Below are 144,179 nucleotides of genomic sequence, written 5' to 3' on the forward strand. Positions count from 1 at the left end.
ACTCCCAGAAGGAACTTACAGAACTAGAATTAGCACTTCAGGACGCGAACACTGCACATATGCAAGACCCCTCCCCAGCTACGACACACACGCTGCAGCTACGACAACAGCAATACCAGGCCCACCTCAAAACGACAGTGCGGGGCTACATCACAAACACAGCACACAGAATTTATGATGTGGGCGACAAAGCAGGGAAAATGCTGGCGTGGCTGGATAAGAGAAGGGGAGGCACGAGAGGTATTCAGAGATTATATACTGCAGACGGCCGAGAACTAACGCACCCGGAAGACATAGTGCACACTTTAGCAAATCATTTTCAGAACATATACACCCCGGACCACATCGTCACAGCGCAAGAGGCGACACTCTCACTGACAGACGTTGCCATTCCCAGCATATCGCCTGAAAATATGCATGACTTAGAGGCAGATCCATCAGAGGATGAAATTCAACTAGCGATACAATCGCTGCAATCGGGCAAAGCATTGGGTCCTAACGGACTGCCGGTGGAATGGTATAAATCAATGGCATTGGAACTCAGTAGACCCCTACTGACCATGTATATGGAGAGTAGGGAGAAGGCAGAACTGCCGCTGGATCAACGCACGGCCACAATAGTAGCTATACCGAAGCCGGGTAAACCCCCAACCGAATGCACCTCGTATCGCCCGATATCATTACTAAATGTGGAAGCCAAGGTGCTGGCTAAACTTCTGGCCAACCATCTGATGCCACACCTGGGCACCCTGATCCACCCCGACCAATCAGGCTTTATGCCCCATCGTAGTACGGCGCTGAATCTCCGAAGGGTTCATGGAGTACTGGCTCGTTCACACCTCCTCCCAGAACAGGCCGTAATTCTCTCCCTTGACGCAAAAATGGCTTTCGACCTGGTTGAATGGGAATACCTCTTCGAGGTGCTTGCGCGTATGGGCTTTGGACCGAAATATATAGCCTGGATACGACTTCTCTACACAAAACCAGTAGCACAGGTAGTGGCTAATGGCCACATCTCGCCGGTTTTCCCATTGGGCAGAGGGACCAGACAGGGATGCCCATTGTCACCCTTACTTTTTGCGTTGGTGCTTGAACCCCTAGCGATCTTGATCAGGACAACGCCCTTATTCAAAGGCATTCAATGGGAAGAAGGTTGAGAAGACAAAATTTCCCTATATGCTGATGACATGCTCATATACATGGTGGACCCTGACAAAGGAATCCCAGCCCTGTTGGAAATATGCAACACACATGGGAAATCATCGGGCTATACCCTGAACTGGTCAAAATCGGTGATATATACATTAAAAGGTCCGGCACCGAGATTGCGAGAAGACTGCCCCCTGGCGGGACCGACGACCTCCTTCAAATACCTAGGCATTGTCATCGCACCTTCTGAAGCAAATCTCTTCGCTAACAACCTCAAACCACCACTGGATCGCTTACGCGCAGACGTTAAGCACTGGGCGACCTTGCCCCTCACCCTCCTGGGAAGGGCGGCCTTATATAAGATGATGGCACTTCCCAGATTTCTATACATATTAGAAAACACCCCGTATCCTGTCCCACCGCGGTACTTCAAACAAATTGCAGCGTTAGTCTCCAACCTACTTTGGAACAATGGCCCAGCACGAATAGCATATGACAAGTTGGTGAAAAGTTGGTATGGGGGTGGGATTGCGCTTCCCAATATTCAGCTTTATTACTGGGCAGCCCAACTCAAAATAATTAACCAATGGCTCTACACCCCAAGAAACGACCCAGCATACAGAGCAGACTGGTCACATCTGGGAACGGACTGCATGCTCTCGGCACTGTACAATAAATCACAACTCAAACATCTGCACGGTCCGACACGACACACGATGGCCCTCTGGCATATAGTACAGGCAAGGCTGGGCTGGAAAGGAAGAATCACCAAAATGACACCATTGTGAGACACGAAATCACTGGGGAACCTTAGAGGGTGTGCAGGATTTACACAGTGGGACTCTATAGGTATCTCACGGTGGGGGACCTCTGGGACAAAGACACGGTAATACCGCTCCCACAACTCCAGCAGCAGTATGGCCTCGGACCCACGGAAACATTTAGGTACATACAGATTAGACACGCACTGCTCCAAGCAATCCCACCGGGCTCTGATCTGCCGGAATCCTCGCCACTTGAGGACAGACTATTGACAGACTTCATGCAACAGAGCGCGACTTCCCTCACATACAAAAAACTGATCAACAACTTGGAGGACCCCACGCTGAAACTTAAAGACAGGTGGGAGGGGGACATAGGTGTGACGGACGAATCGGAATGGAACGAAGCTTTAGCCTCCCAGAAAGAAGTAGGCATTTCGGCAAAGTTCAGACTGGTGCAATTAAAAATCTTGCACCGCATCTATTACACCAGGACACTACTCCACAAAATCCATAGAGCGCCCCATCCCTTCTGCTTGAGAGGCTGCGGGGAGGAGGGAACACTATTTCACACACTATGAGACTGCCCACACATACAGGAATTCTGGAGGCAAATCATGCGCACAATCTCCCAAGCCCTCAAGATTTCCATTTTACCAGAACCACGTAAGTGCCTCTTGAACATCTGGGACCCAAATGACCTAGATAGATATGGGATCATTTGGACTACGCTAGCCATGACAGTAGCTAAGTGTGATATCGCACAGAAATGGGGGGCTCCGGATTTGCCCACTGCGAACAGATGGGCTAGAAACATGGATGCACTGATGATCACGGAGAGAACGGTCTATGTCCTTCGAGCCTCCCCCCGCAAATGGAATAAGGTATGGGCAGCATGGAATGCTTATAGGGGTGAGATATGTGAGCCCTTACCAGAGGGAGACGATCTGGACTCGGAGGGGGATGAGGAGTAGCGAATGGGGTTGAGGATGTCCGCTTACTCGTTCTATGTGCAGCAACGTATTGAGTTAACTTACCTATGAGACGACAATGGGGCGGGGAGACCTGATGTTGGGAGAGGAAGTGTGAAACATACATAAAAGTGATGACCTGAGTTTGGGGGGAGGGAGGGGGGACTGACTCTCGAAGTTTTGCGAGAGACATCCATGTTAGGCAACAATTAACGGGTGAACATCGTTAATTTCTGTTAACTTAGATGAAAACCTACAATAGAGCATATATGGAATTTGTAAGAAGGGGGCGAGCCATAAATGCAGGCTGGAAAATGCAATATAAGATGCCAGGACTACACCGTACATATATGCAAATGACAGCTTGAATGTATTGTAATGACTGTACACAATGCCTTCATAATAATAAAGTTTAAAAAAAAAAGAAAATGCCGATCGCGAATTCCCCACACTAATAGTGTGTGATTCGTATTTCTGCGTCAAATCATACAACAGTGACATGCAGACATGGAGTAAAAACGGTTACAAAGATGACACAGGTGCCACAATAAAGCATAAAACTCTTTGGGAACAAGTAGTTCTTGTAAAGAAAGAACTAACAAAGACTCACGTGATACACGCGCTGAGTCATCGACTTGATGGCGTTGACGTTGCAGGGAATTCATTGGCTAACAAAGCCACAGCGGAAGCGGTTTAACCGGCTTCCGTAGCCACTGAAAAGCGTTCCGAAAAACACATAGATGGGAAAATCATGCTGGCGGTAAAAGCCTCATTAAAAGGTGATTATGCAGCATTACCTCTCAACTACCCACTCAGTAATACATACATAATTGATGCAAACTCCGTTCCTTTTGTGGGGGATAGAGTAATTCCAAACACAAACCGGAGAATCTTCTTGATTGAAGACGCACACATGGGATTGGGTCTGAGGCACCAAGAGATCCTGAAATCTCTGATGGAATTACAATCAAATTTCTGGTGGCTTGGAATGAGCGTAGATATCTACAATTTTGCAAAATTTGTGAGAACTGCAACAGAGATCGCAGTTGTGAACCGGACCAGCCAATAGCCCAGATACCACTATTAGATAGCATCAGGCTATCTATAGCGCAGAAATCCAGCCGGAGAAATGCGTCCCCATAAATATTAAGACTGAATTCACTTAAAAATATAGACCCCAGCACTCGGCTGACGCCTGAACTGTTATAAAAGATTTGCGAGTCTTTATCAGCACATACGCAATTGCATGCTACATTCTGATCAGGGTCCTGCGTTTAGCTTTTGAGTGTACAAAGAGGCCATGAACAGCATAGGCATTGCATTGCGGTACTCTTCTCCCTTCCATTCTGAGGGAAATGAGGTAGTGGAAAGAAAAAAACGGGACATAAAGCAATCTATAACGGCGAGAGTATTAGGTTCGGGTGATGGGTGGGTCAAACATTTAACAAGTGTCCAACGTAGTCTTAATAATCTGCCAAGAAATTCTCTAAAAGGTCTCACTCCATACGAACTATTGTTCGGAACTAGAATGCACATTCAGGATCTTGATTGTCACACTTCAGTGGTAGAAGAAAAATCCTTTGATATCAAAGATCGTTTGGCTGTTTTACAGGATTTAAATGAAACAAGAAAAAACCTGAGTAACATAAAGTTGAAACAACAGCCGAAAGCCACTGAAGAAAAACCATCTGTCCCAGCAAGACCTGTCAGGATTCCAAAGATTGGGGATCTGGTCAGAGAGAAGATCGCGGTAAAGAAGGAATTTGGGCCTTCTTACAGAAAAGCAGTACTTGTCTTAGCTATCAGCAGAACAAGATCAGTTGCACTACCGCCCCTTGCTGGTAAAAAGGAGAACAGAGTTGTATCCATCAACCTGATAAAACCACAATCATGTGGCCAATAATAAGTAGTAGGCCAAGTGGACTCCCAAGAAATAGCAGAATACCGAAATTTGCTACAATCCAAGAGGCTCATACTGAGAGACTAATCACATTTGATAAACCTGCAGTGAATAACAAAGGACTATGCAATAATGCCATGGAACTAGTGCCTCTTGAAACCCAAATTGCAAGAGTTTGTCAAGAAACACCAGTCTACAATGATGTAGCCTCTGACTATGCTAATGAAACAAAGAAAAATGCAAAAGCAAATGAAAATCCGGAAAAAATTCCAACAATTGACAGAACTGCATCTGGCTACTTCATCAATTTCGACGACTTCTCTGAAGATCTAAGCGAGCATGAAGAAACGCCTCCAACAAAAACTTTCAAAGACAAAGTAATTGAACTTTTTCACCAACTAAAAGAAACATCTGATTTCACCATGGATTGAATTTTGGATTGTGTTAGGTGTACTTACTCTCCTGTATGGCTCATCAATGTTCTATGTTTGGGAAAATTCATTGATTTAAAATATAGTACAATGGACACAGCAAGTCAGAACATCAACTTGGTCCTAAAACCTCACACATCCTCCCACATCGAGAAAAGAGAACTGACATCAGTAAACATCTTAGCCAATCCAATACCCGGTGGGATAGCATGGGACAGAACTGATTATGATATTTTTGGCCCGGTTGAGCTCGTGAAATATCCACACCAGTTTAAGGTTTCATTAAGTTACTTTGTGACACCAAGTACCTTCTCTGATGATTGGGACTTTGAAAACATTAATAATATGATGTCAGATTTAGTAATGTCAGCCAAATTTACGGAACATGATTAGTTACAGGGTTCATCGAATTATGAAGAGTTATACTGTTATAATCATTATGGTGATCACTATTTGCATAAAACTGCTCAGCCTAGAAATGTTTTATCGTATAACCAATGGGAACACTGTCCAACTCCACCAAAAGGCAGTTCGAAAACATTTTATGAGAAATTCCAGTACTTCTCAGGATTTAATAACAGTGATCCAGAAACGTTTAATTTTAAAATGTTATTTAGGACAGGAATTAAAACAATGTTGACAAATACTAAATTGATTTATTTTGAAAAATGTTACGACAAAATGTCTACATTTGGTTTCGAATTTTGGAAAAACACCATTGAAATAAAAACGATCTGGGGTTCCAAAGATTGGCAAGTACAAGGCCTAGAAGCATTATTTAGGGCATGCATTATCCTAGAACAAATGATATTCTTGAATGACACAATTCATCAAAACTACTTGTCTTGACCTAGCTAAGATAAAAGACTTAAATACACCGTCTATTCCGAAACCCATAACTGATAGTGACAGCACTACAGATGTGGAGATAGACGTATCCCATATTTTACACCAAAACAGAACACAGCCTGATTGGAAAAAGTGGTTGATCTGGCCAACAGACACAAATAACTGTCAAGATAGATTCCTGAACAAAACACAGGGGTTCAAAATGACCAGACCAGACCCAAGATACTCCCAGAGACAACATCCAGGGATAGTTACAACATACAGTGTAGGGAAACTATGCCTTGAGTGGCTAGAGAAATCCACACTGGCTGAAATTAAGCAACAATTGACTTTACTTAAAGACGACTGACTTGCGTGATTTCATATTGGGACCACGCAAACAGCGTCAAAAATGTTTCATAGCGGCCGGTATATACGCTGCGTATAACGAAGCTTGGAAAGTAATGCAAATTAAAACAGCAGAAAAAATATGAGAAATTGATAGTATAAATTTGGAAAAATCACTTTCTGTAGTGGACAATGGGTTAACGACTCTGTCCTCCAGAATATATTCGCTGGACAGCATTGTATCATCTGCTTTTGATATAATAGAGCAGGACTTACTAATGTTACAACATGGTCAGTCTCAATTACGTTCTACTGTACAGCTTGGTTGGACGTTGCAAAATCTGCGTTCAGGCTATGTACCATGGCGTTTAATCAACACAACGTCATTATTCGGTATCTTTAACCTTACTGATAAACAAATCAGTTTGGCACAAAAAGGAGCAGACTATACGATTCTGAGCATTGAAAAACTTGAGAGATTACCATTGACAATGTCAGAGAGACCTGTCATTGAATGGATAATACATGAAACGATTACAATTCCGATAACAACTTTGCAGTTTAAATGCTGCCAAGAGTATATACCTGCAGGCCAGTATGAAAGGTTGGGTAAAGAATACATCAAATCAACCTGGGATTTACCTTATACACACAGATGTTATAGTGACGAGAACTAGGAGGTATTCCTTAGTGGTAAAAATTGTAAAAAATCACTAAGCGGTACACTTCTGTGTCAAGGTATTAATTTGCATGGAGCCTGCGAAGGGTCTTCGAATAACCTTTCATGTCACCTGCATGGCACGCCTGCAAAACAGATAGAGCCATTTTTTAGACCACTTTCTAATGGCAGTTACGTTTTAATAAGTGACCACAGCTGTTGTGGCATGCTGCCAGGAAAAGCCTATCTAACAACGGTAACTTCCAGAGCCGTTTGCTGTATGCAAGTATTGTATCCACACAGCAATCCAGATATGGGGGCTGCGTTATGGCCTTCGTTGAATATCTCTTCAATTCGAATTGATACTTTAAGCAGAATGAAGTCTATTCTTTTACAGACAACTGTGCCTTTAACGTCATCCAAAGAAATGTATGATCTGCAAGTGGCAAGGACATCGGCAGAGATACATTCCCTTTTATCGACAAATTGCCCCGTGCATTTCATAGAAATACTAAGCCAAATCTTAAACATGTCTGATACCAGTGGCATTGCACATGTATTTAAAACAGTTTTTTCGGGACTGTTAGCACCCTTTGAAACAGTTCTGGGCATCTTCCCGAATTTTGTCCATTCTATCTTTGGCGGCCTACCCTTAATCTTGGGACTCGTGGCAGGAATTTTATTTTTGCTCCTTCTGCACCGATATGACAAGCCAATCTACAGACAAGACTCCAGCAACGATGGAAGAAACGATCCTAGCAATACGATACCGAGACCGTATCACTAAGGTCCTCGGATTGGCCCGGCTAAGAGATCTGAATACAACCTGGTTTCTTTCATTCAGACCAATCTGGCAGAATTGCATCTTACCTGTGCTTCAATGTCTGCTATGCGGAGAAGAATGCGTGTTGGATGTCTGTCTTACACTACCATCAGCAGTACCAAAGGATATCGATACTTTGCTAGGTCCTGTAACGACTCATGCTTCGTGTTGTCCCAGCGGCTACCCATTCTGATGACGGCATTCGTTGAGACTTCACCACTTCACGTCACTTCCGTGACGGTTCCGTGACGACTTGAACCCGTGTTTTCAAGTTTGTCGGAAATACATAATATTGGTATCAGTGAACCGCAAATGATCCATTTAGTATATCCTAGTGTTTTCGCTACGCTACGAGCAAGAGCACTCCTTCCATTGACATATTTCTGATATACCCACGGCATCCATCTTAGATCATGGCCGCCATTTTGTGTTTCCTTGCCCTCACATATGCAATAGCCTCTGATCATTTCATTCACCCCACTTTGATTAAGGACACGTAGCCTTAGCCGGAGATTCACCTCTTACATGACACGTGCACCTTAAACCAGATCACGCTGTAGCTGCATGACTCGACAAAGGCTGCCTCCTCTGCCCGAGGCCAGTCTTGCCAAACTGGTCTTCGTGTCCATTGTACCTGATCATGATTAGGCGGCCGAAGCCGGTAGCCTTGCCCATTTACGACCCACAAACATCCCTTATCCCACTTTTCTATCTTCCACACCTGGCTCTGTTTCTTTCTTTCTGAATCTTTATTAGGGGGAGGTAACGAACTTTACGATGAGGCGGTCCGGGTCCTGAAAGCAATATTGACAGGGGATTGTGATGAACTAGTGGGAACCCCTCTTCGTAGATGTTTGGTATCAGATTTTATCGACGGTTCCTGTGTAACGTCAAATATTTATTGTTTAGAGACACAAAGGTTTGGGAATGTACCGACATGTGAAATATTTGCCTAGAGCACAATTTTTAGTATATAAGGAGCAACCCACTTTGTACAAATCGAACAGGCTCCTAGTTTCTGCCCGTGCGTAGATTCTGTGACTTCTGTGTCCCTGCAGTAATAAACCTTTGGTCTTTGACGCCACCATCGAGAAGCCCGTGTTTCTGTTCATTTGTGCACCAAGGCAGGTGGAACTCCGGGGTCTTTGGGTGTTGTACCCTGACACCTCTGGACGGAACCAAAAAGTCCAGAACTCCAATTGGCGCCCAACGTGGGGCGACGTCATTCGGTACCGGTCCAAAAGCCTGAAGAGTTCGAGAGGCTTCGTGTGAAGATTCCTGAGGGAGGCGCCCCACTTCATCGATCCCGGCATATCGCAAAAGTGGCCCAAAGTTCTCTTCCACGAGGGTTTCCCGTTCAGGACGGCTGCAGTGGGCCGTTGCCTTGACCGTCGCCCTGTCTTGGACCCGAAGTGGTGCAGTCCTTAGTACGGCGAAACGTGACGGGTTTCTCCTTGGTGACGTCTTCAGTGCCTCAGTTAAGTATTTAGTGATAGCTAGCTGGTTACTTTGTGAGGATTGTTAAAAATCCTTGATCGGTTCTTGGTTTGGTTTGGTTTTGTTAGATTATCATTGGTTATTTTAGTTACGATAATCTATTTGGTTTAGTTTTGGGTATCGATACATCAGTTCGTTTTGGTAGGCCTAAGTTCTTGGTTCGAGTGCACATATTTGTTCCGTGTTTTGTTTGTTTTGTGTTCCGGACTGAAAATGGTAAGTCGGAAAATGTTGTCTTGTTTTAGTTGCAACAGTGACTCGCGATTGGAGGACTCTTGTCTGGTTCCTCCGATTGGGACTCCCCTATATGATTTATATTGTAAGTATGGCGTGGGTCCTATAACTTATAATGAGATATGGGTCCGCTATTGTAAGAAGGATGGTGTCCTTAGTTGGCCACTGCATGGTAGTTTTGAGCAAGAGATTCTCGACAATTTAGAAGCGAAATTGTTCAAGAAGAAAGCCCGGCCGGCAATGTTTGATTCCTTCCGTTATTGGCGGAAAGAATCCAAACAGAGAGAAATGAAAAGGTTGAAGAAAGAACAGAAAGAACAAGAAGAGTTAACTCTAGAGCAAGCGACTAAACAGTTGCAAGCTAACGAGTGTGAAAAGGTCATAGATGTAGCCATTAGAGAGCATAACCTAGCGATTGACAAGTGCTATCCTGCCTTGCCATCGAAAATGGCTAAGATATTGGAGGACTCCGAAAACGATCCTCTGCTGTCTTATCTGTTACGGTCACCTCCACCGTATGCACAAGGTGCTACGGCTCCGCTCGTCCCGAATGTTCAATTGCCGGTTGCTGGACAACCTGGTGCTCCTGCTCCTGTCCCTCAGAACCAAGTTCCTGTACTTCCTGTGGTGAATGTAAATGTTCCTACAGCTCCTCCTCTTCCTACACTGCCAACTCTCATACCTACCTCTGTACCTACTGCTCCAGAAGCTATTTTCCTCGATACTCCTACTGCTTCCTCATCTATTCCTACCTCCACTGCATTCTCTATGTCTGCGAGTGTACTAACTCCACTTTCTGTTCGTCGAAGAATCACTGATTCAGTTACTAATATGCTGTCTCCTATATATAAAACTCTGATTAAGACTCCTACTCCTGACTCTGTACAGAGACGGAGTCAGCTTCCTAGTACTGAGGAACGGGGAGTTTTAGACTCCACGGCTCTCAGATGGATTTCGAAGGGTAGAAGATATAGTACGAGAGATGTGTTAGACACATTTATGCAGTGGGGAGAACCAACGCAACGATACGTCTTTGATGAGATGTGCTCGTTGTTACGTGAAGAGATAGAAGAAGACGATGTCGAGTCAGATTTGGAAGATTTAATTAGGGTTCAAAAGGAGTTTGCTGCTGGAATGATAGTGGGTGAGAAAATAAAGCAAGCGATGGAACTCATTTTAAGTTTTAGGAATGATCCATCTCTTCGTTCTCCGAGAGATTTAGAGAAAGGTAAAATGAAGCTAAGTCGCCAATATCCTATGAGGGAAGTTCCTCCAATCTGGCGCGAAGCAGTGCCACGTGATGATAATGCTGGTATTGCAGGTGCTCCAGCGCAGTTCCAACGAGTGTGGATACACATTCCATGGAAACGAGCAGAAGTGTTAGCAGTGAAGCAGGCCTTGCCAGATCCGCGTAAGAATCCAGCCGGATATTACAAGGAATTAACACAGACAGTTGAGGCTTGTATAATGAACTTAGCCGACATTGATATGTTATTTGGTAACGTAGTTCCGCAACCAGTGTGGGCTAAAATTCGTAGAGAGGATCATCAGGCTGCTTTAGGTGGTGATTGGGCAGCTATCACTGCAGCAGATGGTCAACAAATAGGTGGTGCGAAACCCGAACCTTTGATCGCTAATCTGCCAGGTAGAATAATTGATCTAATGAAGACTCTGATGCCAGCATTGCGTGTTAATTGGGACAAGTTGTCAGTATGTAGGCAAAAGAAAGACGAAAGTGTCTCGGACTTCTTCACGAGGTTCGAAGAGACTTTTGTGGATCATAGTGGCCAGGACATGAGTACAGAAGGAGGGCAAAGATTGTTTGTCGATAAATTTGTGCATAATTTGTTACCTGAATTATGCAATAAATTAAAAGACTCAGAAAGTGCGTGGGCTGTATCTACGACAGCGCAAATACTTGCGACTGCACAGTACTACGAAAATAGAGATAAAGAGGAAAAGGAAAAATCAGAAAAGAAAACGAAAGATTTAAAAACTAAAGTTCTTTTGCAGCAGGCGTATCCGCCTCGCACGAACCAGACTAATACGCAGCAGAACTCATACCAAAGGACAGATTATAGTACATCAAGACCTCAATATCAATGGAATCAATGCGCGTACTGCAAGAAAGAGGGTCACTATAAAAATGAATGTCCGATCCTAGCGCAAAATAATGCAACAGCAGCTCAGAGAAGTCGTGGTGGTTTTGTGCAGAATTCTAGAGGACGAGGACGAGGTGCTATGCCTCCACAAACTAATGATCGTCCATCCAATCACTTTGATCAACGAAATGGACAATCTGTTCAGCAAAATAGATCTCAGCAATATCTTGTTGAAGATTATTGTGAAGTAGAAGAGGGTTTTCAACAAAATGGGTACTAGGACAGCCATGGACAGAGAGAGGGAGTAGTATCAGTTCCAGTGGATCAGAGTGGGCCTTATGTCGCAGTAGCAACATCAGGTGTAGTCGAACCGTTTCTGTTGGATACTGGTGCCGCAAAAAGTTCTATCATGCATGCGAAACTCCCTGGCGCACCTTTGTCTGGCTCAACAAATGTTTCCGTAGGTTTTTCAGGCGCCCCTGTGTACAATCCGATATCTGGTCCTTTGTCTATTTCTGTTGGACCGTGCCAATTGAAAGCACCCCTGATTTTGACGACAGGTTGTAATGAAAATCTGCTTGGTTTAGATTTGTTAAAACGACTATATGCGACATTGTACTGCTCTCCAGAAGGAGTACAGCTTACACTGGGTAAAAACATCATCTCTCCGATGTACTTGTCAATGGACGCACTCCCGCCGGAGCTCCGTTCACTCCCTGATTCTCTTTGGGCGACTGGTCCTAATGATGTAGGTCTCCTAGAAATTCCACCGTATGTAGTAACTTTGAAAGCAAATGTGAAATTTCCAAGAATTCCCCAGTATAAAATATCGAGTGAAGGTGAGCGTGCACTTTTATTGATTGTGCAAGACTTGATTAAGAAGGGTGTAGTTGAAGAAACTAGAGGAAATGTCTGTAACAGTCCTGTATTACCGATTCTGAAGCGAACTGACCCTACAAAACCTCCAGTTTATAGGTTTGTCATAGACCTTAGAGAAGTTAATAAGATTGTAATTCCGCAGTTTCCTGTAGTGCCAGACATTACTGCCTTGTTAACATTGATACCTGCTACAGCTACATGGTTCTCAGTTATAGACCTAAAGAATGCTTTCTTTAGCATTCCGATAGCCGAAGAGAGTAGGGATATTTTCGGCTTCTGTCTAGGAGGTCGCAGTTTCAGATTTAAACGCGCTCCACAAGGCTATTGTGAAAGTCCATCCATTTATAGTCAAGCTTTAAAAAGTCAGCTAGATTCTTTTGTCCTTCCTCCAGGTTCTGCCCTAGTACAATACGTAGACGATCTTTTAGTGGCTGCCGATGACAAGGAAACTTGCAAAGCAGCTACGATTTCGTTATTGCATCATTTGTCCAATTTGAATCATAAGGTGTCTCCTTCCAAGATGCAATACTGCTGCCAAGAAGTAACCTACCTAGGTCACCTCTTATCAAAGGAGGGAAGGAAGTTGACCCCAGAAAGAATAAAAGCAATTACGCAGATGAGTGTTCCACGCACACAGAGAGAAGTACGTGCCTTCCTAGGTATTACCTCTTACTGTAGGCAGTGGATCCCAAATTTTTCTCTTTTAGCAAAACCGTTGGTAGCTTTGACTGGGAAAAATGTTCCAAGTCCGGTGCCATGGTCTGATGAATGCCAAGAGAGTTTTACTGAATTACGAAAAGCATTGTGTTCAGCTCCTGTATTAGGTACACCTGATTACAGCAAGCCATTCACGCTCTACGTTCACGAAAGGGAAGGTTGCGCGTTGAGTGTTCTGACACAGAAATTTGGTGATAAACAACGCCCTTGTGCGTATTTTTCATCAACATTAGATCCGGTAGCCAGAGCGTTACCTAGTTGTTTGAGGGCTACAGCGGCAGCTGCAGCTTCCATTCGACAATCTGCTGGTTTGGTGATGAACAATATGCTAGTGGTCATGGTTCCTCATGCAGTGGATACACTCATGAACCGAACGAAGACTCAACACCTTACTAGTGCGAGATTATCTGGTTACGAGCTGACATTATTAGCGAGTCATATTCAGATCAAAAGATGCAATGTATTGAATCCAGCAACATTGTTGCCGACTGATCAAGAGTCGAGTGATTCCGAGCCACATGACTGTTATTTCAAAACGGAGGAAGAGACAAAAGGACGTATCGATTTAAAAGATACTCCCCTGTCCGACCCAGATGGTACGCTGTACGTGGACGGGTCATGTTTTAAATTGGAGAATGGTGATGTGACTGCTGCCTACGCGGTAACGACTTTGAAGACGATTGTGGAGACTGCAAGAGTGAGTCAGAATTCTGCCCAAGCTGCAGAATTAATAGCTCTAACGAGAGCGTGTGTTTTAGCTAAGGGAAAGAGAGTGAATGTGTTTACAGATAGTCAGTATGCATTTGGCGTGGCCCATAGTTTTGGCCGGTTGTGGAGAGAAAGAGGTTTCATTACGTCCCATGGGACTAAGATCCAACATGGTCAGCTAGTTAACGACTTGTTGGAATCTCTAACCTTGCCGACTGAAGTTGCGATTGTGAAGTGCAGTGCTCATAAAGCAATCACGGATGATGTTGGTCGTGGGAATTCCTTTGCTGATGAAACTGCTAAACAGACAGCTAGAGACACGATGAGTAGAATGTACGTTGCTACGTCTGCAAGATGGATTGCTGAGTCTGGAATGTGTGAGGACACTATGGAAAGTGTGAAAGAGATTCAGAAAGAAGCAACTGAGGAAGAGAAACGTGTATGGAGAGAAAGTACGGGCAAGTTGGACTCGAATGGATGTTGGATTGATTTGACAGAACAGCAGCGTTGGATGTTGCCTGATGCATATGTGCTTGCAGTAGTGACGATGGCGCATGGAGTGGCGCATATAAGTTCTAAAGGGATATGTAAGATGTTAGCTCCGGTTTGGAAGAATGAGGGAATCAGTAAGTGTGCAGAGAGAGTGGTGAAAAATTGTATGGTGTGCTTGATGCATAATCCTGGCAAGGGAACTCCAACTCCAGCTGGTCATTTCGCTCCTCCTTCCTGCCCCTTTGAAGTGATTCAGTTAGACTTCATTCACATGGAACGCTGCAACAATTTAAAATACGTCCTGGTGGTAGTTTGTGCTTTTTCCAGGTGGATAGAAGCATACCCATTAAAGGACAACACTGCTCTATCAACTGCCAAAATTCTTCTCAAGGAATTTTTTCCTAGGTTTGGAATGCCACGGATTGTATGGTCAGATAACGGAAGTGAGTTTATAGGGAAAGTTATGCAGAGTGTGTGTGCTGGTCTAGGAGTGAAACAAAAATTCCATAGTGCAAATCATCCCCAATCTGCTGGTTTAGTCGAGGGTTACAATGGCACTCTGAAGCTTAAGATAGCCAAAATACAAGCATCCACAGGTTTAGCCTGGCCAGACGCACTTCCTTTGGCCTTGTTATCAACGAGAGCAACAGTGCATTCTAGAATAGGGCTTTCTCCCTATGAGATTGTGTTTGGCCGCCCGGCAAATATCTGGGGTGTGCCAAGGCCTAAACAATTGTGCTCCATTGAATATCCTATGTTGATAGACTACCTTTACGACTTGACTGCTAAATTGAGTCTTATTCATCAACAGGTCTTCGATGCTTTGCCAAAACCTCCGGAGAGTCCAGGGCATCAGCTGAAACCCGGTGACCACGTGGTGGTCAGAAATTTTGCGAGGACAAAGAATCTTCAGCCTCGCTACATCGGCCCCTTCCAGGTCCTACTGGCAACGGGGACAGCTGTACGTGTCGCTGGCCGTAAACATTGGATTCACGCCTCTCATGTAAAGCGTGTTCCTTTGCCGCTGCCTTATGACGACTGGGTGAAGAAGGGAATTGGTGCCTCCGAAGCTGAAACAACTCCGAAATTTGTCCCTTTCAGCGATGCCGATTTGATTACTGACACTTTGAAACTTGACTCTCCTCCTGAAAAGACTCCTTTGAACACTGAACATTTGTCTCCAGCATCACAAGAAACTTTGCTATCTGCGAACTTAAACTCTGCAACAGCTGCTAGTAATACACTATTTTCCGATCAGACAGTACCAGCGAAGCAGAAATACAACCTTAGAAGCCATAAAAAGGACAAATAAAGCAGGCAACTGCATACTGTGATTTTTGATATATATATATATATATTGAACCTTTGCCTTCAGCCAGGAAGTTTGCTATTGTTTATTGTTTTTAAAATTGCCTTGCCGTCTGGGTAGCCGTAGGGTCGTGGCTGTGTGCCTAGTTTGAATTTGCAGGGGTCTGACACAAGGTCGATCTTTCTGTTGGTTCTGGGAACTCCCAGGGCTGATAGAGGCATTTTCATCTACGTACACATCATCAGTGGTCGCGAGCGGATTGTAGAAGATGGAGCTTCCTGCGCTGCAACGAAAGAATGTGATTTACGTTCGCAGAAACAAACTTAATAGAATTCTTCACAGCAAATGTTTCTTGATGCAATGTGCCGTTACATTTTTGATTGTTTTAGCAACATTGGTGGGTGGAATCGTCTTTAGCATAAATTTGATTTTTGTGCCAGTTTCTACAGTACCTCCCCTTGATCCTGCTATTTCTACTGTTTCCTCTATACACTCTTTTCACTCGTTTCCGGAACATGAGCAAGCCAGACGCTCAGAATTCATCAACAACACTTTTGTACAGCTCTTGCACCAACACCAACTGGTAGTTAACACTACAGACTGCTGGGTATGTGGCTTGATACCTCACACTATGGATAAAGGTATTCCATATCTGGTTTTGCCTTACAGCTATAATGGATCATTTCAGGCCTTCCAAACCATCTTTGCTTATGCCCTAGAAACTTATCCTCCACGTCCACCACGTTCCACTAAATATAACTCTGCTAACAAAGCTTTAGTCCAGGGAATTATTGACATGGTCAAGGACGTCAATAATACTCCATCATACCCTAGAGACGAATTGCGAGTATATTTAAGTTGGAATACTTCAGAGTATCGCCTTAGTTTAGGAGAAAGCAAGCGTAAAAGCTCAACTCCAATCTGGGTCGTACCTCACCGAGGTCAGGTCTGTTTGCAAGGTAATGGGAGAAATCCGAGAGCTCAGCTAGGGAGGAGTGAGTGCGTAGAGACTTATGTGTTTCCAGCTAACTCTTCCCCTGCCTTTCTTACTGCTAGGGGTACCTATTTCATTTGTCGAGACAGAGCTTATACATGGTTGCCTGCCGACTTCTCAGGATCATGTTATATTGCTCGATTATTGCCTCCGACATACACTGCTTCACCTGATTACCACAGAATAAGAGTAGCGAGAGGTGTCTTCAGCAAGGAAGATACCGCTGGTCAGGAAGCTGGAGACTTCTTCAAAGGCTTCCTTCCGTTCTGGGGACCTATGGCCAATAGTAGAAACATACGTCAGCTAACACGGGTAGTTGAATCTACTATTACTGAAACTGCTGGTGCCCTTAGCAATCTGACAGCTGAGCTTCAGGCGGATAGGCTCATGGCGTTGCAGAACCGTATGGTTCTAGACGTTATACTTGCAGATCGAGGTGGGGTATGCAGAATGATCCAATCGAGCTGCTGTGTCTTTATTCCTAATAATGCTCCAACAGTCTACGAGGCGATCTCTAAGTTGCACAAGATTTCGGACTCCATTCATGTAGACAAGGGAAACTGGTCCTTCATGGAGTGGTTTTGGACTCTGATCTCAGCGTGGGGATGGAAAGTTCTAATGGTCATTGGTGTCATCCTAGTATTCCTATTCTCATGTTGTCTGATTATCCAGTGTGGTCCTGCTCTGTGTAGTCTTTGTGCTACGACTTGTCTCAGAAAACCACCTGCGTTTGGAGAAAAGACACGAGAAAGGATGATGATACAACAACATGTCACTGACCTGATGAGCATAGAACTAGATTCTGACATAGACTGAGTAATTGCCTATGTAAGGGCAAAAGGAGGGTCTGAGGTTCCGTGACGGTTCCGTGACGACTTGAACCCGTGTTTTCAAGTTTGTCGGAAATACATAATATTGGTATCAGTGAACCGCAAATGATCCATTTAGTATATCCTAGTGTTTTCGCTACGCTACGAGCAAGAGCACTCCTTCCATTGACATATTTCTGATATACCCACGGCATCCATCTTAGATCATGGCCGCCATTTTGTGTTTCCTTGCCCTCACATATGCAATAGCCTCTGATCATTTCATTCACCCCACTTTGATTAAGGACACGTAGCCTTAGCCGGAGATTCACCTCTTACATGACACGTGCACCTTAAACCAGATCACGCTGTAGCTGCATGACTCGACAAAGGCTGCCTCCTCTGCCCGAGGCCAGTCTTGCCAAACTGGTCTTCGTGTCCATTGTACCTGATCATGATTAGGCGGCCGAAGCCGGTAGCCTTGCCCATTTACGACCCACAAACATCCCTTATCCCACTTTTCTATCTTCCACACCTGGCTCTGTTTCTTTCTTTCTGAATCTTTATTAGGGGGAGGTAACGAACTTTACGATGAGGCGGTCCGGGTCCTGAAAGCAATATTGACAGGGGATTGTGATGAACTAGTGGGAACCCCTCTTCGTAGATGTTTGGTATCAGATTTTATCGACGGTTCCTGTGTAACGTCAAATATTTATTGTTTAGAGACACAAAGGTTTGGGAATGTACCGACATGTGAAATATTTGCCTAGAGCACAATTTTTAGTATATAAGGAGCAACCCACTTTGTACAAATCGAACAGGCTCCTAGTTTCTGCCCGTGCGTAGATTCTGTGACTTCTGTGTCCCTGCAGTAATAAACCTTTGGTCTTTGACGCCACCATCGAGAAGCCCGTGTTTCTGTTCATTTGTGCACCAAGGCAGGTGGAACTCCGGGGTCTTTGGGTGTTGTACCCTGACACCTCTGGACGGAACCAAAAAGTCCAGAACTCCAGTAGGTGGTGGTGAGGTACGAGAGGAAAGCAGCACCAAACAGGTACAACCTTCTGTGAGCATTGCTGATCCAAACATCGATGATAGCAATCATGCAGAGAACTGCACAATTACAGTATTTTCGAACTTGGTCGAACTTTCACCTGATGTTGTAGACCAATTTTTTGCGAGTCTGTCTGAAATGATGTTCTCTCCAGTCAACGAGAATAACTCTTAAAAAAACAATGAGCACACAGCATTCCCTGAATTCTGAATTCGGCCTTCAGTTTTTGATAAAGCTACAGAAAATATTTGGAACTATTTTTCCCCTGAAAGCGAAAATATTTTTGTCCATTTTCCAAAATATTTACCTTTTTTTCGGCACATGGTACTCTGCTTAAAGTAGAACTATTCTTAGAGAACAGAGCTTCTATTTTTAGGATACTAGAGACAATATTTTACCTCAGCCTCTAGCACATATACAGCATTTTGTATTCACCCATACCCCTTTCTGGTTGATTACATTTCCTTAAAACATTTCACATTCTTGGGCTCACACCATTATAAGATGGCCACCGCTCTCGGTGTCCTCTTTCTATGTCTCCACCTTCGTGCGATTGCACTTCCGTATATACGGCATGGTTAATCACAGTCAGGTAGCGAAGGGCGTATGAAGTAGACGCGCGAGTCTACATCACTTTACCAGTAAGTTTAAACAACGTTGCATGTGAGCATTTTTATCGTTTGGGTCACCTTTCTGCGGCACCAGTGGTTCTCTTAATAATAATGGCGCTTAAAACGCTTATTTGTTAATCTCAGCATGTTAGTCACTGGAACCTTTCACCCTATTTAGGTGGTTGTAATTTTTATTTCTCGATCTGCTTTACACTCACCCTTTTTTACAATTGTGCACGACACGAAAATACATGAGGCTCTATCTTTTCTATTTCTACATCTAAGGGATTCAAGTACTGATTTTGGTTCACCTATCGATTTCACCATATGATTTCAGTCAATGTTACTAGACATTTTTTCGGAGGATCATACACATAGTATTTTTATCTTGCTTATAGAACACCCCTGATGAAGGACAGACCGTCCAAAATGCATTGGGTGACGATGTACCTGTATGTGTTGTACCAACTATGAAACGTGGATGTTATGGATTACAACCATTTGAAAAAATAATCAACACTCATGTGAAAATAACATGAAATAAATGAAGAAAGAATCCAACGCAGTTTTGGTTTAAAATTTATTGAAAGTCAATTTTGAAATAAAACGGGAATCGTTTTCATAGAGGTTGTGCTCAGGGAGCTGGCACTTACGCTAAGTGTCACGGACTGAACATTTATCTGAATGATGACACTGCTTGAAAAGCGTACAGTACCAACACTCATTTTCGTGTATTTACCATATACCATTTCAAATGCGAAATATGTATTTTGGGGTGGGTTGGAAAACACACATGCATCGTTAAATGTTTACTATTGCTTAGTTTTTTAGTAATGATAGACATTAATCCGTGGAGTGGGTGTTGTGTTTCTATCTAGGCAGAGATTTGCCCCCACATGCATCAAACTCCCGTTTTGCGTTTCCAAATTTGCGATTTTTACCGAATCGCAAATATGGATTCGCAAAACGGGATGCATCATAGAAAGTGCTAAATATTTCCGATTCTGTAAAAATCGCAATTTTTACCGAATCGCAAATATTATGCGAATTCAAAATTGCGAATTCCCTATTCCCATTGATTCCTATGGGCCAAAAGGCCCGTAGGAATCAATGGAAATTGCGAATTCGCAATTTTGAATTCGCAAATGTTGATGCATTCCATGGGTGCAGGGGGGGGGTCCAAAGGAGCCCCCTCTGCACCCCTGAAATATATTTTTAAATGGATGTTTCACACACACATGTCCTAAGGACATGTGTGTCTGTAACATGACATTGTTTAAAATGTAAATTAGAACATTTTAAACATTTTTCGCAATTTACCACGAGGTTCAACCTCGTGGTAATTTGCACTTCCAAACTTTGTATTCGCAATTTGATTTCAGAATGATGCATTGCATTTAAGGAATCGCAAATTTGCGATTCCTTAAATGCAATCGCATTCTGGATAGTCGCAAAATTAGCGATTTTCATCACAAAAAAATGATGCATCTGAAAAAGCATTTTTGGAATCGCAAACGGCCGATTTTAAGGAATCGCACCGTTTGCGACTTCAAAAATGCTTGATGCATGTGGGGGTCAATCTTTATGAGAACAGACGCATTTTGGAAGTATTCCTTCTTCGGTGTCTGTTCTTATAATGATTAAATCTCTGCTAAAACAAAGCCCAGTGAGTGCCGCTTTTCTTTTTTTTGATACAGGAGGAGACTGGAGCTTCTATATTCACATGGAGCCCTACCGTGATTCAGCACCCGTCCCCGGAGTGACTCGTGCTTGATGCAACACGAAGCGAGATATATATATATATATATATATATATATATATATATATATATATATGTTAAGTTCCTGGCGCAATCTTCATTTCTTGGAACACCAGAGTCGAAGCCCAAATACAGTTTTTAAGTGCTTAGGTTTATGTGGCGGAAAAACAACCCCTACGCGTTTCGAGGTAAGCCTACCTCTTGCTCACGGGTGGAGTGCAGGTAAACGCGCCAAACTTTTAAAGTGAAAGACAGTGTTTGCACAAACCACGTGATAGTAGACAATGAAGACATACTAGTAGTGCTACAATGTTACAACTACACCGCATTTAAATTAGACACATATTGATAATTGATGAATATTGTATCAAACAATACTGTGTAACAAGAAATTATATAAACAAAATTATATACAATGAATTTCTTGAAAATTGCAGTGTAACTCATATAAGACCAATCAGTTATAGGTCCAAAATGAGACGCCATCACATTGCGTTACAGAGGTGAAATGCGTTGCACCCGCATATATTATAAGATGATGGTTGTTATCAATATCGCACACAACATAGAAAAAGTCACACAATATTGGATCCATATTGCGCGTGTTTGAATTAATAGAAGATAACGCCCAAGTGGGCATACACCATCTGATGTGCTGTAGAAAGCGTGTTTGACAGTATCACCATATCCACACATAGCAGGCGCTCCAATTGAGGAAAACCACAAGGAAACTTTTCAACAGGGTTTAATGGCATTCTTGCAAGCATGTGGCAGTTCAAAAGCACCTCTTCAAACACATGTACGCCAGACGCGTTTCGGGACCTTTTCCCTTCATCTGCGGCATGTAGGAGTCACAGCTGCTAGCACTCAGGGTTACTGCGCACCTTTAGTAGAGCCTGCCTCACTGGCGTGGCGAAGCGCAATGCCTCATGGATGTCGTAGTCCGCCCCTTGTGTGCCAGCTGATGAAATAGTCCAAAATTATTTCCCCAGTGGGTAGAAAACGATGTTAAATGATTCCACATGCCACGCTTACACTGCCATCCTGGTAAGCGGGCATCGTCCTGCAACGAATGTCAGCTCACTTTCCTTTCCTGTTAGATTCCAAGCACCAAACGGCATCAGGACAAGAACCGCTGAATAAGCGGCGGGCTTTACCTCGCGACCGTAGCTGGCCGCTAAAATCCACACATAGCAGGCGCTCCAATTGAGGAAATCCACAAGGAAACTTTTCAACAGGGTTTAATGGCAATCTTGCAAGCATGTGGCAGTTCAAAAGCACCTCTTTAAACACATGTACGCCGGACGCGTTTCGGGACCTTTTCCCTTCATCTGCGGCGTGTAGGAGTCACAGCTGCTAGCACTCAGGGTTACTGCGCACCTTTAGTAGAGCCTGCCTCACTGGCGTGGCGAAGCGCAATGCCTCATGGATGTCGTAGTCCGCCCCTTGTGTGCCAGCTGATGAAATAGTCCAAAATTATTTCCCCAGTGGGTAGAAAACGATGTTAAATGATTCCACATGCCACGCTTACACTGCCATCCTGGTAAGCGGGCGTTGTCCTGCAACGAATGTCAGCTCACTTTCCTTTCCTGTTAGATTCCAAGCACCAAACGGCATCGGGACAGGAACCGCTGAATAAGCGGCGGGCTTTACCTCGCGACCGTAGCTGGCCGCTAAAATCCACACATAGCAGGCGCTCCAATTGAGGAAAACCACAAGGAAACTTTTCAACAGGGTTTAATGGCAATCTTGCAAGCATGTGGCAGTTCAAAAGCACCTCTTCAAACACATGTACGCCGGACGCGTTTCGGGACCTTTTCCCTTCATCTGCGGCGTGTAGGAGTCACAGCTGCTAGCACTCAGGGTTACTGCGCACCTTTAGTAGAGCCTGCCTCACTGGCGTGGCGAAGCGCAATGCCTCATTGATGTCGTAGTCCGCCCCTTGTGTGCCAGCTGATGAAATAGTCCAAAATTATTTCCCCAGTGGGTAGAAAACGATGTTAAATGATTCTACATGCCACGCTTACACTGCCATCCTGGTAAGCGGGCGTCGTCCTGCAACGAATGTCAGCTCACTTTCCTTTCCTGTTAGATTCCAAGCACCAAACGGCATCAGGACAGGAACCACTGAATAAGTGGCGGGCTTTACCTCGCGACAGTAGCTGGCTGCTAAAATCCACACATAGCAGGCGCTCCAATTGAGGAAAACCACAAGGAAACTTTTCAACAGGGTTTAATGGCAATCTTGCAAGCATGTGGCAGTTCAAACGCACCTCTTCAAACACATGTACGCCGGACGCGTTTCGGGACCTTTTCCCTTCATCTGCGGCGTGTAGGAGTCACAGCTGCTAGCACTCAGGGTTACTGCGCACCTTTAGTAGAGCCTGCCTCACTGGCGTGGCGAAGCGCAATGCCTCATGGATGTCGTAGTCCGCCCCTTGTGAGTAGGCATGGGCGGAAAATCCGTTCCGCTCGCGGATTTTGCGGATTTTCGGGAAATCCGCAATCCGCGAGATTTGCGAATTTCCTGCAAAATCCGCAAATCCGCGAGCAGCGGATTTTGCTCGCACTGCTCGCACTGTTCGCGTGAGTTCGCGCCCCGCGAATAAGTGCGAAATTGCAGAAATACGATTTAAGCAAAACTGAAAGTAACTACTTACCAGGTTCAAAAGTTCAGGCACATCATTAGTAGCCATTTCCTGTAGTGCTTCCTGAGGGGCCCCTCCAGAGTTCAGTTGCCAGTTGAAACTATTATGTGACCCTGCTCTGAACCTCAGAATAGTTACACATATGCCACAAAGGTCATGAATTACAGCTAAGGGAGACAAGCAGGAGCCAGGCTGGAAGTTAAAATCCATTAATCAGCCCCTAATTCATTATTGTCAGTTGGGGCAGGGCAGGTGTTGTAACTAATTTTGCAACAATGAAAGCACTTAGCAAGTGCAAAAGATCACTAATCAGGGCGCACTAAGGAAGCAGGTGCCAGCTAAAAAAATATTCTGTGACACATTAATCAGCCCCAAATTAATTCAGGTCACTTGAGGCAGGGAAGGTGTGCTTTGCTTTGCCGAAAATAATGTACACTGGACAACCAGAGGGTGTGGTGATGAAACAGAGGGTGGCATGGGTGGGCCAGAGGGTGGCATGAGTAGTCAGAGAGTGGCAGTGGTGACAGAGAGTGGCAGTGATGAAGAAGAGTGTCCCAAACAGGTTGGACACGTAGAAACAACAAGTTCGCAAAACTTGCGACCCGACAGGTAAGTTCGCAAATTGCGAAATTGTAAAAACCCTCGCGAACTGGCAGAAACACGGGCGAACACAAAAAAAAAAAAAAATCCGCAAATTCGCGGGAATTCGCGGATTTTGCGGATTGCGAGTTCGCAAATCCGCAAATTCGCGGATTGCCAATCCGCAAAATCCGCTCATGCTTACTTGTGAGCCAGCTGATGAAATAGTCCAAAATTATTTCCCCAGTGGGTAGAAAACGATGTTAAATGATTCCACATGCCACGCTTACACTGCCATCCTGGTAAGCGGGCGTCGTCCTGCAACGAATGTCAGCTCACTTTCCTTTCCTATTAGATTCCAAGCACCAAACGGCATCAGGACAGGAACCGCTGAATAAGCGGCGGGCTTTACCTCGCGACTGTAGCTGGCCGCTAAAATCCACACATAGCAGGCGCTACAATTGAGGAAAACCTCAAGGAAACTTTTCAACAGGGTTTAATGGCAATCTTGCAAGCATGTGGCAGTTCAAAAGCACCTCTTCAAACACATGTACGCCGGACGCGTTTCGGGACCTTTTCCCTTCATCTGCGGCGTGTAGGAGTCACAGCTGCTAGCACTCAGGGTTACTGCGCACCTTTAGTAGAGCCTGCCTCACTGGCGTGGCGAAGCGCAATGCCTCATGGATGTCGTAGTCCGCCCCTTGTGTATTTCATCAGCTGGCACACAAGGGGCGGACTACGACATCCATGAGGCATTGCGCTTCGCCACGCCAGTGAGGCAGGCTCTACTAAAGGTGCGCAGTAACCCTGAGTGCTAGCAGCTGTGACTCCTACACGCCGCAGATGAAGGGAAAAGGTCCTGAAACGCGTCCGGCGTACATGTGTTTGAAGAGGTGCTTTTGAACTGCCACATGCTTGCAAGATTGCCATTAAACCCTGATGAAAAGTTTCCTTGTGGTTTTCCTCAATTGGAGCGCCTGCTATGTGTGGATTTTAGCGGCCAGCTACGGTCGCGAGGTAAAGCCCGCCGCTTATTCAGCGGTTCCTGTCCTGATGCCGTTTGGTGCTTGGAATCTAACAGGAAAGGAAAGTGAGCTGACATTCGTTGCAGGACGACGCACGCTTACCAGGATGGCAGTGTAAGCGTGGCATGTGGAATCATTTAACATCGTTTTCTACCCACTGGGGAAATAATTTTGGACTATTTCATCAGCTGGCACACAAGGGGCGGACTACGACATCCATGAGGCATTGCACTTCGCCACGCCAGTGAGGCAGGCTCTACTAAAGGTGCGCAGTAACCCTGAGTGCTAGCAGCTGTGACTCCTACACGCCGCAGATGAAGGGAAAAGGTCCCGAAACGCGTCCGGCGTACATGTGTTTGAAGAGGTGCTTTTGAACTGCCACATGCTTGCAAGATTGCCATTAAACCCTGTTAAAAAGTTTCCTTGTGGTTTTCCTCAATTGGAGCGCCTGCTATGTGTGGATTTTAGCGGCCAGCTACGGTCGCGAGGTAAAGCCCGCCGCTTATTCAGCGGTTCCTGTCCTGATGCCGTTTGGTGCTTGGAATCTAACAGGAAAGGAAAGTGAGCTGACATTCGTTGCAGGACGACGCCCGCTTACCAGGATGGCAGTGTAAGCGTGGCATGTGGAATCATTTAACATCGTTTTCTACCCACTGGGGAAATAATTTTGGACTATTTCATCAGCTGGCACACAAGGGGCGGACTACGACATCCATGAGGCATTGTGCTTCGCCACGCCAGTGAGGCAGGCTCTACTAAAGGTGCGCAGTAACCCTGAGTGCTAGCAGCTGTGACTCCTACACGCTGCAGATGAAGGGAAAAGGTCCTGAAACGCGTCCGGCGTACATGTGTTTGAAGAGGTGCTTTTCAACTGCCACATGCTTGCAAGATTGCCATTAAACCCTGTTGAAAAGTTTCCTTGTGGTTTTCCTCAATTGGAGAACCTGCTATGTGTGGATTTTAGCAGCCAGCTACGGTCGCGAGGTAAAGCCCGCCGCTTATTCAGCGGTTCCTGTCCTGATGCCGTTTGGTGCTTGGAATCTAACAGGAAAGGAAAGTGAGCTGACATTCGTTGCAGGACGACGCCCGCTTACCAGGATGGCAGTGTAAGCATGGCATGTGGAATCATTTAACATCGTTTTCTACCCACTGGGGAAATAATTTTGGACTATTTCATCAGCTGGCACACAAGGGGCGGACTACGACATCCATGAGGTATTGCGCTTCGCCACGCCAGTGAGGCAGGCTCTACTAAAGGTGCGCAGTAACCCTGAGTGCTAGCAGCTGTGACTCCTACACGCCGCAGATGAAGGGAAAAGGTCCCGAAACTTGTCCGGCGTACATGTGTTTGAAGAGGTGCTTTTGAACTGCCACATGCTTGCAAGATTGCCATTAAACCCTGTTGAAAAGTTTCCTTGTGGTTTTCCTCAATTGGAGCGCCTGCTATGTGTGGATTTTAGCGGACAGCTACGGTCGCGAGGTAAAGCCCGCCGCTTATTCAGCGGTTCCTGTCCTGATGCCGTTTGGTGCTTGGAATCTAACAGGAAAGGAAAGTGAGCTGACATTCGTTGCAGGACGACGCCCGCTTACCAGGATGGCAGTGTAAGTGTGGCATGTGGAATCATTTAACATCGTTTTCTACCCACTGGGGAAATAATTTTGGACTATTTCATCAGCTGGCACACAAGGGGCGGACTACGACATCCATGAGGCATTACGCTTCACCACGCCAGTGAGGCAGGCTCTACTAAAGGTGCGCAGTAACCCTGAGTGCTAGCAGCTGTGACTCCTACACGCCGCAGATGAAGGGAAAAGGTCCCGAAACGCGTCCGGCGTACATGTGTTTGAAGAGGTGCTTTTGAACTGCCTCATGCTTGCAAGATTGCCATTAAACCCTGTTGAAAAGTTTCCTTGTGGTTTTCCTCAATTGGAGCGCCTGCTATGTGTGGATTTTACCGGCCAGCTACGGTCGTGAGGTAAAGCCCGCCGCTTATTCAGCGGTTCCTGTCCTGATGCCGTTTGGTGCTTGGAATCTAACAGGAAAGGAAAGTGAGCTGACATTTGTTGCAGGACGACGCCCGCTTACCAGGATGGCAGTGTAAGCGTGGCATGTGGAATCATTTAACATCGTTTTCTACCCACTGGGGAAATAATTTTGGACTATTTCATCAGCTGGCACACAAGGGGCGGACTACGACATCCATGAGGCATTTCGCTTCGCCACGCCAGTGAGGCAGGCTCTACTAAAGGTGCGCAGTAACCCTGAGTGCTAGCAGCTGTGACTCCTACACGCCGCAGATGAAGGGAAAAGGTCCCGAAACGCGTCCGGCGTACATGTGTTTGAAGACGTGCTTTTGAACTGCCACATGCTTGCTAGATTGCCATTAAACCCTGTTGAAAAGTTTCCTTGTGGTTTTCCTCAATTGGAGCGCCTGCTATGTGTGGATTTTAGCGGCCAGCTACGGTCGCGAGGTAAAGCCCGCCGCTTATTCAGCGGTTCCTGTCCTGATGCCGTTTGGTGCTTGGAATCTAACAGGAAAGGAAAGTGAGCTGACATTCGTTGCAGGACGACGCCCGCTTACCAGGATGGCAGTGTAAGCGTGGCATGTGGAATCATTTAACATCGTTTTCTACCCACTGGGGAAATAATTTTGGACTATTTCATCAGCTGGCACACAAGGGGCGGACTACGACATCCATGAGGCATTGCGCTTCGCCACGCCAGTTAGGCAGGCTCTACTAAAGGTGCGCAGTAACCCTGAGTGCTAGCAGCTGTGACTCCTACACGCCGCAGATGAAGGGAAAAGGTCCCGAAACGCGTCCGGCGTACATGTGTTTGAAGAGGTGCTTTTGAACTGCCACATGCTTGCAAGATTGCCATTAAACCCTGTTGAAAAGTTTCCTTGTGGTTTTCCTCAATTGGAGAACCTGCTATGTGTGGATTTTAGCGGCCAGCTACGGTCGCGAGGTAAAGCCCGCCGCTTATTCAGCGGTTCCTGTCCTGATGCCGTTTGGTGCTTGGAATCTAACAGGAAAGGAAAGTGAGCTGACATTCGTTGCAGGACGACGCCCGCTTACCAGGATGGCAGTGTAAGCGTGGAATGTGGAATCATTTAACATCGTTTTCTACCCACTGTGGAAATAATTTTGGACTATTTCATCAGCTGGCACACAAGGGGCGGACTACGACATCCATGAGGCATTGCGCTTCACCACGCCAGTGAGGCAGGCTCTACTAAAGGTGCGCAGTAACCCTGAGTGCTAGCAGCTGTGACTCCTACACGCCGCAGATGAAGGGAAAAGGTCCCGAAACGCGTCCGGCGTACATGTGTTTGAAGAGGTGCTTTTGGACTGCCAAATGCTTGCAAGATTGCCATTAAACCCTGTTGAAAAGTTTCCTTGTGGTTTTCCTCATTTGGAGCGCCTGCTATGTGTGGATATATATATATATATATATATATATATATATATATATATATATATATATATATATATATATATATATATAGAAGGTGTTTATTTATCTTCCCAGTGGTCTTCCCAATTTTGGGTGACTGGAAACGTGTGATGTTTAGCGGCCGCTCCCGGTCGCGGAAATGACCCACCCTACACAGTACGGGTCCCAGCCAGCACCTAACCGGCGCAACGGCAAGGAGGGAAGGAGGGTGAGTGCAGTGTCCAGGATTGCGCTCACCTTCAACATCGTTTGCAGCAACAAAGCACGGTGGCATACGGCCATCTTTCCACCTCTACCCACAGGGGATTAGAAACTGACAATTTGTTTTAATGGACCACGCTTCCCACATGGGATGAACTACCAAAGCACTACAACGCCCAGGAGGCCGCGGTGGCGGCCACGCCCCTTCAGGGGCAGGTGTTTAGCTTTCAATAAAGACAACAGCGAGCCCATTACTGGTATACAACACGCCACAGAAGAAGGGATGTGGTGATTCCCGAAACGCGTCTGGCGAACCTAATAGCTGAGGAGGTTTCCTGGTTTGTTTTTGCCATCAGCATGCTGTGAATAAAGAAGGTGTTTATTTATCTTCCCAGTGGTCTTTCCAATTTTGGGTGACTGGAAACGTGTGATGTTTAGCGGCCGCTCCCGGTCGCGGAAATGACCCACCCTGCACAGTACGGGTCCCAGCCAGCACCTAACCGGCACAACGGCAAGGAGGGAAGGAGGGTGAGTGCAGTGTCCAGGATTGCGCTCACCTTCAACATCGTTTGCAGCAACAAAGCACGGTGGCATACGGCCATCTTTCCACCTCTACCCACAGGGGATTAGAAACTGACAATTTGTTTTAATGGACCACGCTTCCCACATGGGATGAACTACCAAAGCACTACAACGCCCAGGAGGCCGCGGTGGCGGCCACGCCCCTTCAGGGGCAGGTGTTTAGCTTTCAATAAAGACAACAGCGAGCCCATTACTGGTATACAACACGCCACAGAAGAAGGGATGTGGTGATTCCCGAAACGCGTCTGGCGAACCTAATAGCTGAGGAGGTTTCCTGGTTTGTTTTTGCCATCAGCATGCTGTGAATAAAGAAGGTGTTTATTTATCTTCCCAGTGGTCTTTCCAATTTTGGGTGACTGGAAACGTGTGATATATATATATATATATATATATCACTGAAAAAACTATAAGTTTTAGGGGTGTTATAGTCAGCTGGACATTTCACTCATACAAAACATTGAAATTGCTCCTATATAGTTAGTTGTTTTAACTATATTTCGCGCACCCGCAATCCACTGCTGATGATGTCACCTATTACATCATTCATGACATGGTCAGTAACATCACTGATGACATCTCAAATGACATCACTGATCACATCACTTATGACATCATCAGTGAATGTGGTTTGCTTCGTTATTTAAATATGCATTACATATATATCAATTTGCATTGAAGAATGAGTGGATATATAAAAATAAATATTTGGATGGAGGATTTAGTAGCAGAATTTCAAAAGTTTTTTTAAATGCTAATTCCTAACTATATAAGGCCTGAAACCTATGTTTTTTTCAGTGAATTTGCAAGGTTTTTTAAATGCTAATTCCTAACTATATAAGGCCTGAAACCTATGGTTTTTTCACTTAATTTTCAAAGGTTTTTAAATGCTAATTCTTAACTATATAAGGCCTGAAACCTATGGTTTTCTTAGTGAATTTCAATGGTTTTTTAAATGCTAATTCCTAACTATATCAGGCCTGAAACCTATGGTTTTTTCATTGAATTTCGAAAGTTTTTTAAATGACAATTTTTAAATGTATTAATTGTTATTTTTTTATACTGATTTACTATATTTTTGCAGGCAGGTGTTCAGAGGGCATGCCCCCTTTTTACAACACTCTGCAGCGCAGCTTCATGGCGCTTACTGGAGATACCTGTTGGACTAGCTCCCTCTAGGGGACCTCTGGATTGAACAGGAATTAATTCCCGAACTTAAACTGTGCAGACACGCCCTGTAGAGTGTTCTAAATTGGGAGAGTGAGACAGTTGAAATTTTTTTAGAATTTACTACTACTTTTATTGAGATTTTGAATGTCCCGGTTATTGAAAGCACCAGTAATGAAGAAGTTTCTGTTGGAGGAGATGACATGAGGGATTTTTTTGATCAGTCTGTGGACGGCGAATTTCTCGAATGTTTGGAGACCATAGAATTCCAGGAATCATCTTTGCAGACTTTTGATGAGGAGATTCCTGATGATGTGATTGATGAGGAAATTCCTGATGATGACATGTTACTAGTTCTTTTAAATTATGAAAATTCAGAAGAATAAATTTATATTTAGAAATAAAAAATTGTTTGAGACATTATTCATTTTTATTTGTAATTCATGAGGTAGTAGCGAAGTGATTGTGGTATAAAGTGAGACTTATAGTATAGAGTACAACATTTTTGTGTTACATAGTAAGTTTACTCATAGTTACTTCCCTTCTCCCACTATATTTTCTCCAATGTGTATTTGACCTCTCTTCTTCGTCTCTTGCCTTCTTTCTCTCACTGTCTGTCTCTGATGCACCCTATCGCCGCCATTTTGTGTAGTTTCAGAAGAGAGAGAAATGTAATAGTTGAGAACGTGAAAAGGGGGCAGGGTAGAGTGCCCCCTGACCCCCTAGGCCTTCTCAGGGGGTCCCTGAAGGATCTGTTTCTGCTTTCCTGAGAGACTATGGTATGGGTTCCATATACCACAATACCTTGCGTTACAACATGCAAGATATCTACAGAGGAGACGGTGTACATTTCTCAGATGAGGGGAATAGAGTCTTTCTCTTGAATTTTAGACTCTGCATCGGTACCTACTTGTAGGTACTTAAATCACCCATATAACACAACAGCTCTTTTTAGAGCTACCCTACCTCTAAGCACTCCAAATTCTTATTTTACACTATTTTCTTTCTCTGTTTTTCCCTGTGGTACGCTCAGGGTACGCGTACCTGGAAACGTACATGGGAACGCACCCAGCGCTTACCCCTTGAAAACTTTAAAAAAAATAATTTTTTTGCCCTTCAGGGTCCTTCTAGGCCCCCCTCAGAAAACCTAGGGGGTCAGGGGTTGTCTACCCTGCCCCCTTTTAATCATTTCCCCCTTTTTTTTCACCTCTTGTGTCTTGATTCTACCGAGACGCAAGATGGCGGACTCTCCGGACTGTTTGGAATGTTGACAGACACCCAAGAGCCAATCAGCCTTCCGCTTGCGCACTTCCGTGGCACGCCGGGTGCGCTTACCGGTACGCGTACCCTGAGCGCTCGAAGCGAGCATATAGATATATACATTTTTTTGAAGTAAATTTTCGTAAAAACCACTGGAGCAATTTTCACCAAATATAGAAAAGGCACTTCTGCGTACCAGTCCCTACAATTTTACAAAGTTTGGTGTAATTCGATTCAGCGGTTCGGGCTGTAGCCGTGTCTGAACGTCCTATGGAAATTAACATGGGGAAAACACGTTTTGGGACCCCCTTTTTTCTCGGCCCCTGCATAACGAATCCCCCCGAAACTTCCAGGGAAGGAGCGGAGCGGAGCTGGCCTAAATTTTGGAAATTCGAAAATAAAAGAACGGTCACACTCCTTGTTCAAAAAGGAAGGTAATGTTTTAATATGAGTAGGTAGGTGCTGTTTGGTATACCCCACTGAGTATTGGGGTCCTGTAAACTCACTGTAGCATTATCCTGATTGAGGGTAACGTCCCCAAACGCACACAGTAAAGAAGATTGTAAGACTGTTGTAATTTGATTTGCACGAATAAAGTTTATTCAAAATTCTTTTTTGGTTATGTTTTCATTTTTCCAATCTTTTCTTTGTGATGTTGCAGTCACATCCAACCAATTATATACATTTTCTAATTATATGCCCAATGCATTTCGGGCACTAGGCCCTTCTTCAGGGGCTCGAAATTCTGTACAAACAAAGGAAGTATACATCAATATTCATGAACAATCACATATTCGTCACTCATAGTGATTTGCAATCTTTATGCATCATAATTAATGCCTTACACCACTGGTAAAACCTTATAACCCTCACGGTGCCTAGTAAAAAGATATATGGATGCATTTCAAATGAATGTTAAACAATAAATGTGTAAGTGAAACCGGTTAGCTCTGGGTGTGTTATGGAAACGCTGTGCATGTCATTGACAAGGTTCAAACTGAAGGAGATCTGCGTGTGTGCTTTAAATGAACGGGGTCCAAAAGTAAGGAAAACATAAATGAACCAAATACCTTAGAAGTCGAGCGTTAATGCGTCTCGTAGGCACGTATTTAATGTTCGATCCCTACTACATATCTGTAATACCAAAGTATGCCAATGAGAAAACAAATGTAATAATGAAGCTGTCGCCGCTATCTGGCTAAGCGCAAAATGTAAAAAACAGCACCTTAAAGCGTCATAGCGTCCATAAGGTGATTACGTATGGATAAGAACCCGAATGGATTCTGCGAAAGTAAACATGAGAATATCCCTATAAGTTACCAAGTAAACCAACAGTTAAAGGAAACCAAGAATATGCAATACGGAAGCTCCGTATCTTACCGAAATTAAGCGTCAGGCGCCGCCATTGCTTCAAAGTGTGCGTGACCCGGAAGTACACGCTGGTGGTGAGAGACGGATGTAAATACATCTGTTACGATAGATATCGACGGCTGACTCCCAGAATGGGTGCCGACATTGGAAGAAAGACTAGAACAAGGGCGTGTGAAAAAACGCGAGGGGGTCAAGAAAATGATAAATAAATGATTCATTACTCGACGCGAGGTGATAATGTGTGTAGAAGGTTAAAAATATGTGATTATCAGCAAAATGTGCAGTCTATATACACTGGTTATGGAAATGCTTTACGCCTCATCCAAAAAACAACTCTGTACAAGTCAGAAAATGAAGACTGGTTTACAGTACACATGGTCGTTATATTGAAGAACATGTCATAGAAAACAATATAAATCACACCGATCATTGAGTCCTTTCGGCTGAATGGTATTCAGAAAGCTCATCCAAAATATCTCCCTTCTCAATAAAGGTTGGCTGTTGTTTCTCCCCGGTAACATTACTGGTTGCTCCAAAATCAGGAATCTCACTTGACTGGCTGTGTGATTATGCGTGTTAAAATGGGCTGCCAAGGGGGATTTAACACTTTTGGTTCGTATGTTACTCTTGTGTTCTATTAGTCTTGTCTTGATTTTTCTTTCGGTTTTGACTACATATGCCAGGTAGGCATGAGCGAATTTTGCGGATCTCGCGTTCGCGAATTTTGCGGATTTGCGGATTCGCAATCCGCAAAATCCGCGAATTCCCGCGAATTTGCGGATTTTTTTTTTTTGTGTTCGCCCGTGTTTCTGCCAGTTCGCGAGGGTTTTGTACACTTTCGCAAATTGCGAACTTACCTGTCGGGTCGCAAGTTTCGCGAACTTGTTGTTTCTACGTGTCCAGCCTGTTTGGGACACTCTTCTTCATCACTGCCACTCTCTGTCACCACTGCCACTCTCTGACTACTCATGCCACCCTCTGGCCCACCCATGCCACCCTCTGTTTCATCACCACACCCTCTGGTTGTCCAGTGTACATTATTTTCGGCAAAGCAAAGCACACCTTCCCTGCCTCAAGTGACCTGAATTAATTTGGGGCTGATTAATGTGTCACAGAATATTTTTTTAGCTGGCACCTGCTTCCTTAGTGCGCCCTGATTAGTGATCTTTTGCACTTGCTAAGTGCTTTCATTGTTGCAAAATTAGTTAAAACACCTGCCCTGCCCCAACTGACAATAATGAATTAGGGGCTGATTAATGGATTTTAACTTCCAGCCTGGCTCCTGCTTGTCTCCCTTAGCTGTAATTCAGGACCTTTGTGGCATATGTGTAACTATTCTGAGGTTCAGAGCAGGGTCACATAATAGTTTCAACTGGCAACTGAACTCTGGAGGGGCCCCTCAGGAAGCACTACAGGAAATGGCTGCTAATGATGAGCCTGAACTTTTGAACCTGGTAAGTAGTTACTTTCAGTTTTGCTAGGATCGTATTTCTGCAATTTTGCACTTATTCGCGGGGCGCGAACTCAAGCGAACTCACGCGAACAGTGCGAGCAGTGCGAGCAAAATCCGCTGCTCGCGGATTTGCGGATTTTGCGGGAGATTCGCAAATCTCGCGGATTGCGGATTTCCCGAAAATCCGCAAAATCCGCGAGCGGAACGGATTTTCCGCCCACCCCTAATGCCAGGCCACATGGGCACTTAATCATATATATGACATTTCGACTATCGCACGTGGCGTTAACTTTCAATTTTATAGGTGTTCCTTGGCTGGGGTGTCGAAACTCCTTTCCTTTGATGATTGCGTTACAATTGCCACAGTTGTGGCAAGGTAACGTTCCTTTATATGTTTGTGTTTGAAAGTTTTGCTGTTGGTTTAACAGTTCTTTGATATTTTTTGAGCGTTGGGTGGCAAATCTTGGTGGCGAGGAAAATATACCATTGAAGTCTTCTTCTAACGACAGTAATGACCAATGTTTCAATAGAATTCTTTTGATATTATAACTCTAAGTGGAGTATTTGGAGATGAACACCATTCTTTCGTGATTGGTAGTTTTGTCTTTGGTTTTTAATAGAGTAGCTCTATCAACTTTTTTTGTCTTTTCCATTGCATCTTGAAGGATGCCTTGGGGATATCCTCGCTCTCTGAATTTGTCTATGGTGGTAATCATGCCTTTTTGGAAAGTATCTTCGGTCGATGAAATTCATTTGATACGGAGTAATTGGGAATACGGTAGGTGCTTTTTTAGAGAATGTTGATGGAAGCTTTGAAAGTGAAGTAGGTTGTTTCTATCGGTTGTTTTGGTGTATACACTTGTGTGCAGTTTTCCTTGATCTTTGGTAATCATTACATCCAAAAATGGTATTTGATTGGTATGTATCTGATGGGTAAATTGAATCCTGTCATTGATTATAGTCAGTCGTGATATGGCTTGGAGTAGTGACTGTTCAGATCCCCTCCATAGAATGAAAATATCATCTATTTATCTTTTGTACAAGATGAGATTGTCCGTCCAGTTTTTATTGTGTAATATATTGTCAAGTTCAAACCTGTGCATGAACAGATTTGAGTACGCCGGTGCCGCACAATTACCCATCGCGGTACCTGAGGATTGGATAAAGTATTCATTATTCCAACTGAAATAGCTGTGATAAAGAGTGAAATTTAGTAATTCCATGAGAAATACCATTACATTTTGATCCATTTCTGTGAGCATCAAAAATGACGCCACTGCTTCAGTTCCTAAATCATGTGGTATGGAAGTATATAATGATTGGACATCAATAGTACAAAGTAACATTTCTGTAGTGTATTCGGTTTTATGTTCTTCCAAAATGTTTTAAAAGTTTGTGGTATCTTTGATGTATGTGGACATTGTTTGTACTATGGGTTGTAGGTGTTTATCCAAATATCTTCCCACCGGTTCATGGATTGAATTAACTGTAGAGACAATCGGTCTACATGGAGGGTGTGTCGGATGTTTATGCACCTTAGGAATCATGTATATGTAGGGTTGTGCAGGATTCTGTTTTATTAAGTATTCTTTCTCTTTAGATCCAATGGTTCCGAGATTGATGGCTTTGTCAATAATCGTTGTGAGAATCTTCAAAAATTCCATCGTTGGGTCCTGATGAATTTTCAAATATATGTTTGTATCCATAATGTGCTCTTGTATTTTGGAGTTGTAGTACTCCGTAGCCATAATGACAAGGGCACCACCCTTATCGGCCTGTTTAATGGTAATAGAGGCGTTATTAGATACATTTCTCAAAATGTTGTATTCCTTTTTTGATAGATTTGTGGATTTTGATCTGGGTTTTTTGTATGTAGTTTCAATATCTTTCAAAATGACTTTCTCATAGGCATCCAATACTTTGTGACTTGTTGGAGGAATGAATTTGCTCTTATTTCTTAAACCCATCAAGGTGTCTCTGATTGGTTCCTGAGATGGTGGCATAATGTTGGTAAAAAAATGTCTTAGTCGTAACACTTTCATGAATTTATATACGCTTACTTGAGTGTCTAGAAGTTTAGATTGAAACGTAGATACGAACGAGGTGCTCTTTGTAGCACCTGTTTTTCTTGTTTTGAAATTTGGTATTTGGACAAGTTAATTACTAGGGTCTTTGACTCCTCGTATTCTTTGCTATTATATCTTGTGTTCTCCTTTCTTTTTCCCCTCCGGGTTCTTCTGGTCTTGGTTGGCCCGTCTCTAAAAAAGCCTCTGATGGTGTGCTTGTTTGCCTACTGTCACTTTGTGACTGTGTATTTGTTTGTTTACTACCAGATGTACTTGGTTTGTCCATGGGTTTATTCACATTAGCTTTGGACGGTAGATATCTTTTGTGTTGTGAATCATCAGAAGATGATGTTTCATCGGTTGATCTGGTGAAAGAAGATTTTTGTTGTCTGCATTTAGCGTATATGTCAGCCCAACTGTACACTTCCCCTAGTTTGTAGTCTAATGAATCTCGTTTGAATTTTCTAATTTTTCGTTCGTTTATATCCTTATTGTAATTGTCTAATTGTGTATTGATGTCCTTAAGTGTTTCATCCATTTCTTCTTTAGTAAGCATTTGACTGTGTTCAGTTTTGAGTTGTATTGTTTCTTGTGTTAGTTCCTGAATGAGCTTGGCTAATTCCTCTATGATTAATAATATCAAATCCAAAGAACATTTGTTCAATATGTCTTGCCATTTTTCGGTGAATTTCGAATTGTTTTTACATAGAGTTGATTTGAGAGCAATGCGAAGTCCCCTTGGGATCCTTTGAACCTTGTGGTATTTTATGAGCGTACTTGCGTGTAATCTTTGGTTTACCGTTTTCTTTGACATGTACAACAGTTGTTTAATGATGCTTTGTTTAGACCCTTTGTTTGTTGTCAGAGTTTCTGTTTCCTGAATTAATGAATAAATGCGTTGTGTATCCTCCTCTGAGAATCTAAAAGTTTCTGCCCTTTGGTCAGTTATGTTTGCTGCGTCCTCTAAATCCATGGTAAGAGTGGGTGCGTAGTTCCTTTACTCAGAAAGGGTTATGAAATTCGAAAATGAAAGAACGGTCGCACTCCTTGTTCAAAAAGGAAGGTAATGTTTTAATATGAGTAGGTAGGTGCTGTTTGGTATACCCCACTGAGTATTGGGGTCCTGTAAACTCACTGTAGCATTATCCTGATTGAGGGTAACGTCCCCAAACGCACACAGTAAAGAAGATTGTAAGACTGTTGTAATTTGATTTGCACGAATAAAGTTTATTCAAAGTTCTATTTTGGTTATGTTTTCATTTTTCCAATCTTTTCTTTGTGATGTTGCAGTCACAATTATATACATTTTCTAATTATATGCCCAATGCATTTCGGGCACTAGGCCCTTCTTCAGGGGCTCGAAATTCTGTACAAACAAAGGAAGTATACATCAATATTCATGAACAATCACATATTCGTCAATCATAGTGATTTGCAATCTTTATGCATCATAATTAATGCCTTACACCACTGGTAAAACCTTATAACCCTCACGGTGCCTAGTAAAAAGATATATGGATGCATTTCAAATGAATGTCAAACAATAAATGTGTAAGTGAAACCGGTTAGCTCTGGGTGTGTTACGGAAACGCTGTGCATGTCATTGACAAGGTTCAAACTGAAGGAGATCTGCGTGTGTGCTTTAAATGAACGGGGTCCAAAAAGTAAGGAAAACATAAATGAACAGCGTTAATGCGTCTCGTAGGCACGTATTTAATGTTCGATCCCCAGTACATATCTGTAATACCAAAGTATGCCAATGAGAAAACAAATATAATAATGAAGCTGTCGCCGCTATCTGGCTAAGCGCAAAATGTAAAAAACAGTACCTTAAAGCGTCATAGCGTCCATAAGGTGATTACGTAGGGATAAGAACCTGAATGGATTCTGCGAAAGTAAACATGAGAATATCCCTATAAGTTACCAAGTAAACCAACAGTTAAAGGAATCCAAGAATATGCAATACGGAAAACAACACGCAAATTTCTCAACCAGCGCCAAAGGTATTCCCAATAGAATGTTGCGGATTTCCTATGGAAACTAGGTTCTAACTATATATACCTACTGGCGACCGCCAGTAGGTAATATATATATATATATTTTTTTTATACTGGTGGTTATAGTTAGAACCTAGTTTCCATAGGAAAAACATTTTTTGATTTGCTAATAACTTTGGTGTGTTTTGATGAATCTTCATGAAATTCTCCCCAAAAAATGTCTATCCAGGTCAGCTCCTATACTGAAAGTTTGATGGTGATTCGTCAAGCGGGGGAAAAAGGGGGGGTCCCAAAAAGTGTTTTCTCCATGTTAATTTCCATAGGAAAGTTTAGCCAAAGCTACAGCCCAAACTGCTGAACGGAATTACACTTAATTTTGAAAAAAGGTAGCGCTTGATTAAGAAAGCAACCTTTTTTTTAAATGGTGTAAATCCATTCAGTAGTTGCTGCGAATTTTTTTTAAAAAAACAATTTCCCATAGGAAACTACAGCCCGAACTGCTGAACGGAATTACACCACATTTGGCAAAAAGGTATTGTTTGGCTCAGAAAGCGACCTTTTTAAAAATGGTGTAAATCCGTTCAGTAGTTGTTGCGGTGCTTAATTTGAGCTGGTGCTTTCAGGTGCTCAGCACCGGCACTTCTTTCACAGGGCCGGGGCTACAATTTCTGACCCTGCAGGTGGTAGTCTCAATATTAATTGTTCAAATTCAAAATAGAAAGAATAGCATACATTGCATGGTGACTGGCTGGTAAATGTTCATAGACAGGCCAGCATATGCCTGTCTAGGCAGGCATGATTGTGTATCGCAACGTTAGTGATGATGTCATCACGCCAATCACAAATCCAAGAAGTCATTGACAAACTATGGCTTGCATTCTATTCCCCAAGTCTGCTGCACCCTGCCACTGCCTGAGCCTAAGCCTCCCATTGGATAATTGTAGCTGGGGGCTGGCTCATGACGGAGATGAGGCAAGGAATCTGCGAGAGCGCATTTGAAACTTGGGAGTGAGGGCTCTTGAGGAAGAATAAACAAAAGTAAGTGTGGACTTTCCACTTGCTGCGTAGCCAGAGTAGCATATCCTGCAGCCCTGCATTGCTGCTATCCTCAACGTGCACGATGCGGCTGTGGACAACACAACTTTTGCGGGCCATGGCGTCACCTGTAGAATCTGTGCGCTGCACTGCAGCATGGTAATTGCTGAGGGTGCGTAAGTCCAGTAGGCACCACAGCCATACTTACTGGCATTGGTGGCATTACGGCTGGGGACAATGCCTGTGCTGTAGCAGGCAGGGTCACAGCAAGTTGAGCAGTGGATGCTGATACCGTCACCATCCCTGGACCTACTAATTACAGGGAGCACTAGCAGGGACATCACATGTTGTGCTCGAGCAGCCATCTGTTCCACAATAAACCCAGTCATACCACACTGATTAATATATGCATAAAAAGATTTTCATTTGGTGTACATTTTGTTTTTACACTCGGTGTAGGTAAGAAAGTAAAACATGCCATCTTTCACTTCTTTAGGAATGACAAAAGGAAAACGCAGAGTTACAAAATTGCAGGGACATGTACAAGGGTCACAGGCATCAGCAGTGTTATAGATGAGAGAGAGAGCAGGAGTAAAGAGAAGAAGGAAACAACAGGAGAGGAGAGAGATAAGACATAGCTAAGTAGAAGAAAGGGAGAGCAAATCAGATACAAGGAGAAAGCAGCCATCATATGAAGAGAGCATTAAGAAGAGGGAATATAGAATGAAAGGATGTAGAGGACAGGACAGAGGAAACAAAGCAGACAAATGATAAAATGGAGACACAGCTAATCACTGCCAAAAGAGTGATAGTAAATAGCCAAGATCGAGGGGAGAGAGAGCAGAGCATGGATAAAAGTGAAGGGAAAAAAAGGGCAGGGTTAGAATGAATAGAGGGCAAATCAGAAATACAGGGAATAAGGTAACACACCAGGAGTGACAAAGATGATAGAAAATAATTAGAGAGGTAAGAGGATAGACTCTTAGAGCAAAGACTTAAGGGACAGACAACAGATCAAGTTAGAAGATAGAGACTGAGGTAGTGAGAGTGTTGAAAGTGGGGCGCACCGGAGGAAGTGAGCTGTGGCCTCCTTGGCAAAATTTTAAGGACCTGCACTTCTTTTTAGACAAGTTAAGCACTGAGTTGTTGAGAAATATCGATATCTAGAGGCGCAGTGGATCCGCGGACCCTCCCGACCATGAGCTTTATTCTAATTGGCTGTCAACACTTAAAACCAGGAATTGTTGGCTGCCATCTTGTGACTCAGTAGAACCAAGTCACAAGAAAACAGTGAAAACAAACACGAAAAACAAGAAAAGGGGGAAGGATAGAAACACCCGGACCCCCCAGGGACAAATAAAGTATTTTGTTTTTAAAAAAATCGACAGGGCTTTGCGCTGGGGTAGCGAATACGGCCAAGAAAATTAAAAAAAATGAAGCACAGGCTCAGGCGCTTTTTTGTATTGAAGCCCCCGGGTGGCCAAGGTCCTGGGCACTGAAAACAATGTGTGGGGGGTCCAATCTCCCCCACACTGCCTCAGGGACCACCACCTTGATTTATGAGTTGCGGAGGGCACACAGCCCCCCCCCGCAGATCCGTGTACCGCCACCCTGGGGCTCATTTTTAAATGTGTGGGGGAGCCTCCACCCATGGGACTTTTATTAATTAAACACTCTGTGCGTGAGTTCTCTCTCACGCAGCTCCTCACTGCAACATATAGAGATCAGAATTGCGGCATGCAGGGTGAGGAGCTGAGAGCCTGCGTACTGAGGGAGGGTTGCCCCGAGTGAATATGGAATCTGTTCAGGCTGACCTGGAGTTTCCTGGTGCCATGGTCTTTACATATAGATTGGCACGGGCCATCACCCCACACACAGATTGGCGTGGGTCGCGCTGAACACATAACTCGGAACAAGTAACATGAGCTCATTGGCACTGGAGCTGACACGCTGCATCTGCCCCAACTGCGACTCTCACTAGAGCAGCGGCGAGGATATGGCAGCCTAGTAGCAACCCCTTATGCTTGTCGCGGCACCGGAGTGGTGCAATAAAGAGCACGGCCCGCTCCCACATTTCTGCACTGACATGTGCCGTCTATGGAAATTGAAATAAACAATAGCTGTGAAGAACACTATCAGAGTTCAACGAGTGAGCAAACTGGGTGTATTGCCCCAGACATTTTGGATACCCTCCACTGAAATTGGCCTCGGGAGGGATCCCATGCAGCCCCCTTCCCGTTTTAAAAAACTGTGAAAGAAGGTGGGCCACACATCGCTGCCGAGGCCATGCCCCCTAACTGCAGCACTTAGCAAATGCACCCCCTGCCTCATTGTAGGTGGGTTAATTCATTTCTCTTGAATACTGAGGGTCCCTAGGAGCCAACTAGCCCACCAGGTACCTCCAGTATGTGCCAGGGAGCTGCATTGCAGCAAGGTGTTCAGAGGCCATGTCCCTTTTTACACCTCTCTGCACTGCAGCTCTGTGGTGCTTACTGGAGGTACCTGGTGTGCTAGTTGTCCCCCCGGGACCCTCAGTACTCAAGGGGAAAGTTTCCCCCAATATACAACATGTCAGGGGGCGCATTTGCACAGTGGTGCACGGAGGGGGCTGGGCCTGACATACCAAATGTGCAACTAACTATAACGCCCCTGAAACCTATGTTTTTTTCAGTGAATTTCTAAGGTTTTTTAAATGCTAATTTTTAACTGTAACGTGCCTGAAACCTATGGATTTTTCAGTGAATTATATATATATATATATATATATATATATATATATATATATATATATATATATATATAGAGAGAGAGAGAGAGAGAGACATAGTTATAAACATATATATAGTTATAAACATATACTAAATTATAAACAACTCTAAGATAGAAGATACAGCAGTAAGATTGATCACGACTTATAGTTGTATTGAGAAAAAAGTTAGGAATATTCTGAAGTCCAGCTGGCCTATATTTAAAACTGATGTGATTGTATTTGCTGTGTTTTTAACTAGAAGTACTTACACTCTCCCCTGGGCACTAGCGCGGTGCAGGTGAAAACGCTGCCGCGGCTAAGTTGACTGTGTCGCCGCCATCCTCGGGACACTGAGGCCACGCCCACAAACACTTAGGCCACGCCCCCTCTCCCTATTTAATATGTGCATTTTCCGGAAGCGCAGCGGGCGCGCCTAAGGCGAGCCCATCTGCGCCCGTCCGCGACCACACCGTGACCGGGGCCGGGCATGCTGGCGGTGAGACTGCACATAAAGATAGAATCGTCTGGTCGCGTGAAATCTTATGGTCTCTAAATACCTTGGCCGACACCTGTACTCACAGCACTGACCTTGGGTCCTCCACTCTCCCCTATGTCTGTAAGACCTGCGGGTTACGATTAGGTACTCCGGTCGGCAGGAGGTCTGAAGGGTCCATTAAACCCAAGCCTCCGTTCAGTAAAGACCTTAGAGCGGGACTATTGAATTGTAGATCCCTCGCAAAACTTGCAGACGACATCTGGCTTCTTTTGGAAGGGCACCAGTGGGATGTGTTTTTTCTAACAGAAACTTGGCTCAATGATAATAACATGACCGCCATTGCACTGGCTATCCCCCCTGGGTATAAAATATGTTTCTCCAACCGGCTAGGTGATAAAAAAGGAGGGGGAGAGGCTGTCATATTCAAAGAACAGCTCACACTCACCTCCTCTGCCCCCACGTCCAATGAGGGTCTAGAGGGACTACACCTTTGTTTTCAGGTGGGAGCTCAGCTATCTTTAGCGGGATTAGTTATTTACCGCCCTCCGGGGGGGAAGAGCCCATCCTGACCACTCTGATGGATATCATCATCCAGAGTTCCCTCCTTCACCCTCAGTTTCTTGTTGTCGGGGATTTTAATATTCACATGGACAGGGTAGATTGTTCCTCAGCAGATTTACTGAGGTCTACACTGAATTCAGCCAACCTTAGACTCATTAACGAGGGCCCCACACATAGAGCGGGCCACACGCTCGACCTAATATTTTCCAACATCATTAATGTGATGGCAGACACACCGTTACCCCTGATATGGTCAGACCATTCTCTGATACCATTTCAACTTAAAGTAAGGCTGACAAACCTGTGTCAAGCAAGCGCTCTTTCATGAAGAGACAATGGAGCAAGCTGGTCCCCGCCATTATGGGACCAGCTCTTGCTGAGAACCCTCCGACCCTTACTTCCAATGCTGACACTGACGCCCAGCTACTTAATGACTGGATCGGGAACATGATAACATCTATTGCCCCGGCAACAGCCGCAATATCTAAACGAGACTCCCCATCTGCTCCTTGGTTTTCTCAGGAGCTCAGATTGCAAAAATCGGACTGCAAAAGGATGGAGCGACTTTGGAGGCTAAATTATGAACCTGTAGAGAAGGCTCGCTATAAGGAAGCATCGAAAAAATTGCATAAAGCCATTAGAAAAGCAAAAAAACAGTTCTATGCCAACTCGATTCATCAAGCTGAACATTCAAGTAAAGAAACCTTTAAAATAGTTCAGTCTTTCTTCAAACCTGTGTGCGTCGAGAGGGCAGTTCCCCCGTCGATCTCGTTCTGCAACAGCATCTCTGACTTTTTTGACTCTAAAATTAACAAGCATTTGCAATGCATAAGGTCTCGCATTAGGAAAGTTTGAGCTATTGGTATTGTAAATGACACATTTTTTATTTATGTGTTGGTTTTGAAAATAGCAAAAATAATAGCTTTGTCATTTACAATGCCAATAGTTATAACTTGTGACACCTATAGCATTTGTAATGCAATATGTGTTGTATTCAAGTGACTTAGCTGTATTGATATTACAAATAACAATGGCTTTTAATTTTTTTATAATTAATACTTAATTAAAAGTTATTGTAATTTATAATGGCAATAGCTTAAACTTTTGTAAATAACTTTTGTGAAGAATATGTTCAGTGTATTTTATTGTGACGAAAATCCAAGAACAGAAGTGAAATACTAACCTCTTTTTGTGACATTTGTAATAAAGCTTGAAACATTGAGAGAACATATTTGACCCAGTTGTTGTTGAATGGTTGCACAGATTTATGCTGTGGTGGCGCGGAGTGATGTTGTGATGGCGACTAGTGATGCTGTGGCATTCAATGATCCTGTGGTAGCGCATAGTGATGTTGTTGTGCCCCTTAGTGATGCTGTGGTGGTGCTGAGTGATGCTGTGGTGATGCGATAGATAGAGTGAGTGGGATAGATAGATAGAGTGAGGGCGATAGATAGAGTGAGGGCGATAGATAGAGTGAAGGTGATAGAGAGATCGATAGATAGGTAGGTAGACAGATAGATAGGTAGATAGATAGATAGATAGATAGATAGATAGATAGATATATAGATAGATAGATAGATAGATAGATAGATAGATAGATAGATAGATAGATAGATAGATAGATAGATAGATAGATAGATAGATAGATAGATAGATAGATAGATAGATAGATAGATAGATAGATAGATAGAGCGAGGGAGATAGATATATAGTGAGGGCAATAGATAGATAGAGTGAGGGCGATAGATAGATAGAGTGAGGGCGATAGATAGAGTGAAGGTGATAGATAGATCGATAGATCGATAGAAAGGTAGATAGATAGATAGAGTGAGGGCGATAGATAGTGAGGGCAATAGATAGATAGAGTGAGGGCAATAGCAAGATAGAGTGAGGGCAATAGCAAGATAGAGTGAGGGCGATAGATAGATAGAGTGAGGGCGATAGATATATAGAGTGAGGGCGATAGATAGATAGAGTGAGGGCGATAGATAGAGTGAGGGCGATAGATAGAGTGAGGGCGATAGATAGAGTGAGGGCGACAGATAGAGTGAGGGCGATAGATAGATAGAGTGAGGGCGATAGATAGATAGAGTGAGGGCGATAGATAGACAGATAGAGTGAGGGCGATAGATAGACAGATAGAGTGAGGGCGATAGATAGACAGATAGAGTGAGGGCGATAGATATATAGACAGATAGAGTGAGGGCGATAGATCGATAGACAGATAAAGTGAGGGTGATAGATCGATAGACAGATAGAGTGAGATAGATAGATAGATAGATAGATAGATAGATAGATAGATAGATAGATAGATAGATAGATAGATAGATAGATAGATAGATAGATAGATAGATAGAGTGAGGGAGATGGATAGATAGATAGATAGATAGATAGATAGATAGATAGATAGATAGATAGATAGATAGATAGATAGATAGATAGATAGATAGATAGATAGATAGATAGATAGATAGAGTGAGGGCAATAGCAAGATAGAGTGAGGGCGATAGATAGATAGAGTGAGGGCGATAGATAGAGTGAGGGCGATAGATAGAGTGAGGGCGATAGATAGAGGGCGATAGATAGATAGAGTGAGGGCGATAGATAGATAGATAGATAGATAGATAGATAGATAGATAGATAGATAGATAGATAGATAGATAGATAGATAGATAGATAGATAGATAGATAGATAGATAGAGTGAGGGAGATAGATAGATAGATAGATAGATAGATAGATAGATAGATAGATAGATAGATAGATAGATAGATAGATAGATAGATAGATAGATAGATAGATAGATAGATAGATAGATAGATAGATAGAGTGAGGGTGATAGCAAGATAGAGTGAAGGCAATAGCAAGATAGAGTGAGGACGATAGATAGATAGAGTGAGGGCGATAGATAGATAGAGTGAGGGCGATAGAAAGATAGAGTGAGGGCGATAGATAGACAGATAGAGTGAGGGCGAAAGCTAGATAGACAGATAGAGTGAGGGCGATAGATAGATAGACTGATAGAGTGAGGGCGATAGATAGATAGACAGATAGAGTGAGGGCGATAGATGGATAGACAGATAGAGTGAGGGTGATAGATCAATAGACAGATAGAGTGAAAGTGAGGGAGATAGATCGATAGACAGAGTGAGGGTGATAGATCGATAGACAGATAGAGTGAGGGAGATAGATCGATAGACAGATAGAATGAGGGAGATAGATAGATAGAGTGAGGGCGATAGATAGATAGATAGATAGATAGAGTGAGGGCGGTAGATAGATAGATAGATAGATAGATGGATAGATAGATAGTTGTGTGTGTGGTTGTGGTTGTGTGTGCGTGGTTGTGTGTGTGTGGTTGTGTGTGTTATGCTTTGTTTTGCTATGCTATGTTTTGTTATGCTAAGCTATCTTTTGTTGTGTTTGGTATGCTATGCTATGTTTTGCTAGGCTATGATATGTTTTGTTTTGCTATGTTTTGTTGTGTTTTGTTAAGCTATGCTATGTTTTGTTGTGTTTTGCTATGTTTTGTTATGCTATGTGTTGTTGTGTTTTGTTATGCTATGTTTTTTTTGCTATCCTATGCTTTGTTTTGTTATACTATGCAATGCTTTGTTGTGTTTTGCTAAGCTATGCTATGTTTTGTTGTGTTTTGCTGTTTTGTTATGCTATGTGTTGTTGTGTTTTGTTTTGCTATGCTATGTTTTGTTATGCTATGTTTTGTTATGCTATGCTATGTTTTGCTATCCTATGCTTTGTTTTGTTAAGCTATGCTATGTTTTGTTGTGTTTGTTATGCTATGCTATGCTTTGTTATGCTATGCTATGTTTTGTTGTGTTTTGCTATGCTATGCTTTGTTTTGCTATGCTATGTTTTGTTATGCTATGCTATGCTTTGCTATGCTAAGCTATATGTTGCGTTTTATTATGCTATGCTTTGTTTTGCTATGCTATGTTTTGTTATGCTATGCTATGCTATGTTTTGTTGTGTTTGATATGCTATTGTATGTTTTGTTTTGCTGGGCTATGTTTTGTTGTGTTTTGTTAAGCTATGCTATGTTTTGTTATGTTTTGTTATGTTTTGTTATGCTATGCGTTGTTGTGTTTTGTTATGCTATGTTTTGTCATGTTATGCAATGTTTTGTTATGCTATGCTAAGTTTTGTTTTTCTATTCTATGCTTTGTTTTGTTATGCTATGCTCTGTTTAGTTTTGCTATCCTATGCTTTGTTTTGTTATGCTATGCTATGTTTTGTTGTGTTTTGTTATGCTATGCTATGTTTTGTTGTGTTTTGATATGCTATGCTTTGTTATGCTATTATTTGTTATGCTATGCTGTATTTTGTTGTGTTTTATTATGCTATGCTTTGTTTTGCTATGCTATGCTTTGTTATGCTATGCTTTGTTATGCTATGTTTTGTTATTCTATGCCAATCATTGTTTTGTTAGGATATGCTATGTTGTGTTTTGTTATGCTATGCTATGTTGTATTTTGTTATGCTATGCTATGTTTGGTTGTGTTTTGTTATGCTATGCTATGTTTTGTTGTGTGTTGCTGTTTTGTTATGCTATGCTTTGTTTTAAGTTAGGTTATGGTATGCTTGTTATGTTATGCTATGTTTTGTTCTGCTATGTGTTGTTGTGTTTTGTTATGCTATGTTTTGTTATGTTATGCTATGTTTTGTTATGTTATGCTATATTTTGTTATGCTATGCTATGTTTTGTTTTGCTATCCTATGCTTTGTTTTGTTATGCTATATTTAGTTTTGCTATCCTATGCTTTGTTTTGTTATGCTATGCTATGCTCTGTTTTGTTATGCTATGCTATGTTTAGTTTTGCTATCCTATGCTTTGTTTTGTTATGCTATGCTATGTTTTGTTGTGTTTTGCTATGATTTGTTATGCTATGCTATGTTTTGTTGTGTTTTATTATGCTATGCTTTGTTTTGCTATGCTGTTTTGTTATGCTATGTTTTGTTATGCTATGCTATGCTTTGTTATACTATGTTTTGTTATGCTAAGCTTTGTTTTGTTATGCTATGCTATGTTGTGTTTTGTTATGCTATGCCATGTTTCGTTGTGTTTTCTTATGCTATACTATGTTTTGCTATGCTTTGCAATGCTGTGTTTTGTTATGTATGCTATGTTTTGTTGTGTTTAGTTATGCTATGCTATATTTTGTTGTGTTTTGCTATGTTTTGTTATGCTATGCTTTGTTTTAAGTTATGTTATGCTATGCTTTGTTATGTTATGCTATGTTTTGTTCTGCTATGTGTTGTTGTGTTTTGTTCTGCTATGTTTTGTTATGTTATGCTATGTTTTGTTATGCTATGCTATGTTTAGTTTTGCTATCCTATGCTTTGTTTTGTTATGCTATGCTATGTTTTGTTGTGTTTTGCTATGATTTGTTATGCTATGCTATGTTTTGTTGTGTTTTATTATGCTATGCTTTGTTTTGCTATGCTGTTTTGTTATGCTATGTTTTGTTATGCTATGCTATGCTTTGTTATACTATGTTTTGTTATGCTAAGCTTTGTTTTGTTATGCTATGCTATGTTGTGTTTTGTTATGCTATGCTATGTTTTGTTGTGTTTTCTTATGCTATGTTTTGCTATGCTTTGCAATGCTGTGTTTTGTTATGTATGCTATGTTTTGTTGTGTTTAGTTATGCTATGCTATATTCTGTTGTGTTTTGCTATGTTTTGTTATGCTATGTTTTGTTATGCTATGCTTTGTTTTATGTTATGTTATGCTATGTTTTGTTATGTTATGCTGTTTTGTTCTGCTGTTTTGTTGTGTTATGTTATGCTATGCTTTGTTTTACTATGCTATGTTTTGTTTTGTTATGCTATGTTTTGTTATGCTATGCTTTGTTTTATGTTATGTTATGCTATGTTTTGTTGTGTTATGTTATGCTATGTTTTGTTTTACTATGATATGTTTTGTTTTGCTATGCTTTGTTATGTTATGCTTTGTTTTGTTATGCTATGTTTTGTTATGTTATGCTATGTTTTGTTATGCTATGCTATGCTTTGTTGTGTTTTGCTATGCTATGTTGTTATGCTATGTTTTGCTTTGCTATCCTATGCTTTCTTTTGTTATGCTGTGCTTTTGCTATCCTATGCTTTTGTTTGTTATGCTATGCTATGCTGTGTTTCGTTATGCTATGCTATGTTTTCTTATGCTATGCTGGTGAGGGTATGTGTGTGTGTGTGATTGTGTGTGAGTGTGAGTGTGTGTGAGTGTGTGTGAGGGTGAGTGAGAGTGAGGGTGAGTGAGGGTGAGGGTGAGTGAGGGTGAGGGGCTGTTGGGGTGAGGGGGTTTGAGGGGGTGTGAAGGTGAGGGTGTGAGAGTGAGTTAGGGTGTGTGAGAATGAGGGGGTGTGAGGAAGGGGGTGAGGCTGTGTGAGAGTGAAGGGGTGTGAGGGTGAGGGGGTGTGAGGGTGAGTGAGGGTGAGAGGGTGTGTGAGGGTGAGTGAGGGTGTATGAGGCTTTGTGAGGGTGTGTGAGGGTTTGTGAGGGGTGTGAGGGTGAGGGGGTGTGAGGGTGAGGGGGTGTGAGGGTGAGGGGGTGTGAGGGTGAGGGTGTGAGGGGATGTGAGGGTGAGGGTGAGGGGGTGTGAGGGCGAGGGGGTGTGAGGGTGAAGAGGTGTGAGGGTGATGGGGTGTGAGGGTGAGACGGGGTGTTGGTGTGTGAGAGTGAGGGGGTGTGAGGGTGAGGAGGTGTGAGGGTGAGAGGGTGTGTGAGGGTGAGTGAGGGTGTGTGAGGGTGAGGGGGTGTGAGGGTGAGGAGGTGTGAGGGTGAGAGGGTGTGTGAGGGTGAGAGGGTGAGGGTGTGTGTCAGTGAGGGGGTGTGAGGGTGAGGAGGTGTGTGAGGGGTCAGGGGGTGTGAGGGCGAGTGGGGGGGTGAGGGCGTGAGGGTGTGTCTCCAATGAATGTCGCTGCTTTGCCTTCTTTGAAAATTTTCAATGCTGCAAATAGAGCATGCCGCCCTAATTATCACAGTATGAGGCCCCAAAGTGATAATTCTCACAGCATGCCGAGAGGCCCCCATGCCGCTGGAGCACTCAACTGCGCATTAATTATAGTTGAGTGCTCCAGAAGCCTGGGGCGCCTGTTGACCTGCTGTGATAAGTGGGGTCTCATGCTGTGATAATTGTTCCTTGGGCGCCTGACGTGCTCCACATTCATTGACGCGCACAAGCCGATCTACTGTAGAGCACGAGCTGATGCACTGTGAAGCGCGTTCACAGACCTGAATCGGCTCGTTCCCATAGTAGAATCGGCTCGTGCACAGGTCTGTAGCTAGCTCTGCCTCCCTTAGAGGCACAGACAGCAGCTATAAGACTCGTGGCGGCAGTGCTTCGCACTGCAACACCACGAGACCTAAAAAGTCTATGAGTCTTTTGGGCTAGAGAAGATCACGGTAAAAAACGATCTAGCGGGAAAAATATCGGACCGTGCTATCATGACACAATTCGATCTAATAGACCTAAATATGGTGAAGCTAGAACTAAGTTGATGCAAGTCGGGCTCGCCGGACGACCCTTGCCCTCCTAAACTTTGGAGTCGCATAGCTGACTTTGTGGCCCCCACACTATTCAGCATATATGGAATTTGTCCATTTTATCGGGGGTGTTCCAGAATATTTGGAAACATGCCACTCTCCTCCCCTTAAAGAAAAAACCCAATGGGGACCCCAAGGACCTCAATAATCTCCGTCCGATCTCTCTCCTGGCAGCACCAGGCAAAATGCTTGAGAAAGTTATCCAACGTCAATTAAATCAATTTATCGAACATAACAAAATATTACACGAGACGCAATCAGGCTTTAGACCTGGATTTAGCACTTAAACAGCGCTAATTGAGGTGGCAGAGTCAGTGAGGTGGTCGATGGATTCAGGAGACTCAGCGATGCTGGTGCTCCTGGATCTGTCGGCCGCCTTTGATAAGGTCGACCACGCTATACTGCTGTCACGACTGGCGGAGATAGGTATCCAGGACCAGGCATTGGAGTGGTTACAGTCGTATCTGACCCAAAGAACTCAGAAGGTGGCATTAGGGGACGTCTCCTCTACACCTAAAGCCCTGAGCTGTGGCGTCCCACAGGGCTCGGCCCTGAGTCCACTTTTATTTAATGTTTACCTAGCTCCACTCTTCACGCTGATTGCCAATTGGGGGGTCAAGGCAATCTCATACGCCGATGACACCCAATTGGTGTTCCCATATTCAGAAGTGTCAGAGGCATCCTTTCTGAGTTTTAAGGGGTGCCTACAAGGCGTGGCCTGCTGGATGAACACTAATAAACTAAAACTTAATGCTAGTAAGACTGAGGTGATCTTCTTCGGCAAAGGTCCCCCTCCACCATCTGATTTGTGGTGGCCGGCAGAGATGGGACAAGCCCCCTCGCCTAGCCATTCAGCAAGAAATCTAGGGGTACGGTGGGATGACAAGCTGTCCTTTGTATCACACATCCAGCAGGTTGCTGGCTGCTGTATGAGCAAGTTGAGGAATCTTCGTAAGATCCTTCGACTTTTACCAGCTAGCTGCCGAAAAACTGTAATCCACCCCACAGTTACATCTAGGCTGGATTACGCTAACGGTTTGTATATGGGCTTATCAAAGTACCTTATACAGCAACTGCAACTGGTCCAAAATGCGGCTGCGAGACTTTTAATGAGGATTCCTTTCAAGCACTCAGTCTCTCCGCATCTCCTTTCCCTTCATTGGTTACCAGTTGCAAGCAGAATAACATTTTAAGCACTCACTCTGGCTTTCAGATCTATATACGGTACCTGCCCAAATTATCTTAAAGCCCGACTACCAAGGTACACTCAAGCCCGCTCCCTCAGATCCAACAACCGTGTTCGAATTGCAGTCCCTAGAGCAAAAAGAGCCCGGCTGGGTGGACGAACTTTCTCGGCCAATGTGGCGACACTATGGAACTCGCTGCCCCCTGCTCTTCAACAGGCCCCATCTGAAGTCTGCTTCAAGCGCTTGCTGAAAACCTGGCTGTTTGCCCAGCCTCGCTAGATGTCACCCTCTCCAGCTGCTACGGTCATAACATCTTGTTCTTACAGCGCCGGGACACCTCCTCGTGAGGTAGCTGATCGCGCTTTATAAAACTCCGTATTATTATTATTATTATTATATCACATTAGCACCACTAATCAGTGAGGTACCTGCCATTACTTTTAGAAGGGCACCCTCTATGAGGGATGCGCTGGTTAAGACAATCCCAGAAATTGCTAAATCCTCTAATTGGCTCTCCAATGGATCAGGTTTTTTTTAAATGCAGTTCCTGCAGAGTCTGTAAATTTGTGGAGTTAACACCCTAGAATATCCAGATGCCTTTTCTCAAGATGTATGCAAAATTAAGGGGTTGTTTACCTGTAAATCAGATTATGCTTGTCATGCCCAGGCAATGGGCACTAGGACCCTGGGGTCAGAGGTGTGGGGAAGGGGACACCGGACACCACTTCCGGTCAGGGGAGCAGACGGGACACAAGGTGAGCAAGGGGACGAGAGGCAGGATGCAGGCATGAGCTGTACAACAAAGAAGAATAAAGATACCTGATAACGAAGCAATCGTATTGTGTGATCCTTGGGGCCATCACAACACTACAACTGGCGACGAAGGTCGCAGAACACACGTGTGTGTTGACTGCCCAGCAGCTCTAAACCAGGAGCCCACCCCTGGATTGTGTCGAGCGCTGAACGACGATTGCAGCGAAGCCAGGAGCCCACCCTGGTTTTGCGCCACAGAGGAAAGCAACTGCACGGAAGCCCACCCGACCGCTACAGAAGAAAGTAGAAACGTCCTGATGGTCCGGTAAGTGTGATTAATAAACGAAAGTGAGCGCGAAGATCGGCCATTTTGAAGTCAGGCAAAAAGGACCAATAAGGTAGCGGAAAGGGCCGGCGGACATTTTTAGGCCAAGCAACTGTTTGTTTATTCGTTGGTTCCTCATTGCGGGAGTGGTGCACTGTGTCCATGGTTTCCCGGCAGGAGGCACAGGGGTATTTACCAACGAAGGAACTTTCCCTGTCCGCTGTTTGTGAGAACAACTCCCAGCCAATGAAAACACGTGGATTGTATTTTAAACAGCAGCTACGTGGTAAAACTCACCTTGGCACATTCAGCTACCTAACCAGCACTGATGAGGCACACGCCGAAACGCGTCTGCGGGACGCTGATATTGTGGACATCACGAAGCTTGAATACGTGCACCGGTTGAATTAAATCACTTTGGGAAACCTGAGCATGTGTCAGACCTGTCTTTGAATTAAGCAGGATTGGAGGAGTATGTTAAGGAGGAGGTTGGCTCTACCGCATCTGACACGCCCCTCGGTTTGGAGCTCCGCATAATAACCAACAAACTTTCCTGGCTTGGAGTGCTTAGAAGGCACAATGCGGCGCCCCCCCAACCTGGAGTGTCTAGTAGGTATTGGGGAGAGGGAGCGAACAGTGAGTTTGCTTATAGGATTTCCCGGCAGTGATGAAAGCCGACCTGTGTTTCCCGCAACTAAAGGACCCAGAAAAAGCAACAAAAGCATTATCGTGTGCAAGGTTGGGTCACTGTACCTCAATCTGACTGTTTGTTTATTCGTTGGTTCTTCCTTGCGGGAGTGGTGCACTGTGTCCGTGGTTTCCCGGCAGGAGGCACAGCGGTATTTACCAACGAAGGAACTTTCCCTGTCCGCTGTTTGTGAGAACGACTCCCAGCCAATGAAAACACGTGGATTGTATTTTAAACAGCAGCTACGTGGTAAAACTCACCTTGGCACATTCAGCTACCTAACCGGCACTGATGGGCACACGCCGAAACGCGTCTGCCGGACGCTGATATTGTTGACATCACGAAGCTTGAATACGTGCACCGGTTGAATTAAATCACTTTGGGAAACCTGAGCATGTGTCAGACCTGTCTTTGAATTAAGCAGGATAACAGAAGAAAGAAGAAACGTCCTGATGGTCCGGTAAGTGTGATTAATAAACGAAAGTGAGCACGAAGATCGGCCATTTTGAAGTCAGGCAAAAAGGACCAATAAGGAAGCGGAAAGGGCCGGCGGCCATTTTTAGGCCAAGCAAAAATCGAAAATAAGTACAAGAGTGCCAGAAAGAGCACCAGGAGGGCAGAAACAAAGCACAAAAGAGACAGAAAAGGGGATAATAAAGGAAAACATGTAACAAGAAGGCACAAAGAGATGCCAAAAGAAACAAAAGAGGACAAACAGACAAGAAAGTGAACAAAAGATAGAAATAAAGAAAGGCACAAAGAGATGCTAAAAGGACATTGTCAATATAAGAAGTAACGTAAAGGAATAGTGCAAACAGTGACAGGAAGGAGAAAGCACAAGGGCCACCAAGAGCGCAAAGGAAAGAAAGATGGCAGAGCCAAGGAGTGAAAGGCAGAGCTCTCCCATTCAACCTCTCAGAGCCACAAGTGGGAATAAGATGGGAGCGATGGGTCAAGAGATTCGAGAGGTACATGGAGGCTACTGATGTAACAGAGGCCAAACAACTAGGTCCGTTCCTCAACTTAGTGGGCGATGAAGTGGATGACCTACTAGTGACCCTACCAGAAGATGAGACATCAACGTACAAAGGCCTAATAAAGTGCCTCACGAACAAATTTGATCCACAAAGAAACATTGATTTTGAGCGCTACACTTTCACCATAGGATTCCAACACACGGACGAGTCGCTGGATAATTTTGCGACGCGACTAAGAAAAATAGTAACTCACTGCGAGTTCGACAAATACGACAATGAACAAGCGATTCACCAGCGCATCATTGAGGGATGCTGTGACACGGATTTCCGTGCGAGAATTCTGAAGGAACCAACATCACTGGAGAAGATCGTGTCACTAGCTAGGGCTGAAGCAAGAGCAAAAGTACACGCCAAGCAAATGGAGCGGGGAAAGGAACGACGAGTCGAACAGGCACAACGCATGACAGAGAGCAACCGCAAAAGCAGCTGGAAGATGGGGCACAATGAACAAGCAACAAGAAAGCAACCTGAATCAACATGCTACAGATGTGGACTTGAGTTTCCACACAGAGGCACGTGCCCAGCGCCTGTTCAAACATGCAGGAAATGCAACAGAAGCAACCACTTTGCCAGTGTATGCCAGGGGCTGCAGTTCAGAAGTGAAAGAGGAAGATCGGGAAGACCGCGGGTGACAACAAGCAAACATGTCAGACATGTAGAAACAGCAAACAGAAGTTCCTCGCTAGAGTCAGGGGACGAAGGGGAAGAAGAAAAAGTAGAACGACTCTACCTCATGTCAGACACCGCTGCCATGCCCGCGGATGAAGGCAGAACTAAATAAAGCATCCGCCTCGTGGACAAGAGCACCATAAAGAAGATGGAGTCTGTTACCATAGATGTGGGACCACACAAAGCACGGTTTGTGCTAGATAGCGGCGCAACATGTAACATCATGTGTGTGTCGGAATACGAGAAGATGGAAGTGAAGCCAGCGCTGAAACAGTCAAAAGTTGAGGTATTCACGTGGGGGTCAAGGAAACCAGTGACAAACATGGGAAAATTCACAGAGAACCTGACATATAAAGGTCAAACGATAAAAGAAGAGATTCACGTACTGAGAGGTGACATTCCAGCACCGTGCCTGCTAAGCAATGTCACAGCCCAGGTGATGAAAAAGCATTTTGAAGGAATATCCCAATCTACTGCAAGGACTAGGGAAGCTAAAAGGGCGACAAATAACGCTGCAAATTGATTAAGCAGTAAAGCCAGTAGCTCAACATCACCGGCGAGTGCCAATACACCTGCAACCGCAAGTCGGAGAAGAGATTGAGGCGCTGCTTCAGGACATCATTGAACCAGCCAAAGGACCGATGCCCTGGGTGTCACCGATAGTGGCAGTACCAAAAAAAAACACGTCCAAGATTCGCATATGTGTTGACATGAGAGTACCAAACACAGCAATTGAACGGGAAAGACACCCTGGACCGCACCTCGATGATATGATCAGCTGCCTAACAGGCAAAAGACGCTTCTCCAAACTAGACTTGCGCAAGGGATATCACCAGCTAGAGCTCAACCCTCAGTCCAGGTATATCATGACGTTCTCCATGCACCTGGGTCTGTCCTGATATAAGCGTCTGAGCTTTGGAATATCATCCGCTGCTGAAATATTTCAAGAAACAATAAGGCAAGTAATAAGGCCAGTAAAGAATAGCCTGAACTACAGTGACGACATTCTGGTGTTCGGCAAGTCAGATGAGGAGCATGACAAGGCACTGCGAGAGGTGTGTTCCCAACTAGAGCAGGCGGGGCTCACGCTGAATGAAGACAAGTGCAAGCTGGTGCAAAATGAACTGGTATTTTTTGGCCACATTTTTTCCAAAAAAGGAAAACGGCCAGACCGCAGTAAAGTGGACACATTGGAGAGAGCAAGACCGCCAAGCGACTTTGCAGAAGTGAGGTCATTCCTTGGCCTTGCTAGTTACTGCGCAAGGTACATAAAAGACTTTGCCACAGTTAGCGCACCCCTGCGAGAACTAACAAAACAGTGCCAAAATTTTGCATGAACAGAAGCATGCAGCAAAGCTTTTGAAGAGATCAGACACGCCGTGACAGCAGTAGACCACCTGCGTACTTTGATCAGCTACTTTGCACCGAATTGACGGTGGATGCCATCCCAGTAGGGTTGAGGGCAATACTGGCACAACACAGACCAGGGAAGGACTCGCCAAGGTGCGTACTGGCCTACGGAAGCAAGAGCCTATCAGACGTTGAGGAAGCATACTCTTAACCGGAGAAAGAGAGTCTGGCAGTTGTGTGGGCCTGTGAACATTATCACATGTTCATCTATGGGAAGCCATTCACAATAATAACAGATCACCAAGCACTAATAACAATCTATGGAAATCCCAATGCAAAAATACCACCCCAGATTGAGAGGTGGGGAATTAGACTAATGGACTACAATTTCAAAATAATACATAAACCTGGAAAGGAACACAACCCGGCTGACTACATGTCAAGACATCCTCTGCCACATGCAGTCGAGGCAACGACAATGGCGGAGGAATATCTGAACTTCATGCTGAAGCACATATCGCCGGCATCAATAACGATGGAAGAGCTGGAACAAGAGACGAAGCGATACCCCACCATGCAAGCGATACAGAAAGTGACAAGACAACAAAGGTCAATCAATCAATCAATCAAAGCATTTATATAGCGCACTACTCACCCAGAGGGTCTCAAGGCGCTAGGGGAGGGGGGTCCGCTACTACTCGAACAGCCAGGTCTTGAGTTGCTTCCTGAAGGCGAGGTGGTCCTGGGTCAGGCGGAGGTGGGTCGGGAGGGAGTTCCATGTCTTGGCGGCGATGTAGGAGAAGGACTGTCCCCCTGTGGTGGCTCTTCGGATGCGGGGGACGGCGGCGAGGGCGTGGCCGGTCGATCGAAGCTGGCGTTTGGGAGCGTAGAAGTTGAGGCGGCTGTTGAGGTATCCTGGGCCTTGGTTGTGTAGGGCTTTGTGTGCGTGGGTGAGGAGTCAGAAGGTTATTCTCTTGTTGACCGGGAGCCAGTGCAGGTCTCTCAGGTGTCCGGAGATGTGGCTGCGACGGGGGATGTCCAGGATGAGTCGTGCTGAGGCGGTTTGGATCCGCTGGAATCTCTTCTGGAGTTTGGCGGTGGTTCCGGCGTAGAGGGAGTTGCCGTAGTCCAGACGGCTGGTGACGAGGGCCTGGGTGACCGTCGTCCTGGTCTGGGTGGGGATCCACCGGAAGATCTTACGTAGCATGCGCAGGATGTTGAAGCATGACGAGGAGACGGCGTTGACTTGTCTGGTCATGGAGAGGGAGGAGTCTAGGATGAAGCCCAGGTTGCGTGCGTGGTCTGTTGGTTTGGGTGCGCTGCCTAGGGCGGGGGGCCACCAGGAGTTGTCCCAGGTGGAGGGTGAGGATCCCAGGATGAGGACTTCCGTCTTGTCCGAGTTCAGTTTCAGGCGGCTGTTCTTCATCCATTCGGCTACCTCTTTCATCCCTTCGTGAAGGTTGGCTCTGGCGGTGGCGAGGTCGTTGGTGAGGGAGAGGATCAGCTGGGTGTCGTCGGCGTAGGAGATGATGTTGAGGTTGTGCTGGCGTGCGATGTCTGCGAGGGGGCTCATGTAGACGTTGAAGAGGGTTGGACTGAGCGAGGAGCCTTGAGGAACGCCGCAGATGACTTCGGTGGCTTCCGATCTGAACGGTGGGAAGGCAGACTCTCTGTGTCCTTCCGGCGAGGAAGGAGATGATCCACTCCAGTGCCTTCTCCTGGATTCCGACGTTGCTGAGTCGCTGCACTAGTGTACGGTGGCAGACAGTGTCGAAGGCCGCGGAGAGGTCTAGGAGGATGAGGGCTGCTGTTTCTCCGTTGTCAAGCAGTGCTCGGATGTCATCAGTGGCTGCGATCAGGGTGGTCTTGGTGCTGTGGTTCGCCCGGAAGCCAGACTGCAAGAGGTCGAGGGATCCGTTCGTCTCGAGTAAGGCGGCCAGCTGCTTGTTGACGGTCTTCTTGATGACTTTAGTAGGGAAACGGGAGCAGCGAGATGGGGTGGTAGTTCTTGAGGTCGGTGGGGTCGGCTGATGGCTTCTTTAGTAGAGCGCTGAGTTCGGCGTGCTTCCAGCTCTCCGGGAAGGTAGCGGTGTTGAAGGAGGTGTTGATGGTGTCCCGCAGGTGGGGTGCGATGACAGCGTCGGCCTTGTTGAAGACGTGGTGAGGGCAGGGGTCGGTCGGAGATCCGGAGTGGATGGAGTTCATCGTGCGGACGGTGTCTTCGGTGCTGATCGGTGTCCAGGCGCGGAGGGCGGTGGTGGGGGGCGGTGGTTCGGTCGTGGCGTGCGTCGGTTGAGTGCTGAAGCTGTTGTGTATGTCCGCGATCTTGTTGTGGAAGTAGGAGGCGAGGGAGTTGCAGAGGTCTTGCGAAGCGGTGATGTCGCTGTTTCCGGCGTTGGGGTTGGAGAGCTCTTTAACGATGTTGAAGAGTTCCTTGCTGTTGTGTGTGTTGTTGTCCAGTCATTCCTTGAATGCAGTTTTCTTGGTGGCGTGGATGAGTTGGTGGTGTTTTCGGGTGGCGAGCTTGAGGGCAGTCATGTTGTCCGGTGTTGGGTCTCTGCGCCAGGTTCTCTCGAGGGCTCAGCAGTTCTTCTTGGAGCTCTTGAGTTCGTCGGTGAACCATGGGGCTTTCTTGCTACCGGGTCTGCTAGGCGGGGTCCTCAGGGGGGCGAGGTCGTCTGCGCAGTCGCTTGTCCACTTCGTGAGGTTGGTGGCCGCTTGGCTGGGGTTCGTTGCACTGGTGGGTTGGTTCTTGTTCAGGGAAGTCGCGAGCTGGTCGGATGTGATCTTGTTCCAGCTTCTGCGTGCAACCTGTTGCTGGTGGTGGTGGATCGTGGTCCTTCTGAAGCTGAAGTGGACGCAGCTGTGGTCCGTCCAGTGGAGTCTGGTGGCGTGGCTGAAGGGGATGTCCTTGTTGGATGAGAAGACGGGGTCGAGTGTGTGTCCGGCGTAATGGGTGGGGGTGGTCAGACATATCAACAACAACAGCATCCTGGATGAAGGAGTAATAAAGGAGGAACTGTTGGCATTCAAGAAGATCCATGAAGAACTCTCAGAGACCGAAAATGGCATAATGATGAGAGGAACGAGAATAGTGATGCCCCGAATGCTGAGGAGACAGACAATAGAACTGGCACATGAGTCACACTGAGGAATGGTCGCAACCAAGAAAATGCTGCGAGAAAAAGTCTGGTACTAGACAGCATGGTTGAAGCGACTGTCATGCATTGCCACGTCTGCTAAGTGACGGAGCAGCCGCCCAAGCCGGAGCCGCTACAGATGTCTGAACTACCGAAAGCAGTGTGGACCGAACGGGCAGCAGATTCCTATGGACCCCTGGAGACGGGAAACTACCTGTTAGTAATAATACACAAATTCTCTCCGTTCCCAATTGTAAGGCAAGTAGCTTCAACATCGGCAAGTGCAACACTGCCAGTCATGGAAGATGTATTTGCAGCTTGGGGCTCTCCACAAACGCTAAAGACTGACAATGGCCCGCCGTTCTCAGGAGAAAAGTTCCGAACATGTATGGAGTACCTAGGAATCCGTCATCAGAAAATAAAGCCTCTGTGGCCACAAGCAAATGGGATGGCGGAAATATTCATGGGAACAATCAAGAAGGCGATACAGAGAGTGAAGATAATGCAGATATCGATAGGGCAAGCCCTATGCCAGATACTAAGGGACTACAGGAACACCCCTCACAGCTCCACAGGCCGGTGCCCGGCCAAGCTCATGCTCGGACGCTCGAGCAAGACACGGCTACCGCAGATGGAAATGACGACAAGTGCGGAGCGAAGCAACATAGCTGCCAAAGACGAAGAGGCAAAAGCAAAAATGAAGGCATACGCAGATCAAAGGAGGCATGTCACTAAAGCAAAACTAAAAGAAGGGGACCCAGTGGTAGTGCGGCAAAGACAGCAGAGGAAATCAGACAGTGCGTTCTCAAAGGACCCACTGACAGTGACGGAAGTGAGAGGACCTATGATAACAGCATCAGCAGGGAGATATCACATTACTAGAAACAGCTCGCACTTCAAAGAACTGAAGACAAAAGAAGAACAGCAGGCACCAACGCCGGAGGCAAGTAAGCAGGAAGAAAATTTACAAGTGGACAACGGAGAAACACGGCCGAGAAGAGCATGCAAGAAACCACAGAGACTGATTGAAGAGATGTAATTCGACGAGTGCCTGTGAGGATCTCTCATATCATCTCTCTCTCTCTCTCTCTCTCTCTCTCTCTCTCTCTCTCTCTCTATCATCTCTCTCTATCAGTACTTATCTACCAGTGACCACAAGCCGCGTCACAGAAAATGTTTGTTTGCAACAAGGGGGGAGATATCATGCCCAGGCAATGAGCACTAGGACCCTGGGGTCAGAGGTGTGGGGAAGGAGACACCGGACACCACTTCCGGTCAGGGGAGCGGGCGGGACACAAGGTGAGCAAGGGGACGATAGGCAGGACGCAGACATGAGCTGTACAACAAAGAAGAATAAAGATACCTGATACCGAAGCAATCGTGTTGTGTGATCCGTGGGGCCATCACGACACTACAATTACAATGTACTTGTCATCTTCAATATGTTGGGAGCGCCAAGCTCCAGGTCTTTAACTGTGTCTTGCAGCATCTTTGGGTCATTGTTAATTCTGAGTCCAGCTATCCTGTGGCGAGTCATTTTAAAATGGTTCATCACAACAAACTAAAGGATGTAAGTTATTTTGTCATTGACGCAGTCCCCTTTTCCAAAAGAGGTGGAGACAGGGAGAGGAAATTAAGGCAGCTGGAGAGTCAATATATTTTACTTTGGACACGAAGATTCCCAATGGTCTTAACACTGGAGAAGATCTTTATAACTCTTTATAGGGTCTTTTATTATTGATCTAGTTATGGGGCAGGCTTGTCCCATTATCCTTTGACTTTTGTATTCTGTAACCTGAGCCTTGCAACGTATAAGGTGTTACCTATTTGCTGCTGTTTATATATTGAATGAATTTTAAGCTCTTTTCGGCCCAAATGGATTTTTATCTGTTTTCTTTTATGCCTTGTTTTAATCAGATTTTTAGCTGGTTTTACCAGTTTTCTAGTTTTACTGGTTTTAATTTGGTGGATATGAGGTGTGGGGATCGGGTAGCTATTTATTGAGCAGAAGTTAGCTTAATGTACTGTACTCAATTGCTGAGTTCTTTATCGTCTTAGTAGGATTAATTAATTTTTTGGTCCTGCTCATTCTTACAATATGCGCAGTTTTGCACACAATACATTTTCTGTTGCACTGACCTTTTCTTCTCTCCTGCTGTATGTATATCTGGTTAAGAAGTTTTTGAATTTACTTCTGTAAATTCTTTGCACTTTTTGCACTAGGCACATTGCACTTTTTTTCATAATGACGTCTGATTTTACTCTTTTAACAAATCGATTATGATTGAATATTTGATTTATAGATATTTTATTTACACTTTGCACTGATTTTTACTGTTGTGTGTTGTTTCATTGCTCATGGCCACTTGCTCTTTCAGTGATTTTACTGTTACGTATTTTGTTTATTTCGGCATTGCTTCTGGTACTATCATTATTGGGCACTTGCCATCATCCATGAATTTCTTATAATCATCTATGAATTTTCTCTGTATTTATAAATTCTGTGATGTATTTATATGTGCGATATATTTATCATATCTTATTTTGGATGGTTTTGATGATTTAGCTTGCATTTTTGCTAGCCTCACTACCATTGAAGTTTCTATTCCGATTATACCGTTAGTATTTTATCGCTGTTTATGAAAAAGTAGGTGGACCATTGGTTGGAAACACCACAGTATTTAAACTTGTTGGGTCTTGGGCATGTCAAGTGATCAAGACCAGGTTTCCCCGGTCGAAACACGTCATGCTGCTGTTGATGAAAAATAAAGCACTGCATTTTTTTACTATACCTACTGAGTGGTCTATACCTGATTTTGTGCTACCTGCACGGCTTCAGGATTGTGGATTATATAGTTATAAACATATATATATTTTGAGAGCCTAAATTGGCTCAAAACGTGCTTTTACGGATCTGAAACCATGCAAAAAACATGTTTCGAAAACTCTTAGAGAAAGGCTATTATAGCAGGTGAACAATTGGATTTTGAGACAATACTACGCATGGGAAACGATCCATTATGAGCATGTAAATGATACCAGCACTTATTGTTGATTTATACTATGTCTATATTTGAAATGTAAATTTCTGATGTAGATTTCTGTTACTGGGTACTTATATGGAAAACCCATTTCTCCAATTGCAAACATTTGGAATCAACACATACATACGCAATTTCCTTGTCTTTTATCAGTGTTTATGATATGTCATGTTTTAAAAAATTCATCGAACCACCCTCAAATCTTGTGATCAAGTCCTGCGTAGGGTCGAAAAGCGTTATGTTGACTCTGCTTAAATAGAATATTTGCTGCGGATCTCGGCTGGTGTGGCTCATTTCCAGCGCTCTAAATATCTGTGTGTATATGTGTGTGTGTGTATTTTTCCTTTGTATTCTGGTACATTGAGAGCGGTTGATCCCTTAATATAATCAGGACTACAAGCAAAAAATTGGACTGGATGAGCTACTCACGAATGGATTTAGGAAGCTTGAGAGCTCGGTTTAGCTCAGTTACCTCCCAGTGTGTAGAAAGCATAGACGTGATTTACAAAAACAAAAAAAATAATTTAAAATCATCTTTTACATTTCTTTGTGTTATTATGTTTTTGGATTAGTTGTGTTTTTGTTTGGGGGTTGTGCAGTCAGGAGACCACCTCAATGTGGATCAGTGCTTTAAATGGTAAAAAATAAGTGCAGGTACTCACCGAAAATAAGCAGTGGACTGGGGATGGAATTTGGGGTGGGACAAGGGGCAGGGCTATGTTTTTTACCTTTCTAAACTTTGTATGCAAAAAACGTGCATGCATTATAAGAATAGTACTTACCTATAAGTCCTTACTATTAACCAAGCTACCTTATAACAATAAAATATTAAGAAAAAAAACCAGCAAGTTTCCTAATGTTTGCCTTGTAGTAGTTTGTTGCGTATCCTTGATGTAGGATCATGAATCACTAAACTATATGACAACAATTTTAACTTTTGACCTGCAGGTAACACAATGATCTCTGCAGCAAAAACAGTAAGCAGCACTCTCTATATAAAAATTAAATCTGTGATTTGCATGTTTCATGCTGTGCATTACAGCAGGGACATTGATCCTGTATGCAATTTTATGTTTAGTCAAACCTTTGATTAGAAGAATGAACACAGATATTTCCAGGAAGTGCATTAACCACCAGAGTTATTAAAGTGCCATTGTACCCAGGAATTTACTGGATACGCAAAGGTAATATTTCGAAATGCAGCGTGTTGGGATGAGTTAGGCAAGGCAGAATACATTTATAATCACATTTGTCTTTTTGACAAATTCTTTAGGGCAGAGTTTAAAAAAATTTTTGTTCATGATTTGGGTCTTTACAACTGCGCCTACTTTCTGCCGCCAACCCTTGGCCTTTGCCCGATGAATAAAGCTAGAGTTGGTGTCACGAGTAGCTATTTTTAAAGTACATTTGCCTAGGGGTGTGTGCGCCACTTACAGTTCGAGCCAGGCTTGAAAAACACACATTCCCTACACGCTGTCTAGATACATTTGCCCCTGATCACCAAACAAACGCCCCCTCACACACTTAAAAGCCCATTTCATGCACTCTGAGTACCATTTAATTTCACTCAAAAACACAGTACTACTTTTCATTCACACAGTCATACCCACGCTTGCAAACTCACATAATTATGCTTTTACTTCCTGGCTCTCACACATTCTCTTTCACAAGCAGTGCCCGACAGTGGGGGCCTTCAAATCTTTACCAGGTGCAGCACAAAGTCAGGGTTCCCATTTTTTGTGCAATGTACATATTCGCATATTGAAAGCTTTTCAGAGACTGCCACAAGTGTGTTTCATTGGAGCAGAGATACTTAGGAGGTGATTTGGGTGCTGCAAATTACCTAAGTGTATAGTTATATAACAATTGTTTATCAATAAATTGCTCACTAATCAATCAATACTAGTGCTGCATTTTTTTAAAGTCATGAATGCATTGATTTGGGGCCCACCAGTAGGGGGGGAGGGGGAGCAGTAACCATAGACACAGGAATAGTGTGATAAAGGCCGCTTTATTGGAATCAGGTGCACCCTGCAGATTTCCATCCTTGGCCTGTGCCGCACAAAACTATAACTCACTAAATAAACAACTGCCTGACAATCCCCCACCCCACCCCTAAATTGGATCCCCAACATTGCAACATCATACAACAAACCATCTCAACATCCCCACCTACCTACCAACTGTAAATGACCTCAGTGTCCCCCTCCACCTACCAACAGTCCAGGCCTCCTGCAAATACCTCCCTTCCTTAACTAGGAGAAACGCCCCCACAAGCCCCGCTCCAGCACCTGTTCCAGCGACACCACCAAATGTCCCCTTGTGACCAACCAATCACTATCTGAACCATCTTCCAACAAAACCCCTTCATAAAACGACTCCCAAATACCAAAAATGCCCCACCAAAGGAGAAAAAACCCACAAAAAAGGGGGGGTGAGTAGGAAAAAAACTTGTCCCCCACTGCCTAGTCCGGCTGCTGTGTCACTGCACAACAAAATGGTGGACAGTGACACAAAATGTCCGGTAGTATAGCCTTCCAGCCCAAAAGGAGCCCAAAGACAGCCCAAGGACCCTCCCCCAGCCCAAATAGCCCAAGGCCTGTCCTGCTGTCCATGAAACCCCCCTCCCCCCTACTGCCCCAAAACTACCCGGGGGGGCAAGCCTCCCGCTGGTTGGCTGCCCCTTCCCAAATCCCCATTGGGGCCCACTAGTAGGGGGAGGGGGGAGCAGTGACCACAGACACAGGAATAGTGTGATAAAGGCCGCTTTATTTGAATCAGGTGCACCCTGCAGATTTCCATCCTTGGCCTGTGCCGCACAAAACTATAACTCACTAAATAAACAACTGCCTGTCAATCCCCCAACCCCACCCCTAAATCAGATCACCAACATTGCAACATCATACAACAAACCATCTCAACATCCCCCCTACCTACCAACTGTAAATGACCTCAGTGTCCCCCTCCACCTAACGACAGGACTCCTGAGGCGGAAAGCCGGGAGTGAGGAAAAAACGCTGATTTTTTAAAACTTTTAAAATTGTATTGTAATACTTTGTTGTCATCACCCCCCCACCTACTTGCACTTTCTGGCATCCTAGAACAGCGCTTCTCGCTGCAACGAGTCTCTTCCTGGGCAGCCATTCTCGAGGGCGCGGCGCGTTAATCAGACACGCCCCCTCGGTGGGCCACGCCCCCCCACCAGACCATAAATAGTGCGCGCCGTCGCTAGGCGTCGCACTAACGACAGGACTCCTGAGGCGGAAAGCCGGGAGTGAGGAAAAAACGCTGATTTTTTAAAACTTTGAAAATTGTATTGTAATACTTTGTTGTCATCACCCCCCCACCTACTTGCACTTTCTGGCACCCTAGAACAGCGCTTCTCGCTGCAACGAGTCTCTTCCTGGGCAGCCATTCTCGAGGGCGCGGCGCGTTAATCAGACACGCCCCCTCGGTTGGCCACGCCCCCTCCAACATCCTTTCTTCTGCTATAAAGCATGTGTTTGGGTAGGAAGTGCAGCGGACGAGCGCAGCGGGCGCGTCGATTGCGCGCCGAGGGCGCGCCTAAGGCAAGCCCGTCTGCGCCCGTCCGCGACAGGCCGGGACTAGGGGCGCTCCACTCTGCCCCACTCATCATCTACACCCCGGACCTACTACGTAGCTACCAGGGCCCCTGGCCCATCTCGGCCACAACCAGCTCACTTATCACCACTCTTGGCATAGCTCCCCCTACCCCCCTTTCTCACCCTCTTCCCACAGTCACTTCTTCTCCCACTATCCGTGGAACTGTTACTCCCCCAATCCCTAAAAACCTCACAGCTATCTACCTCAACACCCGATCTGCCGTCGCCCATGCACACGAACTTTCGGTCCTGCTGGACCTTCACACCCCCGATCTCCTCTTCTTGACTGAGACCTGGTTCTGCGACGACTCCCTCCCCGCACTCCTTTCCACCTTACCGGCCTCCTACTACGCCCTCAGGGCAGATCGTCCATCAGGCAGAGCCGGGGGCGGCGTGGCGGTCGTCGCACGTACCGATCTCCCCTTTCAAATCCTATCCCTACCTACCATTGCCACCACTGAATTTTTAGTGATCCGCACAGTCTCCACTTCTCCCCCCCTAACCTGCTTCCTCACTTACCGTCCCCCCCAGTCCCCCCTACAGTTCCTCCCCGACTTTCTGGAGGTCCTGGCCACTATTACTGTCAACAATTCTTCTATCTTACTCCTTGGCGACTTTAATTTCTGGCCTTCTGATCCCGCCGAATGTCCTTCTTCAAAGGAATTCTCCGAAACCCTCCACTCCCTCAACTTTACATCCCATGTCCACTCCCCCACCCACACCAAAGGTCATCGGCTTGACCAGATCTGGTGCTTGAACTGCCCTGTGGAATCACTCTCTATCTCCCCTTGCCCTTGGTCTGATCATCCCTTGATCTCCTTTCTCCTGCCCATTCTTCCCCCAGCTAAGCTTCTCCGACCCAAAAACACCTGGGTCCGATCATGGAGCCGTGTCAATCTTGAAAATTTCTCCTCCCTCCTAACCAATTCTCTTCCCTCTCTTCAGGGCCTCACCACTGCTTCCCAGGTTGATTCCATAAATCAATGGCTCACTCACAGCTGCGACTCTGTTGCCCCGCTCAAACGCATCACCTCTAAACGCGACAAAGACGCCAATCGGTGGTTTAATAATGAGCTTAAAACCACCAAATTGACAGTCCGTCGCGCGGAGCGGGCTTGCAGAAGAAACTATTGCCCCACTTTGAAACTGGAATACGCCAACATCCTGAGCCAGTACAAAAAAGCCATCTTGGAGGCTAAAACATCTTACTTCTCTTCCAAAATCCTAGCAGCAGAGAACCAGTCCAAAGAGATTTTTTCCATTGTCCACAACCTGGCGTTCTCGGACAGAACTACTCTCAAACCAGCCCCATCCGAAGATCTTTGTCTCTCTCTTAATGATTATTTTATTCACAAAATTACCACCATTAAGGCCAACATCCCCCCTCCCTCCCCATCTTTTGTTGATCCTCAATGTCCTCCCCCAAAAGGCGCACTGACCTCCTTTCCCCCTATCACCCGGGAAAGTCTGACCTCTGTGGTGCCACTGATCAAATCGGGCTCTCCGCTCGATCCCTGTCCTGCCCACATCCTCCGTCACGTCTTTGTCTCTTGTCCAGACTCTCCCCTCCACCTTCTCAACAGTTCCCTTTCTCAAGGCATAGTTCCCAACTCCATGAAATCCGCGGTCATTGTGCCCATTCTGAAGAAACCGGGGGCAGATCCTTCTGTCCCGGCCAATTTCCGCCCCATTTCCCTCCTACCATTCCTGGCCAAGGTGCTCGAGCGCCATGTCACCTGCGCTCTGAGTTCCTTTATAGAGAAGCACGGTGCCCTTGCCCCCTGCCAAGCCGGTTTCCGCCCCGCATACTCTACGGAGTCCGTTGTTATGTCGGTCCTTGACACCCTCAGGGAGGGTATGGACACCAATCAGCACCAGGCGCTTGTGCTCCTGGATCTCTCAGCCGCTTTCGATACGGTGGGCCACAACACCTTACTTTCCCGTATCGCAGCGGCGGGGATCGGGGGGAGTGCCCTGGTCTGGTTGTCCTCCTTCCTGAGAGACCGCACCCAGGCTGTCCGCCTGGGTGACTACACAGCGGACACCCGAAGAGTTCAGTGCGGGGTTCCCCAGGGTTCCTCTCTTTCTCCCCTCCTGTTTAACTTGTATATTGCCCCTCTTATTTTCTCTCTTCAACAGATGGAGGTCAACGTATTTAATTATGCGGATGACCTCCAGCTGGTCTTCAATCTCTCTTCTCCCTCTGCTGCACTTAACTTTCAAACTGTCATGCTTCATATCAGGGACTGGATGAACCACAACCATCTCAAACTCAACCCTGATAAAACCGAACTGGTGTTGACGGGTGGTTCATCCAGCCCCTGGTCCCCTCTCTTCTGGCCCCCCTCTCTTGGTCCTTCTCCTGCTCCCTCTCCCTCAGTCAAAACTCTAGGCATAAAACTCAACTCTCAACTCACCCTTCACTCCCAGGTTAGCTCTGTGGTATCTTCTTCCTTTCTCTCACTGCGTACTATTCGCAGGGTGTCCCGCTTCTTCACTTTCTCTGCACTTAAGCTCATCATTTTGGCCATGGTGGTGTCCCGCCTGGACTACGGGAATGCCCTGTATGCCGGTATCCCTGCATACAGCCTGCGTCGCCTTCAGCAAATACAGAACCAGGCGACCCACCTGGCCTTCAATCTCCCTAAATTCCACCACTCTACCCCTCTTTTGAAATCCCTGCACTGGCTCCACGTGCGAGCTAGAATTCAATTCAAGCTCGCATGCATTACTTTCCTGGCCCGATCTAGTTCGGCGCCAGCCTTCATCTCCTCTGAGATTGTCCCTTATGTCCCCACTAGGGCTCTACGATCCTCCACTCAGTCCCTCCTTACCATCCCACGCTTCCGGAGAAAGAAGTGGGTTGGATCTAAATTTGCTTTCCTTGCCCCTACCCTCTGGAATTCCCTTCCCCTTGAACTCCGCTCCGTCCCCCTCTATTCACAATTTCGTAAGAGCCTTAAAACCCATCTTTTTACAAAATCCTTTGACTAAATGTCCTGTCTGACCTCCCCACCTCCACCCTCAGTCCCCGTTAGCAATAGCGCCAAGAAGCCGCTGGTAAACGTGCGCTCTACAAGAACTTTCAAACTCAAACTCAAACTCAAACACACCTACCAACAGTCCAGGCCTCCTGCAAATACCTCCCTTCCTTAACTAGGAGAAACGCCACTCGAAAATCTCATAGCAACTTTCGACCCACCCTAGGACTCCAGCCTCCTCGGATACCTGTGCACCCCTAAAGCACCATCCAGCGCCTCCTTCAGTTGCACAATGTATAGCTCCATCCCATACCTAGAAAGGTGAACCCCGTCCTCTCTGAAGAAATACACCGCCCCGTACCTAAGCTCGGGATGCTCCATTCTACCTATCCCCTCCCTGGCACAGAAGTCCTTCATATCCCTGTTAATCTTCCGCCTTGCCCTGTCAATGTCCCCTGGGCACTCATCTCCCCTCCACAAACGCCGGGGTATGAACTCAGACCAAATCAAGTGACAACCTGCCCATTGCCTCTTAATCTTCAAGAGGTCCCTCTTCAACTGCTTAACCAGCGCTAAGCCCTTACACTGTACCAGGTCATTTTCGCCCAGATGTATCACTACCACATCCGGGCACACACCCCCCCTGACCACATTATTCAACAAAGGTACCATCTCATGCCAAAGCATGCCCCCTTTTCCCCGCCAGTGACATCTGAACAATCCGTCATCCAAGTCCAAGGTGAGTTTCCGGTGCCTGTCCCACTCAGCCCTTTCTGCCCTCTTGACAAAGGAGTGTCCCACAATATAGATATTCAAAACCCCCGCTGCCGGCCCAGCCACAGCACCTGTAAAGACACACATGTAAGGAGGGCGAACATTACAAACTCACAGCGCCCCTCACCCCCCCCCCGCAGTCTGACGTCCGTCCGATAACAATCCGATGTCCACCTCCACAACCGTTTGATCTCCTCCTTCCGCCACCCCTTCCGTGCCGCTTCCGTTGCCGCACCGATCCGAAAGGAATGCGTCCCAAAAGCCATCGGGTCCTCACCCATAAACCGCAGGGCGTGCCGCAGAACCCCCAGAGCCTGAGCCGCCATCACTTTTCCACTGCGTCGTGGAGTAAAGACCTCCTCCTCCAATGCACACCGATCTGCCAACAACTGCCGTCCCCACGACGCGGGACACACCCCCCCTTGTCCTCCCGGGCCCAGCACTACCCAGGTCCCCACTCCCCGCTGATCCATCTTGGAGCGTCGCAATCGCACCGCCACCTCCCGGTCCCATATCTCCACAGCCTCCCAAAGGATACCCCGCCCTCCTTTCGGCCCCAACAACTCCGACACTCAAAAAGCACCATTGAACAGCCAGGACATGATTGTGGAAAACAAAACCGCCTCCCGGCCATCCCTGCACACCGAGGGCAACGAACCAGTCAAACCCCCAAGTAACGCCACCGAAATCGTCCGCCGCTGACGCACCTTCGCCCCTCTCTCTCTCCCACCCCTCTAGCAATCGAGCCCTCAACTCTCCCGCCGATGGGGGGTACCCCCACCACAGCTTCCCCATAAAAGCCACCGCCGACAACTTGCCCGCGATCGTCACACGCGACAAACCCTTGTCCATCAACTGCAACATGAACCGCACCACCTGCTCCTCGCGCTGCCACCGACCCCCTTGCCTCACTGCACCAGATTGCCTGAACTCCTCCCAGGCCTGCACGTACGCCTTCCAGGTAGACACAGCAACTGACGCCCTTACCAGCTGAAAGACCCGGCCTCCATCTGGACCGCCGTCTTGACCATCTCTACCTCCATGGCTAGCCCATGGAACCTCTCCCACAGCGAACAAGACAAAGCATCCGCAATGTCATTGTCCACTCCCGGGATGTGGCGAGCATTAAACAGAATGTCATTTTCCAAGCAGCGCAGCACAAACACCCTCATCAACTTCAAGACCTGCGGGTCCCGCGCCGACTGCCTGTTCACACCTGCATGACGGACATGTTGTCTAGCCGAAACAAGACCCTCTTGTGCGCCAGGTCGGCCGCCCACACCGTGACAGCCACCACCAAGGGGAAAAATTCCAAGAAAGCAATACTACGCCCCCCCCGCCTGCCACCGCGGCGGCCACTGCTCCGCGCACCATCTCCCGTCCCAATACAAGCCGAAACCGACAACACCCGCCGCATCAGAGTACATCGTGACGTCCCATTCCCAGTCTTCCACCGGTGCCATGGGCACCCCATTGAAACGTCCCAGGAAAGCCCGCCACATGCACAAATCCTCCTTCATCCCCACTGATAGGCGCACATGGTGATGAGGCAGTGCCAAACCCAAACTCCGACAGAAAGTCCGGCCGTCCGCACCACGCGACACGCAAAGTTAAGATGCCCCAGCAGGACCTGAACTTCTCGTCCCATCACTTTCCACTTTGCCAGCATTACGTCCACCAAAGCCACCATTGTTGCCCTCTTGTCCTCCAGCAGGCGTGCTTCTATGACCGCTGAGTCGAGCTCTATACAGAGAAAGGACAACACCGTACTGGGACCCTGCGTCTTCTCTGGCGCCAGAGGAACCCCAAAGTCCCCCAACATCTCCGTCAAACTGTCAGGCTGCTGCTGGCAGTCCGTCGTACCGGGTCGCCCCACCAGAAAAAAGTCATCCAGGTAGTGCGTCACTGTCTCAAAGCCTGTGCGCCTGGAAAAAGCCCACTGCAGAAAGAAACTGAACCGCTCAAACAACACGCATGAAATGGAGCACCCCATGGGTAGCACCTTGTCCACAAAAAAGGCGCCGCCGAACTGAATCCCCAGCAACTGGTGATCCGCCGGATGTACCGGAAGCAAACGAATGCCGACTTGATGTCACACTTCGCCATCATAGCGCCCCGCCCGACCGCCGAAAACTAACCGCCGCGCAACATCCACTGACGAGTAGCTCACCGACGCCAAGTCAGCCGAGATGTAGTCGTTCACCAACTCCCCCTCGGGCCAAGACAGGTGCTGAATCAGCCTGAATTGGCCCGGTCCCTTCTTGGGCACCACCCTGATTGGGGAGATGATCAACCCAGACAACGGAGGTACCGCAAAGGGGCCTACCATCCGGCCCTCCTGTACCTCCTTGAAGAGTTTCTCCCAGACAATCGCCTTATGGGCATTCACCGACTTCATATTGTCCGCCCAGGGCGCAATCCGCGGGCCCTCATAGCCCAGCCGAAACCCCTTCCAAAAACCGATCCTCAACACCGCAGCATCCTCCGCCCGCGGATACGCCACCAACCAAGGTTCCATCCGCTCCAGCCTAACAGGCGTATGGGCCTTTTCCCAAGGCTCTGCCCCCCCAGGCCACCTCCTCGCTCGCCCCCTTGCGCTCCTCCATTCTGCGCTCCTCCCGTCGCGGGCTGCTGCCCCGGCGGGCCGCTGATCCCCCAGCAACACACCATTGGGTGACGCCGCCCACACTTTGAGCACTTATGCCGGAAACTGCACACTGTCCGCCCACATACCCCCTTATTGAAATCCCAGCAGGCCCCGATCGCGCCCTGAACGGACGACTCGGTCTGTCCCACCCCCGCTTGCCGTATAGATGGTGCGACCAAACTTGGCCCCACCCATCGTCTGCTGGTATAGATCCGAGTCCAGCTCTCCCCATTTTGCGTCCGGGTCTGCCGCCATGTGCGCCCGGAATTCCTCATCATAGTGTGATCATGCGTACCCACCGTATGTCACCTGCGCCCTCCGCACCACATCCATGTACTTAAACAGTGTTATGGACCGATCCGGGAAGCTTTTTCACAATAGACGCTGGCGTATAATAGAAAGGCCGCTGACCAATTGTCAATCGTCAACGGCACTTTCGGGCGCCTTGCCAACTCCTGCTCTTCCTCCTTAGACCCTTCTTTGGATGTCAATTCCCTGTGCAACAGCTTCAGTATGTCTATGTATTCTTCCTTCCAGATTTTCTCCCTCGTAGCCATCGACAGGTGCGCCCGCAGCGGCTTCGTCATCCCCATATACGGGAGTTTGCGCACTGGTACCACACAACTCTCTCCCCCCCCTGCAGCTACCCCCGCTGTTGCGCCACCTGCCGCCGAGTCCCCTCCAGCGCCCGATCCGCCGCCACCCAACGATGCCCCGCCGTCCGTGCCTACCCCTGTGTCCTTCACATACCGGCATTTCACCAGCCGTCCCCCCTCCTCGCCTCCAGTGTCCGTCCCCACCGACACCTGCGCACAGCACTGCTTGACCGAACCACTCCCCACTCCGTCTCCCGCCTTACCTGGCGTCAAGGTCGGCGTCAGCTCCAGGTCTCGCCGCCTAACCAGTGGAGCTGAGGGGGCCGTCACTCTGGGCGCGTCCTGCTTTGATCGTACCTGTAACACACTGCCAACAAGATTACTCAATCCCCCCTCCTCCCGTATCTCCCCCTCCTCTTCAGACTCCCCCACTCCAGCATCCGTTAAATCCCGGCCGCCCTCCGCCTGCTCAACCCCGCCTTTTCTCTACACACCCGCATCAGATCCACCAACTCCACATCCTCTCCTCTCTGCACCACTGCACTCGCACCAAATGCTGAATTATGAGCTTCCACAGACACCCCCTTACCCCCCGGCGGCTGGCGGCTGGCGCGACCCTTCGGGTGGGGGCTAGCGGGGACCTGTCCCGCCGCCATCCAATGTGGTCCCTTGCCATGTCCCACGTTGGAGCACGACCACCCGTACAAGGCGGAGCCGGCCCATCCTCTCGGTGGAGCGGAGCCGCATGCTGCTCACCCGAGCACCTCGCAAACATCTCCTGCCAAGGAAAAAAATGCGGAGTCCAGCATGCCGGGGTAAAAGGGGCCCTCATTTCCTCCCCACCTGCCACCCCTCCCCCAACCCCGCTGGGCTCCACGCCCCTAACCCGCCGAATGACAGCCTCGCCGCGCCGGGTGCCCCGCGCCCCCGCTCCCCACCCCACCCTCCAGTCCCACCACTGCGGACCCACTGACCCCTCCCACCCCCAACCCCCCAACCCGACCCCCCCACCCCCTGTCATTCCAACTCGGCCTGCACCCCCCCTGCACATCTCCCTGCCCTGCCCCCCAGCTCCGCCAACCACTGCCCCCACCCCACTCAGCCTCCCGGTACCCAGCCCCTCCCTGCCCCCCCGTGTCCCCTCACCTCCGCGGCCCCTCCCCGTGCCCCCCTTGGTGACGGAGACCTGCTCAGGCCCACCTGCTCCCCCCTCCCCTGAAGACGAGGACCCCCAGTCCAGCTCACTCTCCCCACCTCCCTTCCCCCCAAACCTCCCCCAACCCCCTCCTCTTCTACTTCTGATTCCTCCACCAGTAGCGGGGACCCCGCCATCTCCCCCCTCAGCCCCCATTTGCACCTCCCCCTGCTGCCCCTGCGGCCCCCCCGCCTCAACCACCGGACCCCCCGAACAAGCTCCTCATTCCCCACCCCTCCACCCCTGCCTGTCCCACTGCCCCCCTCCCCGCTCTCCTTGTCTAGAATCCGTGTCCCTGCTCCCCCGCAGCCTGGCCCCCCGCCCCCCTGCCCCATACACAAAAGAGAGCGCCGGCCGAGCCGTCTTTCCCCCACTGCACACCAAAATGGTGGGCAGTGACACAAAATGTCCGGTAATACAGCCTTCCAGCCCAAAAGGAGCCCTCCCCCAGCCCAAACAGCCCAAGGCCTGTCCTGCTGTCCATGAAACCCCCCTCCCCCCTACTGCCCCAAAACTACCCGCGGGGGGCAAGCCTCCCGCTGGTCGGCCGCCCCCCCCAAATCCCCATTAAGTCTAGAGGGCAGGGATTTTCTTGTTGATGGGTGAAGATTTGCCCGCTACAAAACAATGGACATGCTAACAAGCTGCATTGCCCTGAACAATGTGTCCCACACTCGCGCCTATAAGGTTTTATGGACAACTTAAGACGCCCCCTGGAAGACACCCTGAAACGATACTCCTCCTCTCTTAACTTCCAGAGAGGCACACGCAGCTCTCTGTGTTCAACTGAAGACGAGCTTCTGTCCTGGCGCTTTTGAACCAGCTTAGCAGCAACAGCATCAAAACCGGGCTGTTATGAGTACCGGTACTCTCCTTGTCGGAGGAAAGGTCCCGGTACCCAAGGGGAGAAAAAAATATATAACAGTGCCGGTACTCAGTACCGGTGAGGACCAGCCCATTTAAAGCACTGATTGAGATGCATTTTATTTCAGCTTTCACTTTTTTGAAAGCTGACCATTCCCACGCAAGTGAGGAGTATGATGAGGCTGTAGCATCGCTTCCTGTGAGATCGCTGTGTATTTCATAGTCTAATTAGACTCTCCGCATACTTTTTAGGATCTGTCAGACTTTCAAATGCATAGTTTAAGTATCGACTCCCTATTGCCTTGGAGAACGCCACCACGTGTGAAAGGAGCAGACATCCGCTATGTCAGCGGAGAGGGCACTCTTCAGAACAGCCAGGGCTGGTGTGGCTATCAGGAACATTCGAGATAAGTGCCTAGGACGCCACTGGCTAATGGATACCACCAGGCCACGAGTTGGAGGTACACGCGGGTGGACGGCGTCCATCCACTTTTTTCACAGGGTGAACACCGTCCACCTTGCCAAGATAAAGTGGGTCCCCAATGAAAGGATGCTGAATTCGTCCCGGTGTAATTTCCATTCACCAGGACACTTTCAGCAGTGCCTGCACATGGTTATTTGCTTTTGACCAGGCTCTTTTATTTCTGACTCCTACTGGCTCTTAACAAAGGCTGAGTCTGGGGGGTCATCAGGCATCCTTTTGTTGGAGTCTCCTGGTGGCAGCAGTTAGGAGCCTCACACCTAGAAGCAAATGCAGCAGAGGAGAAACAAAGGCTCCTGACTTGTTGGCACTTCACACATACTTAAGAGAGGCAACTTTTCACTTTGTTTAGTCCCTGTATATGAGATATGCATGCACTGTAGGAACGTCAGATGTATTGGTCTCTCCCAGTATTTGCACAAAATAAATAGCATTTATATAGTGCTTACTAGCCCTGAGGAGGCGTTGTAATAATTTAAATCTCACATTTTTTCTTTTAAAGCACTATGGCTAGAGGAAGCTTTACGCTGACAAAAGGCAACATTGTTTTATGTGTAGTGTACACAAGTGTGAATCCTCTGCCTAGATTGCACGTGTACTCGAAATGTGCTCAAATGTACTCATGATACACATGCTAAACATGTTATGTGATGGTTTAAGATCGGATGTCACATCTTGTTATGCCACTTCCTGTGATGTCACGTGGCATGATGTCACGCGGCGTGTTGCCACTTGCTTAGTGACTAACTAGGTTAGCCCCCCACTTCTTTTTTAGGACTTGTGCCCTGGATACCAATGTGCCCATAAATCAAAACCCTTTGAGTCTTTTACAACTAAGGGGAATGGAAAAGTACAATTATCTCAGGATGCAAAAAAACAAGCATTTACAATGCAACGGTTTCGCCTTTGGAAAAGTTAGAGCTATTGGCATTGTAAATGACAAAATTTGTATTTATGTGTTGGTTTTGAAAATAGATAAATAAATGGCATTGTCATTAACATTGCCAATAGCTTAATCTCTCGCAAATGTGAGACCTATTGTACCCTACGGACGAGCTCAGCAGACAGCAATTACTACCACACACACACACCCAGAGCCACACACACACACCCAGAGCCAGCCACACACACCCAGAGCCAGCCACACACACACACACACCCAGAGCTACACACCCACAGCCACACACACACCCAGAGCCACACACACACACAACCAGAGCTACACACGCACACACACACCCAGAGCCACTCAGGAGAGCAAGCACAGCGAGGGGGCAGGGAAGGAAGCACAGCGAAGGGGCAGGGAAGCAAGCACAGCAAGGGGAAAGGAAGCAAGCACAGCGAGGGGGCAGGGAAGCAAGCACAGCGAGGGGGCAGGGAAGCAAGCACAGCCAGGTGGCAGGGAAGGAAGCACAGCCAGGTTGCAGGGGAGCAAGCACAGCCAGGGGAAGGGGAACCAGGGGGCGGGGGAGCAAGCACAGCCAGGGGGCGGGAAAGCAAGCACAGCCAGGGGGCAGGGTAGCAAGCACGGGCAGGGAAGCAAGCACAGCCAGGGGGCAGGGAAGCAAGCACAGCCAAGGGGCAGGGAAGCAAGCACAGCCAGGGGGCAGGGAAGCAAGCACAGCCAGGGGGCGGTAAATGCATTACCGATCTTGTGATGTAAGCCGCTGTGAGGCTCAGCATGTTAAAAGCCTGTCAGACATCAAGAATGGCTGCATTTGAGAACCCCCGTCTCAAATCTAAGGTGAACAGAGACTGACTGTCCACACGTACCATGTTTTTGTAACTTAAGAAGCGTCACAGATACATGCAATTCTGTTGCCAGATAAGGGCCATTCAGTGCATTGAGTTTGTCAGTTTTCTCCAGCTGCAATAACAGAGGCCTAATTAAATTTTCAAATTAGCCATGAGGGCCCTTGCTCAGAGGATACCTATGGAGGGTTCAACACCCACTTGTGCAGATATTCACCAAAAAAAATTACGTTTCTTTCACATCTATGATTTTTGGCTCCTGCAAATGATATCTACATTTTATGCTTCTATGCACCTCAATCACCCAGGGAAAAACTTATTTGCTGCACGAATCCTTCATCCTAAGCCTTAAAGCTGCATTACCCATTTTCCTGTATACTTGTGCGATCTGGAAGGGTGTAAGTTTACCTTGCCAAAGCCTTGGGCCAATGTAACCAGGCCAGACACCTGAGGTCACCATGCCTGCGCCTAGGAGTGAACAGGCTTCATAGCAACTGATATTGGAGGCATCCTTAAACACAAGACTCCTTTGTCTGGAATCCTCTACCCCTCCACTAGCGCCAAGGGAAAATTCCAGCGATTTCACAGAAACAATCTACAGAAGCCACCATGCTCCAGAGAGGTCATATTCAAATGACTACAGTTCTAGTGGTCAAGCAGAAAAAAAACTCTAAATAAAATAATACAAGAGGAGGGGTCAGATCAGCAGGTGAACGTGCACTAAACCTTCAACAACACAGAGGGAATCCTAGAGGGGCGTGGCTTGGACGCCGATCGGGATGGCGACGTGAGCTCGCAGCTCCGCGCGGAATCCCGCTAATTCTCCTGTTTTTCGGGACCCTAGGCGACCCGGAGACAACGTTCCTGCCCTCTGAAGGGTGAGGGGACAGCTGGACGTAATCGGCGACCCGCTGGGGGACTGCTGGCCCCGAGGAGATCGAGGAAGAGGCGGCCGAGGTGTAGACCGGGGTGTGAAGAAAATGGCGGCGTGGAGGTCGGACGGTCCCGAACTTCAGCCCTGAGTCCGGCTGTCGCCAAGCAGAGGGGACCCTGCACCCGGCTGCCCGACGCACTGGGATTGGCGGCGCGAAGCCTTGAGACCGGGGGACGCTGCCCGATTCACCCAGGAGGTCGAGGGTTCTCGTCGACCACCGTCCCACGACTCATCCTCCCCCCACGGGTCCAGTGGGGGTGGCGGAACGGAGCTCATCCGCTTGGTCATTGCTCCTGAGACCATTGGCGGTGGCATTGCATTACCCGGTGCCCGGTAATCGGCACGGACCCACGGGAGCACCCGCAGTACGGGTGGCCGGACTTGTGACGCAGCACCCTGACATGGCGGCGATCGGAGGGCCGATGCCCGGGAGCCGCGAGGGGGACTCGGCGACATCGACCCGGCTAAATGAGAGTCCCTCCCCGGAGCTTGACCAGGAACAGCGGCTGAACCGGCGCTTGGATGCCATCCTTGAGGCGATCACCTCCACCAAGGAGGCGTTGCACAACGACATTGCCCAAGTGGCCACGGGCCTGGGGCTGCTACGCGCGGACCACGCGAAGCTGGCGGATCGGGTCAAGGATCATGACCAACTATTGCTGGACCTGAAGCCCTCGGTGGTGACCGCGGAGCACAGGATTACAGACATTTTGGCCCGACTGGACACTCTAGAGCGGAGGGCGGAGGATGCCGAAGGCCGCAATAGGCGGAACAACGTGCGGGTCGTAGGCCTGCCGGAACGGATTGAGGGGGAGGATGCGGTGGCCTACATGGAGAACTGGTTCCGCACTGTGGTGGCGCCGGAGGGGCTTACTCCATTTTTCACTCTGGAGCGAGCTCACCGGGTGCCCGCTCGCCCGCCGGGGCTTGGCCGCCCCCCCCGACCAATGGTGGTGCGGCTCCTCCACTACAAAGACCGAGACCTCCTCATCCAGCGGGCCAGGATGTCGGGCCCTTATGGGGTAGAGAACAGCAAGGTAACGATCTTTCCGGACTACACGCAGGCGGTCCAGAAGGACAGGGCATCGTTCCTTGCTGTGAAGAAGGAGCTCAGGGAGGAAGGCATTCAGTACTCCTTGCTCTACCCGGCCAAGCTGCGGATTATCATGGATGGCACCACACACTTTTTCCAAACTCCGGACGAAGTTTGGCACTGGCTTGAATCGTACAGAGCGGGGACGGACAGGACACACCAAAGTAGGCGAGACCAGCCCAAGCAGCCCCGGGTGCGGCAGTCACAACGCATCAGGTCCCGCAACAGGCGCCAGCGGGAGAAGCGGGAGGCTCAAATGGCGGCGGAGAAGAGGGATGCACTCGCGGCGACGGCGGCCATTACAGGGTCGCAACAGAACAGTGAACGGGCCGAAACGGACTCGGGAGGAGAAGGCAGCAGAACAGGAGAGGAACTTTCGGAGGCAGAGAGCCAGAAGGGGCCGACAGTGACCCCACAGACCTCGGATGATATTTTCTGCGGCTAAGATAGACTTTGGCCTGAATCGGGACTTCATGGTAGGGTGATATCCTGTTGCTGGAGGGCGGGTTGCCGGGTGGGGGAGCTGAGTGTATCAGAGGGGATGAAGGGCGGGACGCGGGCTCCGCTAGCTGGGGTCGGCGGCGACTCACCCCCCCTAGGCCCTTAAGGTCGACTGTGGTGGAGACCACAGGGTAAGTGTGCGAGAAGTTGGATCAAGGTTTGGATGGGGGCGGCCAGTGGGATCGTGTGCTCTGTCCTGGGGAGTGGGGTTTGGGGAATGTTTCAGTTTTGGGGTTGTTTGGGGGGGGGCAACTGCATTGGGGGGGTCATGGACCGTTGGAGTTTAATTCGGACTGTACGGACTTGGTATGGGGACATTACCTAATTTGAAGTGCCTAACGTGGAATGTCCGGGGGCTGCGGACTATGGTGAAACGTCACAAAGTACATGCATACCTGGTACGCAGGGGGGTTCAGATAGCTATGCTCCAGGAGACTCACCTCACCAAAAAAGAGTGCGCTGCCTTGCAGAAAAGATGGCGGGGCCAGGTTTTTAGCACCACTTATTCGGCGTATGCCAGGGGGGTCTTGATCTGGGTGAGGGCGGGGATACCCTTTCAGGTGCTGAATCAGGTAATAGATCCGGATGGCAGGTTTGTAGCGGTGGAGGGGAGATTGTATGGACGGGATGTGGCTTTATGTTGTGTTTATGCACCGAACACTGACCAAGGCCGATACTTTGATAGCCTCTCGGGGTCCTTGGCCTCTTTCCTGGCGGGTCCGATAGTTCTAGGGGGGGACTTCAATTTGATTACGGATGTGGCTCTGGATAGGTCCCATCCCCCCCTAGTAGACTCTCCTGTGCGCAGGCTGGCCGCGCACAGGAAGGACTGGCAAGAACGATGGGGGTTGCTGGATGTCTGGAGGGAGAGGCACAGGGGAACCAGGGATTACTCCTTTTATTCCGCTCTACATGATTTACATGTCAGGATTGATTCGGTGCTTTGCGGGAGCTCCCTAGCCCCATTGATTACCCATGCTGAGTACCTTGCTAGGACGATATCCGATCATAACCCCCTATTGGTGCATATTCATTGGCAGAGGGAGCGCTCAGTAATACCAACATGGCGGCTTCGTCCGGAGACGCTAGAGGATTCTGTGTTCGACGATGCGGTCCGGCAGGGCATTGATAGGTATTTCGGTGTGAACGAAGGAACGGCGACGAGCAGGTCTGCTGAATGGGATGCAATGAAAGTGGTGGTGAGAGGGGTGTGCTTGGGCAGGTTCTCGAATGCTCGAACGACTGTGCTGAATGACTTAATGAAAGCGGAGGAAACTTTGAGGGACCTGGAGCGCCGCAGGCCAACTAGGTCAGGTCTACAGGCCCAGTTATTGGAAGCGAAGGAAGCGGTAGCCGCGGAGACGGAACGTTTGCGATGCTATGATTATAGGCAGTACATTATCAGGGCACACGCAGAAAGGGACAAGGTAGGTACCCTCTTAGCCAGATTAGCTAGCCCGGAACTTAGGGGTTGCCCGATCCTCAGCATTATTGACGCGCGGGGAGAGATGGTGTACTCCCAGGCAGCTGTATTGGACCGCTTTAGGGGTTACTATGAGGAATTGTACCGGAGTCAGCTGGGAGTGGGGGTTCAGGACATCGTGGAGTACCTGGGGGAGAGGCCGCTTCCGGTCTTGGACGAGGACGACGCGAAGGACCTGGGTAGCCCGATCACGCTAACGGAAATTCGAGTGGCTATCAAGCATATGGCCCGTAACAAGACGCCCGGGGTGGACGGACTCCCAATCGAGTTTTATCAGCACTATGTAGACGGTCTGGCACCCAGGCTGCTGGTGGTGTATACGGAGGCCTTCGAGAAGCGGGCATTGCCTGTCTCCATGCGGGAGGCCTTGATAGTGCCACTCCTCAAGCCCGGCCGGGATGCCGCGGACGTGAGGTCTTATCGCCCGCTGTCCATGCTAACGGTGGACTATAAGATCCTGAGTCGCATCTTAGCCACTAGACTGGCCCCGCACATGACGGGCCTGGTGCACAGGGATCAGGCCGGGTTTATACCCACGAGGAGCACGGCGATGAATATCCGCCGCCTGGTGGGAATAATGGACGCCATCTTGGATGGGGAGGGATCGCCGGCGGTTCTGTCCGTGGATATCGAGAAGGCCTTCGATAGTTTGGAATGGCCTTTCTTGGATGGAGTGCTGGAGCGGTTTGGCATGGGCGATGGGTTTCGGAGGTGGACGAGGGTCTTGTATAACTCGGCGACGGCGAGAGTTCGGTTGGGCGGCCTGGTATCTGCCGCGTATCCGGTGGGCAGGGGAACACGACAGGGATGCTCTCTCTCCCCTCTGTTGTTTGCCCTGGCGATGGAACCCTTGGCGGTCCATGCGAGGTCAGGCGACCGTTACGCGGGAATAGTGAGTGATGGGCAATGGCATTATATATCGCTCTATGCGGATGACCTGCTCCTGTACCTAGCTGACACTTCAGGGGCACTGGTTGGAGCGATGGATCTGCTGTCCGAGTTCGGCCGACTGTCGGGCCTTAAGGTCAATTGGGCAAAGACCTGCGTGTTTCCGCTGAGAGCGGGATCGCCAGCCCCTAGCTGCGACCTGGGTGTGGCGTGGGAACCCTCTTGCATCACCTACTTGGGTGTTCGCATTTACCACTCGGCTGCTGACCTTTTGGAGGGTAACATTGGCCGTTGTGTCCGGTCACTGCGGGGTAGCTTGTCTTTCTGGTCGACCCTCCCGCTGACAGTCCTGGGCAGGATAGCATTGTTGAAAATGGTGGCACTCCCCCGCTTCCTTTATTATTTCCGAACGCTACCGGTCTGGATTCCCCAGGGGGTGTTTAGGGAACTGCGGTCAATGATTATTGGCTTTCTGTGGGGGCATGGCCGTCGCAGGATAGCCTTGAGCACGCTACTTCGCCCCAAGCTGGAGGGGGGCATGGCCGTGCCCGACCTGGAGCTGTATTATTTAGCGGCGCAATTGCAGGTCCTTACGCAGAACGTAGCCAGGGTGTTCCGGGGGCCGGAGGAAGACCGGGGACGGGGGATACAGCGCCATGTGCTGTCGTACATCATTATGCAGCAACGGCTCGAATTGCGGGCCCTCACCATGGAGGAGCGGACGCTCCGGCTGTGCTGGCAGAGGAGCCTCCGGAGAGCGAGGGCATCGCGGCCTTATGCCCCGGAGATTCCGATCGGGATGTTGACGGCTTTGCCGCACGGAGGGGATTGGTCCCCGTTGATGGATTGGGAGGACGCGGGGTTGCAGGTGGTGGGTGACTTGTATATAGATGGGGCGTTGGCACCGTTCGACGTGCTCCGGGACCAGTTCGGACTGCCTGAGGGGGGCTTCCTACTACACGCGGCTGTAGTGGCTGCCATGCAGAAGCACTGGAAAGAGGGGCTCCTGGAACCTGCGACGACTATGGCATGCCAATATGTGGTGATGGCGGCTGGTACATTCAAAGCCGTGACGTGCCTCCATAATAGGATGCTGAACGACGGGCTGGAACCACTCCATGGGCTCAAGGCTAAATGGGAGGGGAGCGTTGGCCGGCCCATACCGGACACGGCATGGGGCCATATCCTGCGACGCACGTGGAAGGGCACCAGGAACGCGCGCTTTCAGCAGGTCCATTTTTATGTGCTCCATAGGGCCTACCTAACTCCAGAGAAACTACAGCGGCACTTTCGGGTGCAGGATGCCTGTTGCCCCCGGTGCTCGTCCCCTGGGGCGGACATGGACCACTTGTTTTGGGGGTGTCCACAACTGGGAACTTATTGGGCAGAGGTAGGGGAACTCCTGAATGAAGTGACTGACAGGGAGGTAGAATTCGACATGGCGACGTGTCTATTGCTCTGGTTCCCGCATACTAAGCACACCAAGGTGACCAGTAAATTCATAGATCTGGGTCTGATATTGGCTCAAAGGGAAATATCGTGGCACTGGAAGGCCAGGGGGGGTCCCTCACTGCGTAGATGGAAGAATGAGTTGCTGCGATGGTCTGACTGCGAGAGCGTGCTCCGGATGAAGCAAGCGGTGAAGTTGGGGAATGAGAAGGCTCTGGATGCGGCGCGTGCATGGGAGTTAGTGGTACAGGCTCTGCGTGATGCTTTGGTTGAGGATGAGGACGGCGAGGACTAAGCCGCTGGACACCGCGGGGCGAACACAGAAGTATGTCACCACGCACTGTAATGGAACCATCCAGTCCGGTAGAGCGAAGCACACACCTTAGCAGTTGCCAGGGGGGGGGGGCGTTGGGGGGTTAGTTGTAGGGGGGCTTGAGGGGGGCCGGAAGCCATTGGAGGGTTGATGATGGAGGCCTGGAACCACTGGGACAGGGGGTATTGAGTGGCGGGCGGACTGATTGGGTGGGACGGCCTGGCACGAAGGCCCGAATAGCCTAGAGCAGGCCCCGATGGGGGCAATTACGTTGATATCACGGGGATGGCTGACGGGAATGTTGTTGCGGGTGGGGGGGTAAAAGCAGATACGTAGAACGACCTTACGCCAGGGTCCCAATGGGACGTACACTGTGCTGTGCTCCTCTAGAGCGATCTGATATGCCGCCCGGCCTCCGGGATGCGGGCTGAATGGCTGTGTACAACTGTGAACTGTTATTGGACGGGGGGGGCCCACAAGTGCACTGGCTGTTTACTTTTTTCCTGCTGTTTATAACTCTGCAATAAAAATATAATTTAAAAAAAAAAAAACACAGAGGGAATCCTCAATAGCACGAGGACAGAGGGAATAAGCACAACACAGAGAGCAGATCGGGTGCGGACCACAGAGGGAACCATCCCCAGCAACGCGGGGAAATGAACAGCAAGCATCGATTAACCCATAAACAGCACCAAGGTCAGGCGATCAGAGCAGCACTGGTGGACCACAGACATCATCAATGAGGGGCGTAGAGGAGTCAGGGGCCACTGTGAGAACTCTCAGAACGGAAATCAAAGTAGATTTCTCTGCTCGCAGGCAGGCCACAGGCACACTCACTCGGGTCTGCACTTAGGGCAGGAGGCAGGAAGGGTTCAGCGAGGACAGAGAGTCGTCCACATCTTGGCTGCCGAGACCAGCTCTATGCGTCGGGATCCGAGTCTCTGTTTTTGAACGCCGTTCTTGCGTACGCCGTGAGTCGCTGCAACACCCTCGGGATCGGCGTAATGTGGAAGCCAAGCTGGACTTTAGACACCCCCTTCATGCACATGTACTGAACTCCTGCTGGAGTGCAAGTAATCCCGCACCGCCCCCTCCTGCCTCTCCACTCCAGGGATTTGTGTAGCTGTTCCCCCTGTGGATTCGCTGAGTCAGGTCTCATAAAACAGAGTTGCTTGCACTCTACCTACTGCTGGCAAATACCCAGCGCGGAGTCGGGGGCACGCGCTCCTCTCAGCCAACTGAGGCCATAGTCACCAAATGACGGTCACTTAAAAGACACAAGGTTCACCAAACTCACCTTTCCTCCAAATGCCGGACATTGAACATATTTTTTAACGTACCCAGGACAAACCATGAATGAACTAGTTAGCATCTAGGCATCCTTTGCACAACGAAAAATAAAAACTCCGTCCTCCAAATATCAAAACAAGCCGAGGTGCCATGACAGCGGGAGGGGGGGGCGGGAACGGGCACGCGAACAGCTGGAGGGGGGCGGGAACGGACACATGGACAGCGGGAGGGGGCGGGAACTGGCACACGCTGGTTCTTCTCAAGTAAGCTACTGCCTGGCCGCCATCTTCGGAGAAATGACCAAAACAAACATAAAAAGAATAAATAAATAAACCACCGCCCACCGCCGCAATGACGATCGCAAGGGGGCGGAGAGGGAAAAAATGTACGGAACGCCCACGAATCGCCTCGGACAATGACGGACGCCTCTCTCTTCCAATGGCTAGCCTCCATTTATGGAGCTAGCCAATTGAAGAGAAAGGCGGGACAAAGCCACATACACTGTTCTCAAAAGATTTCGCCTGCGCGAACGCTGCTGCGCAGCGGATCGCCAGGCGAAAACTAACCACGGTCCACTCCTCGTCAGAAGGCACAGTCTGACAGGCCACACAGCCGAGGCAATTTGAGGTGGCCAGTGGGTGATGCTGGCACTGTTCACAACAAGGAAAGCGTGTGGATAAGAAATGCAAAGTAGGAAGAATGCGCAGCATCCAGGTCAATGGAGGGGAGGGGGGTGCACAGCAATGGGACCAAGTGCACATTCAGCGCACATAGGTCGAGCATGTTGTAAAAAAAGCTCTGGAATTAGAGTGCAAAGGGCATCGGTGGAAGAGGCAAAACAGACAGGGAATATCATGCAATCGTCAGGGTGCACAGGTGCCAGAGCGAGTAACAAACGAAGTGCACAACAGCAGCCATAGAGTGTCCTGGCCAGAGAGCTTGGCGTCCAGAGGCTCCAGCGCATGCGTGGGCGATTTTTATTTCTATCAAATCCCATTTCTTGGGGGGTTTGTTCTTACTCCGGAATCTGCTACTTTGTTTCTTATAGAAAACGACTTTAGGCAGCTCCTGCAATTAATTACAGGTTAACGCCAAAAATCTGTAATTGTTTTCAATGTAACCATTCTGTCGGGTTTTAACCCAGCGGTGTTATAATGAAGTAAAAAAAAAACGATCCCTGTTGTCTACAGTTTTCCTGCGCAGATTTCTGGGATGTTTTCCTCTACATTGATGGGGGAGATAGTAACTGCCTGACAAGGATCACAATAATAAGAGCTGTAGAAATCGGTGTATTTCAGCTGTTACGGGAGCAGTGTGTGGTGTACTGTACCGTGCACCACATACTAAACTCACACTCACCAAAAGTAAATAACAGGGCACTTAGGGCCAGATGTATCAAAGGGTTTTGCCCATTCTGTGTCTATGGGGAAATGTGTTGATACATATGGCCCTTAGTAATTACAGCATCGTGGAGAGAAATACAGTGGGGCAGTGCACAAACTAATGCATCACAGTGCACCAATAAGGCATTTCAGTTTTCTATGACAGACTCCACAATCTGCTCCAAGCAGTGCTCTGAGACATTGCCTTCCTTCTTTGTACAGGCCTACCCTGGGAATGCGCCTGCTTCTCTGCAGCAGAATGACCTTTGTTTTCAGATAAGATAAAATCCCTTTGCTTCTGAAAGGAGCGCGGGCCTTGATGTTGCCAAATACATCTTCTGCGCAGGAGCTTCAAAGTCGCAGCTAAATTTGGAACACGATTAATACTCTGCAGAGTTCATAGGTCTGACGATCGACCGCCGTCAGAACTGTGAAATGTAAACAGCAAGGATTAGCATATCTTTACCATACATTTTGTTTAATTCAGACGGATTTGTGGCTTTTGTAATGGCTGTGTTCCAAAAAACTTAGAACAGCACCTCCTACCACGACTTCAACGGAGCTTTTAATGTGTGAATGTATGTATATGGTATTTCTTTAGTGTGCATCTAGCAAAAACGCGGCAGAGCAGTGAACATGGTCAAAGGCAAGCATAAAGTCAGACAAAGCTGGGTTGTGGACATCTTATGATTCGTGATGGTGTGTATTTTAAAGAGGTGTATTTTCAATTTTTTCTTAAATTGGAGCAGTGTTTGGGCCTAGCTCTTGATGGAAGAGGTGTGGCACAGTGGTCAGGATGCCTGACTCCGGACCACGGGTTCACGGTTTGATCACCAGCAGCAGGTCAGCCCAGCACCATGTGACTCTGGGCAATAGCTCGCTTAATCTTCCTGAGGGCCCTCAGTGCCAGGAAATCACTTCAGAGGTAGCTGTGTGCTTTACAAAGTTCAAGGTTATGGATATTGGGGAGTTGTTCCAGACCATGGGTGCATGGATTGAAAAGGTTTGCTGTCCTGCTTTAATACTTTAACAGTTGCATTCTGATTGTGTCTTTGGCTGCGGGTGTGCCGAGAACCACCTGAGACAGCGAGCTTGTCTGAACGATTAGTGGGGGTGCTGGGCTTGGTAAATAATGCAGCTGGTTTTGATGCGGGCCAGCAGGGTAGCTAATTCCAGCAGGATGGGGGTGATGTAATCATATTTCTTCAGGCCCTGAATGAGATGTCCTGCAGTGTGCGGGATGACCTTAAGGGGTGCCAGTATGGAGTCTGGGAGGCCACAGAGTGAGTGAAGCATCATCACCAAACAGATGAGAGAGTACAAAAGCTTTAACAGCATTTCTGAAGCCGCTTTCTGGAAAAAACAGTATGACTTTCTGTAGAAGAGACAGCTTGTACCAGCTATTTCAGTCAATAAATAACCACAGTTTTTGTGCTGAACTTATCAGAACAAAAATGGAGATAGTTACTAACATCATGAGGTCAATAAAATTGACAATAGTTAGAGAAGACAAGGAAATGAGTATTCCTAAAAGATTTGTTTAGTTTTGTCCACTGTTGCAGTTTTACATAGTGTGAACCAGACCTCAGAGTGCTTGTCAAGCATTAGTCGATTTATAGACAAAATCTGATGCAACAAATGACAAGGAGTAATATGGTTAGTAGGTCTACACATATGATGTCAGTGTTTATAAGATGTTTTCAAATTAATTAATATTTAGAGAAATTATCCTATGTAGAAAATGTTTTTGCAATTGCCTTTTGACAAGCCATAATAGACTATCCCAAATATTCCATACTTTCATAAAGATGCAGTGCTTGCATGGTACTACATTACTCTGTGAAGATACCCAGTAGGTCAAGGACGGAGCTGAAAAGTTTCAGCTAACAGGGGCTTAGACGTTTGTAGGATTTTTTCACAAGGGATATAGGACAGGGTCATTTGTTAAGCTAGATCGAATGGGAGAGATGATGGTCTTATTGATGACTTCAAAATTGATGTCAGAACATCCTGCCACTTCGCTGTAAACTTCTTTTTGCCTCAAATATCATAGGTGTTTGTGAAAATGCTACTACCTACAGCCTGATCTTATGAACTTCTTCCACAAAGATTCCAGCAAATTCTAAAAAAAAATATTTTGAGTGAAGGGTTGTGTTAAGTAAAATGGTATTAGAGGAGCGTCTAACTAATTTATCCCGTTCCATACGTCAGACGGACCCCGCCGTCCGACGTCACAATGGGAGTGTGCGGAGGACGGCCGGGGGCTGTCCGAACCATGCCCACTCATTATTTTTCCCACACCGCAGCAGAATTTGCGCCGCGGTCAACCGGTTAAATGGTACCAGGCATATACTGTGAGACATTTAGTTAGAAGAATATTTAGGTTGTAAACATTTAATGTGAAAAAAGTATTTTAATTCCAATTCTAATACCACAGTCTTGAATTACATAGACATGACATTGACATCCAACTCAGCATGGATGGAGTTAGAATAGTAAACTGTTATTTGTTACAATAGAAGTTATGACCAAAGTAAGGTAATGAGGAAAAGTTGCAGCTTAAAACCCTATATTTACAAACTTGTGATAGAGTTGTTTTTAAATGATACTTAATATCATAATTGCATTTCAAAATATTTTCCATTTGGATTAGGTATGGGACATTTTCTAACAATTCTTTAACTAAATGCTGCACTGTAGAATTGTGGCCTTAAAATGTTTCAGTATAATTTTTCAAAATAAATATATTTCAAATTTTGTTTGTAAATTTGAACCTAGACACTGTCATGGAATGGTTGGAGAATCTGCTTATTGCTTAGTACATGTCCAGCCTCAGGCCCGGACTGGCCGTTACGGGCACCGGGCAATCCCCCGGTGGGCCGCATGGTTGGGGGCCGGATTTGGGCCCCTGGGGGCCGTTTTTGTTACAGGGCCGTTTTTGCAGCTATGCTGCAGAAACGGCCCTGTAACAAAAAAACGGCCGAAAACCGGCCCTTGCACAGCGCGCGGTCGCGCCCCCCTCCCCCTCCCGGAGGGGGGTGGGGTGGGGGGGGGGGGGCGGCCGAGCACTTTGCCAGGGCCGGTTCTGGTTCCCAGTCCGGCCCTGTCCAGCCTAGGGGAGCACTACTCTAAACCCACTGATGCGAGGTTTCTTTCAGGGATGAAATGGCTGACAGTTGTCATTGAGTGTTGCCACTGACTGAACCTGCACATGCACAGAGAACATGTTCTGTATCACCATTCCAACTATGAACTTAAATTCTCGGCATTTCATGAACTGCAGCATAATCTGGAAAGAATGTGACTATGTTGGATGATGTCCTCTGTGGCCTACAGCATAGTAATACAATACTAGTGCAAGCCAAGATCTCTCCACATGGATCTTGCTTTTCCTTGCCAAGACCAATTTCTTCCTGTGGATTTGTATTGATGGGCAATGGGAATAGAGAGACGTATTCAGAAAGTGGCGTTATTGATGAAAAAACAGTGAACTATTTCTTGAACATCTGAATGAACTATTCTAAGACTGGGTTTCCTTCATTTCACTAAGTTATCCTAAGAAGGAAGAGGAAGGATTGTTAGACTGATCTATGATGCACATGTAATAAGAAAAATGGCAGGACCCAGAACATTGCCGCACCTAAGCCGGTGTCTCCCAAAATATTTGTCTGTAGTTCAAAGAATGTGCCTTCCACTGTGTTCACTCCCTATAAGCACCTTCTGCCAAAAGTGCCACCATATGCTAGGGAGATTCAATGAATATGAAAAACAGATGCACCACATTTACAACAAATCACAAAAATCAATCAGTAAGTGTTTTCAAAGAATTCCAAAATCGATAAGGAAAATGTTCTCTTTATGACCTTTTTCTTAAAGTTGCTTCATATGTACACAGCAAAAAAACACCCAATGCATTTAATCCATATACAAATGGACTTCTTCAGGACACAAAAGAAGTGGAGAAATGTATTGTGTAATCCATGCTGAAAAGCACGCACCTCGACCCCAGTGCCAGGAGCATTTCTCCTTGCACCGGGGTCAAGAGGGGGACTTTTCGGTTTCCTGCGTGGCACCAATTGTAGTGCTTGATGATGAGCGGATCTGCACTAATTCTTCCATCATTTGAAAAATATATTACACTTGTTCTTTGGACTAAGGGATGGAGGAGATGTTGTTAATTTCCTAAACACTTTGATGGAATACTCTGGGAAGATTCATACCTGGATCGACGGTTTAAATAGATGAAACTAACTTGCTGCAAAAGTGGATTACACAATAGATTTATCCACTTCTGTTGTGCCCTGAAGAAGTCCAGTTGTGTATGTGTGAAACACCTTGGCTTATTTTTTGCTGTGTACATAGGAAGCAACTTTAGGAAAACGATATTAAAGAGAAGAAAAATCCCCTTATCAATTTTGGAATTCTTTAAAAAAATGTATTGATTTATTTTTGTGATTTGTTGTAAATGTAGTGTTCCTCTATTTTTCATATTCTATTATATACATGTATACATGAATACCACACTTAAGCTATTACATTCTAATATTCACACATCAATTGCCAAGATTAGGGAACAACGGAATAATAATATTGTTGGTTATTTTGCAGTTCTACAGAAATCAAGTCAAAACTATAACTCATATTCCACAAGAAAGTGCATACTAACAAAGCTTGAGATTGGCATTCGTGTCATAGGGAGAATCATTAGTGTATACCTATTTGAGGTGCTCATTCTTTGTGTGTTTATTTTTCTGGCAATTCAAGAGCTCATTAAAGTGTAGACAGGTGGTAGCGCAGGGATATTGCTAAGGTAACCGTTCACTATTACAATTTACCATTATGTCTTCTGTAACAAGTTGCTCTATGTATCGGTTTTCCTGTAGATATCCACAGCATTCTGCAGGTATCCCTACTCAACAAAAGTATAGAGCTAGAGTGGTGGAGTGCTGAGACTCTGTTTTCTCTCTTATCCCATTCTCTTTATCCCATTTATATCTCTGATCCTCCGATCTCTGAGAATATGGTCACTGGTGGAGGTGGTGAGTCGGAGAAATCCATCCTCTTGTTGTATGCTGAGCACAAAGATTAGTGCATCCTGAAAGATTCATTTCAAGAGGTGTTTATGATGATTGTTAAGAATCGATTTTAGATGTCAAGATGTGGCCTTCACCTTTAAATTTTGATCTTGTAGTTTTTGCTGCTTAATCTCAATCACATTAGTAAATCTAAGATGCTATGTTGGCACAAACTTCCTTCAACAGCTCTAAGAGCTATTGTCTTCAAGTTCAATTCAGCTGAGAAACATTAAGTTGGTAATTTTGTCTTCTTCTTTTTTTATGTTATGCATGCTAATTCTTTCATAAGTCTGGACATGGTTTTTATTTAGCGAGCCCTGACAGTGTTGGCATCCTATCTTCCATTTTTGTATTTCGGTGTGAAGTAATGAGTTTGCTGGGTTTGAAACCCAAGTGACTCGATATTTGAAAGACCAGTTGTTTTTACGTTACTGAAAATTATTGTAAATGGTTATTTAGTTTCCCTATACTTTCTCATTGTTAGATCTCCACCCCGTTTGGGAAGATCTCTAACAATCAGTGAAAATATGCTAGCAGTAACTTTATACTCGTAAATTCTCATTTGAAGGGGCAGATGTATGTAAGTCTACACCTAGGTGTAAATCTGCACTTGGAAATGGTGCATTGTGGAAAAGGGAGAATTACACCTAGATGTAGGAGTAGGAGAAAATATAAACATGAGTAATATACGTATTTGTGAATTGGGCCCTACATCTTAAAATTGATCAGGTCCCAGGAGAGATGGAGTCAATCTGAGGATATTTTAACTTACAGTATAAAAGATTTGAAGGTCCCAACGATTAAAGGAAGAGTTACTAATCTATTATACTGCTTATGATGAGATAGTAGTTTGCTAATTTCCCGACTCAATCATTCTTAAGGTCGGAATCAAGTGGTATTTTAGAAACTTTATTATTGTCCACTCAGATCAACCCTGAAAGGGGTGGAGAAGATTAAAACTAGTATGTATTATTCAGATAAGCTATTTGAGGTTTGTGAGTTAGACAACCTTATGTGGATGTGGGTGTGGAGGTGGAATTTGTTTGTTGTGTGAAAAAGTGTCATTGTTATCAGGTGAAGAAGAGTTTTGCAGCAAAGCATTAGGCTAACAGCCTAATTTAGTTGTGGAAGTCTAAGTTCTTTCTAGGTGGAGTTAAGCTCATGAACACTTTGGTTTGTGTAGTTTTTATGTTACTTAGCTCCCAAACTAGAGCCTGATGTACTAATACTCATTTGCAAAAAGGATGTGCAATTTGCACATTGACTGGTTGCGAAATTCGCATTGAAACCTATAAGCTAATAGGTCGCATGGCAAATGTTCCACTTGCAGTGATTCATGCAATGGCTTGCCTAATGAATAATAATTAGGTAGACCACAATTGTGACTCCAGTGATTGGCTGTGAATGTAGGCCTGCTAAGGACAGCAGACTACCATCCTGGAATTTGCATTCTGAAACAGGAAATATTTTTTTAAAGCAGCCTTGCTCATTGAAGGGACAGACATTGTATAAAAATGGTTCCCATTTTGGAAGACTCTGTGGGACATTGTGGGGTGTAGACAGTTGTCCTAGAGACCACTACCTGCTTGTCTTGAGTCACCTCAACATGATACCTGAAAAGTGGGAGCGGACCACTGAAGCAGTTTCCCCTTTCAAAATGAGTTAGCTTCCCAATTGGGGCCGTAACTAATGAATGGTTTGCTTTTGTATTCACATCCATTGACACCATTGCAACTCCTTTCACGTCCCTTCCTTTGTCATTCAGAAACTATTGCAAAGCCCGTTTATGAGTTGGAAATACTTTTTTGATTCATAAAAGGACTTTTGTACATTGTAAAAAAGCCCTTTTGCAGTAGCAGATCATGCAATTTTATAATGTGTATTAGGCCATAAGTTTTCATATTCAAATAATAGTTAGCTCCACTTTTCTCTTGGGAATATATTAGGCTAGGTTTTTGTGTGCTTTTGAATTCAATAAAATTGCCTTTCAGGGTTTATAGTGACATAAAAAGTGTTTTTGCCTGGTTAGCAGTTAATATCAGGTAACGCTTAGGGCCTGATTTAGATTTTGGCAACAAGTTACTTTATCACAACGGTGACGGATATCCCATCTCCAAAATATACATCCCATTATATTCTATGGGGTTTATATTTCGGCCGACGGTATATCCGACTCCTTTATGACGGAGTAACCTGTCTGCCAAGATCTAAATCAGACCCCTAATTTTTTATAGGTTGTGTTGAGAAAGGGGATCAAACCTGGGTTTAAGTGACCTACTGAAAGACTCATTATGATAAAATATCCCTCTTGGGTCATTGATGCAGGGGCATGGCAACAAAAGTGAGGTGGTTGACGTGTAAGCAATTATCTCACTCACCTTAGAAGTCGAAGAGCCTGATTAAGAGTTTGACTAATCTAGGACACTCACCCATCTTCCCTATGTGCCTGAGCTCTATACATTTTAAATAGGGCATACAAGGCATCGACTACTTTTTGGCAAATGTCCCACGTTTGCAAAACTAAATCCACCCTTAGTTTTCTCCTTCCATTTTCCTGTATTTTGATTGGAGCTGATACCGTTAGTTGTATAGGTAATGCAAGTGAAGCATCTGTCTATGGTTTGGGGATGGCAGCGTAATTGTGGCATATAACTATTATGTTAGCCCTTGATATGGAGCACTGGTGGTTTATGGCCTGTGAGGTAATATCTAGTGATGCTGGAATCATTTTCAGAGTGTGGTGCTGCCATTGATGTTACATCACAGGAGGTTGTGAAAAATCCAAGAATCACATAAAAAACAATTAAGCTAATGAGCCACTCCCATTCAACAGGAGAGTGGTAAGTGTGTACTGTGTAGCTGGTGTTGCATTTCGGAGCACATTGTCACAAATATATTCATAAAGCATGGTGTGGTAACATATTGTCATTTACAGACAGAACATTTTCCATTGAAATGAGCACTAAATTGGCACAAACATACAGTTTTACTGATAACATTAAATTGCGCACAAATAATAATGTGAGGGAATTGTGTGTCAGCAAACATTTGTCAATGTGCATCACCAATTAAAGTATCATGATTTGTTTTTATCCTATTATTTGTTTCCATCACGCTTCTGAATTAGAACAAAACTGCTTCATTTGTTGTTTCCTAAACTGTATATTTATTGGCACAGTTTGTTTAAGCTATTCAAATTTTGGTGTGTGTCAGCAGAAAATGACATCCTATAGCCTCTACAGTCACAGGGCAAGATTTTAAGATAGTTTACTTTACAAAATCCTCAAAATTTGCAGTACGAGAAAAAGTAATGACCAGTCTACATGTTAAAAGAATAAGCAGCAATTTGTCAGAAGACTAGACTGACATTTGACCTCTGTTTTTGAACATACACCAAATGTGACAATATAAAATAAAATGTAAATTAATCTTTAATGCACATTCACCTTTGAAACTCCAGCATGGTTGCAGCTCTCCTACTTCCTGTACCTATGGTAGCATATGTGTCAAGCAGCTCGAGTTTCTGTGAGTTTCAAATCCTTGAGGTAATTTCAGTCACATATGAGATACTGGTTGTGTGAGCAGCTTCTTCACAAATAATAGACATCTGGAGAATAGGTGTAGCATGGGAGGTTTTCCATACATGGGCAGGGTAGGGTAATTGGTCCGGAGCCTTAGTGGGGTTGTAGAATGAAGAATGAGAAGGAGGAGAGGGAGATGGCATTGTTACAACGATGGATCTCTTTTTAGGTTATCCATTTTGGTTGCCATGTTGATATGTGTCTGGATGGTTAGTGAATGGAATCTGTTTAATGTGCTGTTCGCGTGATTGTCTCTGATTACGTAATTTAAATAACTGACTATTGGACATTGTTCAATTCTTCTGTGTTGGTTGGTTTGTTGGTTATGTTGATTGTCAGAGTTGGGTTAATGAAAAAGTTAGCTAAATGATGAGTTGAGGTTTGTGTATTAGTGGACCTTTTCAAGAGAAGAGTTGACGGGCTTGCATTAGAAACTCAACTGCAGATTGTGAGGTTGAAGTGAGTTTCTAGGATTGTGATACTTCAAGACACAATTTGTGGGTTTTCAAAAGCGTTGATTCACGTGTGAGTGTGTGGTGTTTGAAATGGCAAGTTTGTCCTCAGTCAGGGCATGGTAGTGATCCACCAAAGTATCTGCAGGTTTTCCAGTGTGGCATACTGGTATTTCTTAGCTGTAATTCTGGAAATGATGTATGTGCACGGAATTGTAAATTGACACTCCCTTATTTCTCTAGAAAGAGATTCGAATTATTGTTCCAGCCCTTTTGTTTTTTGGTATATAAGTACATTGAATGGGGCAATGACAGTCCTTCTAGCTGCCTGAGAGCATTAGTAACAGCCTCTGACTGTTCAACTATGGTACATTGCATAGCAATCAGTAACAATACACCGTGATTGCCAAGAGGAAAGGCATCCATTCCCTCATGACAAATTACATATGATGGTGCTGAACATTCTAGGAGTACTTTATCCAAATGTATTTATCATTCTCATGTTTATTTATTTATTTATTTATTTTTACAATTTATAGAGCGCGAACAAATGCCCGTAGGCGTCTCGGCGGTAGAAACAGTACGTAGAGTTCCCACAGAGGCTAAATCGGCAGCTATTCTTGACCAAACAGCCAGGTCTTTATTTTTCGGCGAAATTGCATTCGAGACGAGCTTTCTCTGATGGCTACTGGCAAAGAATTCCACAATCTGGGAGCGGCCACCAGGAAGCGTCTATCGCCCCAAGTGACTGTTTTGGTTCGCGGTAGCAGCAGAAAATTGAGGTTGTTAGATCGGAGCGATCTTGTGGATGAGTGGAACTTAAGATGGGCTTTCAGGAAATGCGGGCCATGATTATGCAGTGCTTTGTATACTATGCAAAGGGTTTTGAACTTAATCCTATTCCGGATCTTGAGCCAATGAAGATCTTTTATAGCCTCAGAGATTGGCATAAACTTCGGGGTTCCAGACAGGAGACGGGCTGCAGCATTCTGGATTGTATGCAGTTTATTAGTCACTCTGGCCTGAGCATTGATAAATAAGCCATTGCAGTAGTCGAGGGAGGACAGCACCAGGGAACTTACCAGTGTCTTTCCTGCTGCAACTGGCAAGAACGGCATAATTTTCTTAATCAGCCTGAGTTTATGGTGGGCAGTGGCTGCTGTTTTGTTTGCATGGGCCATAAAATTCAGGTTCTCGTCAAAAGTCACTTCGAGATTTCTGACAGTAGGGACCGGTTTAGGGGGGTTCCCATACGTGGGCGGCCACCATGTAGTAGACAAACTGGGTGAGAGATGTCCGAAAATGACCACCTCCGTTTTTTCGGAATTTAGTTTTAGGCAATTGGAGGCCATCCACTCTCCAATCGCCTGCATGCCCCCTTGAAAGTTTTCTGCTACCCTCTCTCCATCACCATTAATGGCCAACACAAGCTGCGTGTCATCTGCGTAGGAGGTGAGGCTCATCCCATGGGCCTTGATGACAGATGCCAGGTCCGACATATAGATATTAAATAGTGTCGGACTTAGGGATGAGCCTTGGGGTACCCCACACGGCAGTGACAGCTTGTCTGATTGAAAATGCCCCAATGTGACCACCTGCGTTCTCCCAGCCAAAAAGGAAGAAAGCAAGTTCTTTGCCAGGTGGCGAATGCCCATCTTTCCGACACGGTCCACCAGAATCTTGTGGTCGACCGTGTCGAAGGCTGCGGATAAATCGAGCAATACCAGTACCGCTGTTCCTCCCTGGTCCCGGATCACTCGTATATCCTCAGTCGCTTTGATTAGGGCAGTCTCCGTACCATGGTACTTACGAAAGCCGAATTGGGTGTTGTCCAGTAATTGGTACTTCTCTACAAACTCTGAAAGTTGTGTTCATAGCTTTCTCAACTACCTTGGCTAAAAAATGTAGGCTAGCTATGGGGCGGTAGTTTTTTAATTGCTCCTTGTCCAGATTGGCTTTCTTCAGAAGAGGCTTAACCAGTGTATTCTTCAGTGAATCCGGGTATATCCCAGTTCTGAACATTGCATTACAGATTGAAGCGATATCAGGAGCCAAACAATCCATAACCAGACGGATGACCTTGAGAGGACAGGGATCTAATGCAGATCCAGATTTAATGGTAGCAATAATGTCCTTAATTTGTGTCTCTGCGAGGTCTGTGAACTGGAGCAGTTCAGTATCCTGAGTCATGCTGTCAGGCATGGGTGAGTGGATTACCGTTTTACCGGAGAATGCTTGATATATATCATTCACCTTGGTAAAAAAGAAGTTGGCCAATGAATCACAGAAACATTGGGATAGTGGCGGAGCTAGGTCCGGAGTGTTTCCCGCTTAGATCTTGGTGATCTCATACAGTTTTTTACTGGAGTTTTTGGCGTTATCGATCTGTTCAGTAAAGAACTTTTTCTTAGTTTCGACAATGAGGGCTTTATACAGCCCTAGTGCTTCCTTGTAGCTAGCTTTGCTTTCTGAACTGTAGGATCTACGCCAATGCCTTTCTCTATTTCTGCAAAGTTGTTTCTGTTTGCGCAGTTCCTCTGTGAACCACGGGGCCGATGGCGTTGTTCTATTTCTCGAAGGCTGTTTAGTCGGGGCTAAGGTGTCTGTAGCAGTGCCCAGCCACTCCTGAAATTGACGTGTGGCAGTGTTAGGGTCAGTGGACAGACAAGGCCGAGTCTTATCCAGAAGAGCAGTTAGCTCCGTCTGTTCGATATCTTTCCAGACCGTAAAAGCTTCTGGTCTCAATGCGGGGTCTCTTCTAGTCCTATTCGCCTTGACTGATATTTTCATTTAGATGGCATAGTGATCAGTCCAAGGCATGGGCAAGGTGTCTGTTATTTTTAGGCCTTCCATATTGGAGAAGATACCATCCAGAGTATGGCCGGCCTTGTGAGTGGGGGTAGTGACCAATTGTCGAAGACTCAAAGTATCCATATCTGATATCAAGGTACGGGTGTTGTTATCGGAGGACTTCTCAAGATGGAAATTCATATCACCCATAACTGTAAATGAGTCTTCCATCGCCAATGCTTCGAGTATCGAGCCTAGGTTGGCGAGGAAGCCAGTACGAGCGCCTGGGGGTCGATATAAGAGCATACCTTTGAAATGAAATGACGGAGTAAGCTTAAGATCAAATTGGAGGGCTTCACAAGAGGTGGAAGGGATGACATTCTCACACTTACGTGATCGAGAGCTATGATGGCTAGCCCCCCTCCACGCTTCCCTACTCTATCTAGACGGTAGGCTTTATAGGCTGGGGGGGCCGCGACTGCCATGTCTGGATCGGACGCCTCATCCGCCCATGTCTCCGTTATAAAGAGACAATCTAAGTTGTTATCCAAGATGAGGTCGGATACTTCCTGCCGGTGCTTTACCAAAGAACGTGCAATAATGAGTGCTGCAGAAAAATCTATGGTGTTAGCGGCTGTAATAATGTTCATCTTAACCTTTTCATTGGCTATGTGTAGCCTAATGTTACTGTGGGGGCATATGAGTTCTGTGGTTTCCAGGACTCTATATGGGATATGTTGGACACATTGGGTATTAGCCGTCGTGCGCAGTTCCAGCAAGGCGATTTGGAGTAAGTTAATAATCCCCGTCGGGGACTCTGGCCAGGGGTTCTGGCCCTGGGCCCAGTCCCGGCGCGGACGGGCACAGACAGGCTTGCCTTTGGCGCGCCTTCGGCGCGCCTTCGGCGCGCCCGCTGCGCGGATGGGAAGGTTTAATGTTTATATACATGTGTGGGAGGCGGTTGGAGGAGGGTGGGAGGGTCGAACAACTACACTGCTAGCCTTACCCTCAGCAAGATGGCGGCTTAAGTGGGTCGGTGAAGTGAGGGCACCTGATAACAGCTACGCTGTGGCAGGGCAGATCGGTCAGCAGCCTCGGAGCGACGTAAATCTCGTGCCGAGATAGGGGGACAGTTAATAAAGTACTGGCTAAAATATTCACAAATTTTAAAAGTTGCGTTATTATTATTCAATAACGAGCGATTATTCTACAATTAAGGTGGAGGTGCACAGAATAGAACAGAGATACCCCGGCTTCCGCCTCAGGGGAGAAATACGCAAATGTTGTATAAAAAACATTGCATGAACTAGGCGGGTTGCCATAAAAACAAGATTCCGACTGGATTTGTCTATTTCCATTGTTTGTAAACTATGCCAGACTAGTCATCATTTTTTTAGAGGAAGTTCTAATGGGACACCCGGTTCAAGACCCTATACTGGCGATTGAATGGGAACGTTGGTTCTGTAACTCGCTCACAGACAGCACTGAGCCTGTAATCCATAATAGAGACAGAGTCAAGATCCCTCATGTGGGAAATACTTTGCACACCTGAAATTGGCACATTTGTGTCTGTGTTGGCATTTGCATTCTAGATTTCTGGGTTGCAAATCTTGTCTCTTACTTCGCTCCCTACCTCGCTGTCTTTGTTATCTTTCGAAATTGTGGTTCTACAGGCATCATGCTCCTTAAGAGCAAAGAATAAACAGAGTTGTCCACCCCTGATGCACTCCTGGCAAACCACCCCCTAAGCCTGCTCTGATTTCGATACACACCATGTCCCATGAGGACTGCTCTGGTCAAAGATTTGACCACGTGTTTGCCAGAGTGTGGCACGATCATGCTTTTACCCAGGGGTGTCTTGTACAATTGCACATGGATAGACAAGGCCTTTCTTTAAATTCAGTGCTCTGGCTTGTTATACGTGCGCCTTCCATGGTGGCTAAGGATCTGGCGCTTACAGCTGTGTAGGGCATGAGTTGTTGGGATGCTCCCTGTTGGGTCGCTCCGGCAGTTTGCTTTGATGAGTCTGCAGAGTCACTTTGACTGCTGGGTCAGAAACAAATCAGAGGTGCATCCTATTTGAATAAGTTTAGCACCACCGTCGGTACCCGGTGTCAGCTGCTCGGACAGATTTGAAATGAGAACGTGCTCAATTTCAGTGATCTGGTGGATAATGTTGACTGTCCATTGTAGGAAACAAAGGAAAGGTGCTTTGCCAAATCATCATCGAAGCGGAAAGTCTGAGCAGCATGCCTGTGTTCATTGACACATCTCCTGCGGTTGGTTCTCTCAGTGCATATCAGCCATGCTGAAAGGGGAGGAACCAGGTAGTGTCAAACAAAGGGGAAACAATAAAAATCCCTTACAGCAGCTACGGAAAAGGTGCAGTTTTCACTGTAACACAACCGACTCTACAGATATTTGACCTCCCCTTTTAGGTCTCGCTTGTGACAATGCAAACGCTCTCACTTCCCAGAGGTATTGTTGAAACAAGGGGCATGCAGCCTTTCCCTTGCATACCATTCATATGCTTTCTTGTCAGACTTCTGTGCTGCCTTCTAATTGGCCTGAGCAGGCAGGATTCACTTCTTCTTCTTTCGGCTGGAGCATGCATCAAGCACTGATTGCTTGAACTTGATTGCTGTCCTTCTAATGATCGTGTTTGTGACTAAAGTACTATATCTATTTACTTCTGGTTGATTTTTCCCTTTCCACCCCCATGTCTGTATTGCTTCTGTCCTCTCCTACTACCCTTGGCCATGTTGCCTCTATACCCTCCCCTACCAGTCCCAAAAATCTGTGTTGCTTGTTCCCTCCCACCCCACCCCCACCCTCCCATTCCACATTTTGCTCCTTCTCTCTCACCCCCACCCTTAAACTGTCCACACTGCTTATTCCCTTCAACTCTCCTGTTGACCTAGTTGCTTAATCCCTCCAACCCCCACAATTCTGCCATTGTATGTGTGTTATTCCCTCCCACCCCTCTTGTCCTGTTGTCTGTGTTGTTCTCCACCAACACTAAGAAATAAAAATGCTATGCAAATGGATAGCGCAGGGCGCATCTTTAGCATTTTATTTAAACATTTAGACATGCTACTGAATAGCCAGACTGTTTTACAACATAACTAAAAGACATTCGCAATGGCAGAAGGCCTCTGATAGGTTTGCCAATCTTCTTTAAAAATTATGGCTATTGAATCATTTTAGGCTATACTATAAAAACATGATCTTTTACATGATTGTACATTTTCGCCTGGGAAGTGGTGCGCTGACAGCTGAAGTAGTCCCAGGAAATGTGTTTCTTCAAGCCACCTAGTGTACCTAGTGCTGTCCAGCATCTTCAGGAGGATTGGGACAGGTGAAATTATATACAGGTCTAAAAGGAAGTAACTTGTGTTTCCATGAGTTGTTTCAGAGGGTTGAAATGTGATAGCCAATGATCACGCCATCCATCGACCGCTAACCGTATTTCCCTTTCCCTTATCCTCCACTTATTGGGGCTTATACCTGTCTGTGATGTGGCCATTACAGACATGTTTATAGATTTCTGAGATTCAGAGTGCGGATACAGTCATGCAGGATTGGAACTGTACAGTAGGGTACTGAGAGTGCAGTTGTCCATTGGCTCCTGCATTGCCTGCTCTTCATCGCCACAGGCAGCTTTTAAAACCCTGGTTACTTCAGACACAGAATCGAGGAAGCTGTGACAAAGTCACCAGACAGTTGTAGTAATGAGACTTAATAGATAATTCAGATAAATGCTTTATTGAAGCAATTAAGTAATACGTGCATGCAGCTCGGCTGAGAGTCAGCTTCATAATGAACACTTAACATTCTAGTACATGCTATTACATACAGGCATTCTAATTACATGCCATACTTCTAAATTTCACTACTTAAAGGGAGATACAAGTTACTATACATCTCCCTTCTTAACAAAACAAAAATAATAACAATAATGATAATAAAAACAAAACAAGGAATTTTAAAAACGAGCAAACTCCTGAAACTTCTTGGGAGTTACTATACGTCTCCCACACTTGCTGGATTTATTCGTCACATTGTCCTCTTCAACCAAAGCTCCCTCATTAACCAAAGTTCTCTTATGCAAACCAGATTCCCCTACTTTCACTTGATCATTGGAATAAAATCTTTCAGAATCAATCACCAACTCATCACTACCACACTTCTCCTGAGGAACTTCAGTACCCGCTTCATTCTCTAACCTAGATGTACTACACCTGTCCTGTTGCCTAAAATCCAACAACTGAGACGTATCATCCTGAATTTCAACAAGGGAACCAGGCTCAGTAAAATCAGGATCCTTAGACACAACATTCCCCCTTTCAACAGAAGTAAAAACATCTATCCACCAATAATCTTTCTTCCTTTCCGTACTACAAGTCTTATTTCTGACACTAGAACCATCTGGCATGGAAATGCGACTCATATGATGGATACTACTATCATCCAGCTCAACTGTGTTTCACATCACTTTAGTCACAATCCTAAAATCAGAAAATTTAGGCTGTAACTTGCCAACCTTTTTTCCACACTTGACTCTAACACATTGTCCTACCTTTATGCAAACTTTCTTAGTACCATGTTTGGCATCAAAATAGAGTATATTTTTACATTGAGAGTTGATGATGGATTTCTTCACCTGTTCAGAATCCCAGTCATACTTTTTGCTTCTACCCATCCATCCGGGATTAATCCTACAAAAAGGAAACCTTCAACGCATTAATCCAAATGGACTTTCCCCCACTGTATTGTGGACAGTTACTCTGTATGACCATATCAACTTATTGAGTTCATCATCCCAATTCTTGTTACCTTTTTTTGCCAACTGCAAAACACCTTTAAATACTCTATTAACCCTCTCAACAATAGAATTACCCCTGGGATGATACAAGGCAGTACATTTCTGTTCAATGCCAGTATTATCCATGAACTTTTTCATGACATCTGATTTAAATTGAACTCCATTATCAGTTAATATGGAAGCCGTAAAACCCTCTCTTGAAAAAAAATTCTCCAAGAAAGCAATAACACTGTCATTGTCTACCTTCATGACAATCTCACCCTCAAGCCACCTTGAAAAAAGGTCAACCAATACTAAAATATACTTGGTAACACCAACTTGCCATACCAAGGGGTCCCTTGATATCTAAGGCAACGTTTTTTACTATGGTAAATTGGGACAAACAAGAGACGAAATAGGAGGGTTGAGTGTCTTTTGTGCTTTATCTGAACCTTCACAACTTACAAAAGCACAAACAAATCTTTCAATGTCTAAATCAATTCTTGGCCACCAATACAGTGCCTTAATGTTTCTCTTAGTGCAAAATACACTAGGATGTCCCTCATGACCGAGCGAAACAATCCTTGTCCGCATACCTTTAGGCGGTACAATTTTCTCTCCTCTACAAATAAATTCACCATCTATACCTAATTCGTCACGTACCTCCCAGAAAGCTCTTAACTCCAAAATGAGTTTACACTCGTTAGACCACTCGTTCGTGATCTTGTTTTTGACTTCCAGCAAAATATCATCCTTCTTATATTCTTCTTCCCAATCACTCTTACGTAACCCAGTAGTGTCGGTAAACACATCAGCAACACAAAAATCTCACCAGGGATCGGGATCAATTTCCTTAATCTGTAAAGACAGTCTACTGAAAATCCTTGTAATGTAGGGGCACACGCAATAGCTTCCTTGATACTATCGAATGACCTTTGACAAGCGTCACTCCAAACAAAGGTAGCTTTGTTCTTCATTAGTAACCACATATCATAAGTTTTCTGTGAGAAGTTGTTAACAAACTTTGAATACAATTCTGCCAAACCAAGGAAAGATCTAAGTTGGTCCTTTGATTTGGGTGAAGGGGCACTGACGATGGCTTCTACCAAATTGCTTTTTGGTTTAATGCCTGTTGCACAAATTTCATGAACCAAGTATGTAACAGATTTTTCAGCAAATTTCCATTTGCTACCTTCAGCAATCAACCCATTGTCTTTAAGTATGGTTAAAAACTCTCTAAGGATGGCATCATGCTGTGATCAGTCCTTTCCCATTATCAGAATGTCATCCTGAAAGAATACGACCTCACGAATGTGACCGAATAAGTTCGACATCAGCCTCTGAAATACATCAGCGGCTGATGCCAACCCAAAAGGCATTCGTTTAAATCTGTAACAACCAAATGGTGTATAAAAAGTGGTAAACTGTCTGCTCCCTTTGTCTAACACAACTTGGTGATATGCGGCAGAAAGGTGCAGCGTGGAAAACCATTTGCATTTCGTGTCAAGGATAACATTTCGTCAATTCTGGGAAGGGGAAATTGGTCAATCAAAATATTGTTATTCAAATATCTTAAATGCACACACAAACGAGCCTTTCCATTGGATTTTCGGGCAACGACCAATGGAGAAACCCATTCAGCAGCTTCCAAAGGTTCAATGACGTTATTACTCAACATTTTTTCCAATTCCCCTTTAAATTCCTTCTTAACTGTAAAGGGAATGTTTCTTGCTTTGTGTATTTTCGGAACAGCCCCTTTTTTTAGGCGAATCTGATGAGTGAAACCCTTGAGTTTTCCCATACTGTTAGCGAAAACGTCCGGAAACTCTTGTAGCGCCCACTTTCTGGTATCTTCACTGTCACATGACACCAAAACTTGCTCCTTACTGTTCGGATCAAGGATGATGTTTAACAACTTCTGGTCTTTCCACCCCAGAACAGATGGACCTTCTTTTGCTATATAGAGTTTCCCAACTGACTGTCTCTCCTTGAAACGAAATATTAAGGTTCTAAAACCCAACATGTCAATTTTTTCCCCAGTGAAACTTTCAGCGGAAATGTCGTTTGGTTCTAACCACACACCAAAATTGTTGATGAATTGACTTTTCCATACATCTTGTGAAACAATAGTGAAAGGGGATCCTGAGTCTGCAGTTAATTGGACTCGAATGCCTCCAGAGGAGACCGTACACAAGGGTTTTGACGAAGAACAACTAGTGATATTTAGTACCACTTTCTTCTTCTGGACACAGTTAACCTGCACGTCATCATCACTTGATCTTGAGCGACTATCATCATCCCCATCTTGTACACAAGCAACTTTACCTTTAGGCTTTTTTTTAGTCTAACATCTGCAAACCCTAGAGAAATGCCCAATTGAACCACATTCCATACATTTTGCAGATTTGGCTTGGCACTTCTCGTATGCTGCGGAGTGCGAGTAACTACCTCATCTGTAACAGATTAAATTACTAAATTTCGTTCGCTCAGAATTATCGCCTTTTTTTCTCTCCATCTTTGCACCTCTATAATTTTTGTATGATGATTTCTTTTCTACGACCTTCCCCACAACTCCTTCCGGATCTTTTTTATCTCGAGAAAGTGTAGCTTTTGCACAACGTTCTGAGAGTTCCTCTTTTTTACCATAGCGACAATATCCTTCTATCCAAAGCTTATCCTGTAAGCTTTTATTCTTGGTATACATGACCACTTGGTCACGAATGAACTCGTCATGTAGTTGTGCAAATCTACACTTGCTTGCTATTTTTTTTAATGCAGAAAAATATTCTTCAATTATTTCATGTTTCTCCTGCTTCCTCTGAAAAAAAGTGTGTCTTGTGACTGCAATACATACTGAAGGGGAAAAGTGGTCATCTAAATCTAAAATAGCCATTTTAAAGACATCCGTATCACCCTCACTTCTCTCATGCTTATGCAACTCGTTAAAAATGCGTAATCCTTCCGTACCTAAAGAATATAATAACATCCTTTTTTTTCTCTCAGGTGAGAAGAGTTCACTGACATCCTCTAAGTTCGCAATGTAATTGAGAAAATATTCTTTCCAGTCTAACCATGCTACAACAGGCTCTCCAGGTGTAGGCAAAAATTATTTAGGCAAATTGATGTGCATATTTGACAGCGTGGAATCCCCTACAGCGTTTGTTCTTGAAGACGTTGCATCAGTACCATTATTAGACATGACTGATGTGGAAAGTAAAAGTTATGATGGTTGAAGACAAAGGTGTCAATAGTGTTCGTCAAAAAAAATAATAATAATATCTTTCCAAACAAAGGCAATAGTACAAAGAACAGTAGCACAATGGTTTAACAGCACAGTTCTTAATGGATCCAACGAAGACTGAAGTGGAAAGTCTCTGTCCTATTTAACCTCAAGCAAAATCTTATTAGAACGCTGCATGCACTTTGGAAAAAAAATAGGAACAAAACAGTAAATACCGTAATGCGAGGTTTCCCACAAAATGAATTACCTTATTGACAACAGTTTTATCGAGTTTAGGAAAGTCCAAAGTGTCCACTTTGTCTTTTTTCACGGAGCGTTTCTTTTCAATCAGAAATGAAAATAAGCAATATGGCCTCCGTGCGTGTGAATGTGCGTGACTGCGTAGGATCGTATAGACCTAGGAGCGCACAGCCCTTTTTCAATGTTAATGTGAGCTCCCTCGCGTTGTGACGCGTTGTCAGGGAATGCGAGGGCAATGCTGTGTTCTCAGACGTCTCGGGTCAACAGCGCGGCATTTGAAAAATATTAACTGCCGTCAGTATGGCTCCAACAGTGGGTAGGTGCAACTTGTTTAAAGAAAGCAATATTCACTTATTTCACTTAGCGAAAACTAACGTAAATTGAATTACCCGTTTTCTTCAAATACGAGGGCTTCCAGCATGGACACTGTAAACCAGTATAGGTGAATCACCAAAGGCTCAGTGTCATCCCGCTCATATTCGTGTAGACTTCACAATCTTGAATCAATCACTAAATGTGTTCAGGCCTCGTTTTTCTCCAAGAAGGCTCCCCCTCGTCATCAAATTAAGTGTAGTAATGAGAATTAATAGATAATTCAGATGAATGCTTTATTGAAGCAATTAAGTAATACGTGCATGCAGCTCGGCTGAGAGTCAGCTTCATAATGAACACTTAACATTCTAGTACATGCTATTACATACAGGCATTCTAATTACATGCCATACTTCTAAATTCCACTACTTAAAGGGACATACAAGTTACTACAACAGTCTTCGGTCCGTCACAAAGGGGTTGATCCTCTCATATGCACAGCTTCAAAGTTTCACCATAGCTTTCATAGTGTATCACACGCACACATACTGGGCACTCAGAGGAAGACAAGGCCTTGCATCACCACAGGTCAGTGTAGTTCGAATGAAGAAGAGTCAAGGTTCCACAATCTATTAGTCTGCAGCCAGTGCCGTAACAGACACCCCTGCAGCCCCCTCGGTGTTGGGGGGGGGGGGGGCAGTCTTGAGTCCATGAAGGTGGCACCCTCAGCTCATCTGTAGAGAGCTGTGAGACGTTTGCTCTATGGCAGCTGCTGTGTTCAGCCTGCTCTGAGCTCCTCGCGCTGACCAAGGACTGAAGAGAAACAAAGTAACAACTTACATTGTTTCTCTTCAGTCAGAGCCACAAGATAGGCCCGGAAAAACGATGGGGGTGGGGGCCCTCTGAGGGAGCAGTCCCCACATGGGCACTGCTCAGGACTGTGACAAGGGTGGGGACCCTCTGAGAGAGCATTCTCCACAGGACTGCTCAAGACCGTGACAAGGGTGGGGGTCGTCTGAGAGAGCTTTCCCCACAGGACTGCTCAAGACCCTGACATGGGTGGAGGTCCTCTGAGAGAGCTTTCTCCACAGTACTGCTCAGGACCGTGACAAGGGTGGGGGTCCTCTGAGAGAGCTTTCCCCACAGGACTGCTGAGGACCGTGACAAGGGTGGGGGTCCTCTGAGAGAGCTTTCCCCACATAACTTCTCAGGACCGTGACAAGGGTGGGGGTCCTCTGAGAGAGCATTCCCCACAGAGCACTGCTCAGGACCGTGACAAGCTTGGGGGCCCTCTGAGAGAACATTTGTCTGCAGCTCCAGGAACAGGACTCTGCTGGGACGCATTGGAAGGTAAACATGCATTTGTGAGAGTTAGAGCTATTGACATTGTGAAGGACAACATATTTTACCTATACTTCTTCTGTTAGGAGAGAGTGGAGTGAATGTGGGTGGTGTCAAGTGGACTTCTGTGGTTTGGATAGGAATTGTTAGTTGTGGAATTGTGTTGTGTGGATTGAATCGGTGCAGTGAAATAATGTGGCATGGTGTGCAGTGTAATAATGTGTTCCATGATGTAGAATTTTGTGGTGTAGATTGGATGTTTGTGGTGTATTGTGTAATTGTGTTGTTGGTTTGAATTATGTTGTTTGTTGTTGAATTATCTGGTGTGGAATGGAAATGTGTAGAGTTGAATTGTGTGACGTGGAATTGTGCGGTGTTGAGTGAAAATTATGTTGAGTGGTATTATGAGGCATAAGTGTAGATATGTGGAGTTTTGCTACATGACATAGACTGGATTTGTGTGGAGTGTATTTATGCAGTATAGCTTAATTATGTGGTGCCGAGTGGTACTATGTGGAGTGTAACTATGTTGTGTGATGAATTGTGTGGGGATGAATTGTGGAATTGTGTGACTTGTGGAATTATGTGGCATGGTGTGGTGTATAATTGAGCGGAGGTGAATTATTCAGCATGTTGCAGAGTTGTATTTTGTAGAGGGTAATTATGTGTTTTGGAGTTGAGTGTAAATATGTTGTGTGAAGTGTAATTATCTAGGTTGAAGTGGAATTATGTGTAGTTGAATTATGTTCTGTGGAGTGTAATTATGTGATTTGAAGTGGTGTTAAGTTGTGTGGAATGTTATGTGATGTGGAATTATGTGGTATGGAGTAAAGTGAAAATATGTGTTTTTATTTTTTAGGATTGTAATTATGTGGTATGGAATGTTGTAGGGTTAAATTATTTATGGTTGAATTGTGTGGCATGGAATTAGGAGATGTTCAAATGTGCTGCGTATGGAAGAATTAGGTAACATGGATTTGGACAAACTGTGCACGTTAAGGCTTTTATGCCATGGGGTATAAAGTTGATGATGGTCTATTTTTCTTTGTAAAAATAATATGGGCTGTTTCTTTACCTTCTGGTACATTTCTGAACAATTTGCTAAGCTAAATTGTATTGTTGCATTGTATGCGCATGCAGGGAAGAATGAGTGTCTGGAAGACATGCAAAAAATCAGCCTACGTCTCAGTATTAACTTCCACAATTCTAAGCAGTAATTCCAATCCTAGAATGAGTTACATGTTTGCTTCACAACGACAGTTAGTAAAACAAGTAAGTACTTTGCCAGCCTGTATAAGTAGAAACGCTTTTAAAGTGACTTGTTTTCCAGCAAGGTATTGCTTTTCCCAGTTCACGGAAGGGATAAGGAAACATCTCCAGATGAAAATAATAGGGTTGACAGGATGGTGCAATAACAGAATATTGATACATGTGTGTGAGAAGTTGGCCTGGTATATGTTGTCCACTAATTAAAATGGGCACCTTGTACCAGTCCAAACAACCCTTATGCTGATTTAAGAGGTCAAGGATAACCTTAGAAAGCTATCCAAGTGGCAGCTGTGGAGAGCAGCCTTCAGGCTTAGTGTTGAAGGAATGTTAAGCAGCTTGTTTTATCAGAATCCAACCTTATTGTATTGGTTAAATGAAAGAAGAACCACACGGAAGTTATAAAAAATATGTATTTATTAATGTATCACACTAAATACCTCACCGTATCTGCTACACACAGTTAAACACAAAGCACACAATACTATAGCACAGAAACAATCGTAAGTAGCACTAATACACACTGGGCGCCAGGGGGTGATCAAACCATATACTAAAATAGTGGTATAAGAACCATGACTCTAGTCAAGTTAGTGTCTAAAGGATGTAGAATCGCTGTGACCCCAAGGAGCCACCCAAGGGGAGTAAGTAGGGATCCCATGGAGGAAGGGTGCAGTGTGAGAACACGACAGCCTGCTACGTACAATTCAATGGCAGACCCGAAGTTGCAGATTTAAAGTTTAAGAACCTTCTCAGTGGATTACAAGGATGCTCTTTGGATCAGAGAAGGTTGAAGAGCCACTCCACCTGTAGATACTGAAGTAACAGAGTTACCTATACCAGGGAAGCCGGATGCATAGGGCTGAAGTGGTGTCGGAAAAAGTTGTCGATCTCAATTGAGGACTTCAAGGAAATGCCGCTGTGGGAAGGAAGAAAAGTGTCCGATGGAATCCAAGGGTGGATTCCTGATGAAGAGGGGGCAGAGTCTGGGTCACTCAGGAGTGACCAGGGACTCGTAGACAAATGCCCACCGATGTCGGGTGCTTCAGGTGTGATGATGGAGACCTTGACTCTACAGCTGCATGGACCAGGAGACGTTGAGGATGCCCAGGAGCCAGATACGAGCTGTCCCATGAAGAATGTTGAGCGCTGAGGGGTAGTGTCCGGTGGGAGCACCAACAAGCCTTGTCAGCGGCAATCCAGGAAGAAGGTCAAGGAAGTTTATGGTCTGGCCCAACAAAGACCAGAGGACTCACCACAGCAAGGGGAGTCAGGGCAGGCCTGGAACAACCAGGGGAGCCCAAAAAAAGCAGTGTTGTCCCACAAAGGGACCCACAGGCCGAAGGCACAGGAGCCACAAGGGGACCTCTAACAGTTTCACAAAGGCAGAGCTAGCAAGGCATAGAGTGTGAGGAGGCTGAAGTCCTTTGTACAAAATGTGAGCAGAGGTTGGGACTATCGATAGTTCAATGCACGTAGTTGGGTTGCCAACAAGCATAAGCGCTTACAAAAGTGCGCAGTGCTCTAGGCTTCAGGTTATGCGGAACCCACGAGGGATAATGGCCTCAGACTTGTAGGAACTCACTTCCTATTTTGCTGGAGCCTTTGGAGTTGAAAGGAGTTCAGATCAGCAGACCGGTCAGTTGCGTTATGTTGCCTTCAAAGGCAGAGGAGTGATTCCTTCACTCCAAGGGAGATACTTCGGTTGTCCTTGATGCTTCACAGGTCCTGCCTGTGCACGGGCACAGATGGAGAAGGAGACAAAGTTGGGCCAGTCAAAGTCCAGCAAGTTCAGAGTGCCCAGACGGTTGAAGGTCAGTGGTTTCTTGTTCAGAATCTTGTCCACATTGAATCTAGGATCCAGCATCTAGGTGAGCTCTTAAGTACACTTGGGAGAGGGTTGGACAGATTCAGGGGACCCTCCCAGGGAAGGGTCAGGACAGTGGGGAGGGGTTACTCCCTTGTCCTTTGTCGAGTTTTGAGCCGGAGCCAATGGTTCCCAGGACTGGTTTAAACTGGATTATGCACAGGGACACCAAGTGTGCCCCTCGTGCAGACTCTCAGGCACCTACCTGTGACAGGATGCCTATTGTCCTGCCTTCCCCTGCTCGAGCGTGGCTCAGCAGCTGGAGGGCAGAAATGTGTCTCTACTCAGCAGCATCAATTTTGTGCTGTCCTGGTAGAGAAGGCTGGTACCGGGAAGACCGAGGACCCACGAAGCTTGCTTCTGAGGGGTGGAATTATACCTCCCACACCGGTTACCGGTGTAAAGGTATGATTCCAATGTGTTTGATACAAAGCACAATATGTTTTGTTGCAACCGTTTTTGAGATAGCATTTTACGCAAGCATATAATGCACCTCTATCCATATGTCTGGCTGATCACCAACAACCCATGAGAATGGTCTCCGAAGGCTGCAAGGGTGCTCTGCTCTTGCAGGCGCACCCTCGCACATAAAACCCAGCAACCTGCCTTTAGGTTTGTCAAGGCCTGCTAGAGGGGTGACTAATGGGTTTTAAGTGTAGTGACCTATAGATATGGTAAACCTATATCCTTCATAAGTGGTGCATGCATATCTTACACAGGCTGCAATGGCAGACCTGTAGTCCCGCTTTGTTTGCATGACCTCTCATGGGTGGCATAATACATGCATCAGCCCACGGGAGACCTCTGGGGTACCCATGCCCTGGGTACATGTGTACCATATACTAGGGACTGGCAAGGGTACCCCAGTATCCAATATGGAGTGTACCTAAGTACATAACACATCCAATTTAGGGAGAAAGCAGATGGACTGGGTTCCTGATTAGCAGGATCCCAGCCAGGCTAGTCAAAAATCAGCAAAAGACCTGTCAAAAAGTAGTCATAAATGTGCCAAGAGGCAAACGCGTCTCTTGGCACATTGCTGGTGGGGCGAAGAGGTCCTCTTTTGTCCTGAGGACCTCAGGACTAAAGCGGACTTCATCCCCCTGGCAGCAGTGCGCCAGGAGGCGCGTTTGCAGAGTGGTGTAAAAAGGCGGCGTGGCCTCTGACCACTCTCAGCAATCTTGCTGTGTGGGGTTAACTGGAGGTATCTGGTGGGCTAGTTGGCCCCCAGGGACTGCCCGTATTCAATGGGACTTAAGCCCCCAACGCAGAACGTGCCAGGAGGCGTGTTTGCAGAGTGGCAGACAAAGGGGGAGTAGCCTGTGTCCACCTGTCAGCTAGCCCACTATCTGAGGCATACTGGAGGTATCAGGTAGGCTAGTTGGCCCCTAAGGGCACCCAGCAGTGAAGGGGACTTTATTCCCGATCCAAGAGCATGCCAGGAAGTGCGTTTGCAGAGTGGTGGGGAAAGGGAGCATAGCCTGCTATTAGAACTTAGCAATTCTGCTGTGTGGGACTTACTGGAGTTAATAGGAGGGGTAGTTGGCCCCCAAGGTTGACCTTGGGGGCCAACTACCCTTCCTGTTACCAACAGTAAGTACCACACAGTGGGATTGCTGAGAGGTCTTCGAAGGCCATGCTCACGTTTCGACACCACTCTGCAAACACGCCTCCTGGCATAGTACTGGTTGGGGGATGAAGTCCACTTTACTCCTTAGGGACTTTGGCGGCCACGTAGCCCTCCTGGTACCTACTGTAAGTCCTAGGCAGCAGAATTCCTGAGCACTGGTCAGGGGCACAGGCCCCTTTCTGCACCACTCTGCAAACGCAACTACTACCTTATAGTTAGAAATTAGCATTTAAAAAACCTTAGAAATTCACTGAAAAACCATAGGTTTCAGGGACGTTAAGGTTAGAAATGAGCATTTTAAAAAAGTTAGAAATTCACTGATGAAACCACAGGTTTCAGGTATGGTATAGTTAGTTGGACATTTCACTCATACAAAACCAGAGAAATTCAGCCATTATAGTTAGTTGAGCTAACTATAAATCATGCCCCCGCAATGCACTGCTGATGACGTCACATAATACATCACTCATGACATGGTCAGTGACATCACTAATGACATCACTGATGACATCTCAAATTACATCACTGATGACATCATCCACGTAATATCTGACGCACCTCATCACACCCTAATATAACCTTTCCTACACCTACTCTAAAATACAGACTACCATTATCAAACCATAGACACACCAATACCCGTTAGAACATACCCACTGACTGGTTTATCTTTTTAAATAATGGAAGGAGGGCTGCGTTGCCCCCTTCCCTGTGCCCATTTTGGCCCCAGTGACACCATCCCCTGGGTCTGCCCTTTATGTACATATATATATTTTTTTAAATAGGAGTGGGGCCATGTTGCCCTCCTCCCCAGTCCTATTTTAGCCCCCGGCGACCCGAATACCCAAGGTCAGGTCTTCATCTTTTCTTATGGTGGAAGGTGCCTGCATGGCCCCCCTCCCCAGGTCGATATTGCCCTAGGGAACCCATCCCCTGGGGCATGGCCATTTTGTTGGGGTCCGAGGCAGAGCATGAAGGCCTTTGCAGACCCTGCCTGTCCCCTGCCTTCTGTGGTAGCCGGCATTGTTTTTGGACAGAGGGAGCTGCTGACATGCAGCTCCCTCTCTCCAATAGCAATTCTGTTCTACTTTGTGGAAGCAAGAGCATTTTGAATAATCCAACTTCCACGAAGTTGAGCAATTTTTGCTATGGCTTGGCGGGAGTGGTGTTCCTGCCAAGCCATAGCAAACTGCATTTTCCCGGGGGTGGGAACCCCAGGACATTGCTGTAGACCGCCCTGGAGGGTGGGGGTCCCCAGGGCCATCTACAGCTCCACGAGGGGTCACACTGCCCCCTCCAACACTAATTAAGTCCCGGAGAGGTGGTGGTCCCACATATAATTAGGTAAAGAGTTGCCCTGGAGACCCCCCATGCATTAATTTTAATATAGCCCCGGGGAGCTGGCAGTCCCCGGGGCTAGAGGGGGGCTGCATGGCCCCCACATTTGTTTGACTTTACCCCTGGGGGGGTGGAGGTACCCGCGTTTGCGGGAGGCGGATGGCACCACCCACATTTCCTTTGTCTTCAGCCAGGGGAGGTGGCGGCCGACCCTGGGGCCTAAATTAAACAAAGCGTGGGAGCCTGTGCTCAATTTTATTTTTCATTTTTGGCTGGAGTCACGAATACAAAAAGACTCCTGCTAAAAACATTTTTTTGACAAATGTTTTTGGCCCTGTCAAGTCCCTGTGGCCTAGGGGGTCAGTGTGTTTCTAGCCTGCACCCTTTTCTTTTTTTTTAAATCTTTTTTCTTGTGACTCAGTTCAACCGAGTCACAAGATGGCTGCCAACACTTCCTAGTTTAAAGTGTTGGCAGCCAGTCAGATCTCAGGCACGAGATCAGGAGTAGTTGCAGATCCACCGTGGCCACAGTTATTTAGCTGAGAAATCTTAAAATTTCTCAGCAACTATGAAACGTATATACACTATTAGACAAAAAGGTTGCTTTCTGGAACAAGCACTACATTTTTGACAAATTGCGGTGTAATTCCGTTCAGCAATTCGTTCTGTAGCCGTGTCTAAACTTTCCTATGTAAATTAACATAGAGAAAAAGTATTTTTTGACCCCCCCGCTTTTTCTCGGCACCCACTAGACGGATCTCCTTGAAACTTTCAAGACAGCAGCTAAAGTGACTGATGTATTAGTTTTGAACATTTCGTGAGGATTCTTCAAATGGCGTCAAAGGTATAGGCAACTGAAATCAGCTTTTTAATAGAAATCAGGTCCTAACTATGACTACCTACCGGTCACCGCTGTGTGTGTATATATATATATATATATATATATATATATATATATATATATATATATATATTACCTACTGGCTATCGCCAGTAGGTATATATATAGTTAGGATTAATTCCCTATGGGATTTCTGAAAATTCTATGTCTAATAACTTTGGCGTTTGTGGACGGAATCGGCTGAAATCTTCAGGAAAATGGCACATTTTGTTTCTGAGCAGCCCCTGAAAATTTGGTGGGGTTTCGTAAAGGGGGGTCTGAGAAAAAAGGGGGGTCCCAAAACGCGTTTTTTACATTGAGTTTTCCATAGGGCGGTTGGCCTCACTTTTAGCTCGAATGGCTGAATGGATTTGCACGAAACTTGGCAAAATTGTAGGGACTGGTAGCCCGATGTGCCTTTGCTAGGTCTCAATATATGTGCTTCAGTGGATTTTGAGAAATTAACGTTTAAATCAAGATATATATCTGTAACAGCGCTCCGGGCAGCGATCCGGTCCGCTTACTTTTCGCGTTTCGGAACTTTGCGCGCAGAAAGCTGATTGGCTCTCCGGTGTCTGTCAACATTCTAAACAGTCCGGAGCGGCCGCCATCTTGTCTCTCGGTAGGATCGAGAGAGAAGAAGAGGTGAAAAACGAAAGGGGAATTTAATGAAAGGGGGCAAGGTATCCCCCTCTTGACCCCCTAGGAATGTTGTTGGGGTTATTAAAGGGTCCCGTGGGGAAAAGGAAAAAAAAATGATTTTTCACGGTAGAAGCGCTTCACGGGCCGCGAACTGGGCCGGAAACTGGTAGCGAAACGGGAATTCGCCATTTTGTGCTTCGTTAATTAAATTACTAGGTATAAGGGGGTGCGGGAGACGTATCCTAATCCCCTATGTTTCCTGAGGGTGGCTGAGGAGGCTGATATATGTTGATACATCTCTTCCAGCGGCTGTGCGTGAGCTTTTTTTTATTTTGCTGCGTGACAGTCCGGAGCGGCCGCCATCTTGTCTCTCGGTAGGATCGAGAGAGAAGAAGAGGTGAAAAACTAAGGGGGAATTTAATGAAAGGGGGCAAGGTATCCCCCTCTTGACCCCCTAGGAATGTTGTTGGGGTTATTAAAGGGTCCCGTGGGGAAAAGAAAAAAAAAATGATTTTTCACGGTAGAAGCGCTTCACGGGCCGCGAACTGGGCCGCAAACTGGTAGCGAAACGGGAATTCGCCATTTTGTGCTTCGTTAATTAAATTACTAGGTATAAGGGGGTGCGGGAGACGTATCCTAATCCCCTATGTTTCCTGAGGGTGGCTAAGGAGGCTCATATATGTTGATACATCTCTTCCAGCGGCTGCGCCATCTTGCCTTTTTTCCAATGCCACAATTTTGTCGTGCACGGCAGCCATTTTAGATGCCAGGCTGGTCCCAGGCTATCACCTACCCCTGCGGATGTAGTTTATGGCCCCAGCTGTAGAGAATTCAGACATGCCAACCCTCCTGATTCAGGCGTGTGACTACTGATTTCAGTGCTAGTCTCCCGCCTCCCGATTTCTGCAAGCAAAAACCCGGGGGCATATTACGAACAACTAGCGATAATTTTTGTCTCTAACTTGTTTAGAGACAAAAATTATCGCCGCACATCGGCGATTTTTATCGCAGATAAACCTTGCTATTATCGCAGAAAAGTCAGCGATATTCATGTATTATCGAGCAAATGCTCTTAGCCATGTTATCCACCTCCCATTGGATAACATGGCTAAGAACTGCTCAGGGCAGGTGTTAGATTTTGGAGATATTCGCGCTTAGCGCGAATATCTCCAAAAGTTGGTAATAGAAGATAGCGATGTTAGGGACTGTTTCCAGTCGCTAACATCTTGGTACGCCACTTTGCATGTCATTAGTGATAAGTATCACTGACATGCAAAGCGGGGCCCAAGATGGTCGCTATCTCCTTTTAGCTGTCACTAACTGGTGTTAGCGACAGCTTGGTAATAGGGAGATAATTTTATCTCCGCTTTCATGGCTTTTAAAGCCAAAAAAGCGGAGATAAACCCCCTTGATAATATGCCCCACGATTCCTTGGGGGTTTCAGCTGACAGGGCTTGGTATTGTGTTACATGGTAATTTTTCCAGGAAACGTCAGAGGGTCGATGCAGGGGTTCTAGAAGAGGTGATAAACCATTTAAGCCTCATGAACAAGCGCATGGTCTTTTAAAGATTTGTGAAGTACTCGGGGCGGCGGTGTGTGTGTGCCCTCTTTTAGGAGCGGGCGGGGGGGCACTGCCAGCAACTTGCCAGGTCAGGTAGTGTTCAACACGTGCATCACCCTTTCTCTGCCTGCTATTGCGCTCCATGCTTCGGAAAGGTAAGAAAAAGAACGTGCATTTGAGTTTGAAATGTCCGATCCTGCAGCAGCACACTTCCAAAGCCCACACATGACAATAACCCGATTCAAGGCCCCATTCACCCGATTTTAAAAAAATAGATAACACTCCAACAAAGTAAGATTATAAAACTTTATTAACTATTAACTATAACGAACGGAACAAAAACTAAAAACATTTAAACATTTTTCAACACAAAAAGCAACAATGGTTAGAAGCTGTCTTTTGTGCGAATAGTCCCAAGGCAGCACAACGTGCAGAGTTCTGGACGGCACCCAGGTGATGTCGCCTGGGTGCCGCACTGGTTTTGGGATCCTACAATGCAGCACAGAAAAACAGCGTGGGGCGTCCCGGGTGGTGCGGGGGGAGGCCTCGTCAGTAGCGGTCTGTTGTGCGAATAGTCCCAAAGCAGCAGAACGCGTTGAGATGTTGATGGGACTGTGTCCAGTGTCACATGGCTGACACAACATGTACGACAGGCACCCAGGTGATGTCCAGTAAACTGCCGCACTGGTTTTGGTATCCTACAATGCTGCTCCGAAAATTGGCGTGCGGCGGCCCGGGGGTGGGGGAGGCGGCGTGAACGGGCCTCCCCAGGTGGCGGCCATCTAGCTGAGTTGCGCCCGCTCTTGCGGCTACAGCGTCTCGCTCACCATGTTGTTGAGTTGCTCCCACTCTTGCAGTGCAGCGATAGGCGGCTGCCACATGGCTCTTAAAATGGCGGACGGCTCCTCGGTTTTGGGCCTGGTCCACTGAAATGGCCCTGGGACACCTTGGAACTCGGACGCTTGCCTGCTAGGGCTTGGGCTCCATTCTCGAAAAGCGTCCCCTCAGCCGTGAAGATTCTACAAAAGTCTTGGGGGCCCCCGACTCCCGCAGGCTTCCGGTGGGGAGCGGCTGCCATGATTGCTCGCGGAATGACCACGACGGAGCCACGAGATGGTGGTGCTCTCATGCTGACGCCAGCTTCAGTCTGAATGATTCAGAAACAAGGTGGGGCTTTCATCGTTTGGGAAAAAAAAATGTTCTAAACCAATGAAAAGTGTTATTTTTAGGTCATATGACCAAGCCTTCCATCATTAGGAAACCAAAAGTAAAATGAACCAATGAAAAGTTTTATAAACAAGTCACATGACCTGTTATGCGGCATAGGGCTACAAAAAGCGTAGAAAATCCGTTGGCACCTGAGGCGGCGTCAGTAGCGGACCCATGTGCGAATAGGCCGAAGGCAGCACAACGCGCCGAGATTCGGATGGCACCGAGGTGGTGTCCAGCAAATTGCCGCACTGGTGTGGCCATCCTACAATGCTGTGCCGAAAGACGGCGTGTCCAGCTGAGTTGCGGTCACTGTTGCGGTACAGTGACTCGAACGCGCCGAGATCCGGATGGCACCGAGGTGGTGTCCAGCAAATTGCTGCACTGGTGTGGCCATCCTACAATGCTGCGCCGAAAGACGGCGTGTCCAGCTGAGTTGCGGTCACTGTTGCGGTACAGTGACTCGAACGCGCCGAGATCCGGATGGCACCGAGGTGGTGTCCAGCAAATTGCCGCACTGGTGTGGCCATCCTACAATGCTGCGCCGAAAGATGGCGTGTCCAGCTGAGTTGCGGTCACTCTTGCGGTACAGTGAGTCGAACGCGCCGAGATCTGGATGGCCCCGATGTTGTGTCCAGCAAGTTGCTGCACTGGTGTGGCCATCCTACAATGCTGCGCCGAAAGTCGGCGTGGGGTGCCACGTTGGCTTATGACGTGATGTCAGTACTGGACTGATGTGTGAATAGGTCGGAACCAGCACAAGGCGCCAAGATCCGAATGGCAAGTCCTGGATGTTGAGTGCCTCAGTTGAGAGTTCTGAGCAGTGCTTGTAAGACTGTCTGAAGCTTATTTGCACCTGCTGCAGCTTCACTATTGCCCTGGTGTGGCCAAAGGTGGCACATGACATAGGCGGCCGGCTCCCGAGGTGCGGCGGAACTTTTTTCCTTTTCCTTTCTGCTTCTTTTCCTACAATCCGTTTCATCTGAAGACACGACCAGGTCCCTGAATGTGTGCAGCGGGACGCTATTGATTGAATGAAAATGGCGGCTTGACACAAAGCTGACTCAAGCGTTACTGTTGATGCTATACAGACAAAAATTGGTTTTCAGTTTGTACATTCTTCAGGTTTTTTTTTTCCATCCAAGTCTGATTGAGAGTTTGTAGAAAAATGGCTTCAGATTTTCCACATACTACTCTTCAACATTCTTCCTAAATGTAACAATGTGAAACTCACTAGGAGAATGGCTGTTTCTGTTTCCTTTCAAAATGCTGCCAACACTATTTTCTGAATGGAAGACACCATCTTGTAGCATAAAGGGCCGAAAGGGGTTCTGGTCTGGCCGATGGTTGGTGGAGACATTTTGACTATATCTTGGACCTGCCCGGCCTCGCCCAAAATGGCGCTGGTATAAATGGGACTCGCAACTCCTTGCCCGCAAATGTATATCTAGAAAATGTTATTGTAAGTGGCTGTATCGTATTTTAATTACAAAATGTACGTCCACCGATTCCGCAACTGTTAGACACCTTTGTTCTTGCAACCTAATGGCCCGCTCGTTACGTTCTTCTACAGTGTAAATGTCTCCTCATCATATACGATTTCAGTTTGCTCCGTGGCCGGCCCACGTGGTTATAGGCCCGTATTTGTATACTGACATTTTCACAATAAAGGTTTTTAAAACAAAACACGGTAGTAGTATTTACATTGGTAAAGTTTTTACTTTTAGTCACTGTTTTCGAATCAGTAAAGGCAAGTGAAATAAAGCAGTCCAATTACATGACGGATAAAAGGTATAATATGTAGGAACGCAGTAAAGATAAATGCTTAAGGGCAGTTGTGTTTTTCATGTCTGCAATATAAAGTGATCGATAAGAATCTGATAATCAGGCGTATCGGCGACTAAGATAGCAGGCCGAATCTCTTTTACTCAACGGCTCCGTTATGGAAGGAAGAAACGCCCTTTTTCTCGAAAAAGGAATATATTTTACTTACAAGACAGTTGTAAATTTTCCGGGAAAGTACATTAGCCTGGAATATTATAACATATGTTTGAAAAAAAAATATTGTTCGAAAACAATAAAAAGCGTAATTTTTAGGTCATATGACCAAGCTTTTCATCATTAAATTAACAAAAGTAAAATGAACCAATGAAAAGTTTTATTAACAAGTCACATGTCCTGTTATGCTTACGTTACGCGCTGCGCGCCGCGCCGCGGATCACTTCCGGGTGCGGTAACGCGGCGTGTCATATAACGCATTACGCGACAACGTAGGTCAAGAATATAGTCAAAATGTCTCCACCAACAAGCGTTCGGAATACAACTCCTTTCAGCAGTCCAAAAAGTTCTGTTAAATGACAACAGAGGGGACAGGCAACAAGAACCATCAGTCAAAGAGGGGAGGGCAAGTTCTTCTCTTCCGGGTCATGTTGGGGCGCTACCGGAACTGATCGAATTGGTAGTCTACAGTGTTTCTGGATGTTTCAGACTAAAGCTGGCGTCAGCATGAGACCACTACCATCTCGTAGCTCCGTCGTGGCCATTCCACGAGCAATCATGGCAGCCGCTCCCCACCAGAAGCCTGCGGGAGTCGGAGGCCCCCAAGACTTTTGTAGAATCTTCACGGCTGAGGGGACGCTTTTCGAGAATGGGACCCAAGCCCTATCAGGGAAGCGTCCGAGTTCAAAGGTGTCCCAGGGCCATTTTAGTGGACCAGGCCCAAAACCGAAGAGCCGGCCGCCATTTTGAGAGTCCTGTGGCAGCCGCCTATCGCTGCACCGCAAGAGTGGGCGCAATTCAGCTGGATGGTGGGCAAGACGCTGTAGCCGCAAGAGTGGGCGCAACTCAGCTGGATGGGACAAGGTTCAGAATTGAAGAGTCATCAAAAGGCAAAAAGTTCCGCCGGATCCCGGGAGCCGGCGGCCTATGTCGGGGGCAATCTCAGGCTACACCAGTGCTATAAGACTTGGGGAGGGTGTCGGAGCCAAGCGTCTTCTCCGAGTCCATGGCCATCACACCGCCCCTCAGGGGCCTCCGTCAAGCTGTTTAGGAAGGTAACATATTACATTGTTTTCTAATGCAGTCAGGTCCACAAACGACACTTACTTACTTTGAGAATAGTGAAGCTGCAGTAGGTGGAAATAAGCTTCAGACAGTGTTACAAGCGCTGCTCAGAACTCTTAACTATGGCACCCAACATCCAGAACTTATGCTATTTGAGAATGGCAGTGACATCGAAGCATCTCAGGGACCAAAACCATTAACGTACTTTCACGTATGAAAATCTTACTTGGGGAGGGGGCAGGAGCGAAGCGCCCCCTCCCAGTCAGCGCCACCACACCGTATGTTGAAAATTTGAAGCCATCGTTCTACAAAGTCAACCAAACTTGGATTAAAAATCTAGAAAAATGTACAAACTGAAAACCAGTTTTGGTCTGCATAGCATCAGTAGCAACGCTTGAGTCAGCTTTGTGTCAAGCCGCAAATTTGATTCAACAAAGCACAGACATTGAAAAAGGCTCAAATTCAGAACTCTAAACTATGGCACCCAACATCCAGGAGCTTGCCATCCGGATCTTGGAGCCTTGTGCTGCTTTCGATCTATTCACACATCGGTCCACTACTGACATCATCTTATAAACCAACGTTATGTAAATAGTTTTTTAATAAAATGTTTCTTTGCTGGTGTGTTGTCTATATTTTTAATATTTGCATAGGGTTTGTCGTTATTTTGTGCGGGATGGGTGATGGAGCCGAGCTGTCTTGCAGCCCTCATGGTGTGGAGCTCAGTTCATCTCACTATTTTCGTATTTCTCATGAAGGGTTGTTCCTAATATTTCTATTTTAGCGAGGTCAAAAAGAGATCCAATTAGTGGCCTACTGATTTTGCTCGATTACTTTTATTTTTTTTACACGATTTTTCACTATCTGCAAAGACTAAACAGAGTATTGCGACTTTGTGCTTGTTTGTAAATAGAGAATGATCCAAAGAGAACCAATTCTAAAACAGTAAATGCTTGGACAACAATCAATCAAATGGAGAGACAAGCAGCCACGACGGATTACAACGGGGGTAAAGGCCTGCGTTAACTACCCTTCAGTATCTGCAAAGAGAGAGTACTACTAAGACAAAAGAGGGGAGGGGGGGGGTGCAGCGTTCAAAGCACATCAGCGTGCATAAATACGAAAATGTTTTTATTTATCACGTACTTGACATTTTAAAGCTTTTCATATTTGCTATTAAAAAACCAATGAAATTCACAGAAAAAACCATAGGTTATAGTGGATATATAGTTAGGAATTTGCATTTACAAAACCTTGAAAATTCAGTGATGTCATTTGAGATGTCATCAGTGATGTCATCAGTGATGTCACTAACCATGTCATGAATGATGTAATATGTGACATCATCAGCAGTGGATTGCGGGTGCGCGATATATAGTTAGCGCTTATAACTATATATGGAATTTCAATGGTTTTATGCGAGTAAAATAAGGTTTTGTAAATGCAAATCCCTAACTATATATGGCCTAAAACCAATGGTTTTTTCATTGAATATATATATATATATGTATATATATATACATATATACTTCTACATGTTTTGGCTCCTGCTTCGCTCTGACCCACGGCGCATCGCTTCGGATTTCTAGGCAGAGCCGCGCCAATTATTTCCCACACAGATCCTTTCAGATTGATGAAATCACACTCGCAAAAATGTTGATTTTCCCAATTTTATTTTCTATTTTTCAAAAGGTCTCCAGGTCGACGGAACAATAGACACGTTTCATTGTCACAGACAACTTGATCACGGTTAAAATGGTACGATTCAATTCAACCAATTAAATCACTTTTAGGTTTCATGTGACTCACAATACTATTGCAAGACCCTTAATGTGTATTCTAGGAATCTCAGTTTTGTTATCGTGAATTTCTATGTGTGTTTTTTATGTGTTTATTTATTATTTTCTATACCCAACACAACTGGTTTTATGATTGGTGCACACTTGTCCACTAACCCAGTCACCATAAATAGGGGTTTATTAGTCCAAATCAATTGGCCCTATTTTTATTTTGCCACAATTATTGTTGTGTCTCTTACTCTCTGTTTTAAGGAGATCGGAAATTTCATATTCAAGCAATTTAATTTTGAGTTATTTATTATACTTTTAAAGTTGGTGTTATTGCACCGTCTATATTTTTAAGGCAAATCCTATGATTTCTTATGTTGACAAATTACTGTCTAACAATAGATTAGAAATTATATTTTCACCCTCTAGTGGGCCACATCACAGATTTTTTTTCTCACCATCAAAACACTCTTACGCCCTCCAGTGGGCCCTGTCAACACTATCCTATTGATTAGTTGAAATGTATTCCTGTACTCATCTCTTTTACAATGTTATCTCTTCTTTATTTAATATGAGATAATTGTGCAATGTGGCTGAGTTACAAAAATTATTATATGTGTGTTGTGTATTCCAGTGAATGTGTTTTATTAAAAATATTTCTCACAGATATTAATTTGATTAACTCTGTTCAGGTTACAAATGGATATACAGTTCTTCGCTCTGATTCAGTCCAAATGGGGTAAAAGTTCTGAAATTTAGTAATTGCCTTGATTCTCTCTGCCGCAGTTTTTTTCACGGTTGCCACCTTTCTCATTCCGGGGTACAGTTTCAATTGCATAGAAGTTTAGTAGTTTCCAATAGCCCTCATGTTCTGTCTCCATGTGTTTAGCTATGGCATTGCTCCGATCATTATTCAATGTTGCCATTACATGCTCTAATATCCTCTTTTTTAATTCGCAAATAGTACTTCTAATGAACTTTAACGAACATGGGCATTCAATTACGTAGACAACGTATTGACTCTTGCAGGTTCTCAGTTCTTTGATTTGCCACATTTTATTGCTTGGTAATTTAACTTCTGTTGTGTTCTTTGCTATTTGACAGACTTTACAATTGTGGCATTTGATAAAGCCTTTAGTTTTCAACCATTGTGTGCCTTTTGATTTTTCATTCCGTTAGTGGTGACTATGGATCAATTTATCCTTTAGATCTGAGCCCGGCGGAACGTTATATTTAGGTGAGTTCCCATTATTTTTTCCACAGTGTGGTCTAGTTGGAGTATTTTCCAATTTTGTGTGCAAGATGTTAGCTATTTGTTTTTATTCACAGGAATAGTCCATAATCAATCTCGCGGTTTCCTGATTTTATTGTGTTAATGTTTGATCTCCTTTGGGTTTTGTTTGTAAGGTTTCTTCCCTTGTTTTTTTCTTTGCTCTTAGCCATCACCTCCTGATGTTGTGTTCTTTATATCCCTGTTGTTTGAATCTTGCAGGAGTCTTGGTACTTTGTTTTTCCCATTCATGTTTGTTTGAACATATTCAGTGTATTCTCAAGAATTCTCCGTAGGGTATATTCTCAATTACTGTTCCCTTGTGAAGGTGGCATTTGATGAAGTTTCTTTGTGGTGTAATGTGGTTTGTATTTCATTATTAATGACATAAATCTCAGTATTTAGGAATGCGACCCTTTCTTTATGATGGTATAGGTGAATATGATGTTTGCTTCTGTTGAGTTCAGGATTCCAAAATACTCTTAAAACTCAACAGCTGTTCCATCCCACACAATTGGGTCAGAGCGAAGCAGGAGCCAAAACTTGTGGAAATGTTATAGGCGAGACCCGTTGACCGCCAGTGGAAAAAGACACATTATAAACAAGAAACGCAAAGCCAGTGAAGACGCGCTGCCGAAAACTGCAGGGTGGAGGTAAGCGCAATGATAACTTCATGAACGTGTAAGGAAAAATGTGTTTTGTTTCAACATCGTGTTACAACATTGTAACGGCTTGGTCTTTTCTGTGGGAGGATAATAATACTGTAAAGATACTGCAATAAATGTTTCATTGTAAATGAGCGGAGGAAGTCAGTAATTATGTCTGTGGACCACGGGCAGAAGCACTTTCCCTTCAGTAAAGATTAATATTATTGGTCATTTCCAGAACAATTGAGGAAATAAAATAGAAAAGAGAGGTGCAAAACAAAGTGAATTCTTGGGCTCACTGTTTGATCAGGAAGCCAACAAGATGCAACAAATGAATTGCTGGAAGAATTGGGGAAGTATGTGTTAAACTCATCCATAGGCCTCATATAAATTTAAGTCAAGCATTTAGAAGTGGCTCTAACAAAAATAAAAGAGGAGTTACAGGAATTAGAGAAAGAACTAGCAACACTGGATATGAACCTTGAAATGCTTAAGCTAAAAGAAGACCTGGAACGTTATGTAGAAAAACATGAAGTGGTGAAATTAAGAAAACAAAATAAGTTCCAACGGGACAAAGATGACTAATCACAAGGGCGAATATTTACATACGCCAGAATATAAATTTGATGCATTTAAACAACAAGATCGTATGGATGATGCAGCTCAAAGCTCTAGTAGCACCACATCCTTAACATCAACTGAAGCTAGTGAAGGAGAACAATAAAGAAATGCAGATCAATCAAAACATACTTTTTTCATGAGATATGAGGTTGGTCCTTCAACAAATACACTGGGAACAAACCCGAAACCCACCACAAAACCCAAGAGGAAAGGGGGGAGGATGCCAGTGGGAATCATCATCAGAAAAACGGAGAAGGTGGCGAAAAAGGAGAAGGTGGCTCAATGGGAAAAATTGGTGCAAAAACCAGGAGCATGCGACAGAAGAATCCCCTTTAATTGATAGAAACAAATATCAATCATCAACCTCTCAAAACGTGACATCTCAGAAACAGAGAAATCTTTATTAAAACATGGAATAAACTATTGTCCGACACAACAAATGAACATAGCACAAACACGAATGGACATTTACAAGTACGTCAGAAAAATCAAACTAGTAAAGATCTTTCAAGAAAATTAAGACATGGCGAATTACTCGAAAATGAAAAAGAAAAAGTTTAAAAACATCGGAGTCTAATTTAACCACAATGGATATGAATGCCCTTTTAACTCTAATCAATTTAGACATCACTGAGGAACAAGATCTCATCCATGAGAAAACAGCCTGCCCAGAAAAAGGAGTAGGATTAAGTGGTAAAAAAACAACATCTTGTTTGTATCCTCAACTAATTCCAGGCAACAAAATTGATCTTTTCCAGGAAAGGGTAGTTCAGGATCTGTACAAAATAAAAAGAAATAAATACAGAGAAAACTTCACAAAAGAGGAAAGATCCGCTCTAAAAAAATCTAACTGAGGACAAAACCATAACTATAAAAATGGCTGACAAAGGTGGCAACATTGTTGTTTGGGATATATATGATTATGAATTGGGAGCACACTCTCAATTAAGGAATCAACAGTATTTTCGGAAATTAGACAAAAATCCAACTATGATGTACAAGAAGCCAGGGATACAAAAATCTCACAATGGCTCTCACAAAATCTAATAGATGATGATGAAAAAAAGTATTTGGCAACTGAAAATCCGATCACAGCTATAATTTACTTCTTACCTAAGTTGCACAAAAGTCCATTCAAACCACCAGGATGACCAATAGTGTCTGCAAAAGGAACACTAATAGAACCAATAGCTAACTACATTAATTTCTTCCTAATGCCATTTGTGCTGAATCTCAACTCATACTTAAGGGACACGAGTGATCTCCTGAGGCACCTTGAAGAACTGTCATGGCAGGAGTCTTACAACCTGGTAACTATAGATGTAATATCCTTAGATACGAACATTGAAAACAACATTGGCTTATTTGTCTGCAGTTTTTCTTCTAAAAGACGTAACACAGTATAATCAACACAATCAAAGGCTGACAGAGATGATGGAGATGTGCTTAACCCAAAATGTGTTCATGTTTGGTGAGGAAATTTGTCAGCAAACAAAAGGATGTGCAATGGGTTTCTCTTTTAGCCCCGGATATGCCTGCCTTGTGATGGGGTGGTTGGAACAACAACTAGCATGGCACCCCAACAACGATAAATATGTCAACAAAACTGAGATGTGGCTGCGGTATATAGACTATCTTTTAATTGTGTGGGATGGAAGAGCTGTTGAGTTTGAAGAGTATTTTGGAATCCTGAACTCAACAGAAGTAAACATCAGATTCACCTACACCATCAGTAAAGAAAGGGTCGTATTCCTAGATACTGAGATTTATGTCATCAATTATGAAATACAAACCACATCACACAACAAAGAAACTTCATCAAATGCCACCTTACATGCAGATAGTTTTCACAAGGGAACAGTAATTGAGAATATACCCTACAGAGAATTTTTGGGAATACGCCGAATATGTTCAAACGAACATGAATGGAAAAAACAAGACTGCTGCAAGATTCAAACAACGGGGATATAAAGAACACAACATCAGGAGATGCTGGCTAAGAGCAAACCAAAAAACAGGGAAGAAACCTTACAAACAAAACTCAAAGGAGGTCAAACATTAACACAAAAAATCATGAATCCATGAGATTGATTATGGACTATTCTTGTGAATCAAAAAAATCGCTAACATCTTGCGAAAAAATTGGAAAATACTCCAACTAGACCACATGTTGAAAAAATAATAGGAACTCACCCAAATATAACCTTCCGCCTGGCTCAGAATCTAAAGGATAAATTGATCCATGGTCACCACCTACAGAATGAAAAATCAAAAGGCACACAATAGTTGAAAACTAAAGGCTTTATCAAATGCCACAATTGTAAAGTCTGTCAACTAGCAAAGAACACAACAGAAGTTAAATTACCAAACAATAAAATGTGGCAAATCAAAGAACTAATAACCTGCAAGAGTCAATACGTTGTCTACGTAATTGAATGCCCATGTTCGATAAAGTACTTCGGAAGTACTATTTGCGAATTAAAAAAGAGGATACTAGAGCATGTACGAGCAATAGTGAATAAAGATCGGAGCAATACCATAGCTAAACACATGGAAACAGAACATGAGGGCAATTGGAAACTACTAAACTTCTATGCAATTGAAACTGTACCCCGGAATGAGAGAGGTGGCAACCGCGAAAAGAAACTGCGGCACAGAGAATCAAGGCAAATACTAAATTTCAGAAGTTTTACCCCATTTGGACTGAATCAGAGCGAAGAACTGTATTTCCATTTGTAACCTGAACAGAGTTAATCAAATTAATATCTGTGAGAATTATATTTAAAGTAACACATTCACTAGAATACACACCACACTTATAATAATTTTTGTACCTCAGCCACATTGCACAATTATCTCATACTAAATAAAGAAGAGATAACATTGTAAAAGAGATGAAGACAGGAATACATTACAACTAATCAATAGGATAGTGTTGACAGGGCCCACTGAAGGGCATAGGGGTGTTTTGATGGTGAGAAAAAATCTGTGATATGGCCCACTAGAGGGCTGAAATTAAATTTCTAATCTATTGTTAGACAGTAATCTGTCAACATAAGAAATCATAGGATTTGCCTTAAAAATATAGACGCTGCAATAACACCAACTTTAAAAGTATAATAAATAAGTCAATATGAACTTGATTAAATATGAAACTTCCCGTCTCCTTAAAACACAGAGTAAGAGTCACAACGATAATTGTGGCAAAATATAAATAGGGCCAATTGATTTGGACTAATAAACCCGTAATTATGGTGACTGAGTTAGTGGACAACTGTGTACCAATCATAAAAACAGTTGGGTTGGGTAAAGAAAATAATAAATAAACACATATATAGAAATACACGATAACAAAAATGTGATTCCCAGAGTACACCATAAGGATCTTGCAATCGTAATATGAGTCACGTGAAACCTTAAAAGTGATTAATTTGGTTGAATTGAATTGTACCATTCTAACCATGATCAAGTTGTCTGGACAATGAAACGCGTTGCTTGTTCCCTCGACCTGGAGACCTTTTGAAAAATAAAAATAAAATTGGGAAAATCAATGTTTTTGCGAGTGCGATTTCATCAATCTGAAAGGATAAATATATCCCACTCTGATTTGCATCAAACGCGGGGCACTCGAGGGACGGGTGCCGGTCTTGCGGTGATGCGCCACAAAAATATACGCGCTCCCAATTCCTTTCACATCCGAAAAAAGGAAAACCGCACTGACAGGGCATTGTTGTGGCAGCAGTTTAATCTTCAAAGAACAGAGGCATTTCGGAGAACTTCCTTCATCAGTGTTTCTTTACAAATCGCACTGGCAGACACCATTTTTAAAGCATCTTGCAAGATTTCATGGAAACAAACAAGGGCTGGCGCGAAGTCGCCACATAGCGCGCGCCATCTTAAGCGAGTAAATCTCTAACTGTTTTAGTAAAACACACAGTTTTGCACCATATTGCACGTCAAGGAATGTGTATAAAGACCCGTCATAGAATATTTCTAATTAATGCATTGCACAAATGATTTGATAACAGATATTGCCATGGATTGGCATTCGCAACCTACTAAGCCGGTTCAAGGCATATTTCCTATGTCCCATGTAATAATGTCGTGTATTGGCCCATCATTCCTTGTTCAAAGAAAAAGAAAAATAATGATAATAATAAGGAAGAATAATAAATAAGACTTCCTCATTGAAATCATTGTATGTCAATAAAAGCAACAGCCCTTCTTGGCAGCGTCTTAGTTAGTTACCCAAATGTACTGTCAATTCTTCCCCGCTATTCAATCCATTGGGGGATTTTGTCTGTAAGTCTATGATATATCCGGACTCTAGTCTTTTCAATGTCAACACTCTATCACCTCCTCTAGCATTTAAAGGTACACAATCGATGCTGAAATACTGTAACAGGTCCCTGTTACTTCCGTGTTTAATGGCACTTCGAGTACCATCATGCAAAGTGGCATGCGCCCACTGGGGCGAGACTCTGTTAGGTATTAATTAAGTTCCACAAAGCCAGCTGTGATTTTGAATTGTGCCAGCGATCAAGGACTAAATGTTTGTCCGAAACGCTATGGCCGGGATGCCTGTCACCCCTCCCAACACAATCCCCAAGGATGGGAAGACGGACGCAGTTCTGAACTTTTGGAAGGCGGGAGGGAGTTACCCTCCCGGCCATATTTATTGAAATATGAAACAAAATGAAAACATTAAAATAACAGTTTCATATCATGTACAATTTTCATTTATTACATTACGATGAAGACACGTTGATTGGCTAACCTTAACAAATCTCTAGTACAAAGGTTTTCCTAGCCGAGTCTAACATCCTGCCAATGCATACTTTTCTAAATTAAAATTGTACATCCTAGCATTACGGGCCAACGGCAAGGTCGCAACCGGTGTCAGATCCCAACTACCAGAACTCCCCCCTCACGGTGTGAGGGCGGGCGCACAGAGGACTGTACCTCTGTGCCAACTACAATTTCCCTTGTCTTCGCGGGGCCCCCTATTTAACTCGACGCCATCTTAATGGTCATCCGAGGACTCGTGTGAGGTGTCTAGAAGGTAGCGTGGAACCCCCTCCCACCCCACACTGTTTATCATATCCGCCGTCGCGGATAACCTGGCCCCGGGAAATTCGTAGGAGGGGCATCCAGCCACCTCCTCCCCTGGAAGGGGCCTATGACCACCTTCCCTTAGGCGACCCCATACTTAGTGGGTGCCGCCTCCCCGTGTGAGAGGCCAATGGCCGCCTCCCCCCGGGCGCTCCCATCCATAATGGGTGGCGCCCCCCCTCTAGGGACCTTGAAATTACTGCTCACTGATCATGACCTTACCGCCCGACCAAAAAATAAATACGACGTTTGTTTACCTACTAAGGAAGAAAAAACTCTAAATTGCAATATTTATTACTTATACATACAACGCTTCCTTCAACTACACTGTTATACTCCGCTCTATCAAGGAAGAAAATGTTATGAACAAATCACTTTATTGCAGTACCAACATCGACATTTTTATTAACGACTAAACCAGGAGAGAAAAGATGTTATCAAAGCAAAACCTTTTATTGCAGTACTAACTTTGCCATAAGGGGCTGGTGGGTGGGTCAAAAATTGCTCCTTGTTCCGTCGAGGGCTCACGTGCAACGAAGGGTGCAGCTTCCTAGCACAGGAACAAGAGGATTCTTCTTCGGATTGCTGCTCCTTTTATTCCTCTTCGGGAGGGCGTGTACCCTCCTCCGGTACGCCTACGGGGCGTGGCCAACGGTGTAGGTGTCTAGGACAACCCTTCTTGGGCGGGAAAAGGCGCGCCCCGGCTACGCCGCTTCGGGCATACCAGCCGTGACGAGCCCCCCGCACAAAATGGTTTCCCGGGAGGATCCGGGCCCCCTACCATACGTTCGGGGGGACCGAGTGGTCGCCCCTTTCCATATGGCCGGGATGCCTGTCACCCCTCCCAACACAATCCCCAAGGATGGGAAGACGGACGCAGTTCTGAACTTTTGGAAGGCGGGAGGGAGTTACCCTCCCGGCCGTATTTATTAAAATATGAAACAAAATTAAAACATTAAAATAACAGTTTCATATCATGTACAATTTTCATTTATTACATTACGATGAAGACATGTTGATTGGCTAACCTTAACAAATCTCTAGTACAAAGGTTTTCCTAGCCGAGTCTAACATCCTGCCAATGCATACTTTTCTAAATTAAAATTGTACATCCTAGCATTACGGGCCAACGGCAAGGTCGCAACCGGTGTCAGATCCCAACTACCAGAACTCCCCCCTCACGGTGTGAGGGCGGGCGCACAGAGGACTGTACCTCTGTGCCAACTACAATTTCCCTTGTCTTCGCGGGGGCCCCCTATTTAACTCGACGCCATCTTAATGGTCGTCCGAAGACTCGTGTGAGGTGTCTAGAAGGTAGCGTGGACCCCCCTCCCACCCCACACTGTTTATCATATCCGCCGTCGCGGATAACCTGGCCCCGGGAAATTCGTAGGAGGGGCATCCAGTCACCTCCTCCCCTGGAAGGGGCCTATGACCACCTTCCCTTAGGCGACCCCATACTTAGTGGGTGCCGCCTCCCCGTGTGAGGGGCCAATGGCCGCCTCCCCCGGGCGCTCCCATCCATAATGGGTGGCGCCCCCCCTCTAGGGACCTTGAAATTACTGCTCACCGATCATGACCTTACCGCCACAGGCCGGATAGTTGACCGGCTATCCGGCCCCCCCACAAACTCCTACTAAAGGTCATGCTTTTACAAACCCTTTAACCACGCTATGAAATCTCCTATGAGTAAGACATTCCCCTCCCGGGATAAATGGACCCCATCCTCGACATACATGTGATCCCCCCGAATACATCCATGCGGAATACAGTGCAACTGCGCCGAGCGAAACAACCTACTGAGTTTGTTATTGACCTTCCTTACTGAATTGTTCAGCGCTGACACAGAGAGGCCCCCCCGCCACACCTTCCTGGGAATCATGTGTGACCATGCTATCGTGCACCCCGGGATCCTTCTCGCCAGCCAGCTAACAGTAGATAGAACCCCCTCGAGTAGTACTCGCCGACCGAGTGTCAATAAGTCATTGCCTCCCAGGTGTACTATGATTACGGACGGCGGTGACCTTGTCCGCCCTAACAGTCCCTCAACAAAACATTGAAACTGGTCAATACAGAGCCCGCCCCTTCCGTGGAAGGTCACCCTGTACCCGTATTCCCCAGCCGCGTGAATCACGTCACCTGCTTTGAATACGTCCCCGGCCCGCCTCACGTATGAGTGGCCCACGACCCACACCACTTTTTCATCAGCCGGTGATCTCTGACCGCTGGTCCCCAGGTGCCGGGTCGACGGCACAGTCCGCCCCGCATAGTATGCTCGCGAAACTGTAAACCAAACAAAACACAAGAAGCGTGAGTGCATGACAGTGGCTTCATAACATGTGCAACCGCACATACCTTTTATAACAGTTCGAGGACCATCGTCCCAGTTGTTTCACCTTTTCCACACTCTGACCCCTGGCTGTAGCCTCTGTAGCAGCCCCTATCCTAAAGGAATGGGTCCCGAAATCGCCCGGGTCCAAGCCCGCCGCTGCGATTGCCATCGTTAGCACCCGCTGAAACTGAAACCTTGTCAGTGGGGTGGCGTCGATGTGTCTCAGCAAGCTTCCCCCCCATGCATCCACCCTTTGCGCCAAATATTCCTCAACGCACTTCACCGGGCACATGGGGGACCCTCGCATGCGCTGGACAACAATACTGTCTCCCATAGCACCCTGGTCGGTCTTGGACCTGGCTATCGTGATCACCATTGAATCACCCTTGATCAGAATGTGATCCCGACACAGCCCTCCCTCTAGATCTTTCTTGTTTCTTGCTACCAGCTCGCTCACCCGCATGGCCCCATGGAACGCTAATGCGAAAGCGGCCCGGAACAGCACTGCTTCAAACTGGGAGGAACATGTCGTGGGGAGTATCGACATCAGCAGGGACAACCTTTCTAACCCAATCGGGCGCCTTTCGTCTACTTTACGACCCTCAAGGCGTTGCCAGCCCCGAAGGGCCTTCTTCACCAAAAAGGACGATGTGGGGTCCTTGATGCCATGTGCCTGCGCCATGAATGAAATGGCGGCCCGGTGCCTATTGGCTGTTGCCGCTGATCGGCCTGCCCTGTGCAGTGCTACAAGAAAATTCAAGACACACTCCTCTTGCCCCCACTGGACCCCCCCTGCCGGACCCAAAAATGCACAATAGGAACGAAACGCTCCTTCGTATGCCTTCCTTGTCCTGGGGGCTAAGCTTGCTGCCACGAGGTCTTGTAATCCGGGGCACCGAGTAGCCAGAGTGCTTCGGGAAATGGTGCCGCCGCTAGGTCCGCGGAAGGTAGATAACCCCTGAAAGCCTGCATGTGTGAACGAGAGAGTGCATCAGCCGCCTGGTTCAGTACACCCGGCACATGCTTCGCCCTAAATTGTACGTTCAATCTCATGCAAAGGAGTACAATTTCCTTCAGTAATCTCAATATCCACTTGCAGCATGCTGCCTGACTATTTATACATTCAACAACAGTCATATTGTCGGACCAGAACACAACAGAGCGATCTCTGAACTCATCCGGCCATGCCATCAGAGCCACAAAAATGGGGAACAACTCGAGAAACCCAATGTTACCTGTGAGACCGCTGGTGTGCCACCACGTCGGCCATGTTTGCGCCGACCATCGATTACCAAAGATGGCGCCAAATCCCATGCTCCCCGCCGAGTCGGTCCACAAACCCAGCTCGTCCGAGGACGCTGGCGGTTTGTTCCACACCACTCGACCGTTGAAGTCCGCCAGAAACGCCAACCATATGCGCATGTCCTGGCAAACTTCTGCTGACAGTCTCGTGCGATGGTGTCCTTCCTTGAGACCAACCATGGCGTGTGCAATAGAGCGGGAAAAGGGGGGGCCATTGGTATCACTCGGAGGGCAAAGTTAAGCTGGCCCACTGCTTGTTGTAGCTGATGGAGCATGACTTTCTCTTTGCCGATGCACAATTCCAAGGATGCCCTGAACTTTGCTACCTTCCCCAGTGGCAAACGGAAACATCCCTCCACAGAATCGAGCTCAATGCCAAGAAACTCGAGTGAAGTCGATGGTCCAACCGTCTTACCTGGTGCCAATGGCACCCCGAACCGCTCCATGAGAGTGCAAAAGTCTCGTAACGCCTGCGCACATTGTGTGTCGCCGGCTGCCCCCAAGAACAAAAAATCGTCTAGGTAATGCATAACCTGGGTATGGCCAGTGGCCTTGGTGAATGCCCATTGCAGAAAAGAACTGAATTTCTCAAAATAAGCACAAGAGATGGAGCAACCCATTGGCATACATCTATCCATGTAGTAACGTCCTTGGAACACAAAGCCTAACAGACGCTGATCCCGTGGGTGTACCGGGAGCAACCGGAACGCTGACTCGATATCTGACTTCGCCATCAGCGCTCCAGGCCCCAGGCGATTCAACATGGCGACGGCATCGTCGAAGGATGCGTACCGCACCGAACAAACTCCTGGGTCAATTGCATCGTTCACTAACAGACCCCTCGGAGCTGACAAGTTATGGATTAGCCTAAACTCCCCCGGGTCTTTCTTGGGGACCACTCCCAACGGGGAACAGATGAAATTAGTTACTGGCGGGTGCCTATATGGGCCGGCAACCCGGCCAAGGGCAACCTCCTTTGCAATCTTCCTTTCTACCACCGCAGGATTATGCAGAGCCGACAGTTGGTTCCTACACAGTGACTCCCCGCGAAAATCCCCCGCCGGGATGTGGAAACCATACATGAAGCCGTTCCTCAACACCCCAGCGGAGACATGATCAGGGTATTCGTTTAGCCAGGGGATCATTGCCATGATATCAATGGGGGTAGGTGGCGGTACACCATGGTCCTCATCAGACCTGTTTGGCCCCCCCTCTACCCCCTGTATCACCATTCTTGGCTCTTACATGTCCCCTGAGGTCTCGTGCACTTGCCCCTGTTAAAATTCCAACAAACCCCTTTCTTACCCCCATTCCCTCCATTCCTTGGTTGGTGGTCACCAGTGGGGCCCGCTCAAAAGGGGGCCGCAGGCTGACGGCGGGAAGGCCCGGACCCATTCCCGCCAAGCGACGACGACTTTGTCGCGCCCGGCAGGAGCTGTTTCTGCCAAGATATCGAGTCGAGGCAATCCCACGTCAGAGATGAATCAAACTCCTTGGCCTTACGAAATTTCATATCATAACCTATCCATTCATCACCTTCATATGTCTCATAAAAATCCATTATTCGTGCCTGGTAGCAGGACAATTCGGTCAAAACCTCGGGCTTACACTCCCCAATGATTGCAGTAAACATCGCAAAGGCCCTGGCCCAATTAGAGATCGTCTCATCAACCCTGAATCCCGCCATCTTTGCTCGCCATACATTTGGGTGCCACAAATCTTTTTGTGTCTTAACATACTCCATCTCGCGATGGTCGGTCAACAGGGAAAACATATTAACGTACTTATTGGCCCAGATCAACTCTTTCGTGGCCAGCGGTATATGCTGGACCACCTTCTCCCGTCTTGAGGGCAAAGACCCCTCCCTTGCCATTGGCAATGCATGCTTACCCAGCTCGATTGCTGTTCCCGCCGATTTTTCCACACCAACTGCCGGTCCTCCTGGGGTCACCTGTGGGGGGACACAAGGGAGATTCGCCTTCGCGGCATCTCGCGACTGCCACAACTGCTGTATTAGTAACTTGGCCTCTTCGGCCGTGTCTGTCGGTGCCGTAGCACCCCCTGTCTTTTTACCAAGCCATGCGGCCAACTGGGCGGCCAACTCGGGAGGCATGTCCTCCTCGCTGGCGGGCGTAACTACAACCGGAATCGGTTGACCCACGTCTGGGACCGGTACCGGGGCCTCTACTGGAATGACCGGGCTTGCCGGGGGTACCTCGGGAACCGGGACCTCCCCCCCTGCCGCCCTATTCCTGACCCTTCTACTTCGCCCCGCAGGGACAACGCCCGGCAATGCAGGGCCTATAACCTTCTTCGGTCTACCCGTATTATTCATCGCCGCCATCTGCTTCTTCATACTTGCCATATCTTTTATCAGCATTCGAAGCATCTGGTCAGTCCCAGACTTCTTTCCGGCCTTCTTGCCAGGCATCGTTCAACGGATATCCGATCCTTGTTGCTCAACACGGTCCTGGACCCTTAGGCTCGAAGTCTGAAAGAGAAACGCACAAGATTACAAGTTCTCAAAAATTGCTCCTTGTTCCGTCGAGGGCTCACGTGCAACGAAGGGTGCAGCTTCCTAGCACAGGAACAAGAGGATGCTTCTTCGGATTGCTGCTCCTTTTATTCCTCTTCGGGAGGGTGTGTACCCTCCTCCAGTACGCCTACGGGGCGTGGCCAACGGTGTAGGTGTCTAGGACAACCCTTCTTGGGCGGGAAAAGGCGCGCCCCGGCTACGCCGCTTCGGGCATACCAGCCGTGACACGCCCCCCGCACAAAATGGTTTCCCGGGAGGATCCGGGCACCCTACCATACGTTCGGGGGGACCGAGTGGTCGCCCCTTTCCAGTTTGGCAGCTATATTGGCTTTGAAGTGAGGAAGCTGTTTTCCATGCAGCCTGCAATAATAAAGGGAGAAATCTCTCTGATGTGTGGCGTTTTCATCATAAGTGCATCTTGTTGTTGGAATTGAAAAGCGGTGAGCCTAGCCGCGGAAACGCCCAGCTGCGAGTGTTGCGGCCCTGCGGCGCTGGAAATCTGGTGCCGAGAGGACAGAGTCCGTGATTGCGGGACATAGTATTGGCAGTGGAAGCCGTTTTTCCTACTCCAAAGAACCCACATGGGTAAGAGACATTAATATATTTCAAAACAAGGCAGCACCCACATGGGCTTAACTGTGGGGGACTTCGAGTACCATCATGCAAAGTGGCACACACCCACTGGGGCTGGACTCTGTTATGTATTAATTAAGTTCCCCAAAGCCAGCTGTGATTTTGAATTGTGCCAGTGATCAAGGACTAAGTGTTTGTCCGAAAAGCGTTTGACATCTATATTGGCTTTGAAGTGAGGTAGCTGTTTTCCATGCAGCCTGCAATAAATAAAGGAGAAATCTCTCTGATATGTGGCGTTTTCATCAGGAGGGCATCTTGTTGTTGGAATATATATATATATAGTCCATAACCACACATCGCACCCGCCCGAGAGTGCCTCACAAGTGGTGACGTTCGAGCAATAATGTATATATATATATGTGTATGCAGACGAAGTTCCTGACATGTGTGTATATATATATATATATATATATATATATATATATATATATATATATATATATATATATATATCCAGAAAAGTAAATCTTCTCGTATTTCAAAAGATTACGCCGAGCCCCAATTTTCTTTGAAGCAAGCTTTATTGCTTCACAAAGCCATGGCAAACACTGCCTGACGCCTTTGATTTGCTGATTGATTCAAGGGATAAAGGGCACAACAAAACTCCAGAAGGAGTAAAATCCAGCATTTTAAAGGAGTACAACATAATCGCCAAAGGTCGTCAGGAAGCAGCAAGCCCACAAGCGGTAAGAGGTCGAGGACGAGGAGGCAGAGGTGCCAAGCAGGTCGCAAAGAAGCAAGGAAACATTCAAAGCTTCATGGGAATGACGACAAGAGGCAAAACGGCATCAAAATGAAGAACACTCTCACGGTATTGAATCTTTCTAACATTATATTGACTAAAGAACAAACTGATGTACTTTCTCTTGGACTGACCTTTTGCCCCGCTAGAAGTTTTAATTACACAGATAGTAGAATCAATTTATTCTTTTTTACTCGTAAATTAAAATTGAAAAAATGGCATGCCAATAGACAGGAACAACCCATGAATATCGCTAGTGATAGGGACAATATGATTTCTATTGGGGATATTGACACCTTACACACCATAAGGGAACTAGGGGCGGAGGATTGGGTAGATGATCCTTTGACTCGCCTAGCGCAGGAAGAAATCAGATGTGATAATCCATGCAATAGTGGCTTTAAACCCAAGTCGATTTTTTGCCACAACTACATAACGATTCAATTGAAGTGTTTGAGTAGGGGGTTCTTAAGGAATTAAAAAAATTGGCAAACACCAAAACTAAGTTCATTAGCAATCTCACTAAGAAACAAGAAACTGCTTTAAAATAATTACAAGACAACAAATCTGTTGTAATTAAAAAAGCAGATAAGGGTGGAAACGTAGTTGTATGGCCCCTTACAATGTATTTAAATGAAGGCAAGAGAAAACTTAATGATATGGAAAGTTACACCAAAAGTGATATACAAACTTATGAAATGAGTAATGACTTGTACAGAACCCATCTAGACAAATGGAGGAAGGAGAATTTAATTACCGGAGAAGAATACACATTTTTGTACTGCAAATATCCTAAATTGGCAGCATTATATTTGTTGCCGAAGGTCCACAACAATATATCACCAGGGCGCCTATTGTGTCCTCAATGGGTAGTATGTCCGAAAATACTTCGAAATATATTTACCATTTTCTCAGACCTTATGTGCAAGCATTGCCATCCTATGTTAAGGACACTGGACATTTTCTTAAATTGATTAATGGTATACCCTGGGAGCAGGATATGTTGTTATTGACATTGGATGTCTATAGCTTATATACCTGCATACCACAGGAGTTAGGCCTAGAAGCCTGCAGGTATTATTTGAAGGACAGACCAGTGTGTTTTCTCGTGCATACAGAGATGTTACTCAAAATGATGTCTATGTGTCTCAAGAATAACTTTTTCATTTTTGACCATTCAATATACTGCCAGGCCTGGGGGACCGCAGTGGGGACCTGCTTTGCCCCCAGTTACGCGGGTTTGTACCTGGGCTGGTGGGAGGAGCAGGTGGTGAAAAACATCAGTGCCTATACCCATCAAGTTGTCCTCTGGGCCAGGTATATCGATGATATATTCTGCATTTGGAAGGGGGATCAAAAGGAGGCGGCAGAATTTGTAGATTGCTTAAATGATAATAATCTTATTCTAAAATTCACATGTACGATTGATAAGCACTCTATAGAATTTTTGGATGTAGTTGTTATGACCAATGGCAACAAACTTGAAAGCAAGTTGTTTTGCAAGACAACAGCAGGCAACAGCATTTTATATGCTACTAGCTGCCATCCCCCAAATCTTATTAATAGTATCCCTTACGGAGAACTATTAAGAGCTAGACGCAATTGTAGCAAAGATGTTAACTTTGCAGAAGAAATTAATGTCATGATGAATAGATTTGAAGAGAGAGGTTACTCTCAGAAAGTTATCAAAAAAGCCTGTGAAAAAGTAATGAAAGTGAATAGAAGTGAACTCCTAGCTGAAAAAGAGCAAATAGAGGAAGATGAAACTTTAAGATTCATCACTACTTTCAGCAATCAGGCAAATGATGTCAGAAAATGTCTAAACAAATTCTGGCATGTGTTGGGCACAGATGAAACTCTAGAGAAACACATTGGAAGTTACCCTAGTGTAACTTTCCGTCGCTGTCCAGCTTTAAAAAACATGTTATACAGTAGTACTCTGCCAACAGAAAAGGAATCTAAATCAACAATTCAGGGATTTTATAGATGTACTACCTGCAAGGCGTGTAGGAACAGTCCCAATTGTAAACAGATTACTCTATCCAAAACTAAGAAACCTTTTAACATTACCAAACATCTGAATTGCAAATCTGACTTCTGTGTTTACGCTCTTATTTGCCCATGCCAATTGATATATATTGGCAGCACAATTAACTCAGTTAAATTGAGCATTCTTGAGCATATGCTTGCCATCCCAAACAAGGATAAACAATATCCTATCGCACGCCATTTTAAAGAACACCACAAAGATATTCTGCTCTAAATAGAATCCTAATTTCTGAGCGAGGGAGAAATAGGATTCAGGATTTGCGCAGGTTTGAGTGATAATTAAATACGAAACTACGCAGCCAGGTGGCATTAATAAAGATGAGGAGCTATTAGTTCATCTCGGTTGAGATGAAAATTATTTGGTTTTCTGCACCATGATTAACTTAATCTTATGACATTAGTACGCTGTGTTACCTCTTGAATTAGGATGTTTAACATGTTTTTATTGTAGGTATATAACCTTTTTTATTGATGTGCACATTTGCTTTATTTTGTAGGAGACGGAGCCTATGCCCTGTTATGAAGAAGTCCAGATAGTGCCATTTGAAATAAGAACTGAATTGTGATCTTTATGCCCACTTGGGCAGAATTGTATAAGCTGGTTTATTTACAGTATTTAGCCCACTTGGGCAGAATTGTTATATTAACACCCTATGTTGGATGCATTTTGCTTGTCATAATTTTGAGAGCAGAAATTGGAATTTATGAATTTTCATTTTATTCTGTTAATAATTTGTATTTAAATCAACATTTGTGTGTCAATTCTAATACAGTGATTCACTGCGAAATTATTGTTTGTAAAGCAGTTCTATATTAACTTTACTAAGCATGGGCGGAAAATCCGTTTCGCTCGCGGATTTTGCGGATTTTCGGTAAATTCGCAATCCGCGAGATTCGCGAATCTCCCGCAAAATCTGCATATCCCCGAGCAGCGGATTTTGCTCGCACTGCTTGCACTGTTCGCGTGAGTTCGCGGCTTCCCAGTACAACTTCGCGCCCCGCGAATAAGTGCAAAATTGCAGAAATACGATCTTAGCAAAACTGAAACTACTTACCAGGTTCAAAAGTTCAGGCTCATCATTAGTAGCCATTTCCTGTAGTGCTTCCTGAGGGGCCCCTCCAGAGTTCAGTTGCCAGTTGCAACTATTATGTGACCCTGCTCTGAACCTCAGAATAGTTACACATATGCCACAAAGGTCCTGAATTACAGCTAAGGGAGACAAGCAGGAGCCAGGCTGGAGGTTCAAATCCATTAATCAGCCCCTAATTCATTATTGTCAGTTGGGGCAGGGCAGGTGTTGTAACTAATTTTGCAACAATGAAAGCACTTAGCAAGTGCAAAAGATCACTAATCAGGAAGCACTAAGGAAGCAGGTGCCAGCTAAAAAAATATTCTGTGACACATTAATCAGCCCCAAATTAATTCAGGTCACTTGAGGCAGGGAAGGTGTGCTTGCGTTGCCACAATAATGTACACTGACTGGACAACCAGAGGGTGCTGTGATGAAACAGAGGGTGGCATGGGTGGGCCAGAGGGTGGCATGAGTAGTCAGAGAGTGGCAGTGGTGACAGAGAGTGGCAGTGATGAAGAAGAGTGTCCCAAACAGGCTGGACACGTAGAAACAACAAGTTCGCGAAACTTGCGACCCGACAGGTAAGTTCGCAATTTGCGACATTGTACAAAACCCTCGCGAACTGGCAGAAACCCGCGCAAACACAAAAAAAAAATCCGCAAATTCGCGAGAATTCGCGGATTTTGCGGATTGCGAGTTCGCAAATCCGCAAAATTCGCGAACACGAGATTCGCAAAATTCGCCCATGCTTAAACTTTACCCATTACAAAATGGTGGCTTTAGTTAGTTTCATTTACAGGGCAGCAATGTAGTCCATCTTTTGTATTTATACTTTGTGCACTATATCATGTGACAGAAGTAAACACCTGGTTGACCCGTGACCAAGGAACTTCGGTTCCGAAACGCGTCGGGCAGTGTTTGCCATGGCTTTGTGAAGCAATAAAGCTCACTTTAAAGAAAATTGGGGCTCGGTGTAATCTTTTGAAATACGAGAAGATTTACTGTTCTAGATTTAAAGGTTCACGACCTTGCCGGCAGCCACCACCATTAAGAGGCAGAGGATATCGCGGAAAGCGGTTTGAACACATATATATATATATATATAT

Source organism: Lissotriton vulgaris, chromosome 7 (genome assembly GCF_964263255.1).
Source record: "Lissotriton vulgaris chromosome 7, aLisVul1.2, whole genome shotgun sequence".
Classification (NCBI taxonomy): Eukaryota; Metazoa; Chordata; class Amphibia; order Caudata; family Salamandridae; genus Lissotriton; species Lissotriton vulgaris.